The sequence below is a fragment of the Salvelinus namaycush genome, chromosome 31, assembly GCF_016432855.1.
Source record: "Salvelinus namaycush isolate Seneca chromosome 31, SaNama_1.0, whole genome shotgun sequence".
Classification (NCBI taxonomy): domain Eukaryota; kingdom Metazoa; phylum Chordata; class Actinopteri; order Salmoniformes; family Salmonidae; genus Salvelinus; species Salvelinus namaycush.
In genome coordinates this window covers 28,430,833-28,575,011 of record NC_052337.1, presented here as the reverse complement: position 1 = coordinate 28,575,011, position 144,179 = coordinate 28,430,833, and the positions used below count along the sequence as shown (strand labels likewise).

Below are 144,179 nucleotides of genomic sequence, written 5' to 3'. Positions count from 1 at the left end.
CGAAATGCTTGTGTTCCTAGCTTCAACAGTGCAGTAATATCTAACAATTCACAACAATACACACACATCTAAAGTAAAATAATGGAGTTAAGAAGTATTAGGACGAGCAATGTCGGAGTGGAATTGACTAAAATACAGTAGAATAGAATACAGTATATACATGTGTAATGAGTAAAGCGGGATGTAAACATTATTTAAGTGACTAGTGTTCCATTTTTAAAGTGACCAGTGATTTTATGTCTATGTATATAGGGCAGTTTTGACATTCATAGGCTTTGGCATTTGCCCACAATGCACTCATCGATGGTTTGTCAGTAATGTGTGAAGAAGGTGTTAATTACTTTCCCTGCTCTGAGGGGTAAATTGATGGATTGGTCTCTAAGGGAGTGATAGGAGTTGCAGATAGAAACTATTGTATCTTAGGGAGGGGATACTATTGAAATAGAGAAATGCACATAATATAAAAACCTATTGCATCATTAAAATCACATGAAAATAACCATAACTGTCTAATTTTACACTATGACACTTCACTTATTATTGTCCCTGTACAAATTAATATTGGACTAAATATTATGATTTGTGCAATGCACAGGATCTGTTCTACATCCTGCTTGAATATGTCAGAAATGCTCTGAATTTTTTTTTATCATGGCTGAGGAAAACAGCTACTGTCTCTCTCAGAGTTGCTCCAGGCAAGATAGGCTATTGCCTGGCTGCATGAACATGTATGATGATGAGTCAGAGGGAGGTTCAAGTCCTTTCACCTTTAGATGCAGGTAGTATGCCTACAGATATCAAGCTATAGTCGAGATCAATAAAGAAAGATTCTTTGGGTTGTTTTTTTCAACAATGTGACGTAACTACACATTTCTACCTGTAATCAAGTTTCGACTTATGGAATTTCTGTCCATAAACAGCCTTTTATGAATTAAATGAACAATTAAATTAAATCAATGAGTCGCAGATTTTTAACCATAAAAATACTGACACAATGATTGGGTTAATCAATACTGTCATTATTACTGTAGGTTTTTATCCGAAAACAAACTGACAGTAACACTGCTTTATGCTTCTGTGTGTGTGTGTGTGTGTGTGTGTGTGTGTGTGTGTGTGTGTGTGTGTGTGTGTGTGTGTGTGTGTGTGTGTGTGTGTGTGTGTGTGTGTGTGTGTGTGTGTGTGTGTGTATTTTGATGCAGTTAGTTTTGGGGTATAGGATCTGACAAAGTTGTATTGCATTCTATATTTGGCACTTAGTGACAAAGGGAAAATCTCAATTGCATACTCTCTCCGTTCTTCTCATCTCCTTCTCAAAACCCATTGGATGAGAAAGCCAGAGGTCCCGCCCCTCTGATCTCCTCCAATGGGTTTTGAGAAGGAGATAAGGAGAGAGGAGTGGGGACGCAAGAATTATGCGATTGAGATCTTCCTAAGGACTTGAGGACTCTGTCTGGAGGACTATGTAATGTCTTAATAAGATGTGAGCATAAACAGCCCACTGTGCCATTATGACAGCCCGATCATAGACTACTCCAGACTTCCAATAGTTGCTTTAAAATGAGACTTGGAAGCTGTCTTCTTAACAATATGGTTCAGGTGGCTATTGTATGGTTAGAGTTTAAATCTTTTGTATTGGTTCAGGAGGAAGAAATAGATTGCATTTATTTGGATAAAAAACATACCACAAGATGTACAATGTATTTCTAGAGGATAGTATTAATTATTAAGTATTTATTAAACACTTATTTAATCATAGAACAAGTAAAAATGTGTGACACTAGCACCCCTGTATATTGATCCATTTTGTGAGATTTCGATTAAAAATGTAGTATTTTTTTACATATCAGACCCTTTCAAGGTCAAGTTCAAGTTTCAACTTTATTTGTCTCAGAAGGCAATTGGTTTTGCAGCAGAGGAGCATATGAGACATAAGAAACATATAAAATCCACGTACACAATGATACTGAATAACAATGGACTAGTACATCGTTCATGGGCTGACAGCCATCGATGTAAATATGTACAATACTAATGTTTAACATTAGCAGCAGCACACAAGTATAGCAATAGTACAAAGTTACATAACAAGTAGAATGCACTGTGCACATCTTTGAATCATCACGTCAATATCATCAAAACTATGCTGACCAAAATCATCATCATCATCACAGTCATCAACCTCACGATCACATTACCATCATCATCATCATGTTATGACAACCAATGATAATGATGCCAGTTCCAGTTTGGACAGACTACAAATGGCAACAGAGTACCACAGTAGGAGTCATAATACCCATAAAACCTAGCGGTCAAACATGGAAATGGTTCCAATCATTTTTACACCATTAATTTTGCCCATAGGGGATTTAAGAAACACTTATAATAAGGGCTGTGTTACCCTCACGTGACGTTTTGATAACCGCGTAAATCTCTCTAGGATAAGGTGACTTTTATCAATATATTCGCCTGTATTTACCCCCCCCCCCCAAATAAAATGAAATGCTAATTAGCTGTTAATGTGGCTATCATAAAGAACTACAAATGCCATGATGATCTGGATGAGACTGACAAATCGAGGCAAAGGTAAGAATCTCTGGATTAACTGTCTAATGTTAGCTAAATGTAGTAATGAATAAATTGGCTTCATTTCTTTTAATGGACAATTCTGTGAACTGTCTTGTACTAGTTTTAAATTGACACAATACCTTTTCTCAAAAGCTAGAGATGATATGCAGGAGCTTGCAGGGATTTGTAGTTTTGCATGATGTCTACTTTGATGCTTATTACCATTTTTTCATCTGAGAGTAAATAGAGCCGAATATATTGATAAAAGTTACCTTGAGAGATTTACACGGTTATCAAAACGTCACACCAGAGTAAGCCTACACGAAACACTAAAATCCCCAATGTGAAAAATGAATGGTGGAAAAATGATTGGAACCATTTCCCTGTTTGACCACTAGGTTTTATGGGTATTATGACACCTCCACTGTGGAGCTCTATAGGATCTGGCAGGCAGCCAAGCAGTATTAAAAGTTCAATGTAGCCATTTTATCTCAGTATAAAATCCTTTCTGGGTAACAATTAAATACCTTACTGTGTTTGTAGCAAATTTTAGCAATTTCTCAAGCCACAATTTTGCTAGTGGTCTGAGTGGGGAGGGGAGGGGATAACTGAAAACTAGCTGTTATTGGCAGAGAGCATAGGAACTCTCTTTCACCAGGCATGCCAAAACTCCATCCCACCCAAACTGGCTGAAATTTCAGGCGGTCTTTTCAAACAGCTCTTACACTAAAAGGGAATTATCATCATCGTCACAATATCACAGTATTATTCAAACCTCATAGTTTGGAAATATATATAAAACATAGGAAATCACTTTTTTTGACTGCACTGGGCCTTTAATAGAGTGCTGAGTCAGAGCTGGCCCACAGACTGAGCAGAGGATTTTATTTCTTTATTTAACCTAGGCAAGTCAGTTAAGAACAAATTCTTATTTACAATGACGGCCTACCCCGGCCAAACCCGGACGACTATTGTGATCAGGGACGGAGAAAGGGAGGGAGTTATAGTTAACAGCTTCTAGAATCCTAGCATAAAACAAAGAAGGACATGACAATGACAACTTTATGAAGGATACGTGAAGCTACTCACTGGAGCCAAAGTTTCTAAGATTATCTGGTCCATGTTCTACCATTCTCCCCACCACCATATACACTGAGTGTACAAAACATTAGGAACATCTTCCTAATATTGAGTTGCACGCCCAACCTCTGCCCTCAGAAGAGCCTCAATTCGTCAGGGCAAGAACTCCACAAGCTGTCAAAGCGTTCCACAGGTATGCTGGCCCATGCTTCCCACAGTTGTGTCATACACAATCCATGTCTCAATTCTCTCAAGGCTTAAAAATCCTTCTTTAATTAACCTGTATGCTCCCCTTCATCTACACTGGTTGAAGTGGATTTAGCAAGTGACATCAATAAGGGAGCATAGCTTTAACCTGGATTCACCTGGTCAGTCTATGTCATGGAAAAAGCTTAATGTTTTGAATACTCACTGTATTTCCTAGATCACATATAGTGTAGAGATTGATATAATTGTCCAATTCCCCTTCATTTGATCCTGGTCTGTATCTGGGTGCATTACCCGTTGGCACTGGTTGGGCACAATGACAGAGGTTTTCAGTATGGAATCCACATCTTAGTTCCTGGCCCTCCTCCACCTCCCTCTATCTCTCTCTGTTAGAGTCTCTCTGTCTCCTCTCTCTCTCTCTCTCTCACTCTCTCTCTCTCTCTCTCTCTCTCTCTCTCTCTCTCTCTCTCTCTCTCTCTCTCTCTCTCTCTCTCTCTCTCTGTCTCTTTCTCTCTTGCTCTCTCTCTCTCAGATTCAGACTCAGATAAGCTATATTAGCATGAATGACAAGGCCACTGTTGCTAAAGCGAAGTGAGATACATTTATAATTCTCTCTCGCTCTCTCGCTCTCTCCGGCCGTCAGAATCATCCGCCTCTAGTCAGCAGCTACTGGCAGGCAGCGACAGAACCCCCTGAAGGACACTCATCTCTCTCTCACTCTCTCTCTCTCTCTCTCTCTCTCTCTGGCCATCAGAATCATCCGCCTCTAGTCAGAAGCTACTGTTAGAAAGCGACAGAATCCCCTGAATGATGCGCATCTCTCTCTCTCTCCCTCACTCTCTACCTACTGCCTATCACTCTTCTCAGCCTGCTGCGTTTCACTGGGCATGTTTCAAGTGAACATGTAGGAAATTATTTACATGTTATCAGTGGTGTAAGTGCGTTGGCTCATTGTTGAATGATGCATTATGAAAATGATGAGTAAGAGACTTGGAGGTGATGTATAATGGTGCTATATGGTCTAGGCTAGCAGATGTAGTAAGAACGGGCTGAAAGGACCTGTCAGTAAAGGATGGCCTTCCATAATGAACATGACACAAATACATGTGCTTATTATTCATAGAAACTCTATAACAGACAGGAAGAGAGAGAAGCAAGGTTACCATGCCGATAGAGAAGACAAAAGTGAAAGATGGGTAGAGAAGTAAATAGAATACGATATTGAATGAGGAAGTCTGAGAAAAAGAAACAATCTTTTTCAATTTATCTTTATTTTTCTCTTTTCCTGTTATTGATCTTTTTATATGAACATACGCCCACAGTGCTACAGAGTTGTCTGTCCCAAAATGTCTTGCTATATAAAGGGTGCCAAGGAGGTTATGACACATTTGGCAAAGCACCAAGTGTAAATACCTATTATTTCACCCTTTATGTGGTATGATTTTGCTTATAAATTAGTTGTAAAGGATCTATATAGCGCTTATGAAGACTCCGTTAATGCTTTATAAGTTGTTACTTTAAAGTAGGACAGAGTTGTGGGACAGAGTTGTCACCAGTCGTTTCAGAACACAAACACAGGCATGCGGCATCGCCACTACTTCCTGTGTCGGTCAGCTTTCTATTGTAAAAATAACCGATGACAAGAAGCTACAGTCTCAGTGATACCAAAAGCGAATCATCTCTCTGTGATAATGTTAGACAACTGTAACATAGGTATGTGAGAATGAGAAATGTGAGTGAAAAAAAGCCTAAAATAATGGACACCTCTTTGTTTCTATCCTCAAGATCAGACAGCATTGAGACATGATACGGTCTACAGCCATCTGCCTTGCAATTTAACCATGAATGAAAGCAGAAGAGTTAAATATATACTTAGTGAGCACAGTGGAGCTCATGGCTGAACTATCCAGGTCTTGTACTGCATCAGTTATGAGGGAGAACTGTACAGGGATGTTAGTTCACCTCAGCCATTATGACACAGATACAGAGATGTTATGTCTATACAAGTCTATGGTCATGAGCCATCACCTTATACAATATCATTGCACCCTAGTGTCAAAACAATCTATAGGCCTACAACACATAAATGGCGCCTAGCTTCCTACGCATAATGCTACTTTCTGTCCCTAACACCAAAAGTGAAAATGAAATAAATAAATATAAAAACAAAATATAAATGTTTTTATCAAACTGACACTAAATAAAACTAGAAAAAAAGAGAAAAAAACCTGAATAGAATTAAACACTCCTGATTTCTGTGTTGTGATGCACTAAATCAGACATTGTGTTTCTACAGTTTCCTGATTTCTGTGTTGTGTAGGGATGGGGAAAATAGATCAGACTACATGTAGCACTGAATGCTTACAAACATTCCATGTTCCACTATAGCAATTCTCATCTTCTCGCTCGTCATGAATGTTTTAGACACAGCACACTCTAGGCAAAATGTTCTCTTAAATGTGACTGAACAGAAGGATACACAAACACGAAACAAACACGCAACACTAGATTTCCTACCCGCATATAAGTCATGATTAATTAATGAGCTAATTTTAAAACTGTACTGTAGTAGGCCCTTAGAGTACCCCAGGAAGAGTAGCTGGTGCCTTAGCAACAGCTAATGGGGATCCATAAATACAAATACAGTTGAAGTCGGAAGTTTACATACACCTTAGCCAAATATATTTAAACTCAGTTTTTCACAATTCAATTTTTGTTTTATCAGACCAGAGAACATTTCTCCAAAAGGTATGATCTTTGTCCCCATGTGCAGTTGCAAACCATAATCTGGCTTTTTTTATGGCGGTTTTGGAGCAGTGGCTTCTTCCTTGCTGAGCGGCCTTTCAGGGTATGTCGATATAGGACTCGTTTTACTGTGGATATAGATACTTTTGTACCTGTTTCCTCCAGCATCTTCACAAGGTCCTTTGCTGTTGTTCTGGGATTGATTTGCACTTTTCGTGCCAAAGTACGTTCATCTCAAGGAAAGAGAACATGTCTCCTTCCTGAGCGGTATGACGGCTGCGTGGTCCCATGGTGTTTATACTTGAGTACTATTGTTTGTACAGATGAACGTGGTACCTTCAGGCGTTTATAAATTGCTCCCAAGGATGAACCAGACTTGTGGAGGTCTACAATTTTTTTTCTGAGGTCTTGGCTGATTTCTTTTGATTTTGCCATGATGCCAAGCAGAGGCACTGAGTTTGAAGGTAGGCCTTGAAACACATCCACAGGTACACCTCCAATTGACTCAAATGATGTCAATTAGCCTATCAGAAGCTTCTAAAGCCATGACATCATTTTCTGGAATTTTCCAAGCTGTTTAAAGGCACAGTCAACTTAGTGTATGTAAACTTCTCCCTGAACTACCCACTGAAATTGTGATACATTGAATTCTAAGTGAAATAATCTGTCTGTAAACAATTGTTGGAAAAATCACAAAGTAGATGTCCTAACCGACTTGCCAAAACTATAGTTCGTTAACAAGAAATTTGTGGAGTGGTTGAAAAATGAGTTTTAATGACTCCAACCTAAGTGTATGTAAACTTCTGACTTCAACTGTATCTGTTTTTCTTCTCCCAAGGCAAGGGAATAACAGTCTGCACATACCTTGTAGTGTATGAATGTCTGCTATCTCCCGATTTTCAAGTCTCTCAGGAGACTTTTTAGCTCTCCTCTCCTCCCCTTTCCTCTCCTCCCCGCCCCACAAAACTATAATAACCTTGTTGCACACATGTTGTTACACATCATTAAATATATTGATGCACAAATTACAGGCTACAATTAGCAACATAGAACTACATTTATTGAACATGAAATGTGTATCACATAATTGAAATATATAGGTCTATGTAAGCTTGATTATGAGTTGATTATTTGAATCAGCTGTGTAGTTGTGCTAGGGCAAAACACCAAAATGTCCACTCCTTGGGGTCCACAGGACCGTGTTTGGGAAACGATGCTATTGGTCCTTGGCCGAGTCAGCTGTTCAATCAAACAACTCAGGAAGAACCTGAAAGAAACGGTAGCTGGACAAGTGGGGAGTTGCAGTAGGGTCTAAAAGCAGTTGGTCAGTGGTAGAACAGGACAAGTGGGTTCATGGTTCTAGGTTGACTCAGAATGGACAGCTCTGTGGGAACAGTAGGAATATAATAAAAATATGGAGTTATATGTCAACTGGGCAGCACACACCATTTGTTACACAGAAAGCCAAGCCAATAGCACACGGTTGCTGTTCCTGATGACTCGCTAACTTCTTCCCTGTGTGTGAATAGATTGACAGGGTGTGTCAATGTGTGTGAATCAGTGAATGTATTGTTTGGGCACTTCAATATGCCATCATTATGTTGTTTTACATATTCATAAGCATGATCAAGTTGTCTCAGATTAACTTTTAATTAGTAATTTCATACTTCACATTTTCTTTTCATAACAATTATAAGATTATCTTGACCATCATCATAACAACTGTGCATTTTTACACAATTAAAAAATGGCAGACGTTTTACGTGCCCCCAGCTAAATCTGTTTTATTGTTCACTTATTTGCGTTGTTTGTAACTTATTTTTTAACTTATTTTTGTACATTACTTATTTTTGTACATAATGCCGCTACCGTCTCTTATGACCGAAAATAACTTATAGACATCAGGACTGCAATTACTCACCATGGACTAGCAGAATCCTCTTTTTCCTTTCACGACTGACAATCCCGAAGCGAAGGATACGCTGATTCCTCGGGAACAGGCCCCAATCCCCGTGATATGAGTGAAGAGGAGGCGGAGAAAGAAGGGCCGAAGGTCCGGCTGCCTTCTGAGAATTCGCAGGCGATCGAATAAACCCCCACTTTTCTCCATTCTGCTAGCAAACATGCAATCTTTGGATAATAAAATCGACGAGTTACACGGAAGATTAAACTACCAACGGGACATTAAAAACTGCCACATCTTATGCTTCACAGAGTCGACAACATCAACATACAGCTGGCTGGTTATACGATGTACCGGCAGGATAGAACTGCGGCGTCTGGTAAGACAAGGGCGGTGGTCTATGTATTTTTGTAAACAACAGCTGGTGCACGATATCTAAGGAAGTTTCGAGCTATTGCTCGCCTGAGGTAGAGTTTCTCATGATAAACTGTAGACCACACTACCTACCGGGAGAGTTTTCATTTGTATTCTTTGTAGCTGTTTACATACCACCACAGTCAGAGGCTAGCACTAAGACAGCATTTAATGAGCTGTATTGCGCCATAAGCAAACAAGAAAACGCTCACCCAGAGGCGGCGCTCCTAGTAGCTGGGGACTTAAATGCAGGGAAACTTTACCAAACCTCTATCAGCATGTTAAATGTGCAACCAGAGTAAAAAGAACTCTGGACCACCTATACTCCACACACAGAGACACATACAAAGCTCTCCCTTGCCCTCCATTTGACAGACCTGACCATAATTATATCTCTATATTCCTGCTTACAAGAAAAATTAAAGCTGGAAGCACCAGTGACTAGATCAATAAAAAAGTGGTCAGATGAAACAGATGTTAAGCTACAGGACTGTTTTGTTAGCACAGACTGGAATATGTTCCGGGTTTCCTCCGATGGCATTGAGGAGTACACCACATCAGTCATTGGCTTCATCAATAAGTCCATCGATGATGTCGACCCCACAGTGACCGTATGTACATACCCCAACCAGAAGCCATGGATTATAGGCAGCATCCGCACTGAGCTAAAGGCTAGAGCTGCCGCTTTCAAGGAGCGGGACTATAACCCGGGAAGCTTATAAGAAATCCCGCTATGCCCTCTGACGAACAATCAAACAGGCAAAGCGTACTACACCGGCTCTGACGCTCATCGGATGCGGCAGGGCGTGCAAACCATTACAGACTACAAGGGGAAGCACAGCCAAGAGCTGCCCAGTGACACGAGCCTACCAGACAAGCTAAACTACTTCTATGCTCGCTTCAAGGCAAATAACACTGAAACATGCATGAGAGCACCAGCTGTTCCGGAAGACTGTGTGATCACGCTCTCCGCAGCCGATGTAAGACCTTTAAACTAGTCAACATTCTCAAGGCCGCAGGGCCAGATGGATTACCAGGACGTGTACTGCGAGCATGCGCATATCAACTGGCAAGTGTCTCCACTGACATTGTCAACCTCTCCCTGTCCGAGTCTGTAATACCAACATGTTTTAAGCAGACCACCATAGTCCCTGTGCCCAAGAACACTAAGATAACCTGCCTAAACTACTACCGACCCATAGCACTCACGTCTGTAGCCATGAAGTGCCTTGAAAGGCTGGTCATGGCTCACATCAACACCATCATTCCAGAAACCAGAGACCCCCTCCAATTTGCATACCGCCCCAACAGATCCACAGATGATGCAATCTCCATTGCACTCCACACTGCCCTTTCCCACCTGGACAAAAGGAACACCTATGTGAGAATGCTATTCATTGACTACAGCTCAGCGTTCAACACCATAGTGCCCTCAAAGCTCATCAATAAGCTAAGAACCCTGGGACTAAACACCTCCCTCTGCAACTGGATCCTGGACTTCCTGACGGGCCGCCCTCAGGTGGTAAGGGTAGGTAACAACACATCCGCCACGCTGATCCTCAACACAGGGGCCCCTCAGGGGTGCGTGCTCAGGTCCCTCCTGTACTCCCTGTTCACTCATGACTGCACGGTCAGGCACGACTCCAACACCATCATTAAATTTGCTGATGACACAACAGTGGTAGGACTGATCACCAACAACGACGAAACAGCCTATAGGGAGGAGGTCAGAGACCTGGCCATGTAGTGCCAGGACAACAACCTCTCCCTCAACGTGATCAAGACAAAGGAGATGATTGTGTACTACAGGAAAAAGAGTGCGCCCCCATTCTCATCAACAGGGCTGCAGTGGAGCAGGTTGAGAGCTTCAAGTTCCTTGGTGTCCACATCACCAACAAACTAACATGGTCCAAGCACACCAAAACAGTTGTGAAGAGGGCACGACAAAACCTATTCCCCCTCAGGAGACTGAAAAGATTTGGCATGGGTCCTGAGTTCCTCAATAGGTTCTACAGCTGCACCATCGAGAGCATCCTGACTGGTTGCATCGCTGCCTGGTATGGCAACTGCTTGGCCTCCAACCACAAGGCACTACAGCGGGTAGTGCGAACGGCCCAGTACATCACTGGGGCCAAGCTTCCTGCCATCCAGGCCCTATACCAGGCGGTGTCAGAGGAAGGCCCTAAAAATTGTCAAAGACTCCAGACACCCTAGACATAGACTGTTCTTCTCTCTCCAGACCAAATTCACGTAGACTTGTTAGATATATAACACATTTCTAAGAAGTGGAAGATATGTTCTATGTGTACCGTTTCTATGCTTCCCTTTCTTAAGTTTTGGTTTTGTACACCAGCTTCAAACAGATGAAAATACAATATTTTTGGTTATTGAAAATATATTTAGATGGTACAATTCTCTACACTATACGTGCTTGTTTTGTCACATAAACTGAAATTAGGCAAACTATTTGAATTTTAGCAACCAGGAAATGGAGGAGCGATTTCAGCATAGTGCATCTTTAGCTGGTAACATAGCCCTTAAATCCAATGGTGCAACACAATACAGAGAGGTTGTTGAATTGATAGTAATCAGACACGGAATGCATGTATTGACTAGGAAAAAACATGTTAAGGATGTACCACAAATGACTTGGCTAGCTAGCAAGCAAGCCTTCATGGAGCAGAAAACAGCTATCTGAACCTATAATGTTTTTAAATCAGATATTTGCTAGGTTTCCATCCAATTTGCGACAGATTTTCATGCAAATATTCTAACATCTGCATAAAATAATATGCGCATTTTCCCACCAGAAATGTGTTTCCATCGAACTGACTTATAGCAAACAAAAGTCTGTGCATGATGATGTTGTGTACATAAAAACAACGGTGAAATTCCCATGTATCAAATAAAAAATGGGTTTCCATCGTATTTTCAACTCTACTGAGGGTTTAACGGAAGCCTCTCCTACATAATCCAGGTAGAATAAGGAATTCTCCAGGGCAGCTGTCTAAGCCCCTTGATTTTCTTCAGTTTTTACTAACGACATGCCACTGGCTTTTGAGTAAAGCCAGTGTGTTTATGTATGCAGATGACTCAACACTACACGTTAGCTAGTACAGAAGCTGAAATGACTACAACACTTAACAAAGAGCTGCAGTTAGTTTCAGAGTTGGTGGCAAGGAATAAGTTAGCCCTATATATTTATGAAACTAGAAGCATTGTATTTGGGACAAATCATTCACTACAGAAGGATCCCCGCTCTTTTACATGATGGTTTTTCATGGGGGCGGGAGAAATAACGAGGAGGCAACTTGATTTAACTCTGATCGCTTTTATTAAAATTTTTACAGTGCGAACAGTGAAACAATGAAATAAATCATGCTGCAAGAGGTACTGGTTCCGGGCAAATAGGTGCCGTAACAAAATAAGTTAAATCTGAGAGGTGCCGGATCCTGTTCCAGCAGGATCCGGCTCAAATTAAACACTGACTGAAAGCATAAGCTACAGCTACAGTAGCCAGTACTGCAGTGCATGAAATGTGGTGAGTTGTTGACTCAAAGATAGAGATATTTCGTAGTATGTTTTTTTTCACTTTCACTTACTTAGCTAGCATTGAATGCACCTGGCTCAAACGGAAAGGGATGCTAATGCTAACTAGCTGGCTATGGCTATCCAACACTGGAACGCTTCCAAGTCAAGGTAAGCTTTTGGTTTTATCAATGTATTGCCACTGGGGCCTGCCGGTGTAACTGCTAAACTGCTTTCTGCTGACTGTACACTATACTGCATGATTGTAGCGGTTTTACTAACGCGTTACATGCTGACCACTCCACTCGCGTCGTGTGCATGAGCTTTGCAAAATAAATGTACACATACATGTTATTCAACCATTGCACCCAGATTGCTCATGCGTGTCAACAAGCAAGTCCCGCCTCTCCCATTTCCTCATTGGTTTTTAGGAGCATACACCCATGTGAGTGATTGAAAGATTAACTAAGGTCCACACTCCAGTCCAGTTGGTGGTGGTAATGCACCTTAAAGTTGGTTTCCAACCGCCATTTTAAGTCCAAAGAAGAAGAAGAAGCCTGAAAGAGGAGAGATTAATTAAGGGCTCGAAATGAAGATAGTTGATTCAACCTGCTTGTCCTGATCGCGCCTGGTGTGGGTGGACAAAATCAACATGCGTGACTTGGCGTATGCAGACGCACGCACGCGAGCGGTCTGGTCAGCATGTTAGTTCAAGTAGCTATGTTGACTATGAAGTTAGCTAATATGGTGACAACAATATAGGCTGTGTGTAGCAGTTAACGGTCAGGATATGAAGGTTTGGTTTGTAAAGTTTTTTTTGCCTGGTCACAGACAGCTGATGTGTTGTGCACTGAAGTAGATAGATGCAAGAAGAAATTGTATATACAACAAGCTGTTTGTATGTGGCTGCTATGAAAGGGATCATGCTGTTTGTATGTGGCTGCTATGAAAGGGAAGTGTGCTTGCGTGTGATCAGGGGTGTATTCTTATTGTTCAGAAATGTGGTGGGTACTCTCTTCGTTCGCTGGACTTTATCCTGCTAACTGTTCCAAATGTCCGAACTGAATTTGGTAAAAGGGCTTTTATGTACTCTGCGCCATCGTCTTGGAACGCCTAACAAAATACTTTTAAATTGGAAGAACTTGTCCCGATTGGTATTTTTAAATCACTGATGAATGATCTTGAGACTGATTCCCTGACCTGTCAATGTTTTTAATTGGCTGTTTTTGGTTTTGTTATACTCTTGTGAATTCTATGGTTTTTACTAGATTACTTGTAGTTTTTCATGTTGTTTGTCTGTAATTTTTGTAATGACTTGGTGCTGCCTATCTTGGCCAGGACGCTCTTGAAAAAGAGATTTTAAATCTCAATGAGCCCTTCCTGGTTAAATAAAGGTTTAATAATAATAATAAAAATTAATTGCGCTGATTCTGTTGAAAAACATTTATTTTACAGAAGCAAACGGAACAAAACTCTTGTTTGCAACTACACACTAGATCAGCTAGATTCAGGCAAGAGTGTGCAAGGCGGTATTGAATGTGTCACTATCTGTCACATTGATTACTCAAAATTCTCTCGACCTGTTTACCTTCATTGTAAACTTTCATTCATAGGTTAGATTAACGCAACCTTATGATGGATAAAGGGACAATTTGAGTATTATGTAGTAGCCTAAACCTATTGATGTTACATTGAGCTGGGTGAATGGAATATGAATGACAGTCATCCAATATGATGTAATAGAACAAGGTGACCGCGACTGACACACAATGACTATTGCAGCTGGAAACGGCTGTTTTTAATGGAACCTGATTTTAGATGGAACTCAACTCGTCTAAAGAAGGCCAGTTTTATTGCTTCTTTAATCAGGACAACAGTTTTCACCTGTGCTAACATAATTGCAAAAGGGTTTTCTAATGATCAATTAACCTTTTAAAATGATAAACTTGGATTAGCTAACACAACGTGCCATTGGAACACAGGAGTGATGGTTGCTGATAATGGGTCTCTGTACGCCAATGTAGATATTTCATTAAAAACACCCGTTTCCAGCTACAATAGTCATTCACAACATTAACAATGTCTAAACTGTATTTCTGATTAATATAATGTTATTTTAATGAACGAAAAATGTGTTTTTCTTTCAAAAACAAGGACATTTCTAAGTGACCCCAAACTTTTGAACGGTAGTGTATGTTTAGATTTAATTTTGATTACTGTTACAAATGCAATTTGGGTTGTTAATTGGATTCGTTCTGACATTTCTTGATTACTTGTGTTGTTTTTTGTGATTATTTGTGTACTTGTTTGACATTTTACTGCATGCATTGTTAGGAGGTAGTAACATAAGCATTTCACTTCACCCACTATAACATCTTCTAAACTGTGTACGCGACCAGTAAACTTTGATTTGATACACCACAATCAAAACATACATGTCACACACGTATGCGTACACTCATACACGCACACGGAGAAAAACAACACGAAAATAAGTCATGGCAAGTGGTGTATTTATGAGCATGCATAAACAACCTAGGAAATACTGAACAAGACATTCCACTTTTTCAGAGTCCACATCTTACAAAGGCTATCAATCCATCTTCTTCATTTTGTAAATTAGACTGGATAAATTGACACACTGCATGAAAATATGACTTTTTTTATCATCCTTGTGCAAAACAAATCATGCTGACTTGCACAAATGCAATATTGTATCTATACATACAGGTCCAAACCAATTAAATATATTTTTTTGTGGCAGCAAAAAGGCTACGGCTTAAATAGTTTGGTTCCCAAGTCCACAACAAAAACAAACAACCAAAAGAGATTATCAGCAGAAGACCAATAAATGAAATATGTGAATGAAGGCATACAGTAGGTAAACTCTGCAAAAAAAGAAACATCCCTTTTTCAGGATCCTGTCTTTCAAAGATAATTCGTAAAAATCCAAATAACTTCACAGATCTTCATTGTAAAGGGTTTAAACACTGTTTCCCATGCTTGTTCAATGAACCATAAACAATTAATGAACATACACCTGTGGAACGGTCGTTAAGACACTAACAGCTTACAGACGGTAGCCAATTAAGGTCACAGTTATGAAAACTTAGGACACTAAAGAGGCCTTTCTACTGACTCTGAAAAACACCAAAAGAAAGATGCCCAGGGTCCCTCCTCATCTGCGTGAATGTGCCTTGGGCATGCTTCAAGAAGGCATGAGGACTGCAGATGTGGCCAGGGCAATAAATTGCAATGTCCGTACTGTGAGACGCCTAAGACAGCGCTACAGGGAGACAGGACGGACAGCTGATCGTCCTCACAGTGGCAAACCACGTGACAACACCTGCACAGGATCGGTACATCCAAACATCACACATGCGGGACAGGTACAGGATGGCAACAACAACTGCCCGAGTTACACCAGGAACGCACAATCCCTCCATCAGTGCTCAGACTGTCCGCAATAGGCTGAGAGAGGCTGGACTGAGAGCTTGTAGGCCTGTTGTAAGGCAGGTCCTCACAAGACATCACCGGCAACAAAGTCGCCTATGGGCACAAACCCACCGTCGCTGGACCAAACAGGACTGGCAAAAAGTGCTCTTCACTGACGAGTCATGGTTTTGTCTCACCAGGGGTGATGGTCGGATTTGCGTTTATCGTCGAAGGAATGAGCGTTACACTGAGGCCTGTACTCTGGAGCGGGATCGATTTGGAGGTGGAGGGTCCATCATGGTCTGGGGCGGTGTGTTATAGTATTATCGGACTGAGCTTGTTGTGATTGCAGGCAATTTCAACGCAGTGCGTTGCGGGGAAAACATCCTCCTCCCTCATGTGGTACCATTCCTGCAGGCTCATCCTGACATGACCCTCCAGCATGACAATGCCACCAGCCATACTGCTCGTTCTGTGCGTGATTTCCTGCAAGACAGGAATGTCAGTGTTCTGCCATGGCCAGCAAAGAGCCCGGATCTCAATCCCATTGAGCATGTCTGGGACCTGTCGGATTGGAGGGTGAGGGCTAGGGCCATTCCCCCCAGAAATGTCCGGAAACTTCCAGGTGCCTTGGTGGAAGAGTGGGGTAACATCTCATAGCAAGAACGGGCAAATCTGGTGCAGTCCATGAGGAGATGCACTGCAGTACTTAATGCATCTGGTGACCACACCAGATATTGACTGTTACTTTTGATTTTGACCCCCCCCCTTTGTTCAGGGACACATTATTCCATTTCTGTTAGTCACATGTCTATGGAACTTGTTCAGTTTATGTCTCAGTCGTTGAATCTCGTTATGTTCATACAAATATTTACACATGTTAAGTTTGCTGAAAATAAACGCAGTTGACAGTGAGAGGACGTTTCTTTTTTTGCTGAGTTTATAAAGATATCAGGTATAATACATATTTTGTACACTTCAGTGAACATTCATGACTTTACTCAGACTGCATAGGTTTACTCAGTGACTTTAACCCTCCAAAATACATTACATTTGGCTCACAAAGGCACAAACATAAGAGATATTGCATGCATGCATGCAATGCACACACACATGCACAAACACACACAGACACACAGAGACACACACACAATCACCCGCACATACCCACGTCACACACACACACACATACACACACAAACACAGTGTCAATGGTAAGCCCAGGCCTGATGGAGATGACTTCTCACAGATGTTGTTCAGTCAGTGAGGCATGAAATCAGCATCATTACCAAACCGACAGTGTCTGTTTGGTTAATGCTTATTGCTGCAGGGAAGGCAAACAATATGGAATACAAATACACATCTATGATGAAACTGCTAGCCTCAAACTAATCAAAACCTACTTTTGAAACTTATTTGGATAAGATAAATATTTAACCCAGTAGAAAAATCCCTGATCTAGACAACAATGATGCTATTTATTTTACATAATAGCCCAATTCAATGACAGCAAAAATATATTCATTTGGAGTCCAGTCCTTCTCAACAATTGGTAGTTTTAACAATTGATAGTTTCCAGCAGGAACATACAAACAACATAATTGAAAGGAAGTCAAAGAGCTTTCTAACATCTCTTTTCTTAATCTGCAAATGGACCAATCATGTGTGGACACATTTCAAAACCTTTAGAAAACCATTTCATCACTTCAAAGTACTGGGCAATATTTTGATCAAGTACAATTAAAAACATTTCAAAAGACAAAAGGGGTAAAGGTTGACAGACAGGAGGAAAGAGGAACGGGGGAAAAGAGGAAAGGATGCAGAAGAGAAAGAGGAAGGTGAGGAGTGGTGGAATAGGCAGAAAGAAAAGAAAGAAACTGACAGCAGTGAGAACCAATAACATTAGATATACGCCAGTGTGGGCTCTCAAGCATTATGATTAGTTCAGCGGAAGAGAAGAGGTGGTAGAGACATTATAGAAGTCTTTGTAAATATTAATAAATATCAACACTATCACATTTTCTTTCTTTGAGTCATCAATGATCAAAATGACTCCAAACGAGCACATTTACCTCCCTCAAATAACATTTACTGCAAATACTGTAAATGAGGTCAACCAGATAGGACCTAATTGTGTGTATAGAAGTTATTGTCATCACAGATAAAGCTTATATGTAGGTCTAACGCAGCCTTAGACAGTAGGCCCTGATCAGGAAAAACTCTTGTCAAGAAAAACTCCTGGCCTTACTTATATGGCTTCATAAAGCCAGGCTTTACAGCTTCAAACAGGCGTTGAGGGCCTTGATAGATAGCCCTCAATAGAAAGGGCTCCAGCTGAGGGTCCCTATAGAGATGAGGGTCTGACAGGCGCTGGACGACAGCCACACAGTCTCCACCAGGCTGAAGTGCAGCAGGCCAAGGGCGAACCCACACGCCATGTCGGTCAGGTGGTGCCTACCCAGCAACACCCGGGACATGCCCACCAGGAAGGCCCAGAGCACCAGCAGGATGCGGAGTGGAACAGCCAGGACCAGGTGGGAAAGCAGGAACTTGGACACCATGGCGGCGCGACTGGCGTGGGCCGCCGGGAAGGAGTACACGTCCATGGCACAGTAGTCCAGGAAGCCCGGAGTCATCTCCCAGGGTCCTTTGCGTTTGATCAGCTTCTGGACACCGGCCACAGTCATGATGTCAAGTAGGAGGGCTGAGGAGGGAGGATTTAAAAAAACAATGTTGCATGAAAAAGCCCAATCAGATCAATTAACCATAGGGCAGTAAACCACAACACACAATATCAGTAGTCAAAAACCCATGGAGATCAATTACATTCTCAATCATGTAATATCTGTTACAGGGCTAAGCATCAGTGGTTAAGCAACGAGGCAGGCCAGGCAGTACCTCAGCAATGCCGCAGTGCATTTAACGAAGAGCCGAGAGTTTGTGGAACAGTAGCGCATCGCCTCACCCCCCCCTCTCTTCCCTGTATGTGATCAGAATGTATGAGCCTCTATGCTACAGCATCCCAATGGCAACATTATCAGGCTAGCAGCCCAGTTACTCTATAAATAGGTCTGGAAGCTAGCACAGGACTGGGAGAGTTCTTAGCTTATAGTTAGTTCAGCTTTGGCTTAATTTATGTGCACTGTCTGTGTAGTAATTTGATCTGAGGCGACTGTCGCTGAGAGTATTTGCAAGTGAAATACTGAGATAGAAACATTTTCCTCCTCAAACCCTTGTAATAAGACTGTAGTAAACTGGTAATAGATGTATAATAGACTTACTTAACCATGCTTGGGTGTGATATAGATACCTATGAATTATTTAAATATGTCTGACTTAATGCAGGTCTAAAGTTGATATTTTCAGTCATGTCTTCTGCAGACCTCTTTTTAGAAGCATCCAACCCTCTTCGTGCAGCCCAAAATATCCCCACAATCACCACCTTTCATTTTTGATTACCCAGCTACCACCCCACCCTGTGGAATCTGTCAGGACTCAGGATTACAACATTGATTACGCTGTCTTCTTCCTGTACACCCACACACACATAACCCCCTAGTTCTGGAGTAAAGTAAACTTTTAGCAATTAAAGAATTTACTGTGGTCACCGACATTAACATTACATAACATGGAATGGAAAGAAAGAACTGGGTTAAGGATGAAAAAGGAATGTGGGGAAAATTGAAAGAAGGCAAAGAGAAGAAAATGGACAGCATGGAAGTGAGTAGGTGGTACATTGGGGTCATTCTGGGACAGTGGGGACACAGCGCTGAGTCACTTGGAAAGAAAGCAATTGGTACCAACTATAGGACCCAGCTCTGCTCCCTGACACAGCCCACCTCAGCACTACTGAAGGTAAGGAAGGAGAGCCATGGATTTCACCAGTCTAGAACGTTATGTACTGTATGATGCCCTTCAAAGCAAAAAGATGTGTATCTTTTCTAAAATCGAGCACACTGCCATGTAATCTCCATAGACAAATATTGGCAGTAGAATTGCCCGTACTGAAGAGCTCAGTGACTTTCAACGATGCCACCTTTCCAACAAGTCAATTCATAAAATTTCTGCCCTGCTAGAGCTGCCCTGGTCAACTATAAGTGCTGTTATTGTGAAGTGGAAATGTCTAGGATCAACAACGGCTCAGCCGTGAAGTGGTAGGCCTCACACACAAGCTCACAGAACAGAACCGCTGAGTGCTGAAGCGCATAATGTGTAAAAATCATCTGTCCATGGTTTCAACACTCACTACCGAGTTCCAAACTGACTCTGGAAGCAACGTCAGCACAATAACTGTTCGTTGGCAGCTTCATGAAATGGGTTTCCATGGCCAATCAGCCGCACACAAGCCTAAGAGCACCATGTGCAATGCCAAGCATCGGCTGGAGTGGTCTAAAGCTCGCCGCCATTGGACTCTGGAGCAGTGGAAACGAGTTCTCTGGAGTGATGGATCATGCTTCACCATCTGGCAGTCCGACGGACAAATCGGTTTGTCAAGGTTGGTGTGGAAGAACTTGACTGGTCTGCACAGAGCCCTGACCTCAACCCAATCGGACCTTTGGGATGAATAGGCCTAATCGGCCAATATCAGTGCCCTACCTCACTAATGCTCTTGTGGCTGAATGGAAGCAAGTCCCCACAGCAACGTTCCAACATTTAGTTTCATGCCTTGCCAGAAGAGTGGAGGCTGTCATTGCAGCAAACTGGGGTCCAACTCCATATTAATGCCCATGATTTTGGAATGAGATGTTCAACGAGCAGGTGTCCACATAGTGTATCTGTCTATTTGACTGTGCCTGTCTATTCCTGGCAAAATTAAGTCAAAGAGAAGTGTTATTGAGAATTATACTGCCTTCACAGCTCGCCTTAATCAGGATGTTTGTTTAAACACAGTGGTTCCCTATCCCATCCTGGTTCACTATTAATGACCTGAACAATGCCCCAAACACAATATTCCAAAATGTCCCAAATTAAACAGATTATAGACTGAACACAATACAGCTTCAGTCCACAGATTTGCAGTGTTTTTCTGAGTAATCCCGCCTAAACCAGGCATCCGGCACAGGAGTAAAAATAAAATCCCTCAGGGGGGACATGGTGAATTCACAGGTATGAACCAGCCAACATGGTGGGCCTACGATAGCAAAGGGGTGTGTAGTAGTACACATAGCTGAATGAGAATAATACACACACCTGTGGCAATCTGTTGGATGTGTGTGGGCCTATAGTACTTTTGAAGTATCACACGCACACACGCATACACGCATGTACACACACACACACACACACACACACATGCACACACATACACACAATCACAATTTGTCACAGTGGCCCCAATTTGTTCTGAGAAATGCATAATTCACTCAAATCAAACTTGGGGATAGTCTGCTGCTCTCCTTCACAGAAGTGTGTAAAAATAACCACCTAAAATGAGTTCACCATCTAGGAGGATTCCATTACCGCTAGTTAGAGAAATCAGGGTCCTACTTTAGGTTGGCTATGTCACATTCGTTTGACTAAAGCAACTGTAGGGAAATAACCTATTGATCCTAAATCAAGGAAGTAAGTATCATAAAGTATTTATTACTTTCATAAGGTACTTTGGAAAATGATTCTACTGTAGCTTCTGTAGCAGCTGCCATAGTGGGGATAAGAAGTGCAAAGCAGTGTGTAGGCCTGTATCTTCATATAGGCCTATGCTTGACACTAATGATACTGACTTCACTGAGTCTTTCGATGTAGGCCTCTGGCTTGTTAAAATGTCTACTTATAGTTCTTCAGTCCAAAGTCAAATCATGATGTGTGGAGCCTTAAGCCTTGCACCTGTTCCCCAGGCCTGGTTCTGTGCTGGGTGATGGAGAGAGTAGAGACCATGGAGGGCTAGGATTTCATAATGACCTGCTTCTGATACTCTACCATGGAATGCTCTAAAATCACATTCTGGTGAACAATGACATCATTTGGTGAGATGTTGTTAACAATGATGCTTTAAATATATTCTATATTGACATGGATTATATAAGCCTAATACAGGGCCTGGGTCCAGGGATAAGGAAGTAGAGGGAGATGTGATCATATCAGTAGGCTACACCAGGGCTTCCCAACTTTTTCCCCAGGCCCCCCTTTTTCACATTTGAAAAATGTCACACCCCCTTAGGAAAATGTGGTTGTTTTTAAGCTCAATTCCTGCAATTCTACATAGTTTAAAAAGACGCATTACATATTTTAGGTAGGCTATATAATTATAATTATAATCATAATAATATTAATAATTATCATTATTATAATTTTCCAAATGGTATTGCGCTACCAAATATAGTTTATTATGATCATTTATATGAAATTATACATATTGTCTTTTACAGAAAGTAATTCATTCAATTGATAGTGACAGAGTCACATATTGTATAAGATTACTTTCTAAGCAAATGAGGGGGGGCGAGCCCCTTAGGTTGGGGACCCCAGGGCTACACCTATTAAAAATGCACTGATAGACACACTATAATAACCAAGCCATTAAAGAAGAGCTGAGTCATACATATAGCTTACAATTCAATAACATAATTATTACACAATGTGTTTTGGGTACAGAGTGAGGAGTGCATTTACCAAGTAATAGATTGACCAAGACCTCTTGTCCGGCCAGCGTATTACTCCTTGTCAGACACACGATAGTGCCAAAGATCCACGTGATGCCGTGCCCTGTAAGCGCGAGCAGGGTGATCATGGAACGAACGCTGCCCCAAGACGACGACGTGTAGGCGCAGACCCCCAGGCGCTTGGACAGACAAATGTCAATGGCGAGGAGGGAGCTCATCGCTATCCCTTTGAAGGAAGGGTTCAGTTGGATACAGTCCTCATCGGGCAGTTTTGCGGGCTCTTTCCGATCCTTGTTGGCACTGTCGGTAGGTTCCTGCGGGTCGCACGGTTGGCTTGCTTGGTGTTTGGGTTGGGCCGGTCGCCTTGCGGTGCCACGGGTCTCAGAGTTAACGCACCGGAGAGGCTGATTCAGGGACATGAACTCGGGTCTGCTCAGGACGTTGTTCCGATCCCGCGTCCTGGACCTAGAACTCGGAATTGCAGGCATTTTGGATTGGGCTCACTTTACAACGTTTCAGAAGGACAATTTCTCGTTTTACGCACGAAGGCTAAATGTCCAAAGCTAAGCCCTGTCGCCCTGTCCTTCCCCTCCTGTGGCCTTATCAGATATATTTAGCCGGTTGGAATGCGCGCTGCCCATGCTGCTGTGTTTAGCCTGCAACGGGATCCATGCAGGCTTGAAGAAGCTTGACTGGCATCTGCCTGGGCCAATCGAACGAGACACAATCTACAGCGAAAACAGAATGTCATCATCAGCTTTTAACATGTCATGAACTAAAATATACAATAATGAGCAACTAACATGGAATGGCATGGAGGTTTTGTCTTGATCCTGAACGGCAGGTGTGGTGGTGCAGTAGGCCTATCACAAACAGAAACTGAAGACACTGGTTTTATGCATAAATAGATGCGCCATACTGTACGTCTGTTATGCTCAAGGAGAAAGACAAATGGTATCATCTTACCAGGCCGAAGTATAGGAATGAGCTATCGTTCAGATCCCTTTCGCGCGCTGCACAACACTGGCACTTGGATTGGAATTTAGAGAATGCGGAAAGAATTCTAGCTAGACAGTGTCGAGTTAATTAAAGGCAATCAACAAATCCATAGTCATCTCGGCGAGCCAGGTAAAATAAATTCAATATTTAGAAAACAATGAGAGCTCTTAGGGCCGTGTCAGTCGTGGACATGACGTAGCCTACGCAACCGTGCTCATCACGGACACCCTCTTCGGGATGGGAGTTCTCCAAGGTTCTTAAATTGACAGCAACAGAGACACTCAGCACGAACCCATGGCACGTCTTCGTCAATTTGGCAAGGACCAAAAATAGAAGAAAATAAACCGCAAATCAAGAAGCAATAACAAACATTAAATTATGAAAATTGACTTGATCAATTTCTTAAAAGGTTTCTTCTCAGGAGGACTGAGGAGCATACATAAGTGGGACTATTATCAGGCGAAAAGCATGGGAACCAATTTAATTCAAAGTAGGCCTAAATGTATATTATTTTATTTTATTAAATATTCACCACTGTATCTTTTATAATTAGACATGCAGCCAAATTGATGTGAGCTATAGCCTATAACATCGTCCAAAACAGTCAATTCAATTAGGGCTATTCGCTTAACTTTGACATATAGAATTGGCTTATTATAGCCTATAATTATGTTCTATTTAATAAACGTAGCAATAAGCCATCACTACATTTCCCAGAATGCTTGCAGTGGCGAGGGGAAGTGTCGTCTCAAAGGTACTTAAATAAAGGAGCTGAAGCTCAAGCCGCTAGAATAGACCAATGCGGGAGGGCGAACCTGCTGTGGCCGCGATGGGACCAGCGCACAGAAATGACAGTCTGTCTTGGAATTGGGACTAAATTATACTCAAAGGACAGGGATCGAGGAAGGAGCCTGGTTGGGTTATCGGAGACATTCCATGTATTAAAATAGTTTTTTTATTAGTTGATCTACAAGAAGATATGGATCCAAACGGAGAGGGGAAAGTTAACCTGGTTGCCTTTGAATATTTCCGGTGTTCATTGTAACCCACGATTAAATACATGTAAGTTGAAATGATACCACTACCGGACCTTGAAATTGAATGCAACGATAAAAGAGAAGGGAACCAACTGGGAAGATAACGGAATTACCACTCGAACCATGCGCTCACGCATCTAGGGCAGTCCTAAAAACTGTCTTGAGGGGACAATTCACAAAGACGGGCTTGCATTGGACAAAAGTGTGGTAAACATCTATTTATAAAAATAAAATATATTTGGTTTATGCTACAACAGGCTTTTTGCAACGAGACTACATTTATATTTACATTTGAGTTATTTAGCAGACGCTCTTATCCAGAGCGACATGCAATGAGTGCATTCATCTTAATATGGCTAGGTGGGACAACCACATAACACAGTCATAGTCAGTACATTTCTCCTCAATAAAGTAGCTATCAGCAAAGTCAGAGTTAGTAAGGGGGAGGGGAAAGCCCAGTGCGAGTGTTAGTTCAGGAAAGTCATATTTTCTAATTGTTTTATTTTAGGCTAAACGTCACTACCAATTTCATTTTGCATACCATGTCTACAATTTGCGGCGTTGTAAGGACCGCAATATTTATGATAGATTTATTCTTATCCCTCATATAGTCCCCGTGCATAGAGTTATTGTGGGATTGCACGCGGGCTGTGTATCTATTGTAGCGTGAACCTTAAGCAACATATTCTAGAGGGGTTATTTAATATTGTAAAGGAATACTTTTGATACATATGATTAAATTAATGTGCACGTGCACCTCATGTAGTCCATTTTTATGTGGCATTGTGGCAAAGGGGGCCTATTATAGCCTACTGTGGTATTAAATGTCAACAGTTTATTGTTACATAATTAAGACGTTGTTCAACACAAGCCATTGCTGGCTGCAGTCCTCCTATCCACACCAAAACTACTTTTTTGGAATGAAAACCTTTCACCAGTGACAGAACGCTTAATTGAGGCAAAAGTTGATTTTACGCATGTTCAGAATGAAAATTGACATGAATAGGCTAAAAAATGAGTGGCGCTGAGCTCAGCCAATATGACGTCGAAATGCTATGTTAGCAGTTTTTGTAAATTATGCTTAGGTCACAATTATCAATAAAGTCTGCTTAATTAGACCACAAGGCACATGTGAGCAGTGGCTGTTGCACATATCCAACGGTCGCAAATTGCCAGTAATCGTGGTCGATCTCGCGCTGCTTGTGGAGGTGAGAGAGAGCACACAGCACACATCTGGAGGCACTTCTATTGATGGAGGAAGCTTCAAGACACGGAAAAGAAAGTTGCATCGGCTCTGTTTTGGTGATGTGATCTGATGGCCAATGAAAAGCAGAAAGCATGCTGATGTGAATTTAATCACAACTCCTCCATTATTGAGTAAATTATTACATTTTCCATCATATTGTTGGAATACAGAACTGGTTGCAAAATGCATGGCTTTTATGAACATGTCAGCAAAGAGGTAGCCTAGTCATTCTCAACGGAGAACACTGGCCATTTGACAGTGCCACCCTTTTTCGTTTTTTTTTTGTCTTTTTTGACTATTGAAAATGTGGATGCAATTGTGAATTTCTTGCTGTTTCCATGCGTCTTTCTCCTCCAGACCTCGGGACGTTGTTGTGGATTGTATTGCTATTTAATGCAATGGGCTGTATCCAGAGTATCAGGTGTAAGCCCAAGAGTTTCCGTGAAAGTATCATCGTTCTCGAGGTGAACTCCTCCATTGACTCCACGCCAACCAGCATCGACGAGTCATCCAGTGTGGTTCTGCGCTATCGGACACCGCACTTCCGAGCCTCTGCTCGGGTACTAGTGCCGCCCGTGGCCGGTAAAGAGACGTGGACCGTTGGCTGGATTCAAGCATGCAACCACATGGAGTTCTACAACAAATATGGAACCAAAGGGATGTGAGTATCAACCTAAACCCAACCCACATTACAATTAAATTATTATCACATTTGATTAGACAAAGGCCGAATAAAAATAACTCAGAATTAAAATGGTAGACAATACCTGTCACCCGCAATCTACTTCATTATTCATGTTCACCTCTCAATGTCGCTGGGACATTCGGAAAGTATTCAGACCCCTTTACTTTCCCCACATGTTTTTACATTACAGCCTTATTCTAAAATGGATTGAATAAAATGTTCCCTCATCTATCTTCACACAATATAAAATAAAGACAGAAATACCTTATTTACATAAGTATTCAGACCATTTGTTATGATACTCGAAATTCAGCTTAGGTGCATCCTGTTTACATTGATCATCTTTCAGATGTTTCTACAACTTGATTGGAGTCCACCTGTGGTAAATTCAATTTATTGGAAATTATTTGGAAAGGCACACACCTGTCTATATAAGGTCCCACAGTTGACAGTGCATGTTACAGCAAAAACCAAGCCATGAGGTCGAAGGAATTGTCCGTAGAGCTCCTAGACAGGATTGTGTCAAGGCACAGATCTGGGCAAGGGTACCAAAAATGTCTGCAGCATTGAAGGTCCCCAGGAACACAGTGGCCTCCATCATTCTTAAATGGAAGAAGTTTGGAACCACCCAAGACTCTTCCTAGAGCTGGCCGCCCGGCCAAACTGAGCAATCAGAGGAGAAGGGCCTTGGTCAGGGAGGTGACCAAGAACCTGATGGTCACTCTGACAGAGCTACAGAGTTCCTCTGTGGCAATGGGAGAACCTTCCAGAAGGACAACCATCTCTGCAGCACTCCACCAATCAGGCCTTTATGGTAGAGTGGCCAGACGGTAGCCACTCCTCAGTAAAAGGCACATGACAGCCCGCTTGGAGTTCGCCAAAAGGCACTTAAAGACTCTCAGACCATGAGAAACAAGATTCTCTGGTCTGATGAAACCAAGATTGAACTCTTTGGCCTGAATACCAAGCGTCACATCTGGAGGAAACCTGGCACTATCCCGGGTGAAGCATGGTGGGGGCAGCATCATGCTGTGGGGATGTTTTTCAGCGCCAGGGACTGGGAGACTAGTCAGGATTGAGGGAAAGATGAACGGAGCAGAGTACAGAGAAATCCTTGATGAAAAACTTCTCCAGAGCACATAGGACCTCAGACTGGGCCCAAGGTTCACCTTCCAACGGGACAACGACCTGAAGCACAAAGCCAAGACAACACAGGAGTGGCTTCGGGACAAGTCTCTGAATGTCCTTGAGTGGCCCAGCCAGAGCCCGGACTTGAACCCCATTGAACATCTCTGGAGAGACCCTGAAAATAGCTGTGCAGCGACACTCCCCATCCAACCTGACAGAGTTTGAGAGGATCTGCAGGGAAGAATGGGAGAAACTCCCCAAATCCAGGTGTGCCAAGATTTTAGCGTCATACCTAAGAATACTTGAGGCTGTAAACACTGTCAAAGGTGCTTCAACAAAGTACTGAGTAAATGGTCTGAATACTTATGTAAATGTGATATTTATTTCATTTGCTTTGTCATTATGGGGTATTGTGTGTAGATTGATGAGGGAAAAAAACGATTTAATCCATTTTAGATTAAGGCTGTAATGTAACAACATGTGGAAAAAATAAAGGGGTCTGAATACTTTCCGAATGCACTGTATTTTCAGATAGATTGGAGGTGTTAATTCTAGAACGTCAACAGTCTACTTTAGGCTTCCTCGTAGCTGGATCACTGAACCATGCGTCATGATGAGTTAGTGATAATTAGAACGAAGATGTACATTTTTATTCATACTGCAAATCCATCCTCTATTGCAGAATCAAATCAATTATTATACTGAACAAAAATATAAATGCAACATGTAAAGTGTTGGTCCCATGTTTCATGAGCTGAAATAAAAGATCTCAGAAAAGTTCCACATGCACAAAAAGCTTATTTCTCAGAAGTTTTGTTTACAAATTTCTTTACATTCCTGTTAGTGAGCATTTCTCCTTTGCCAAGATAATCCATCCACCTGACAGGTGTGGCATATCAAGAAGCTGATTAAACAGCATGATAACAGAGGTGTACCTTGTGCTGGTGACAATAAAAGGCCACTCTAAAATCTGCAGTTTCCCCTTATGTTTCAGCATAGTAATGCACGGCCCCATGTCACAAAGATCTGTACACAATTCCTGGAAGCTGAACATGTCCCAGTTCTTCCAGGGCCTGCATACTCACCAGCATGTCACCCATTGAGCATGTTTGGGATGCTCTGGAGCAACGTGTACGACAGCGTGTTCCAGTTCCCGCCAATATCCATCTACTTCACACAGCCATCGAAGAGGAGTGGGACAACATTCCACAGGCCACAATCACCAGCCTGATCAATTATATGCAAAGGAGATGTGACGCACTGCATGAGGCAAATGGTGGTCACACCGGATACTGACTGGTTTTCTGATCCACGCCCCTACTTTTTTTAAAAGGTATCTGTGACCAACAGATGCATATCTGTAATCCCAGTCATGTAAAATCCTTAGATTAGGGCCTAATGAATTGATTTCAATTGACCGATTTCTTTATATGAACAGTAACTCAGTAAAACCTTTGAAATTGTTGCATGTTGGGTTTATATTTTTGTTCAGTATAATTTTGATTTACATTTGGTTGAGTTGTCAACTAATGTGAATTCAAAGTGAAATCAACAAAAAAGGTCACCATATCATTGGATTTAGGTTCAAAGTTGGTTAAAAAGAATACATAATTCTTATGTTGAATACTTTTTGCAAATGTGATCAGTTAACCACATTGATTCCAAGTTATTACATACATTTTTGGGGTTGAAATTACGTTGAAACACCGTTGACTCAACCAGTTTTTTCCCAGTGAGAAGGCTTTCACAAACACTGTTTGTAAAATGTATCAACTCAAGCCGAGTTTCATTGTGAGGTAGGCTACTGGAGTCAACAAAAACTGTATGGTATGAGAAATCAAATTATTCTCAAAATATTAGGAAATTAATTAAAGGCCAGACAATTCATTAAAATACCCCTTTCGTTCGGCTCGGTAACTGTTTACAGATGTCTGTGACTTATACAATGTTACACAAATTCAGTTTGTCCCACATCCTGTGGAGGCGACCACAAGTTGACGTATACCCAGAATGCTGAGGGTTTATCTTCACCCATTACAGCATGGGATGTTTGGGCCTGCATGTCACAGATTACACACACCGTCCCAATACTGCGATCTCCTCCCCTACATTGCCTTCTCCCCTTGCCCTAGTCTGGCTATGTGTGTTTGTCTGTGCATGTTTGTCTCTGTGTGTGTGTGTGTTAATCTCTCGCTCTGGGCCTAAAGAGACACTGAATGGGAAAAACAATATTAATGCTGTGTGAGATTAGAGAGACATGTCCCTCTGCTCTGCAAACAAAACCTAATTTGAAGAGAGACTAGAGAGAGGAAAAGAGAAAGAGAGAGCGAGAGAGAGATGAAACAGGCATTAACAACCTCTCTCTTTCTCAGAGCAGCTATGACCTCAAAGCGACATATTTCTGCTGATTTGAGGTATAAAGAATGCCCCGGTAGTCAGATTTGTAAATACAGTAGCATTTCCCCCTTATGCTTTTCTGTGTAGTATAGAGCCTATTCTCTGAACAAGAGAACCATGATTTCCCTGTAATACTTGTCGTTAGTCTTGACAAATGCCTTCATACATTTAAGCTCATTTCCATTATCATTCAGTGTGGCCCTTTTGACTGCAATCTCAGAGAAAGACAAAATGTACTTAGTAGCTTCTTAATAACCCAGAGTGTCATCCATGTTTGAGGAGATAGTTAAGATGCAGGACGTAAGCTCTCCCTCTATTGAGACTCCTGTTCTGAGTTCTGTCAATTACTGCGGTAAACTTCCAGGATGCTCTGGTCTAATTGGACAGAGTGACTCAGGATAATACTGTGGATGATTTCTCTGTCAGTTCAGGTGCGTGCCCTGGTTTCTGAATTTGCCAGACACCCAGTCTTACAGCTGCTGAATAGAGCAGCAGTAGTCTATTATTCACTTTTAGTGGTATAGGAGTGTTAGGTGTATAAACACAGTGATGTAATGCAACACGCACGCACGCACACAAACACACGCACGCACGCACACACACACACACACACACACACACAAGCATACAAGCACATACAGTGCCTTCAGAATGTATTCACACCACTTGACTTTTTCCACATTTTGTTGTGGTACAGCCTGAATTTAACTAGGCAAGTCAGTTAAGAACATTAAGAACAAATTCCTATTTTCAATGACAGCCTAGGAACAGTGGGTTAACTGCCTTGTTCAGGGCAGAATGACAGATTTTTACCTTGTCAGCTCGGGGATTCAATCTTGCAACCTTCCGGTTACTAGATTCAACACTCTAACCACTAGGCTACCTGCTGCCCCCGGAAGCCTGTACAGAATAAAACATATTCCAAAACATGCATCCTGTTTGCAATAAGGCACTGAAGTAAAAATTTAAAAAATGTGGCAATTTTTTTTACTTCATGTCCTGAATACAAAGTTTTAAGTTTGGGTCAAATCCAACACAACACATCACTGAGTACCACTCTTCATATTTTCAAGCATGGTGGTGGCTGCATCATGTTATGTGTATGCTTGTCATTAGCAAGGACTAAGGAGTTTTTTAGGATAAAAATAAATGGAATAGAGATAAGCACAGGCAAAATCCTAGAGGAAAACCTAGTTCAGTCTGCTTTCCAACAGACACTGGGAGACAAATTCACCTTTCAGCAGGACAATAACCTAAAACACAAGTCCAAATATACACTGGAGTTGCTCACCAAGACGACATTGAATGTTCCTGAGTGGCCTACTTACAGTTTTGACTTAAATCAGCTTGATAATCTATGGCAAGACTTGAAAATGGCTGTCTAGCAATGATGAACAACCAACTTGACAGAGTTTGAATAAAAATGTAATAATAATGTGCAAATATTGTACAATCCAGGTGCAAAGCTCTTAGAGACTTACCCAGAAAGACTCACAGCTGTAATCGCTGGCAAAGGTGATTCTAACATGTATTGATTGACTCAGGGATCTGAATACTTATGTAAATGAGATATTTCTGTATTTCATTTTCAATACATTTGCAAACATGTCTAAAAACATGTTTTTACTTTGTCATTATGGGGTATTGTGTGTAGATGGTTGAGAAAACAATTACGTTTAATCCATTTTTAATTGAGGCTGTAACACAACAAAATGTGGAGTAAGTTAAGGGTTATGAATACTTTCTGAAGGCACTGTAGGTGGGCACCAGAGGAGGCTTGATAATTGCTGGAATGAAATTAATGGAACAGAGTCAAACATGTTGTTTCCATATGTTTGATGTGTTTGATACCGTTCCATTTATTCTATTCCAATCATTACAATGAGCCCGTCCTCCTATAGCTCCTTCCACCAGCCTCCACTGGTGGGCACGCATGCTGTATACATGCACACACACAGACCCCACACACTCTGGTAAGACTCAAGGGGGCTGTCCCAAGCAGTTTTTCCAGACTGTGCACACTGCACACTCGCATCGGCACAGAGACACAGGCTCAGACACATCACATCCACACGCCCACAACATCCAACAGACATACTCACACACCCACATTGTTTGAAGCCAAGTCAAGAAGCCAAGACACTATCACACCCATTTATGTGTACACACACACGCAGACACGCATACAAAGGCTCAAAGATGCTATGATTGATTACCCTGAATTAGTCAGCTCGCCACCCATGTGTCTGAGTATCCCGTCTAAATAATCTCTCCCTTCCCTGTTTGGTAAAAGGAGATTGCAATAAAACCTCCTTTATACTAGCACAATTTAGATATACCGTTGAAGTCGGAAGTTTACATACACTTTAGCCAAATACATTTAAACTCAGTTTATCACAATTCCTGACATTTAATCCTAGTAAAAATTCTCTCAGGTCAGTTAGGATCACCACTTAATTTTAAGAATGTGAAATGTCAGAATAATAGTAGAGAGAATGATTTATTTCAACTTTTATTTCTTTCATCACATTCCCATTGGGTCAGAAGTTTACATACACTCAATTAGTATTTGGTAGCATTGCCTTTAAATTGTTTAACTTGGGTCAAACGTTTCGGGTAGCCTTCCACAAGCTTCCCACAATAAGTTGGGTGAATTTTGGCCCATTCCTCCTGACAGAGCTGGTGTAACTGAGTCAGGTTTGTAGGCCTCCTTGCTTGCACACGCCTTTTCAGTTCTGCCCACACATTTTCTATAGGATTGAGGTCAGGGCTTTGTGATGGCCACTCCAATACCTTGACTTTGTTGTCCTTAAGCCAGTTTGAAAGTATGCTTGGGGTCATTGTCCACTTGGAAGACACATTTGCGACCAAGCTTTAACTTCCTGACTGATGTCTTGAGATGCTGCTTCAATATATCCACATAATTTTCCTCCTCATGATGCCATCTATTTTGTGAAGTGCACCAGACCCTCCTGCAGCAAAGCACCCCCACAACATGATGCTGCCACCCATTTGGTATGGTTGGGATGGTGTTCTTCAGCTTGCAAGCGTCCCCATTTTTCCTCCAAACATAATGATGGTCATTATGGCCAAACAGTTTTATATTTGTTTCATCAGACCAGAGGACATTTCTCCAAAAAGTATGATCTTCGTCCCCATGTGCATTTGCAAACCGTAGTCTGGCTTTTTTATGGTGGTTTTGGAGCAGTGGCTTCTTCCTTGCTAAGCGGCCTTTCAGGTTATGTTGATATAGGACTCGTTTTACTGTGGATATAGATACTTTTGTACCTGTTTCCTCCAGCATCTTCACAAGGTCCTTTGCTGTTGTTCTGGGATTGATTTGTACTTTGCTCACCAAAGTACATTCATCTCTAGGAGACAGAACGTGTCTCCTTCTTGAGCAGTATGACGGCTGCGTGGTCCCATGGTGTTTATACTTGCGTACTATTGTTTGTACAGATGAACGTGGTACCTTCAGGCGTTTGGAAATTGCTCCCAAGGATGAACCAGACTTGTGGAGTTCTACAATTCTTTTTCTGAGGTCTTGGCTGATTTATTTTGATTTTCCCATGATGTCAAGCAAAGAGGCACTGAGTTTGAAGGTAGGCCTTGAAATACATCCACAGGTACACCTCCAATTGACTCAAATTATGTCAATTAGCCTATCAGAATCTTCTAAAGCCATGACATAATTTTCAGGAATTTTCAAGCTGTTTAAAGGCACAGTCGTCTTAGTGTATGTAAACTTCTGACCCACTGGAATTGTGATACAGTGAATTATAAGTGAAATAATCTGTCTGTAAACAATCGTTGGAAAAAGGACTTGTGTCATTCACAAAGTAGATGTTCTAACCGACTTGCCAAAGCTATAGTTTGTTAACAAGAAATTTGTGGAGTGGTTGAAAAACAAGTTTTAATGACTCCAACCTAAGTGTATGTAAACTTCTGTGTCACTTTATAAGAGGGTACAGAAAATTGTTGGTGTCTCTGCTTGTCATGTATCTAGTCCGTCACTCAACATCAAATGAAGCCACGCTCGCCACTACAGTTGATTGGCCGTTTAGTCCGTTGGGTCCTTTCTACAGATGTAAGATCTTAATTTTTCTTCTGTAGCCAGTTTGCTACAGCAGGAAAATAATCCTGCAGCAACAGGAAATATTAATTATGTGGATTATAATTAATGGACATTTTGTAGTGCAAAATAATTAATGGACCATTTTTTTCACAAGGGCAAATCAGGTCTGACATTTCTACGTGGAAATTACAAACTTTAAAAGCCTTTTTAAAAGTCAAATACACTACAAGTTTGCATTTCCTGGAAAATTCTCAGCAACAATAGAGTGATCAAATTAAGATCCTACATCTGAAGGATCTATTTCAATAGAGCACCTCCCATGGTTTTGAACTTGAGTACTATACTGAAAATAGTATAGTATTGTAATGAAAATGCTATCAATAAAGAGTAGGTAGATCCTGTAGTATCATTAGACCTCCAATAGGGGGAGAGAGAAAAAGAGCATGATGAACACAAGGCAAATGTTCTTGCTCTTGGGCATGTTCTGTTCTCAAGAAACCATGTGTTATCAAGATAAAAATACGAGGAGAGTGCTTTGTTGCCATTGTCCGCAGTCGTTGGCCCTTCACAGTGGAATTGATGTAACAGTTTGGCTCCTGTCTGAGATATACAGTATTTATAGATGGAAAGATTGTTCAACTTGTTTTGGAGACAGATTGATAGAGGATGTAGTGATTGATAGAGGATATAGTGATTTGTAGCGACAAGAATGGACATGGATGAAACATAATCCTTGTTCTGTACAGACACACACACACACAAAGAAAAACAATATTGGCCACTCACACCCACTCCCATAGACACACACACACACTAAAATGTATATTCTATTCTACTGAGCAATTAACTTTATGTTCGTATTCTTATCTTTTATTAGTTCTTATTGATGTTGCATTGTCGAGAAGGAACCTGCAAGTAAGCATTTAGTTCATCTGTCGGCCCCAACTCAGGCCGTGTGTGTAGTTAACCGACCATCTCTGCCCATTCATCGCCATTTTACCTGTTGTTGTTGTCTTAGTTGATTAGCTGCTGTTGTCTTACCCGTTGTTGCCTTAGCTAGCTCTCCCAATCAACACCTGTGATTTTTTTATGCCTCGCTTTATGCCTCTTTCAAATGTCAATATGCCTTGTACACTGTTGTTTAGGATAGTTATTATTGTCTTAGTTTACTGCGGAGCCCCTAGTCCCACTCAACATGCCTCAGATACCTCCTTTGTCCCACCTCCCACACATGTGGTGACCTCACCCAGCATAACTAGCCCGTCCAGAGATGCAACTTCTCTTATCATCACTCGGTGCCTGGGTTTACCTCCACTGTACCCGCACCCCACCACACCTCTGTCTGTACATTATTCCCTGAATCTATTCTACCACGCCCATAAATCTGCTCCTTTTATTCTCTGTCCCCAACGCACTAGACGACCAGTTTTGATAGCCTTTAGCCGTACCCTCATCCTACTCCTCCTCTGTTCCTCGGGTGATGTGGAGGTTAACCCAGGCCCTGCGTGTCCCCAGGCACTCTCATTTTTTGACTTCTGTAACCGAAAAAGCCTTGGTTTCATGCATGTTAACATCAGAAGCCTCCTCCCTAAGTTTGTTTTTCTCACTGTTTTAGCACACTCCGCCAACCCTGATGTCCTTGCCGTGTCCGAATCCTGGCTTAGGAAGGCCACCAAAAATTCAGAGATTTCCATACCCAACTACAACATTTTCCGTCAAGATAGAACTGCCAAAGGGGGATGAGTTGCAATCTACTCCAGAGATAGCCTGCAAAGTTCTGTCATACTTTCCAGGTCTATGCCCAAACAGTTTGAGTTTCTAATTTTAAAAATGAATCTCTCCAGAAATAAGTCTCTCACTGTTGCCGCCTGTTATTATAGACCCACTCAGCTCCCAGCTGTGCCCTGGACACCATATGTGAATTGATTGCCCCCATCTATCTTCAGAGTTCGTTCTGTTAGGTGACCTAAACTGGGATATGCTTAACACCCCGGCAGTCCTACAATCTAAGCTAGATGCCCTCAATGTCACACAAATTATCAAGGAACCCACCAGGTACAACCCTAAATCCGTTAACATGGGCAGCCTCATAGATATTATCCTGACCAACTTGCCATCTAAACACACCTCTGCTGTTTTCAATCAGGATTTCAGCGATCACTGCCTCATTGCCTGCATCCGCTATGGGTCCACGGTCAAACGACCACCCCTCATCAATGTCAAACGCTCCCTAAAACACTTCTGCGAGCAGGCCTTTCTAATCAACCTGGCCCAGGTATCCTGGAAGGATATTGACCTCATCCCGTCAGTCGAGGATGCCTGGTCGTTCTTTAAAAGTAATTTCCTCACCATCTTAAATACGCATGCCTCTTTCAAAAAATGTAGAACGAAGAACAGATATAGCCCTTGGTTCACTCCAGACCTGACTGCCCTCGACCAGCACAAAAACATCCTGTGGCGGACTGCACTAGCATCGAATAGTCCCCGCGATATGCAACTTTTCAGGGAAGTCAGGAACCAATACACGCAGTCAGTCAGGAAAGCAAAGGCTAGCTTTTTTAAACAGAAATGTGCATCCTGTAGCTCTAACTCCAAAAAGTTTTGGGACACTGTAAAGTCCATGGAGAATAAAAGCACCTCCTCCCAGCTGCCCACTGCACTGAGGCTAGGTAACACTGTCACCACCGATAAATCCACGATAATCGAGAATTTCAATAAGCATTTCTCTACGGCTGGCCATGCTTTCCTCCTGGCTACCCCAACCCCGGCCAACAGCTCCGCACCCCCCGCAGCTACTTGCCCAAGCCTCCCCAGCTTCTCCTTCACCCAAATCCAGATAACAGATGTTCTGAAAGAGCTGCAAAACCTGGACCCGTACAAATCAGCTGGGCTAGACAATCTGGACCCTCTCTTTCTAAAATTATCCGCCGCCATTGTTGCAACCCCTATTACCAGTCTGTTCAACCTCTCTTTCGTATTGTCCGAGATCCCTAAAGATTGGAAAGCTGCCTCGGTCATCCCCCTCTTCAAAGGGGGTGACACTCTAGACCCGAACTGTTATAGACCTATATCCGTCCTGCCCTGCCTTTCTAAAGTCTTCGAAAGCCAAGTTAATAAACAGATCACTGACCATTTCGAATCCCACCGTACCTTCTCCGCTGTGCAATCCGGTTTCCGAGCTGGTCACGGGTGCACCTCAGCCACACTCGAGGTACTAAACGATATCATAACCACCATCGATAAAAGACAGTACTGTGAAGCCGTATTCATTGACCTGGCCAAGGCTTTCGACTGTCAATCACCGTATTCTTATCGGCAGACTCAACAGCCTTGGTTTCTCAAATGACTGCCTCACCTGGTTCACCAACTACTTCTCAGACAGAGTTCAGTGTGTCAAATCGGAGGGCCTGTTGTCCAGACCTCTGGCAGTCTCTATGGGGGTACCACAGGGTTCAATTCTCGGGCCGACTCTTTTCTCTGTATATATCAACGATGTCGCTCTTGCTGCGGGTGATTCCCTGATCCACCTCTATGCAGACGACACCATTCTGTATACATCTGGCCCTCTTTGAACACTGTGTTAAATAACCTCCAAACGAGCTTCAATGCCATACAACTCTCCTTCCGTGGCCTCCAACTGCTCTTTAAACGCTAGTAAAACCAAATGCATGCTTTTCAACCGTTCGCTGCCCACACCCGCCCGCCCGACTATCACTACTCTGGACGATTCTGACTTAAAATATGTGGACAACTACAAATACCTAGGTGTCTAGCTAGACTGTAAACTCTCCTTCCAGACTCATATTAAACATCTCCAATCCAAAATGAAATCTAGAATCGGCTTCCTATTTCGCAACAAAGCCTCCTTCACTCACGCCGCCAAACATACCCTCGTAAAACTGACTATCCTACCGATCCTCGACTTCGGCGATGTCATTTACAAAATAGCTTCCAATACTCTACTCAGCAAACTGGATGCAGTCTATCACAGTGCCATCCGTTTTGCCACCAAAGCCCCTTATACCACCCACCACTGTGACCTGTATGCTCTAGTCAGCTGGCCCTCGCTACATATTCGTCGCCAGACGAATATGGCTCCAGGACATCTATAAGTCTATGCTAGGTAAAGCTCCGCCTTATCTCAGCTCACTGGTCACGATAACAACACCCACCCGTAGCACGCGCTCCAACAGGTATATCTCACTGGTCATCCCCAAAGCCAACACCTCCTTTGGCCGCCTTTCCTTCCAGTTCTCTGCTGCCAATGACTGGAATGAATTGCAAAAACGCTGAAGCTGGAGACTTATATTTCCCTCACTAACTTTAAACATCAGCTATCTGAGCAGCTAACCGATCGCTGCAGCTGTACATAGCCCATCTGTAAATAGCCCACCCAATCTACCTACCTCATCCCCATATTGTTTTTATTTACTTTTCTGCCCTTTTGCACACCAGTATTTCTACTTGCACATCATCATCTGCTCATCTATCACTCCAGTGTTAATTTGCCAAACTGTAATTACTTTGATTCTATGGCCTATTTATTGCCTTACCTCCTCACGCCATTTGCACACACTGTATATAGACTTTCTTTTTTTCCTATTGTGTTATTGACTGTATGCTTGTTTACTCCATGTGTAACTCTGTGTTGTTGTTTGTGTCGCACTGCTTTGCTTTATCTTGGCCAGGTCGCAGTTATAAATGAGAACATGTTCTCAACTAGCCTACCTGGTTAAATAAAGGGTAAATAAATAAAAAATAATTTAAAAAACAGTGTATACCATGTGTATACTGTACACAACTAATAAAACTTTCAACTGAAACACACACACTTTAACCTCCCCCTCCAACACACAGACTGGGGCTTACCTTTTACTATTATTATTATTCTAGAGATCATCATCTAACTCCTTTGTGAATAAATGGCCATGCAGGCCTGTCATGTGTCTGGTGATCACTGTTATCTGTAGCAGTTCTGCTGATTCCTTTACTTCTTCCTGCCGAGGGGGAATCGATAGGCGGACGGTCCGGAGTGTTTTTCTGTCACCCACATTGTCACCCACTACGTCTCAATACTCCAAAGTGGCCTCCTTTCATTATTTCCTTCGCTTAATTCACTCAGATCTGAAATAATAGTGGATGAGGTAAAGCAATCCTGATAGGCTTTGGACATATTGCTTTCACCTATCCTGTGTTGACAGATCAGTGGTCAGTGCAGAGGTGGTAAAGGAAATGAGAAAAGAAAGCCACGTAAGACTATTGAGATGCACCTATAGTGACTTACTACACAGGTTAGACAGACGGGAGGCTCTTAACAATGGGAACCTGTGGTGTGCTGTGATTGTGCTGCCCTGACCTGAATCGCAATAGCTACTGAGCTGATGTTTGTAGAGCAAACCCACACAGTGAGCCTGTTTGAGCATCTCATGGACATAGATAGTCTCCTCCACTCTTCTTATGCTCCAGCCTTTATTTAACAGTGGGTAGGAGCCTATTACGATTGATATCTCTCTCAAACGATTCTAGGCAGGAAAGCAGTAGCAACATGCAGAGAGATTCTCACTTGTAAAACAAGTCTCACCCTTTTGTTTCCACTTCCACGTTAAAGGATTTGTTCACCCAAAATCAACAATTTCTTCCTGTTTTCACACCATAAAAGTGGTCTAAAATTGTGTTGGGTTGACAGTTCACATCACCTGTTGTGTAGATTTAGCTATATATTAGGATACTTATTCCCATATGAATGGGAGTGATTGGCATCATCTTTGATTTTGGCGTGAACTATCCCTTTAAGCTTCACTCTGTTTTCCCTTCCGGGTTAAATCTCACTGCCTGCTTTTCCACGTCCAGGTCGAGCTGGGAACTCCCTGACCTACGGGATGGCAAGATCCAGGCCATCAGCGACTCGGACGGCGTCAACTACCCGTGGTATGGCAACACCACGGAGACGTGCACCATCGTGGGTCCCACCAAGAAGGCCACCAAGTTCACGGTCAGCATGAATGACAACTTCTACCCCAGCGTTACATGGGGTGTGCCTGTGAGCGATAGCAACCTGCCGCAGCTCAGCAGCATCCGCCGCGACCAGAGCTTCACCACCTGGCTGGTGGCCATCAATCAGTCCGAGACCCTGGTGCTGCAGACCATCCGCTGGAGGATGCAGCTCCACGTGGAGGTTGACCCGGACAAGCCTCTGGGCCAGAGGGCCACGCTGCGTGAGCCTGTGGCCCAGGAGCAGCCCCACGTCCTGGGCAAGAACGAGCCCATCCCCCCCAATGCCATGGTCAAGCCCAACGCCAATGACGCTCAAGTGCTCATGTGGCGGCCAAAGACCGGGGACCCCATCGTGGTCATCCCGCCCAAATATTGAATGAACTTGGGGGGTTAAACACTCTTCCTCTTCTCCCACTCCTCTACCTACTCTCACTTTTCATTTTCTCTCTCTTTACCTACTTTTCTTTTTTCTCCTTTTCTCCTTGCCTCAAGCTCCTTGCCTCTATTTGCCTCTCTGTTTCTCTCCTCTCCTCTTTTTTTTTGTAAGAACTGAGCAAAAGAGGGAGAGAGGGAGAGAGAGAGAGTGAAACAAGGACAAGAGCAGTTTGGAGAAAGAGGACGTCCCCTATAAGTGGGAGCTGGAGCTGACTTTAAAAACTGGAGTGAACAAACTGCAACCATTCTACCTTCAAACGGGGTCGGGTTTCACTGTGCTAGATAAAGTCATTGCAAAAAAAATCTAAAATAAGAAACTTTGCTTTTTGGGATTGGGGTTTGAGGTTGGGAGGGATGGGGAGTGTGTGTGGGTTGAAAAAAAGATAGTATTTATGTTCATATTTATGTACATGGTACATACATGTATACATGCACAAAGTTTGCGTTTACCAGTTGAGTTTTTATTTATGGGCTGGGAGAGAGCATTTTTTGTGAATAAGCGCTATTTTGTGCTCCACATGAGTGATATGTGAATACGAACCGTATCGGGGTGACATATGTAGTTTTAGTACTTTTTTAAACATGAGAGTCATTCAATCCATGCTGCCTTAAGTTTAAATCGCTTTCCACTGCAAATGTTTAGCCTTAAACCAAGTGCAATGCAGTATTCCTTCACCTGTCCTCTCTCTTCTTCCATCCAGACTGTTGGTGCTGGTGTGTGTGGGTTTAGGAATGGAACAGTGGGTTGTGGACAATGGGTTATCAGGAACCAAATTGGGTCCTAAAACTGCTGGAACCCTTTTTCTACCACAGAACGAAAGAGAAAAGACATTCAAACAAACCCTTTCAAATAGTCAGTTAGGTCGTCATCTTATCATGCATGGCTGTGGAAAAGGTTTTCTGACAACATTCAATTCCATTGAGACTGATATTCAGCTGACTTTTAGAGTTGTCAACAACATCCCTTTACAGAAAGAAAACAGTATTTCATCATGTTATCTTTCATTTGCTTTATTACCACTCCCTCCATCTCAGAGCCCTGTTGCTGTACTCCTCCCTCCCTCTGCCTTTCTTCTCTCCTCTCTACAGATGTCGGAGGGGACAACCCTGCTAGCACCTAATCAATACTGTTATTACAGCAAGCAGCAGCCAGGGGAAATGACTTTCATAACAGGGGCAATAAAAAATCGGTCCTCCATGCGATGCTATGGGAGATAAATCATCTCGGCTTTAGGGTGCCTGTGTGTGAATCCACATGGTGCAGAGGTGGTTGCAGCGCACCGCCCTCCATCTCTGCTCTCTCTTTCTGTAGTCCCCCCTTGCTCTCCTCGCACTCTCTCTCTCTTCTGATGTTCATCCCCATTCATCCTCTCTCACCCTGTCCCTACTTTCTCCTCTCTGATCCATCTTTCTCTCTCTGCTCCCCTTGATTGGTCTCTATTTCCTCCATCCATCCCTCCACCCACCCTCCACCCTTCACCCTGTCCTCTGTCCTCTTTGCAGCAGTAGGCATGCGAGGCTCAGCCTGGCATATAGATTACCCACTTCTGGGGTTGCCACTACCAGTTGTTGCCCGCTGCAGAAATGTGGTGCTTTTTTTTCTCCTCTCACAGAGCCCCGGCTAGCTAAATACCTCCATAAACGTGACGATGCCCAGTCACTCGTTAATCTATGGGCAGGGCAGCTTTACCCAGAGCTGAAATCTCTCATGGAGGAGAGAGGGAGGGGGTGGGGGTTTAGAGGGATAGCTGGGGGATAGAATTTGGCATCAGGCTTTTTATCTCCTTATAATATCAACGACAACAAGAACAACAGCATCAGCAGTATGAGCTAAAAAAAGGAACAGGGACTGATGTTTGAAGTGGTTAAGAAAACTGCATTTCTGCTTCTGTCACTGAAGGTATTGTTTTTTCATTAAGTTTATGCTAGTTATGATGTTGTGGTATTTTATTGATGCAAAGCTTCCTTGGTAGAGGAATAACATTTCCATCAAATGCCACCAACAACTGGGCAACATTGTTTGCTCGTTATTTCAACCTACCTTATCAACGTTATCACACTGCATCAACCTGGCTACCTGATTGATTTGCCAAAAGTCATTGACATACACAGATTCTGTCTTGATATAACCAAATAGTGTCGACAGGTTTTTGTGGTTTGGTTTATTTCAAATTAAACTCAAATCTATTGACATCTCAACCAAATATCAACCGTAATTTGAAGTTTATCTGACATCTTTACCTGGTGAGAAAAGACAGAGCAGCCGGTCAGTAGCAGCTGAATAGAATGAAGAAAAACCAGGGCTCAGAAACCAGAGACTGATAGCCTGCTCTGGACTCAATCATCTGGGCCAGGAAGGAGGAGGGGTCTGGTGGGGAGAAGTGCTGTCATTAATAGATTGTCTGTGAAATACTGAGCACCCTTCAGATGCATTGTGCTGTGCCAAGGCTGGCTATAGTAATATATGAGGGCCTCTTGGGGCTAGAGGACAAAGGTCAGTGTTAGAAGGGGTGGGGGGTCGGGATTGAGGTGGAAGGGGTAATGGTGGTAGTCAGGGGTATGGGTGATAGAGTGACAAGGAGGTGGGGTGATGTCACAATCTGCACACTGCTGAGTGGTTTATTGGAAAGCCCAGCAGGGATTGCTTGTCTACATGTATAAAACACCTTGACACATCAGTAGCTGGCTAGCTGTCCTTAGTCACGGCATGACCTAAATACTCTCATTGATCTGGCGCAGCTGTAGCTGTTGTTGAACTATGGCTCCGTCTGTTCACTCACACAGGGCACATCCTTGTCATAAGACAGCAGGGGCGGTCTCTCTTTGCATGCTATCTGATAATCACAGCATCACACTGGGACCGAGTGTTAACAGCATTTATCAGCAGAGCACGTGGCCCCCAGCAACACAAACACACACTAGAGAGAGGGAGGTAACGGGAAGGCGATTGCCTTTGTGTCTTCACTCTGACAGTGTTGTTATGTGCTACTAATGAGTCTATCATGTACAACTACTTCCTCAAAACACATTTCTAACCGAGTTCTGTTTTTAGAAATGGACAAATTGACATTTACGTAAACATTCATGAGATTACGATTCCATCATTGAACAAGTGAAATTCATGGACTTCATGTCTCCTTCTGGGGTTGTGCCACTGAGTAGCCTTCCATTCCTAAACCCACAGCTCTTAGTTCTGAGGGCGCCCACCTTTTCTATAGATCTTTATGTAAAAGAGTAATGTAAACTACAGGCCACCAACGCGTCATAGACCAGCAGAAAAGGTTTCTCTTTTAGTTACAAATAACAAGCCCAAGCTCACTCTCAGGATCACCCATCGTTGTTTCCTATCCTTTACTAGTTTACCCCATATAAACAAAAGAGTTGTCCGTCTATCTTGCCATTCGCTCCCTGCAACTCTGACTAGGTTTTCAGTAGAGTAGCCTTATGGCTAACTGTAGCAGACTATACACAACTGGCTACAATGTATTTCAAATGTTGGGTGTTTTTGATTTGTCTTCTGAAAAATCATCTAATATATTTTGCAGCACTGAAACAAAAATACAGTAATTTTTTTTTGTATTTGTCATTGACACTGATACTTGATACTTGAACATAGAACAGTACTGGCAAATATTTAAAACTGTGAAAATGCACAATGTTAAAAAAAAAAAAAATGGAAAAAGTATTTTTCATGAATAAATAAGAATGTGCGAATGTTATCTGTTCCCTGTCACTTTTCTCCTAACGTGTGGATAGACCTGGCTTTCACCTCAGCAGTGTGATGGGGAAATATGCATCCTGTAACATATGGGGATTCTTTCTACAGAAGCGCCTTGTCAAGATGCTTCACAAACACCACCAACACCTTAGCTTTTATCAACTGTGATACCATGTCTGAATAATCACACTTTTAACACTGAGACTTTCTCCCTTCTTTATGAGGAAAAAGAGTTGGTGACACTTTATTTGAAGGTCTGCTTATAAACTGCTTATTAACCATAATCAATAGTTAATAATAACCATTAGTAAACTTTGGAATACATAATCTATGAACAAAAGTAAATACAGTAAATAAACAATTTATTGCAATCATATACAAATCACGAACAACAATCAATATACATGTATTTATGTGGTTAACAAATCATATTTACAGGCAGTTTATAAGCAGTTTATCGTCAAATAAAGTCATACTGAAAAAAAGGATGTGGTGCATTTCCTATCACCTTTTTTACACTAAGGCTGACTTGTTTTGGAGCTTACGTGCATTAATTGAAATCCCTATTGAAGACCATAGGCGTTCATCCTTTCCCTCTGCTCTGGCCCTGCTAAGATGGACTTCCAAGGTGTTTGATCAGAAAGCCAGAGTCATAATGGGAAATTCTACCACTGTAAGTATTTGACTAATTCAACCTCAATCTAGTGTTACACTTGTTTAAGGAAGTTGTTCTCGTTTGTGCCCCGTGACTCAAGCCTAGGAAAAGTAGAGACTCAAACAAGTCCATGACGTCATTTGTTACTGTATACGTTAGCTTTACTCACAACACTGGAGTACAATGTTTCAAATGGTGCAGATAGAAATGCAATGTATAGAGCTGACACAATTCCCTATTCTACAAGGTGGAGAGTCATTTCTGTTCTACGCAATACATTTTTATCTGTGTAACGTTGCGCCACCCTGAATAAGTGGGTGAATCAGTCTATTCAAAGTCACAAGGACCATGTCACGTGTCTGCTGGTTTCTGCCTCCTCTTACTGCTGAACTGCTGATGCAGAGCAAAACCAGGTGAGTAGACACCTCCATGACTTCAGTCAATCCATGGCTTTCATTCATTTACCTATAGTGTCAAGGGAAAGAACCCTGCATGCACCCCCTAGGGACAGGAGTTGGACACCTTGCTGTGCACAGCACACACATTGCTGAACATTACTTATATTGATCGTATCAGTTTTGATTATGTAAGTCGTGTACAAACCAGAGAGGGGTGGAAAGAGAGTGAAAGTATAGGGGAGGATTAGAGAGAGAGATGGTCGAAGAGAAAGAGAGATGGTCAAAGAGAGAAAGAAAGAAAGAAAGAAAGAAAGAAAGAAAGAAAGAAAGAAAGAAAGAAAGAAAGAAAGAAAGAAAGAAAGAAAGAAAGAAAGAAAGAAAGAAAGAAAGAAAGAGATGGTCAAAGAGAGAAAGAAAGAAAGAGAGAGATGGTCAAAGAGAGAAAGAAAGAAATTGAAAGATGGTCAAAGAGAGAAAGAAAGAAAGAGAAAGATGGTCAAAGAGAGAAAGAAAGAGATGGAAAGAGATGGTCAAAGAGAGAGATGGTCAAAGAGAGAAAGAAAGAAAGAGAAAGATGGTCAAAGAGAGAAAGAAAGAGAGAGAAAGAGATGGTCAAAGAGAGAGATGGTCAAAGAGAGAGAGCAAAAGAGAGAGAAAAGGAGAAGAGGTTATTGGCCAACCTGGCCTCAGCATTCCGTATTATTCTGCACGTAAATCCGAGGCACTACATTTGCTATGATACTCTATGTTATGTTTCGTATGGTACGTATTAATTTGTGGATCTCCATAACCCATTTTGTATAATATGTTACGAATTACAATTCATATTATATTATTATATTAATTTGCTAAATGTACTATATGTAACAAATTTGCTAAATATATGACATGTTACGAATTCTAGCTAGGTGACTAGGTGGCTAATATTAGCTAGCTGTCTAACGTTAGCTAGACCAGGGGTTAGGGTTAGGGTTAAGTTTAGGAGCTACAGTACCAGTCAAAAGTTTGGACACACCTACTCATTCAAGGTATTTTCTATATTTTTTCAATGTTCCTACATTGTAGAATAATAGTGAAGATATCAACACTATGAAATAACACATATGGAATCATGTCAAAACCCAAAAAGTTACAAATCAAAATATATTTTATATTTGAGACTTCAAAGTAGCCACCCTTTGCCTTGATGACAGCTTTGCACACTCTGAGCATTCTCTCAACCTGCTTCATGAGGTAGTCACCTGGAATGCATTTCAATTAACAAGTGTGCCTTGTTAAAAGTTAATTTCTTTCCTTCTAAATGAGTTTGAGCCAATCAGTTGTGCTGTGACAGGGTAGTGGTGGTATACAGAAGGTTAAAGACCAAGTCCATATTGTGGCAAGAACAGCTCAAATAAGCAAAGAGAACTTTAAGACATAAAGGTCAGTCAATCCGGAATATTTCAAGAACTTTTAAAGTTTCTTCAAGTGCAGTCGCAAATACCATCAAGCGCTATGATGAAACTGGCTCTCATGAGGATCGCCACAGGAAAGGAAGACCCAGAGTTACCTCTGCTGCAGAGGATAAGTTCATTACAGTTACCAGCCTCAGATTGCAGCCCCAAAAATGATTCACAGAGTTCCAATCAAATCTCTTACTATTGGAATTCTCTGTATGAGTAGCTACAATTTTCCCATATACAGTTGAAGTCGGAAGTTTACATACACCTTAGCCAAATACGTTTAAACTCAGTTTTTCACAATTCCTAACATTTAATCCTAGTAAAAATTCCCTGTTTTAGGTTAGTTAGGATCACCACTTTATTTTAAGAATGTGAAATGTCAGAATAATAGTAGAGAGAATGATTTATTTCAGCTTTTATTTCTTTCATCACATTCCCAGTGGGTCAGAAGTTTACATACACTCAATTAGCATTTGGTAGCATTGCCTTTAAATTGTTTAACTTGGGTCAAACGTATCGGGTAGCCTTCCACAAGCTTCCCACAATAAGTTGGGTGAATTTTGGCCCATTCCTCCTGACAGAGCTGGTGTAACTGAGTCAGGTTTGTAGGCCTCCTTGCTTGCACACGCTTTTTCAGTTCTGCCCACACATTTTCTATAGGATTGAGGTCAGGGCTTTGTGATGGCCACTCCAATACCTTGACTTTGTTGTCCTTAAGCCATTTTGGCACAACTTTGGAAGTATGCTTGGGGTCATTGTCCATTTGGAAGATCCATTTGCAACCAAGCTTTAACTTCCTGACTGATGTCTTGAGATGCTGCTTCAATATATCCACATAATTTTCCTGCGTCATGATGCCATCTATTTTGTGAAGTGCACCAGTCCCTCCTGCAGCAAAGCACCCCCACAATATGATGCTGCCACCCCCGTGCTTCATGGTTGGGATGGTGTTCTTCAGCTTGCAAGCATCCCCCTTTTTCCTCCAAACATAATGATGGTCATTATGGCCAAACAGTTCTATTTTGTTTCATCAGACCAGAGGACATTTCTCCAAAAAGTATGATCTTTGTCCCTATGTGCAGTTTTGGAGGAATGGCTTCTTCCTTGCTGAGCGGCCTTTCAGGCTATGTCGATATAGGACTCGTTTTACTGTGGATATAGATACTTTTGTACCTGTTTCCTCCAGCATCTTCACAAGGTCCTTTGCTGTTGTTCTGGGATTGATTTGTACTTTTTGCACCAAAGTACATTCATCTCTAGGAGACAGAACGTGTCTCCTTCCTGAGCAGTATGACGGCTGCGTGGTCCCATGGTGTTTATACTTGCGTACTATTGTTTGTACAGATGAACGTGGTACCTTCAGGCGTTTGGAAATTACTCCCAAGGATGAACCAGACTTGTAGAGGTCTACAAATCTTTTCTGAGGTCTTGGCTGATTTCTTTTGATTTTCCCATGATGTCAAGCAAAGAGGCACTGAGTTTGAAGGTAGGCCTTGAAATACATCCACAGGTACACCGCCAATTGACTCGAATTATGTCAATTAGCCCATCAGAAGCTTCTAAAGCCATGACATAATATTCTGGAATTCTCCAAGCTGTTTTAAGGCACAGTCAACTTAGTGTTTTTTGTGATACAGTGAATTCTAAGTGAAATAATACTTTTTGGGGAAAAATTACTTGTGTCATTGCCAAAACTATAGTTTGTTAACAAGAAATGTGTGGAGTGTTTGAAAAACACGTTTTAATGACTCCAACCTAAGTGTATGTAAACTTCCGACTTCAACTGTAGGAAGGTAATTGACCTCTCCTACAACACATAAAAGAGAGTCTCTAAAGTGGTCAAAAGAGATAATAATTTGGTGGGTGCTAATATTTGTCCTGTTTTTGGATATATATAATTTTTTTTGCATATCCCAACTCCCCCTGAGAGTGGGGTCACAGCAAGGGTTCGCCATTATCAATTGCGACCCTGGAGCAATTTGAGTTAAGTGCCTTACTCAACTGACAATTTTGAACCTTGTCAGCTCTGGGATTCGAACTAATAACCTTTCAGTTACTGGTCCAACGGTCTAACCCCTAGGCTACATGCCACATGTAGGAGGTCGTGGGGCAGACTGTTTTAGACTGGGAAAAAATCAAGCTTCTCAATTGTAAATATTTGAAGGAATATCTCTATGGTAAGTCAAATTTGACTTTTGAAATGTAAGTTCTTCAAATGAGCCCCTTTTCATTGTATAATTCCATTACTCAAAATAATTGTCCTGGGTAATTTGGGAACTCAGTCTGAGGAAGAGAAATCTCAAAGACTTCACCCATATTTTTATTGACAGTGCTGATTTTGTGAAGAGACTTCAAGACCAATTCTTCAGTTAGAATTACCTAGAATGAGATCAGCAAGCAACATAAAACAGCTTACTTGATTGATTTCGACTTTCCTCGTGTGTGTATTCGTGTGTGTGTGCATGTGTGAGAGAGTATCTCTGGCAGGCCTCCTTCAAGGAGCAATCAGCAGTCCAGAATGATTGAAATATGACATCAAGCAGACCAGCCTTGGGGCTTATGGTATTAGAGGGAGAGGTGACATTTAGATTGGATCCCAGGGCTGTTCCTCTGCGACATCTCGACAAATTATATGAAAGGGCAGGCAAATAGAATCACAGCCACTGCACTGTCAGCAAGTTTTCCCAAAAGTATGACTTCTGAATATTCAATGTTATATCGTTTTGCTGAAGCCATGTGTTCATGAATTATGAATTACATTTGTATGGAATAGCTCCTTTCACCAGCTTCATAACTTACTTATATGTTGTACATGTTTTATTGACATGTGCATATTTTCTACCCTCCTTCAATATAACTATACAGCATGAGTGATATAAAGACATGTATGGTATAGTGTGTGAACATCAATGGGTTCAATCTGGGAGGGATGATCAGTCATTTCATCCAATGGCAGCTCTTTTCTCTCTTCATCAACTACCTTCTTTTAGCCATCAGTAGTAATTGATTGACAGCCCAGGTTGTGAGAATTCAATCCTTTCATCTCTGGGTGATGAAGTAAATAACTGAAGTAGTAATGATGGATGTTCTTTGACTGATGCCGAGTCTATGTGACTGACTGACTGGCTGGTGCTTTTGATGCAGGGTTGGGACCAGGGGTGGGACCAGGGGTGTGTGTGGTATTGTCCGCTGCTGTGAGCAGAATATCAACTCCTCCACTGGCCCCGTTGGTCTCTTTCCTAAGGGAATAGACAATCTTTGTCTAATAATGAACATAAAGCAACACAAAATAAATGTACAAACAACTTGTTCCCACCATTTAACAAAAAAAAAACAAGTATATAAATGGGTAGACAATATTGATTCTCAAAGGTTACAGTATCACAGTAAAGTGGAAGGCAGACAGACACAAGGCAAGATAAATAGCTGTTCCCCCCCACCTCTGTGTGTTGTCTGAAAGTCTAACTCCCCTTGGACTTGTAACACTGGGCCCTCAGCTTTCTGTCTGTCACAGTGCTGCCAGCGTGGTGTGGGGAATGAGAAGTGGCACGGAACATGGACTTCTATGTGTGTCAATCAAAGCCCACCGTGTGTCACCCATGGAGAGAGAGGAGCGTTGGTATGGAACGGTCCGCTCCGTGGGTCACCAATCAGACGGCTGATACTGGCTTAGGCCATTCCACTGGGAGTGGGGTGAGGATGCACGTCACATGACAGATGAGTAGAGACTGACAGAGAGGAATAGATAGCCAGACAGACAAACAGGGGAGATACAACAGGGAGATATGACAGGGACTCTTCAACCTCGGCCTGTCCTCGAGAGCGCACAGTGTTCTACAGGAGCACCATCGAGAGCATACTGTCGTGCTGCATCACAGCCTGGTACAGCAACTCCACTGCCGCGGACCGCAAGGCTCTACAGGGGGTGGTACATTGGGTGCACACTGCCTGTCTTACAGGACACCTACAACACCAGTTGTCGCAGGAAGGCTAAGAAGAGCATCAGGGACCTCAGCCACCCAAGCCACTGCCTGTTCTCCCTGCTTCCATCACTCAGGCGCAGTATAGCAGTATCATGGCTAAAACTAACAGACTGGCCAATAGCGTCTACCCCAGACCATCAGTCTGCTGAATAACCACCACTAGTCAGCTACCTGTCCTCCTCCTGCCCCTCCAGAAAAGTATGTGGACACCTTCTTGTCGAACATCTCATTCCAAAACCATGGGCATTAATATTGAGTTGGTCCCCCCCTTTGCTGCTACAAAAGCCTCCACTCTTCTGGGAAGGCTTTCCACTAGATGTTGGAACATTGCTGCGGGGACTTGCTTCCATTCAGCCACAAGAACATTAGTGAGGTCGGACACTGATGATGGGCGATTAGGCCTGACTCGCAGTTGGTGTTCCAATTCATCCCAAAGGTGTTCGATGGGGTGAGGTCAGGGCTCTGTGCAGGCCAGTCAAATTCTTCCATGCCGATCTCGGAAAAAAACCATTTGTGCAGACCTCGCTTTGTGCACAGGGGCATTGTCGTGCTGAAACAGGAAAGGGCCTTCCCCAAACTGTTACCATAAAATTGGAAGCACAGAATAGTCAAGAATGTCTTTGTATGCTGTAGTGTTAATATTTCCCTTCACTGGAACTAAGGGGCCTAGCCCGAACCATGAAAACAGCCCCAGACCATTATTCCTCCTCCAACAAACTTTACAGTTGGCACTATGCAGTCGGGCACGTAGCGTTCTCCTGGCATCCGTCAAACCCAGATTTGTCTGTCGGACTGCCAGATGGTGAAGCGTGATTCATCACTCCAGAAAATGCGTTTCCACTGCTCCAGAGTCCAATGGCGGTGAGCTTTACACCACTCCAGCCGACGCTTGGCATTGCGCATGGCGATCTTAGGCTTGTGTGCGGCTGCTTGGCCATGGAAACCCATTTCATGAAGCTCCCAACGAACAGTTATTGTGCTGACGTTGCTTCCAGAGTCAGTTTGGAACTCGGTAGTGAGGACAGATGATTTTTACGCGCTATACTCTTCAGCGGTCCCGTTCTGTGAGATTGTGTGGCCAACCACTTCGCGGCTGAGCCGTTGTTGCTCCTAGACGTTTCCCCTTCACAATAACATCACTTACAGTTGACCGGGGTAGCTGTAGCAGGGCAGGAATTTGACAAACTGTCTTGCTGGAAAGGTTTGTTTTTTTTACCTTTATTTAACTAGGCAAGTCAGTTAAGAACAAAATCTTATTGACAGTGACGGCCTACCCTGGCCAAGCCTAACCCGGACGACGCTGGGCCAATTGTGCGCCGCCCTATGGGACTCCCAATCACGGCCGGTTGTGACACAGCCTGGAATCTGTGACACAGCCTGGAAGGGTCTGTAATGACGCCTCTAGCACTGAGATGCAGTACCTTAGACCACTGCGTCACTTGAGAGCCCAATGACGGTGCCACATTCAAAGTCACTGAGCCCTTCTACTACCAATGTTTGTCTATGGAGATTGCAAGGCTGTGCGTTCGATTTTGGCCATTCTACAATAAAGGCCTGATTGGTGGAGTGCTGCAGAGATGGTTGTCCTTCTGGAAGGTTCTCTAATCTCCATAGAGAAACTCTGCAGCTCTGTCAGAGTGACCATCAAGTTCTTGGTCATCTCCCTGACCAAGGCCCCCCCCCCGATAGCTCAGTTTGGCCGGGCGGCCAGCTCTAGGAAGAGTCACCCAGCTATTTAAGAATGATGTAGGCCACTGTGTTCTTGGGGACCTTCAATGCCCCAGATCTGTACCTCGACACAATCCTGTCTCGGAGCTCTAAGGACAATTCCTTCGACCTCATGGCTTGGTTTTTGCTCTGACATGCACTGTCAACTGTGGGACCTTATATAGACAGGTATGTGCCTTTCCTAATCATGTCCATTCAATTTAATTTACCACAGGTGGACTCCAATCAAGTTGAAGAAACATCTCAAGAATGATCAATGGAAACAGGATGCACCTGAGCTCAATTTCGAGTCTCATAGCAAAGGGCCTGAATACTTATGTAAATAAGGTAATTATTTTTAATTTTAGTTTCTATTATGCGGTATTGTGTGGAGATTAATGTAGAAAAACATTTATTCAATCAACTTTAGAATAAGGCTGTAAAGTAACAAAATGTGGAAAAAGTCAAGGGGTCTGAATACTTTCCAAATGCACTATATATGTTAAGATTTAACAACATTTACATATAAATTCATCCCCTTAAGAATGTCATAGCATATTTTTTGTTTGAATTTGTAGTGCATCTTAGTACTGAATGTGTCTTTTCTTTGAGGGGATCTAGATTTGTCCCCAACTGCAGATTGCCCTGTCTGGATAGTTCAGTAAAATGCCCTCCTCAACCCCGTATCCCAGCGGTACTCAACTACTATTTGAGAAGGTCCAGTCCAGTCACACATATTTCCTAGATCGCAGAGGTCCGGATGATTATTATAATTTACCTGCGTAGTAACAAACCCCCAACTCGCGCCCCATGCAACCCCAAACTGTTGAAACTGTTCCCAACCCGCTTGTTGGCAGAGAGAAAATACTGCCATTTTAAAGCTCAATCCCTGCAATTCTAACCATTTTGCCATGGAGCGGAGAGAACAGTTTGATGTTTTAAAGCAAATTTCCTGCAATTCTATACATTTTTCCATGTCTTGTGTGTTTTATGATACCTGAGTAACTCAACAAAATCAAATGGGGGCCCCCTCGGGGTCGAGGGCTCTGGGCATGTAATCTGGCCTTGAAAACTACAAGCAATATTTAGAAAGCTGGTACGTCTAATTTACCAATTTAGCTAATATGGCCAGTAGTTGATCAACTGGCCATTTCTAAAAATAGCTCTCTAAGGTCTGTCAGTGAATGACATATCATGCGGAAAACTGCCGATGCACTACCAAATTTAGAAATTGAACCTTGTGCATTTTACTATTACGTCTCTCAAAAGCGGTAAGTTAAAAGTCTGTACTGACCTTGTTCTGGGGCCAGATCCGGACCGCGGTCTGCCAGTTGAGTATGGCTGCCGTATACTCTATCTGGCCCTGCCAGCATTCCTCGCTTTCACATTCACAGCTATATTTATAAGGGTCAGCGCTTTATATACTGTAAACTGTGTGTAGCATGTGTGTGTCCTTGATGTCACAGCCTCATACACACACGCACATACAAACACACACACTCACCATATACTCTCTATTACACCAGGCTGCACACCTGTCCTTCTCTGTAATACTAAGTAATCACATTGCGACTTCCCTGTACTGTAGCTTTGGCACCAGCCACAAACTATTAATACCAGCCTGTGCTAATATTACGCTAGCAATAGCAGTGTGCTAGTACCCTGATCCCTGGAACAATGCTGTGTGTAGCAAGACACTGAGCCATGGATCTCTATGGTTCAGCCTCTCTGGCCCTATGGGGCTTATAGCTCCATCTCACTGCATCTCTACTGACCCCCTAATGTTTTCACTGCTTCCCTGTTAGGACCTTCTCCCCTGATTTCTTAGTTTGGATGGGCGACAAGCCAGCTCAAGGAGTCTTGTTGGTTCCAAACTTCCATTTAAGAATGATGGAGGCCACTGTGTTCTTGGGGACTTTTAATGCTGCAGAAATGTTTTGGTACCCTTGCCCAGATCTGTGCCTCGACACAATCCTGTCTCAAAGCTCTACGGACAATTCCTTTGACCTCATGGCTTGGTTTTTGCTCTGACATGCAGTGTCAACTGTGGGTCCTTATATAGACATGTGTGTGTATTTCCAAATCATGTCTTGTCAATTGAATTTACCACAGGTGGACTCCAATCAAGTTGTAGAAACATCTCAAGGATGATCAACAGAAACAGAATGCACCTGAGCTCAATTTCAAGTCTCATAGCAAAGGGTGTGAATACTTATGTAAATAAGGTATTTCTGTTTTTTATACATTTGTAACAATGTCTAAATACCAGTTTTTTTTCTCGCTTTGACATTATGGGGTATTATGTGTAGACGTATTAAATAAATAATTTCTTTCATCAATTTAAGAATAAGGCTGTTATGTAACAAAATGTGGAAAAAGTCATACTTTCCGAATGCACTGTATATACAGTACCAGTCAAACGTTTGGACACACCTACTCGTTAAAGGGTTTTTATTTAGAATATTTTCTACATTGTAGAATAAAAGTGGACATGAAAATTATGAAATAACACACATGTAATCATGTAGTAAAAAGTGTTAAACAAATCAAAATATATTTGAGATTTGAGATTTTTCAAAGTAGCCACCCTTTGCATTGATGACAGCTTTGCACACTCTTGGCATTCTCTCAACCAGTTCATGACGTAGTCACCTGGAATGCATTTAAATGAACAGGTATGCTTTGTTAAAAGTTCATTTGTGGAATTTCTTTCCTTCTTAATGCGATTGAGCAAATCATTTGTGGTGTGAGGTAGGGGAGGTATACAGAAGATAGCCTTATTTGATAAAAGACCAAGTCCATAACATGGCAAGAACAGCTCAAATAAGCAAAGAGAAACGACAGTCCATCATTACTTTAAGACATGAAGGTCAGTCAATCCGGAAAATTTCAAGAACTTTTAAAATTTCCTAAAGTGCAGTCGCAAAAACCATCAAGGACTATGATGAAACTGGCTCTCATGAGGACAACCACAGAAATGGAAGACCCAGAGTTACCTCTGCTGCAGAGGATAAGTTCATTTGAGTTACCAGCCTCAGAAATTGGAGCCCAAATAAATGCTTCACAGTTCAACATCCTGTTCAGAGGAGACTGCGTAAATCTGGCCTTCATAGTAGAATTGCTGCAAAGAAACCACTACTAAAGGACACCAATAAGAATAAGAGATTTGCTTGGGACAAGAAACAGGAGCAATGGACATTAGACCGGTGGAAATGTGTCCATTGGTCTGGAGTTCAAATTGGAGATTTTTGGTTCCAACCGCCGTGTCTTTGTGAGACGCGGTGTGGATGAAGGAATGATCTCTGCATGTGTATTTCTTCAAGTGCAGTCGCAAAAACAATTAAGCATCTCAACATCGTGAATCAGGCCTTCATGTTCGAATTGCTGCAAAGAAACCACTACTAAAAGGACACCAATAAGAAAAGACTTGCTTGGGCCAAGAAACCAGAGCAATGGACATTAGACCGGTGGAATTCTGTCCTTTGTGAAATCTGTCTTTGTGAGACGCAGAGTAGGTGAACGGATGTGTGGTTCCCACCGTGAAGCATGGCGGAGGTGGTGTGATGGTGCTTTGCTGGTGACACTGTGATTTATTTAGAATTCAAGGCACACTTAACCAGCATGGCTACCACAGCATTCTGCAGCGATATGCCAACCCATCTGGTTTGCACTTAGTGGGACTATCATTTGTTTTTTATCAGGACAATGACCAAAAACACATCTCCAGGCTGTTTAAGGGCTATTTGACCAAGGAGAGTGATGGAGTGCTGCATCCTCTACAATCACCCAACCTCAACCAAATTGAGATGGTTTGGGATGAGTTGGACCGCTGAGTGACGGAAAAGCATATGTGGGAACTCTTTCAAGTCTGTTGGAAAAGCATTCCTCATGAAGCTGGTTGAGAGAATGCCAAGAGTGTACAAAGCTGTCATCAAGGCAAAGTGTGACTACTTTGAAGAATCTAAAACATATTTTGATTCGTTTTAACACTTTTTTGGTAACTACATGATTCCATTTGTGTTATTTCATAGTTTTGATATCTTCACTATTATTCTACAATGTAGAAAATAGCAATATAGAAAAACCCTTCAATAAGTAGGTGTGTCCAAACTTTTGACTGGTAATATAGGTAACTGCCAAAATAAAGGAAACAAACATAAAGTTTCTTAATAGGGAGTTGGGCTACCCCGAGCCGCCAGAACGGCTTCAATGCACTTTAGCATAGATTCTACAAGTGTCTGGAACTCTACTGGAAGGGTGTTTTGTTGATGGTGGTGGAAAACGCTGTCTCAGGCACCTCTCCAGAAGTGTTCAATTAAACCCCCTACGCTCCTTTGAGACCCCACTTTCAAAGTCACTGAGATCTCTTCTAGCTACGGTAGCCAAAATAATGGCCAACATTTGTATGTATGGACCTAAGCATGATGGGATGCTAATTGCTTAATTTACTCAGGAATCATACCTGAGTGGAAGCATCTGCTTTCAATATACTTTTTCAGTGCATTCAAAAAGTATTCAGACCACTTCACTTTTCCACATTGTTACGTTACAGCCTTATTCTAAAATTGATTAAACATTTTCCTCAATCTACACACAATACCCCATTATGACAAAGCGAAAACCGGTTTGTAGAAATAAAAAAACAGAAATAACTTAGTTACATAAGTGTTCAGACCCTTTGCTCTGAGACTCGAAATTGAGCTCAAGTGCATCCTGTTTCCATTGATCATCCTTGAGATGTTTCTACAATTTGATTGGAGTCCACCTGTGGTAAATTAAATTGATGGGACATGATTTGGAAAGGCACACACTAGTCTATATAAGGTCCCACAGTTGATAGTGTATGTTAGAGCATAAACCAAGGTTGAAGGAATTGTCCTCAGAGCTCCGAGACAGGATTGTGTCGAGGCACAGGTTTGGGGAAGGATACCAAAAAATGTCTGCAGCATTGAAGGTCCCATGAACACATTGGCCGCCATCATTCTTAAATGGAAAAAGTTTGGAACCACCAATACTCTTTCTAGAGCTAAGGGCCTTGATCAGGTAGGTGACCAAGAACCCGATGGTCCCGATGGTCGATGACCAAGAACAGAGCTCCAGAGTTCCTCTGTGGAGATTCCTCTGCAGCACTCCACCAATCAGGTCTTTATGGTAGAGTGGCCAGATAGAAGCCACTCCTTTGTAAAAGGCACGACAGCCCGCTTGGAGTTTGCCAAATGGCACCTAATTGACTCTCAGACCATAATAAACAAGATTCTCTGGTCTGATAAATCTAAGATTTAACTTTTCGGCCTGAATAAGCGTAACTTCTGGTGGAAACCTGGCACCATCCCTACGGTGAAGCACGGTGGTGGCAGCATCATGCTGTAGGGATGTTTTTCAGCGGCAGAATTGTCAGGATTGAGGGAAAGATGAACAGAGCAAAGTACAGAGAGATCCTTGACAAAAACCTGCTCAAGAGCGCTCAGGGCAAGATTGGCAAAAATAAATATCCAAATGTGGACCCCAAGTGTTTGAGATGCCACCAGAGTCCAGCGACTGAGGGACACATGTTTTGGTCATGCCAATCTTTGAGTGGCTTCTGGGACCCCATTTTTGAGGCACTCTCACATATGTGTAATACAACTGTTAGCCCCAACCCATTCACTGCCATTTTTGGGGTACTTCCCCTAGACCCGAATGCTACAATGCATCAGGCGAATGCGACAGCATTTTTCGCCGCCTTGTCCTCATTCACTGGAAGTCTGCAAAGCCACCCTCCTTCATGCAGTGGGTTAAGGCGGTGATGTCATCTCTGCCTCTGGAGAAGGTTAGGTACACTGTGCTTGGGTGCCGACAAAAGTTAAACTTAACCTGGTCCCCATTAATACAATACGTGGAGAGCCTGTCTTTTACTTAAGTGTAACTTGCATATTTTGGTAAGCAGTCATGTCTGTTATAGTGGCCATTTGTGCTGATACAAATTTTTATTTTTACTGTTTCTGTCCTCATATTTGAGTGTGAATGAAATATAATCACAACTCTGCTATTGATGGATAAACTCCTACTCTGGTGTCATGGAAAGGTCAATAATGTGCTACCTTATCTGGAATTGGCAAGGGTCCAATGTATTTCAGCATCATCCCTTGCAATATGATGAAGGTACAGTAAATCATGATGGCTACAAAGATCAAATTAGAGTTTTATTAAGCTCTTTTACTGTGATTAAACAAACAATACATTTTTAAAACAGACACTGTGGACAAAACTTTCATATCAAACATTTTTGTAGGCAAATAAAAAACAGCCCCCCCCCCTCCCAAAAAAATGACAAAAAGGGTATATTCTTTATTGTTGTCCAGGCCATCTTGGTCTGTGAAAGCACAGAAACATCAATGTTAGACATGGCATGGCCGCACTGGCATCCATTATCAACTGTAGCAGGTTTGTTCTCAACTTGAAAACACACCATTTTGTTTCCTCCTGGATTAGGGGACCCCACTTGATCATCTGAAAGAAACAACTTTTTAGGGTATTCATGTTTAAACACAATGTCCTACTTGATAGGTTAATGTCCAAACAATGAACATGGGGGACACCATTAACTGTAACACCAAACGAAAAGGGGGAGTTAAATCATTGGCTGAAATAAGAGGAAATTCACTCATCACTAAGCTAATACTTTATGATCACATGGGATTCAATCACAGGCTGAATTCACAGTAAGCCGTCTAAAACCAGGGCATATATAAACATACACACAGTACTGTATTATCAGAGGGGAGAAAGAAGATGTTTTCATAGTAGCGAGAGAGTTTCCACTCTGTGCATAAATAACTAGTCCCCGCTAACAGAGCTAAGGCTGAGAGCTTCTTAAACAAGATTACTGCAGCCTTCAGTGGACACTAATGTTGAATCATTTCATTTACGATGTCCGCCACACTCCTCTCTCGACTGAGGTAAAATCGATACATCCATAGAGAAACAAACAGTACAGACTGAGATATGGAAAATTATTTCTCTGTCCTCAGGGAGTGGATTATGTATCTGTCAGATAACTGGCTGGCTGCTGTGATGTTCGTGTCGGACAGCATTGGCTGATTTCACTGGCACACTCTCGCACAGACGCCGATCAAATATGAAATGTTCGCATGTAATTACTGTAAAAACCCTAGAGGGCACAGAGACTGATGCCTGCACTTACCGTCCAATCAGACAAGGCCATACAGACGAAGTAGGGACAACTATCTATCACACACACTAAACAATATACGCACACAGATGCATACACACACACACACACACACACACAGAGTAGTACTTCAAAACCTCTGACCACGTGAAGGGAACTTTGACCAGGAACATTGGCTACATGCACTTGACATGTTGGGATAGATAGCACTGGGCAGCTGGGAGATTGGAGGTTAACCAGGTCAAACAGCCTCCATGGTCAGAATTACTCTACTGTATGGTAAACACACCCATCATCTAACTACACCTCTAATGCCAATGTATATTAGGCAATAGGAAAACAATGACAGAAGTTTATAGTGCAAATTTGCAAACCTCTCAATGATCTTACATATGAAGCCTCTGATGTGCTCCTACAATAAATAAGCTGCCAACCACAGCGAGACTATGGTGATTACACTCTCCAAATCAGCCTCTAAAATGTCTGTTTACCTCTATCCCGGTCTAATCTGGGTGGTGGGTCGTTTTTATCCCTGTCACCCCACCACTCTACCTCCACCTGGCACCCATACCTCTGTCACCCCCCCAAAAATAGTTTTTTGTTTGTTTTGAAGACAATCAAATCCAATTCTCCAGGGATGAACGGGTTGTAAAGCAAGTAAGTCCTTTCAGGGCTTATAGCTCTAAATACTATATAGAAGGTCTTTGGGTAAATTAACATAGGTTGACCACCCACACATCACTTCAGCATCTAACACTCAGCAGGTTGACTGCATTACAGTCTCAGACGGCTTGTAGACGAGCCAGTGAGTTGAAAAGGCCGGACCAATAAAGCAGCGAGAACAATGCCAATCATCCCTCCGTAAAAAGAGAGGTAGAGAGAAACAGAATGGTTCTTTTTATCTGGATTCCTCAAACAGCTGCCATCCCCACGAGTGTCTGTGTGACTGGCCTGCTCCCTCTGTCAGAGCGATGCACTGACGGCGAGAAAAGAGAGAGAAGACAGTGCTGCACTCTGGGAGTTGTCATTGTTGAGTACAACATGACACGGGAGTATGAATCAGTGCTGCACAGCTACAACACCAAGTAGACGGTCCTTGACGTGTTCAAATAAGTCAATTGCGGGAAGGAGAGAGGGTACTGTGCTGAAAACCTCTTCAGCTTAACCTCTTCAGCTACAAATCACAACAGTGCAGAGTTTTAGCTCCATGACAGCCTGCGTCGCAAAATCTATAATGCATTGCCAAGTGAGTCATCAAAACGTATCAGATATTCCACATATGTATACCTATGATTTACATTTCACACACGCACTGTGCCTCCCTGGACCGGGAAAACATACATCAGTATGAAGGACAAGCGGTAGAAAAACATCCAGAAGCCCAATACAAATGTAACTCCCTCTCTCTAGTCTTGCCCACCTCTAATACCACTGTTATCCATCTCTAATATTAGCTGCCCTGAACACAGTGTGTGTGACCAATCATATCATAGCGGGCTGGCGAGGAGAATTCCACTGTTACAGTGGGAAGCTAGGACTCTTGGTCACATGTTGTGAACCCAACATTCCCCAACCACTTCAGTGTCTGATTGGCAGGGCCAGCGGGCCTGCAACATTTCCATCCATCGCCAGGCACACCAGAAGGGACAGGGCGACAGTGACATTCTCCATGGCGGTGACCATTGATGGCAATCTGATGACAGCCACATGCCAAAGACCAGATGCCACTACACAAGACCAGCACCCCTCTATTCAATATACCCTCATTCCTGCAAATACCCTCATTCCTGTCTATTAATTAATAAGGGCCAGTGAATTCCTTGATGAAGGAGAGGGCTACAAAACCATACGCAGGCTGCTCCACGTCAAGGATGGTATGCTAATTAGCAGCTAGCAAAGCCCCCATCACTGTCTAAACATAGCCCAGAGCTTCCTTACCGTTCTCCATGCTGCGTTAAAATGATTACATTTATTACATTAACCGGCCTGCTAATGCCATAGACAAAACCCTTCAGCACCTCTTTTCTCTGGACTAATGACTCAAATACTCTTAATCAAAGGTTGACTCATTAAATACATCAACATTTAGTCCAGAGGTCTAATTTTTGGGCCTTTTAAACAGTAGGCTAATGGTAAATGAAATCTGTTTAATAAGCACACAGCCAGACACAAAGGCAAGAGGAAAATAGCCAGAGGCTGTCATCATTAAAACACAGGCGATCAATTAGTGCTCATCATCAGTAGGATGCCAAAAAAAGAAAGAGACTACATTAGATACAGATTTTAGAATTGCCAAGTTTATTTCCCATTTTCCATGTATAAAATATACACATTTATAGGAATAGGGGGTTCCAGCAGTATGGATTATAAAAAGCAGCATACATGTTTTCCTAATATTTCAGTTCATTGTATGCAATCAAGAGAGGATACTTTTATCAACGACCTGTCCAAGTCTTGCCTAGAGTCAGTTACTGATTACAGTATTTTTTTTAAACTTTCTTTACCTAGAAAATACTTGAGTTTTGAGAAACAGAGGACATGATTCTTATCATAATTGCTAAAGGTTGGAAAATGTGATATCTTAACTTCAAATGAAAGCTTATAACTTTTCCCTGTTTCAAAGTAAGTGCAAACAACAAGGTTACATTGCTATTTTATAGAGCAAAACAAAGTTCAGATGGATGAACATAAATCTACACTAGAGTTACAGTCCACAGTGGATAACAGATATATACAAACAGTATTCTATGTCATATGAATACAGGTGTTATTCCAAGAAAGTTCATGACACGTTTATTATTGAATTATGACCATTATGAATTATGCCCTTAGAGATGTTGCCTAGTGGATGATAAAACTTAATAAATAATTACTGTCCTGATTTTAAAAAGTTGATACACAAAATGCCAATTAATTAATCCAACTACACATTACACATTTTAGTTGGCCACTGATGTACTTCACGTAAGCTTATTGCGATGGTCTGTAAGGTCAGTTCCATACTATACAACTAGTTTTGGACTGTCATCTCAACCACCCCGCTTCCACCCCACCCTCTCCCTCCACCCTTCTCCATTTAAGAGACATCTACTCAGAGAGCTTGATTGCAGAGAGCAGTGTTGACTGGCCACACACAGCATGTGTGCACTTGCCAATGGGGGGGGGGGGGGGGGGGGGTCTACAAAAACTAGCTTCTCCAACCCGAACTGGCTCCAAACATTTGAGAAGATCTGGAGGAGGAAAATGAAGACAAACCAAAAAAAAAACATATATATAAAAAGAGGTTGCTGAAAATGGGAGTCTGGTTTGGAAGCTAGCTACCTTTGTGATGGTTTGGACTTTCCCCTTAGCCCCTGCCTGATCAATATGAGGGGTACTAGTGCTTTCTGACAGTACTGTGAGGGATGTATGTAAGTATTCTATACCAAGGTTATTATAGTTTTGAGATTTTCTATTTAAGTGATAATGCCCTCAAAGCCGGTGTTTGGTGGATTTATTAGCACAAGTGTTGTTAGGCTCTAAACACCAGGTTCGAGGGCATTATCACTTTTATACAACGGTTACCAACATATTCAAATAATGATTGACATATTTTCATTAAAAACGTTAGTCCCGACACAAATTGTTCAGAGGAGCTAGCCAACAACACAGCTAACACAATCACTTCAAATATTGAAGCTGTAAAGACTGCAAAAATAAATGATGCCAGCTGATTCATGATTTCGAGTGACTGAGAAACGCTGCCTGCCTGTCTTGTCCCGACCTCCGACCCCTACACGTTCATTACTATGGGACAGCTGGAGATCGTATTTGAATATTGAAACAATGTTGCAAATGTCGGAGACACAAACAGCAAGGTTTACACAAATCTCCGCTGTTGAAACCGAAATGTTAGTCTAAAAGAAATGTGAGATGTCTAGATGCTTTTTATAGTGGAGATCAAGTTTATAACGTGCCTGGCTGGGCTGATGAGACAGTGGATTGCGCAGTCAGATGGAACAGAGTAAATAGGCATTTTAACGCCATAGATTTAGCCGGTGGTAAATTGTGGAATAGACACCGACTGGAATGCACTTTTAACCAACCAGCATTAGACCCACCCGATATATAATATTTTTTGTTCCTATTAGTTTTTAGATGTGTATTTGAAATTCAGTTAGTTTCAGGTAGATATCAGACTTGATTTACTCGTTTTTATTTAATTTGAGTTTTATACAATTATTTCTATTTCGTTTTTATATTATTTTAATTTTAGGAACAGAACCTAGCCTATGCGTGGCAGGCTAGGAGCCATTTATGTGTTGTAGGCCAATAGTCAGCTTTTTTGGGATGTCACTGTTTGCCACTGGGGTGGGGGGGGGGGGGGCAGTAATACATAAGGTGATGGTCTGGTCATAGGTTTGGTTAGGTTTAAATCAATCTTAATGTGACTTGGATTTAAAAGGATAATCGTCGGTGTCTGACTCATATTCGTCCACCGAAACACAACCCAGCCAAGCCGCACTGCTTCTTGACACAATGCCCGCTTAACCCGGAAGCCAGTGCACCAATGTGTCAGAGGAAACACTGTACACCTGGCGACCGTGTCAGCGTGCTTTGCGCCCGGCCCACCACAAGAGTCGCTAGTGCACGACCGGACAAGAACATCCCTACCGGTCAAACCCTCCCCTAACCCGGACGACGCTGGGCCAATTGTGCGCCACCCATAAACAAAGCAGTCAGTCCTTTCTTGCTCCATTCGTAAACACGCAGGGTTATTTTTCATGCCTCTTTCAGAATCTTCTTAACTTTCTGGGTTGCTGTATCCATTTGCAAAGCAATCAACCAGTTTACTCTAGCAGCGCCTTGAGTTTTACATTTGGGATCAAGTGTTTGGTTGAATTTTCTGAAAGGTGGCTCATCGCACAGTCTCGTGGACTTGCCAGACTGGATTAATAAATTAACCAGTGCTTCTTCTCTTTGTATTTTTAACTCATTTGAATGAGGTTGCCATGTTTCTGCTCTTTTCACGCAAACTGCTCAAGTTGGTTGAGTTGGTTGTCCTGACGTGCAGCTACTAACAGCTGTTGGCTTTCTAACCTAGTCTTTAGCCTGAAATTCTATGTTGGTGCTGTTCAGATGAACTTTGAGGTTCGTTGGGGTTTTCCCTTTGATCTCTGTTCCACACAGGCTGCCATCTTCTGACACAACAATACAGTTGCTTTTGTCCTTTCCAGCAATATACTCCAAACAATCCTATACAGGGCCTTTACCTTTTGCTGCCGCCAATGTACAAGCCTATGGTTTATGTTCACGCTCACGCTCCGCACTCACCCTCGGATTTCTTCCGTTAGCTACCGATACACAAGCTAGGCCTATTTGAAACATTGCCATCTACTGGCAGCATTTAACTGCCAGATTGAACAACAACAAAAAACATTGGATTACAATTTTAAAAAACGTTGCAGTCAAAGATAAGTCTCAGGATAGTTCATCACTAAATTGTTTTTACAATTTTTGCTTTTATTTTTGTTTCAGTTTTAATTTATTATAATAACCTTGCTGTATACACACAAAATATAAGGAGGGAGTCCTGGACGGAACACATGTCCACACATACTACAGTAGAGGGAAGATGTAGGCGTAAATATATGGATGGAACAGAAAAGAATAGAGGGGGTTTAGAGAGGGGTGTAGAACTGAGAATAGAGGGAGTTTAGAACTGAGGGAAGTGGAGAGAAGAAAAATATGGTATGGGACTAGGAGAAGAGAGAAAGAGAGGGAAGAGAGGAAAGAAGAAAGCAGGAATGATGAGATGGACTTCAGACATGAGATCTGTCCAGATAAAGTCAACACTGTTAAGCAGATACATGAAGAGTGGTATCAGTTTCTATGGGACCGAGGAGAGAATGAAATGTACTTAATTTAAGAAGTACATATAGCTGTAGTTGTTATGTACTATATGTTCTGTCTACATGAAAATGCTTTGCCGCTCATAAAAATCTATTCAGAATGATATTTAAGAACTTACTAAATAATATGCACCAAAGTCAAGTGACTCGAAAGGTCATGTTTACTTGTGTTGAAGTGTATTAATATAAACCTTGTTTCTTTAAACATACATTCTATTTTGAACAAATTAAACTATACTGAACGAAATAAACGCAACATATAAAGTGTTGGTCCCATGAGCTGAACTAAAAGATCCCAGACATTTTCCATATGCACAAAAAGCTTATTTTGTGCACAAATTTGTTTACATCCCTTATAGTGAGCATTTCTCTTTTTCCAAGATAACCCATCCACCTGACAGGTGTGGCATATCAAGAAGCTGATTAAACATCATGATCATTACACAGGTGTACCTTGTGCTGGGGACAATAAAAGGCCACTCAAATGTGCAGTTGTCACCATAGATGTCTCAAGGGAGCGTGCAATTAGCATGGAGACTACAGGAATGTCCACCAGAGCTGTTGCCAGATAATTAAATGTTAATTTCTCTACCATAAGCCGCCTCCAACATCATTTTAGAGAATTAGGCAGTACGTCCAACTGGTCTCACAACCGCAAACCACGTATAACCACACCAGCCCAGAACCTCCACATCCGGCTTCTTCAACTGCGGGATCATCTGAGACCAGCCACCCGGACAGCTGATGAAACTAAGGAGTATTTCTGTCTGTAATAAAGCTCTTTTGTGAGGGTAAAACTCATTCTGATTGGCTGCGCCCCTGTCCAGTCATGTGAAATCCATAGATTAGGGCCTAATTAATTTATTTTAATTGACTGATTTCCTTATATGTACTGAAATCATTGAAATTGTTGCATGTTGCGTTTATTTTTTTGTTCAGTATAAAACATACACAGATATCCCTTCTCAGAGCATGTTGGCACAGCATTTTGCTTTCATCAATAATAATAAATGGGTATGATGAGAGGAAGAGGATGAAAGGGACAAAGAGGAGAGTGAGTGAGGAGAGTGGAGAAGGAAGAAGAGGAAGATGGGGGGAGATGGAGGGAGCAAAATGGTGAGGAATAAGGAGGGGAGAGAAAGGAATAGAAGAAGACGAGAACAGGAAGAAGAGCAGGAGGGGGAGAGGGTGAAGCAGAACAGAGGGAGAAAGAGGGGCTTATCTAACAAAGCCCGGGCTGCGTCGCCACACTCTCCTGAGCACTTCAGATCGCATTCCACTAAAATGCACCTTGGGGGATACACAGCGGCTATGTGACACAGCAGCACAGGGAGAGGAGGAAGGGGAGGAAGAGGATGAAAAGGAGAAAAATAAAGGAGGGTAGCGGGAGAGAGGGAGGAGGTAGAGTGTAGAGAGAGTGGTAGATGAGGTAGGGGGAAAATGAGAGCAATTAGGGGGTAGTGGGGGTGAGTGTCTGGGGTAAGGGTACAGAGATCAGTGGTTTGAGAGAGGAGAAGGGCGAAGGTTGAATAAGGTACAGGAGGGAGAAGAGAAAGAAGTGAGGAAGACTAGAGGGGGAGAAAAGAGTGGAGGGGGGATGGTGGGGAAGGAGGGATGATATAGTAGGAAAGCCAGCTGTGACTTCATGCTGCCCTTCAGATTCTCAGAAGTGTTCTGTGGTCACACACTTTTCCTCCACACACTACTGCCAGAGACACACATGCGAGTGTGTGTGTAGGGAGGGTTCAAACACTTAGACAAATGTATACACTCAAGCAAAGATAGACACAGACACACTCTTATGTGAACACAACAAATGAGCGCACACTACCGAAACACGTACCCCCAACGATGAGTGATACTTACTGATTGGACCCAAAGCCACCAGCAGACCCAAAGCCTGCAAGAAAACCAACAAACACAATTAACCATGTACATGAAGATGTATCAGTGGAAACAATTTAAAACACCTCTGTAAAATGTAGACAGAGAGAAAACTACTACTATTACCACTGTATTACCTCTGGTACAGAGCCAGTCAACCACATAAGACACAACACAAACCACAATAATATGACTTGTTCATGACCTAACGATCGAGTAAGATGGTAAAAGTGGTCTTCCCACCCTCCTCTTCCCGTATTCTGACAGAAAGTAGCTTGCGTGGCAGCATGCGGCCATAGCAGGTATTTGGGTTAATAGGAAGCCACTGGTGGGATTCCACAATCCCCACGGCTATCCTAGCATTAGCCTAGCACTGCATCTTGTGGCCCTGTTGTACTGCACAGCAGTACATAGCTGTGCAGATAGCATTAGCCACTAGGCTAACTGACTGCTATTTATCCAGCCACTAATGAGTTGAGCTAACCAGTGGCTCTGCTTCAGGGGAATATGGGAAGAGACTCATTGGCAGGACTTCAAACGAAGACTTGAGCTCTTGTTTATTTGTTCCTTGTTAGCGTGGCTGGGAGAGTGGGGAGGAGACTGCAGGGGCAGATAAGACTAAGCCGGGTGTTGGAGTAATTTCATATGCTTTGTACAGTTTTAGTCACTAGAAGAGGGAGGGAAGTGAACATGTCAATGAAGACTTGGGGTGCATCCTCTAGAGTGGCATCCTCTGCACTGATCTGAAAGAACTGAATGGGTGAGATAGTAGTACACACCTCCTCCTCCCTGCTGTCCGAACGCAGAGAAGCCGCTGGGCTGAGGAGCTCCGAACCCTGACCCCTGCTGCTGCTGGGCCAGGTTACCAAAGGATGGCGCACTCTGGTTGGCCAGTGCACCAAACGACGGTGTGCTTTGTTGAGTGGAGGCAAAGCTGTGAGGGGAGAGAGAAACAAACGACTAAAAATAGATTCAGATTTAATACATCAAACAATAACCTAATAAAATTTCAGGAAGATGTGTTGCTTAGAATAACCATTGGTACAATTGATTTATTACATTATTGACAGACAAACTGGGAAATATGCTGGTCAGTTTACATCCACCCTATATACTACATCAGTCCTGAACCCCCTGACGCCATACAGAGGGAGGTCGAATTACTATGACCTGCGCTCCTCTCCTCCAGGTTACACACTGTCTAGTATAGTCACTGTAGCACACTGCCCCAGTCCCTCTACTCTGCTCACATTACCATTCTAACCCAGAGGACAGGTTTCTAAAATATGCAGAGAAACAGCCTTGCCTGGAAAAATATCAGAGCCCATTACATCAAAGCATATTGCAATAATACTTTATTTGAATTACAATGGAATAAGTCGCTGCCGTTCCCACGGCGCTTCCCTTACTGATCTGGGATCTGTATGTGGAGGCTGGGACACTGTCAGGGAGCGGAGTGTGTTTTAATATTTTATTCAGTTTAAATGTGTAGTAGAACAGTCTAAATGAAAGCTAGATGTCTTCTGTGGCTCAGTTGGTAGAGCATGGCTCTTGCAACGGCAGGATAGCTGGTTTGATTCCCGGGACCACCCATATGCAGAATGTATGCACGCATGACTAAGTCGCTTTGGATAAAAGCGTCTGATAAATGGCATATCTTATATTATTATATATTTCGTTCTGACATGGAGGCTTCAGTTGCCCTGAGTGAGATACAAGAGCAGCACCAGTTACACAGCTGTACCTTCAGGATTAGTTTTCGAGAGTCATCAAACATCAGCAGAGACGAGGGACGGAGGAAGGGGAATGGACGTAGAATATAGCATGTGTGTGTGGCCGTTCAGAGAGGAGAGAGAAAGAAAGAGGGGAAGATAACAGAAACAAGGGCAAAAAGATCGTGACATTAAAGAAGAGAGTGAGACAGAGTAATGACGAGAGAGGGGTAGAGAATAGTCCAGGCCACCACCAGCTCAGCTGCTCTGCTGGTTCTAATCTGGGAAGCAGACCCCTGGACCGAAATATAGGCTGACCTCTGACCTTAATACAGGAGCCAATCACTTGCCGGCCGGCCTGTCGGCCTTCTTTACCCGCTCTTGGGTCAATCCAGGACCAGACCCATCTTTAAGTACTAGGCTTGGGAGATATACTGTTTATACCGTATACAGGGTTATTTACAAACACCCCCGGTATGATTTCCAATACCTTGCGGGGGCTTCGTGCAACGCCACTGCTTATTACTATAGATTGATTATAAATCTAAGAGGTGTCAGTCAAATAAATGATATCCAGCTCAGGGTTCCAGCTAAGCATTAGGTTTGCTAACTTGCCTACTGCCTAGATGTCAAAATCAAGCTTCTTGGTTACAGCAGGGACTTTTAATACCCTCCTGGATCAAGATCCCTTTCGCCTAAATTGTTTTGTGCGTGCCCACAAAATATATTTTTGTAAATAGCACCCCTTGTGTGTACTTCCGGTAATACCTTACACCCCGGTAGGGTACAGAAACTGTATGAAAATCTGGATATCGCCCAAGCCCAATCTGTACGGCCCCACTGCTAAATTGAGGAACCACTTCTAAAGATAGGGAGGGTGACATTTACTGGCTGTAGGGAGTCCTGAGGCGTTTTATCTTTGAACTATCTTTTAATAAATCTCTGCAGAGGTTTGGAAAACAACTAAACTAGGACCAGCATTCGTAAACAACTTCAATATTTATCTTTGTGAACAGGACGACGGGTGATGACAGGCGAAATAAAGAGCGGTAAAAATATTACCTCACGAGTTCTGACATTATGAAAAGAACAAGACTGAAAAAAACTGACTGAACTGAGGAAAGGAATGACTGAAAACACTAAGCCTGCTGCCATTTGACAGTCCATTTGACAGTCCCATGGGATTGAGCTTCATGAGAGGAGCTTCATGCTCCTCTCCAATAGGCAGACTCAGGGTCTTATTCTGGTGACATGATGATCGATGCTTGAATGCAATTAAATTATCCATAATAATGTCACCATGTAGACTACCCGCACTGCATCTGCGAGCTGTTGGGTAAAGCGCACATACCAAGACCAGAGGAGGCACATTTGCTATTTAACGCAACAGCTGTGACAAAACTATCGGTTGAAAATGAAATGGAAACACATTGAACTTTAGATTCTTACTCAGTACAGTGCCTTCAGAAAGTATTCATACCCTTTGACTTTTTCCAAATGCTATTGTGTTACAGCCTGAATTAAAAAAATGGCTAAATTGAGATTTTGTGTCAATGGCCTACAAACAATACCCCATGTCAAAATGTAATTATTTTGAGACATTTTTACAAATTAATTATAAATAAAAATCTGAAATGTCTTGAGTCAATAAGTATTCAACCCCATTTTTATGGTAAGACTTTGCTTAACAAGTCACATAATATATTGCATGGACTCACTTTGTGTGCAAGACAATGTTTATAAAACTGGTTGTTTGGATCTTGGATGCTGATTGGATGAGCAGCATTCCAAGCTGTGCTGCTGCCTGCTAACAGTACCATCTAAAACATTATCATGCGCCGCCATAAGAATATCATGTTAATGTTGCCGTCTAAATCATCTCAACTCGCACATAATTTCCCCTCGCTTCAAGCCTAGCATTTAGTTTGGTACAGCAGGGGTTAATATAAGCCTAGCTGTCTGTCTGTCCGACCTGGAAACAATGTTTCACTTTCTAATTTTGATCTCTGTAGTACCATACATACACTGAGTGTATAAAACATTCGGAACACCTGCTCTTTCCATGGCATAGACTGACCAAGTGAATCCAGGTGAAAGCTATGATCCCTTATTGATGTCACCTGTTAAATTCACTTCAATCAGTGTAGATGAAGGGGAGGAGACAGGTTAAAGAAGGATTTTTAAGCCATGACACAATTGGGATATGGATTGTGTAAATGTGCCTTTCAGAGGGTGAATGGGCAAGACAAAAGATTTGTGCCTTTGAATGGAGTACGGTAATAGGTGCCAGGAGTACACGTATGAGTGTCAAGAACTACAACACTGCTGGGAACTTCACGCTCAACAGTTTCCCGAAGGTGTTCCTAATGTTTTGTACACCCCGTGTAGCGTGAACAGTGCCCAGATGAGAACTTTTTCTGAGCCAGTCGAAATCACGCATCAACGTCATTATCATGGACATATCCAAGTAAATGTCAATGTAAAAAAAGCTAAATGAAACCAAAATGCAGCTAGTGTACTGTCATTCCAAGTTTAATGTTTGATGTGACTGAGTTAGCTGAAGTTGGCTAGCTAGCTAGCTAGCAAGCAAGCAAGTGAAAAGAACGTTATCCAGACTGCATAGCAATCATTTTGCTTAGAACTGATGACAAGGCCTTTTTGCATAGCAACTATGCAAAAATAATTAACTGGGTGTCACGCCCTGACCGTAGAGCCTTTTTATTCTCTATTTTGGTTAGGTCGGGGTGTGACTAGGGTGGGTAATCTAGGTTGTTTATTTCTATGTTGGCCTGGTATGGTTCCCAATCAGAGGCAGCTGTTTATCGTTGTCTCTGATTGGGGATCATATTTAGGCCATTTCCCCACTGTGTTTTGTGGGATCTTGTTTATGTGTAGTTGCCTGTGAGCACTTCAGTTTCTTCACGTTTTGGTCGTTCTTTATTGTTTTTGTGCGTTTCATTCATTAAACACGTGGAACCCATATTACGCTGCGCTTTGGTCCGTATGTTATTACGACGATCGTGACACTGGGTCGTGTCCGTATCAACATGACCAAAATAACTAACAACCAGATTTCGTCCAAAACTACTATACAGCTTCTGGTCAAAGAATGAAATTGTATGAATTGACTTATCAAAATAATATTTTAATACGTTGGTAACAGTTTTATAAAAGCAATAAGTAAATGGGTTTCTTATCGCGTCGAACAACGCCATATACCTGTGACTATATTCATGCTACATCACTGCCTTTTGTGCCTTATTTCTTAATTAACATGACTTTAGAATGACAACCTCATCTCTGTACCTCACACATTGCAATTATCTGTAAGGTCCCTCAGTCAAGCAGTGAATTCCCAAGACAGAATCAACCACAAAGACCAGGGAGGTTTTCCAATGCCTCGCAAAGGGCACCTATTGGTAGATGGGTAAAAAAAAAAGAAGCAAACATGGAATACCCCTTTGAGCATAGTGAAGTTATTACACTTTGGATGGTGTATCAATGGATCAACATTGTAGAAACTCCACAATACTAACATAAATGACAGTGAAAAGGAAGCCTGTACAGAGTAAAAAATATTAGAAAACATGCATCCTGTTTGCAATAAGTCACTAAAGTAAAACTGAAAAAAACAAAAAAAATGTTTACTTCATATTCTGAATACAATGCGTTATATGTTTGGGTAAATCCAACACATCATGGAGTACCACTTCATATTTTCAATCATGGTGGTGGCTGCATCATGTTATGGGTATGCTTGTCATCGGCAAGGATTAGGACGTTTTTTTGGGATAAAAAGAAATGAAATAGAGCTAAGCACAAGCAAAACCCTATAGGAAAACCAACAGACACTGGGAGATTAATTAATCTTTCAGCAGGACAATAACCTAAAACACAAGGCCAAATATAGACTGGAGTTGCTTACCAAGACGACATTGAATGTTAATGAGTGGCCTAGTTACAGTTTTGACTTAAATCTGCTTGAATATCTATGGCAAGACTTGAAAATGGCTATCTAGCAATGATCAAGAACTCATTTAACAGAGATTAAAGAATTTTTTAAAGAATAATGTGCAAATATTGTACAATCCAGTTGTGCAAAGATCTTAGAGACATACCCAGAAAGACTCACAGCTGTATTCGCTGCCAAAGGTGATTCTAACATGTATTTTCGACTCTGGGGGTTGAATACTTACATACTCAAGACAGTGTTTTATTTTTCACACAACCCCCCCCCCCCACTTTGAGATTAGTATTTTGTGTAGATTGTTGACAAAAAAGACAATTCAAACCATTTTAATACCACCTTGTAAAACAATTTTGAAAAAGTCAAGTGGGGTATATACTTTCTGAAGGCACTGTACATAACTTAAGCAAAAAAGTACCTTGTGTGCACTACATCATCACGCACTGACTTTTATCCACAATAAGTCAGTTTGGTGGAAACACCACTGGTAGGAAAATACACATATATTCTTTATGCTAATGTTTTAATATTCACATGAAAATCTGTCACCAACTGGATGGAAACCTGGCTAGTGTAGCTGAGCAGGGCTTAGGGTGTTATGCCCAAGTTGAGAAATGAGGTCGGGGGTTAGCATGTTATTGCTTATTTACCATGGAATGTTGGTGACAAGCTCCATGTGTGAATATGAAAACACTGTCTGGGATGTGTCATCGTGCTGTCAGCTGGAACGTGAGGTGTTGCATAACTAGCCCCTCAGGTGGCTGAAACCCTTGCCCATAATGCTTTTCTTTTATTAGTCAACCTTTTTAATATACATGACAACCAACCCAGACAATATCACATACACAGCAATAAATGCATAAATACATTTAAAGACATTTTGAAGCCTCTATGGTCAGTATTATCAAGAATATTCAGCTCTTCTACACTGTAATTTCAGAACAATTCAAAAAAGTCTTCACTCTTCATATCCAATACATGTCTAACAGGGGTGTCTCTCTTACCCGAATCCTCCCACGTTGGCGGCTGCCGTTCCCTCTCCAAACACCTTGCTGGCTGAGGAGCCCATGGGACTGCTAAAAGAGGGTGCCGAGCCAAACGCTGCTGCCCCCCCAAAAGCCGGGGAGCCCCCAAAAGCAGGGGGGCTACCGAACACAGGGGCACTCCCAAAACCACCTGTAGGGGTACAGAGAGAGGGGTGTGTGAGGAAGGGTCAGGTGGTTGACTTTGCATTTGAAAAAATACATGTGAGAGGGATGGTTACATGAATACACTTGACATGTGTATGAGCAATATTGTTGTATTGGTTGAGACGGGGGACGGAAGAATGTCTCAGGGGACACTAACCATACATAATAGCAAAGGCTTCAAAAATAGAGGCACCGTTTATTACGGTACCTTATTCCTACATTTTGAGCCATGTGTAAGTCACATCTGGTGATGCCTTAAAACTAAAATCACCCCAACATGATTAATAATGTTGTGTTGTATTATCATCTGCTCTACAACACTCCATATCTGTTCAGGGACAATTGCTCTCACACACACATAGCATAAGGGCTAGGAGGGCTTGACGGGAATTGATTGCCAACCACACTCTCTCTGGGGCTGAGAGAGGAGGAGGAGTTAAAGAGAGGGGAGCACTGAAATTACAGCCTGGCTACGAGACGAGCATGGCCCAGTGAATAATTGATTGAGCTAATGTAATAGGATTACATTCCTTGGAGCGGCACCGAAAACCCCCAGGTCCGTATTCACAAAGCCTCTCAGAGTAGGAGTGCTGATCTAGGATCAGTTATGAATTAGAGGGGGGACCTGATCCTAGAACAGCACTCCTACTCTGAGAGGCTTTGTGAATATGGGCCCAAGAGTTTAGGGGTAGATGCCTATGATAAAGCTAGGAGAGGTGATGTCCTTTGGCAGTGCCAGATAGCTAGCTGAGTAAAATGCCAAGACAAAACTGCAGTCGTAATAACTTTTGGGGAACGCTATGACTTTCTATTTGCTAAGACATGCTATAATTTTAGCTAGCTTGAGGAAATATTAGAACTGTGTTGACAAAATGTATGCTATGACTGCTCTGGCCAAATAGACACCAAGACTGTTCACTAGCTATGAAAGACGCAGCATTGCGGAATGTAGCCTGACCGTGTTCCACTAGTGCTGTACTGGCAGAAAGAGATAAGGTGACTCTCACTGTAGCTCAGATGATAAAGGAGGACAGAGTGAGTCTCTCCTTGGGGAGCTAGAGCTGGGGGCAGCTGAGGTTGCAGGGAGTGGAGCCACCCCCACCGCATTGCTGGGGAGGAAGTGATGCGTGTGTGGAGTGTTCATCCATCAGCACCTGCCCCACTCTCTGACCCTCACACGACACTGAGCCACCCACCGCACCAACAGACAGAGGAAGACAGGACGACATCAGAGAAGGAGCCAAGAATGTAAAGGGCCGTTACTATCACAGTCAAAAAGACCAGAGGGGCTAGTGATGTGTTCAAAGAGGGTAGGTATTGCAGAATAAAGTACAACTACCCTATTGTACCACCTTGTATTGTGTACGTTAGGCCGGCAGGTGTGATATTACCCTGTAATAACACCTTGAAATAATTTCACAATTGAAAGATGCTTGCTTGAAAAAGTTAATCGACATACAAAATATATCACTTTGAAGAGTAAGACAGGCTATTGAGACCCAAAGTTTAATAACAGATGGGTTATTTGTGACATCGTTGTACAACACTTTTGAAAATAACCATGGACACAAAAGTCTGTAGTTGACAGAGCTGTGTGACTATTGTTACTTATTTTGGGTTGAGGGTGTAGCCTACCTGTCTGTTTGGCAGGGGTGGAGAAGGAGCCGAACCCCTGAGCGGCCACGCTCCCGCCTCCCGTGCTAAAGGTCCCACTGGCCGTCTGCTCCCCCCCTCCGAATGTTGATGCTGGAGAGCCAAAGCCAAAGGTTTTGGCCCCGCTGTTCCCAAACAGGGTGGGTCCTCCTGTAGGACAGACAGAGGTTAAAAGTGGAGTTACAGCAGTGGATTTATAGCAGTATAGGATGTAGACTGAAATTGGTGCCGTGCAAATGTTTTGTGCCGGTCCTGTTCATATTTACAGTGCATTCGGAAAGTATTCAGACCCCTTTGTCTACATTTTGTTACGTTACAGCCTTATTCGAAAATGTATTAAATATTTGTTTTCCTCAGTAATCCAGACACAAAACCCCATAATGACAAAGCGAAAACAGTTTAAAAAATGTAGAAAATATATTACAAATAAAATACAGAAATACCTTATGTAAGTATTCAGACCCTTTGCTATGAGACTCGAAATTGAGCTCAGGTGCATCATGTTTCCATTGATCATCCTTGAGATGTTTCTACAACTTCATTGGAGTCCACCTGTGGTAAATTCAATTGATTGGACATGATTTGGAAATATCTCACAGTTGACCGTGCATGTCAGAGCAAAAACCAAGCCATGAGGTCAAAGGAATTGTCCGTAGAGCTCCAAGACAGGATTGTGTCGAGGCACAGATCTGGGAAAGGGTACCAAAACATTTCTGCAGAACACAGTGGCCCGACCAAACTGAGCAATCGGGGGAGAAGGGCCTTGGTCAGGGAAGGGACCAAGAGCCCGATGGTCACTCTGACAGAGCTCCAGAGTTCCTCTGTGGAGATGGGAGAAACTTCCAGAAGGACAACCATCTCTGCATTACTCCACCAATCAGGCCTTTATGGTAGAGTGGCCAGACAGAAGCCATTCCTCAGTAAAAAGGTACATGACAGCCCTCTTGGAGTTTGCCAAAAGGGACCTAAAGGACTCAAACCATGAGAAACAATATTATCTGTTCTGATGAAACCAAGTTTGAACTCTGGCCTGAATGCAAAGCATCACGTCAAAAAAACCTGGCACCATCCCTACAGTGAAGCATGGTGGTGGCAGCATCATGCTGTGAGGATTTTATTCAGTGGCAGGGACTGGGAGACTAGTGAAGAAGGGAAAAAAGATGGAGGGAAAGATGAACGGAGCAAAGTACAGAGATACACTTGAGTAAGACATACTCCAGAACACTCAGTACCTCAGACTGGGGCGAAAGTTCACCTTCCAACAGGATAACAACCCTAAGTACACAGCCAAGACAACACATGAATGGCTTCGGAACAAGTCTTTGAATGTCCTTGAGGGGTCCAGCCAGAGCCCGGACTTGAACCTCTGAAAATAGCTGTGCTCATCCAACCTGACAGAGCTTGAGAGGATCTGCAGAGAAGAATGGGAGAAACTCCACAAATACAAGTGTGCCAAGCTTGTAGTGTCATACCCAAGAAGACTCTAGGCTGTAACCGCTGCCAAAAGTGCTACAGCAAAGTACTGAGTAAAGGGTTTGAATATTTATGTAAATGTGATATTTCATTAATAAAAAATGTACTTGCAGAAATGTTTAAAAAACCGTTTTTGCTTCGTCATGGGGTAGTGTGTGTAGATTGATGAGGGAAAAAATCAATTGAATCAATTTTAGAATAAGGCTGAAACATTTAAAAAAAATGTGTGAAAAGTCTGAATACTTCCCAAATGATCTTCAGGTATAGGAACTCTGCAATTGTTGATCTAATATTCTATAACAAATGCAGGAACTCAGAGAGGTCTGGAACTCTTTGTTAATGGTCTAACTAATTTACCGCATGGCGATGTTACCATGGAAAGTCGAAACTACCGCACACGCAAACCTGCTGATTAGAAGGTCCTGTGTAGATTGTATTTTCAAATTATCAAATGTTTTCACACTAACAGTTCGCTTCATCCTCTGTTGTACAATATGATATAAAACAAAGAACAAACTGAATTTTGACGCAACTGGGCCTTTAAAATCGTCATAAAAGGATCCCAAAAGATTTCCAGACAGGGCGCCACTGAGCTAAGCTTCTCACCTAAGTAATGGTATGGGAAACCCGAAACAAGTTCTCGAATTGGCTATTGGTCCCCTCCAAGAGGATGAGAGCGAGGACAAGAGAGATGTAGCAAACCTGAACAATCCTCTATTGCATGGGTAGGGCACCTAAATACAGCAATTTTTATCGGAACGAATGGTCGGGGGCCCCTAATTTTATTGTATGCTGCTGTCATGACTGTCCTGATCAGGTCAGGTTACAGGAGACCACAACCCTACAGATTATCTCTCAACCCCAACAGATGAGGAGAGATCTAGGGGTCTGAAGATGTGGGGGTTTTATGACCCCTCATAAATTCTGAGGCCACAGAAAACATTTCCTCTCACTATGGAGAACCAGCCTCAGAACTTTAAACATGCAATAAAGGGACTTTGGAACAATGGTTTCCGCCAACTACAATGGTGGTCATGACGATAGATGGAATATGAAAATGTATGTCATTTTTGTTTTGTTATTAAAGGTTAATAGATGACGTTATTATGAAAACATTGTAACGTTAAGAGTTTTCCTCATATATGCTTGATGTTTATACATTGTCCGTTGTGTGGAAAATGTCCAAATCAAAGAGAATGTTTCGGTAGAGATGAAATGTGAAGTTAGTTGTCTAAAATTGGATTTGAGTAAAATCTATACCTTGCCCCTTAAACCTGGTACGCCCAGAGAATTGCCCTGAAGGCGGTTACGCCCACTTCTGACCCGAGGGTATAAAACCTGTGAGTGCAGAATTAACAGATATGACTAAGTGACCCGAGCTGCAACCAAAGGTCTAAAAGGTCAACGAATCCAAAACGCAACAAGTTGAAGACAAAGAAATCTTTTTCTACCCAAGCTACGGATGAGTAGCGTGTCTAAGCGGGTGTATTCAAGCCGAACCACCTAGCCTCCACTCCCCATCGAATCGTGGTATCTACACTCTTTCATCTTTACGCTGTGAGCTCTGAGCTACAGAGCTATCTGTCCTCCGAAGACCCCTTCCAGAGCGAGGACAAAGGAACAGGCCAGTAAAGCCAAAGGACACGGACATCGTGTCGTGAGGACACCTAGAGAGGTGCGCAGGAGAAGTGCGTCATTGAGCAGCTTGAACGGTCCACGCGGGAAAATCCACGGAGAACCTCCACAAGTAATTACATCATTATATTCTGACTCATAACAGCGGCAGTTTGGGGCAAGGCTAGGGTTAGAATGAGCATAGCTGACAATTTCACCCAAATGTATATTCCTCGTGTACTTTCTCTCTTTCTCTCTCTTTTAAATCCCCATTTTGGGTAACACGCGCCCTAGTGTGTTGGCCCGTTATACTAAGTTCTAATCAATAGCCTAGAATGTGTTTTTGTGTATGTGTATCTTTTATCATCATTTTAGCTTTTTAGTAAATAAACATTCAACTAAGACTGGTGTGGTGCGAATTCATTAGTGAGACCCGGGTCCGTGCAGAATCCCGCGCTATACGACGTTCAGAACGAGACTGTTAGAGGCAACTGGTTAATTAGCGGCTGTGGTAAAATCGATATTCTGATATTCTTTGAGTTAATTTGGGAAATAGAAACTCAATAAAAACTAGTTTTCCCATGGTGCCCCAGATTAATGAGTTAATAATTGCTTGATTCAGTTAATCACGTAATTAGAAACTTGTAATCATTCGATGAGCAACAGTCGCCACATTAACTAATACAACGTCACGACACTGCAAATTGACCACAACTAATCAAATCAAATTATTTGTCGCAATACACCAAATACAACAGGTAGACATTACAGTGAAATGCTTACTTTACAAGCCCTTAAAAAATAATATTAAACTGCATTGTTGGTTAAATAAGAAAGTAACAAATAATTAAAACCCAGCAGTAAAATAACAACAGCAAGGCTATATACAGGGGGCACCGGTAGAGAATCAATGTGCGGGGGCACAGGTTAGTCGAGGTAATATGTACATGTAGGTAGAGTTATTAAAGTGACTATGCATAGATAATAACAGAGAGTAGCAGCAGCGTAAAGGGGGGGGGGGGGGGGGGGGGGGTAATGCAAATAGTCTGGGAATCCATTTGATTAGATGTTCAGGAGTCTTATGGCTTGGGGGTAGAAGCCTCTTGGATCTAGATTTGTTGCTCCGGTACCGCTTGCCATGCGGTATTAGAGAGTACAGTCTATGACTAGTGTGGCTGGAGCCTGACAATTTTTCTTCCTCTGACACCGCCTAGTATAAAGGACATGGATGGCAGGAAGCTTGGCCCCAGTGATGTACTAGGCCGTAGGCACTACCCTCCGTAGCGCCTTGCGGTCAGATGCCGAGCAGTTGCCATACTAGGCAATGATGCAACCAGTCAGGACACTCTCGATGGTGCAGCTGTAGAACCTTTTGAGGACCTGAGGACCCATGCCAAAGCTTTTCAGTCTCCTGAGGGAGAATAGGTTTTGTCGTGCCCTCTTCACGACTGTCTTGGCCAGGTCACTGGGCCTATAGGCTGTCTTGTTGTTGTCGGTGATCAGGCCTACCACTGTCATGTCATCGGCAAACTTAATGGTGGTGTTGGAGTCATGCAGTCAGGGGACTGAGCACACACCTCTGAGGGGCCCTCGTGTTGATGATCAGCGTATCAGATGTGTTGTTACCTACCCTTACTACCTGGGGGCAGCCCGGCAGGAAGTCCAGGATCCTGTTGCAGAGGGAGGTGTTATGTCCCAGGGTCCTTAGCTTAGTGATGAGCTTTGAAGGCTCTATGGTGTTGAACGCTGAGCTGTAGTCAATGAATAGCATTCTCACAGAGGTGTTCCTTTTGTCCAGGTGGGAAAGGGTAGTGTGGAGTGCAATAGTCAGGGATGCAAACTGCCGAGGGCCCAAAAAGGTGACACTTGTTTTGGGGGGCACTGCAACGTGCAAAAAATCCCTGCTAGGGGGAAATGCAGGTTTTAACTAATTCAAATCAAAGTTTGTCACGTGCTCTGAATACAACAGGTGTAGACCTTACAGTGAAATGCTTACTTACAGGTCCTAACCAACAGCGCAATTTGTGAGTAAAAAAATAGGTATTAGGTGAACAATAGATAATAGATAAAAAACAGTAAAAAGACAGTGACAAATAACAGTAGCGAGGCTATATACAGTAACGAGGCTATATACAGGCACCGGTTAGTCGGGCTAATTGAGGTAGTATGTACATGTAGGTATGGTAAATGTGACTATGCATATATGATAGAGAGAGAGTAGCAGTAGCGTAAAAGAGGGGTTGGCGGGTGGTGCGACACAATGCAGATAGTCCGGGTAGCCAATGTGTGAATTAAACAACAAAGAATATGATCTACATGATCAGTCTCTGTGTGTAAAATAAAAAGTGCTTCATGTGAACCAAACTCACAGCTAAAAAATTTAAAGACAGCAATCTAATGTTATTTGTTGCCTAGACTTTACTGCAAATGATACTCAAGTCTTGAGAAAAAAAACAATACACTAATATTGCAGTTAGACATGACAGCCTTTATAATAGAATGCTTGTGACCACACACATAAATATTGCAATTGGGAAAAAAACATCTTAAAGTAGAAATAGAATGAAACAAATCAGGCATTCTGTTTTTCCTATATTATAGTGGCCACTCTAGTAGACATCGATCATGTGCACAAGGCTACATGTGTGCAAAAATAACATTCACAGAGTAAAAATAAGTATAATCCCCCCTCACACACACACCTTACTGTCAAATTCAACACAACAAAAACAATATATTTGGGCTACACAGCACATTATTACATAGTACACTTTCTGCCTGTGGACATCTGTTCTACAATGTGCCAGCAAAAGTTAGAAAGAGGGAAAGTGTGTGATGTTCCTTTCACCTCTATAGTGGCATCCAGCTTAAGTCAGGCCCAGCTCCAGCTACACTTGATCCCTGAACCCACTTTGTTAACAAGCAACGCCTTATTTTCACCTAATTCTCTCATTCTAAAAATTAACCACATACTGTAGAGGGAAACATTAGTTAACAGATAGTGGTTAGTTCGTTAGCTAGTTAACATTTCACACAGATTGCCAGGGTCCAGTAAGCAACTAACGCGTTATAACTTGAGGAACAGCAAGGATTCGTATACCAGTTAATACTACAGCGAATTGGTTAGGTTACTAATGTTAGCTCATCTGATGTTGTAACGTTAGCTAGCGTTTGCTGTCTGACTTTATTAGCAAGCTAATTTTCACACCATAAACTCAATTATTTGATCAGATAAGTCTGCTAATGATGCTCAACATTTCTCTGGCTAGCTTACGGAGAATTCGATCCAGCTAGCAAGATACTGAACAATGCTAATACTTGTTCCACCACACTTTCTCCCTCACCTCAAACTTTCCAAATGCCAGTAGTTTTATGGTTACAGCTCATGAAGTACACTTCATCCCCTTCTCACCCCCGTCTCCGTGGTCAGGCTTCTCACCTAACGTTACCTCTTCATTATGGTTCAGGGAACGCGCTACTGTAAATGGCAAGTTGACTTTCTAGAGCGCGCACTGATGCTGTAACTAGTAAATTGGTTGTCTCTTCTTTCTTCAGTCGCGTGCTGCGCTGCATTATATTGATATGTAAACGACTGGCTGAGCCTTGGATACAGCCAGTATTGCTCCAAACGCGCATCAGTCGTTCGCTTAGAGCCAGTAGTGTGATCCAAACCGGATCATCGGATCTACACGAATCACGTAGGTCACCTATTTTGGATTCAAAACTGCAAATTTCGCTAAAGGTGACAAGTTTGCAACCCTGAATAACAGCTTATCATGAGATACTCTACTTCAGGCGAGCAAAACCTTGAGACTTCCTTAGTTATCGTGCACCAGCTGTTGTTTACAAATATACATAGACCCGCACCCCTTGTCTTAGCAGAGACTGCTGTTCTATCCTGCCGATACAATGTAAAAACCGCCAGCTGTATGTTATTCATGTCGTCGTTCAGCTACGACTCGGTGAAACAAACATAAGATAGTTTTTAATGTCCCGTTGGTAGTTTAATCTTGCTCGTAGGTCATCGATTTTATTTTCCAATGATTTCACGTTGGCCAATAGAACGGATGGCAGGGAGGGTTTACTCGCTTGACCTCCACCCCATTTTTCTCAGTCTTCTCTTCACACAAATGACGGAGATTTGGGCCTGTTCCCTCACGTCGGACTCGTAAAAGGAAAAAGCTTCTACCAGTTCTTGGTGAGTAATTGCTGTTCTGATGTCCAGAAGTGATTTTTGGTAGCAGCAACATTATGTACAAAATAAGTAAACAAATAAGTTATAAAGTGGCTCAGTGACTCGTGTTTGCATCTCAATGTGAAAAAAACTGTTTGCATGTTCTTCACAAAGAGGGCAACAGATGCTACTGAATCAGATGTCTATGTGTCAGGGGAGAAGCTCCAGGTGGTATCTGATTTGAAGTACCTTGGCATCATACTTGATTCCAACCTCTCTTTTAAAAAGCATGTGAAAAAGGTAATTCAAATAACCAAATTCAACCTAGCTAATTTCTGATTTATACGAAATTGTTTGACTACAGAGGTAGCAAAACTGTACTTCAAATCTATAATACTCCCCCACTTAACATACTAGTTGGGCCCAAGCTTGCTGTACAACATTAAAACCTATTCAGTCTGTCTACAAACAGGCTCTCAAAGTGCTTGATAGGAAGCCCAATAGCCATCATCACTGTTACATCCTCAGAAAGCATGAGCTCCTGAGTTGGGAAAATCTTGTGCAATACACCGACGCATGTCTTGTATTCAAGATCCTAAATGGTCTGGCTCCCCCTCCACTCAGTATTTTTGTTAAACAGAAAACCCAAACATATGGCAGCAGATCCACAAGGTCTGCCATGAGAGGTGACTGTATAGTTCCCTTAAGGTAAAGCACCTTTAGTAAATCCGCTTTCTCTGTGAGAGCTTCCCATGTCTGGAATACACTGCCATCAGGCACACATAACTGCACCACATATCACACATTCACAAAATGCATGAAGACATGGCTAAAGGTCAATCAGATTTGTGAACATAATCCCTAGCTGTGTATTGCCGCTTTCCATGTTGTCTGTTGTCTGTAGCTTGTGAGGTGTGGAAACACTTTGTTGCTTTTATGAATTTTGTCTTGCAGCTTTTTGTTCTATGTTGCTCTGTCTGTATGCTATGTCTTGCTTGTCCTATGTTGCTCTGGGTGTGCTCACTGCTCAATGATTGTCTATATTGTAATTGTTTTTAATAACCTGCCCAGGGACTGCGGTTGAAAATTAGCCGGCTGGCTAAAACCGGCACTTTTACTGAAACGTTGATTAATGTGCACTGTCCCTGTAATAAATAAATAAATAAATAAAGCAAAAAACAAAACAAAATAACAGCTGGTTAGGAGCACGTAAAATGTCAGCCACCCTCTCTGGCGCCATTCTACTAAGCCCCAAAATAGATTGTATTTGAAAATAATCATTTCATACCTTGATTACATTCAGACATGATCAAGTGTCTTTTTGTGTGTGAATACTTGGGAACAGACTTCCTAAATGAAACACATTTTAGCTGAATTTTACTTTAAAAAACAAAAACAAAATCTAAAATAACAATCAAATAAAAAAAACTGTGGGGCCCAAAAAAATGAACATTCGTGAGCCGGTTTAGGCCCACAGGCCTCCTATTGCAAATCCCTGCTCTATAGTCTACTGAGCTTGAAGAGGACGGCATTTTACAGAATTTCCAGCCACGAGTCCTCACTCACTGATCACAATTTCAAAATTCAATCATGCAAGGAAAATCTAAACTTCTCTCCCTCCACGTTCATTAGATATCTCATCTCCAGAACGATGTGGTGGAATATCGTTTCGGGGGTGTCATGACAGCAAAACACTTTACAGTTAACCCAGGTCTCCCTCAGTCTTTTTATCTTTACAGCGTGTTTCACTTTTAATTGGCTGGGAACATCAGTCTCTTCATCTGACCTGGCTTTTATACATCTCTCCAGTGGTATAAAAAAAGAGAGGAAAGATTAAATGGGTCTTGAAACATTAATTTCCTGCAATTCTAAAGACTTTGCCATTGGGCAGAGAATAATTAGCAGGTTTATAACAAACTTCATGCAATTCTACAAATTTTTCCATAGGGTGGAAAGAAATGTTTGCAGTTCTTAATTTGATATCTGAGTGAGAGTAACTAACAAAATCAATGGGTCGGTAATTCGACCGATTTTACCTTGACAGCTTTGCACACTCTTGGCATTCTCACAACAAGCTTCATGAGGTAGTCACCTGGAATGGATTTCAATTAACAGGTGTGCCTTGTTAAAAGTTCATTTGTGGAATTTCTTTCCTTCTTAATGCATTTGAGCCAATCAGTTGTGTTCTGACAAGGTAGGGGTAGTATACAGAAGATATCCCTATTTGGTAAAAGACCAAGTCCATATTATGGCAAGAACAGCTCAAATAAGCAAAGAGAAACGACATTCCAGTCTCTCTTTTTTATACCACTGGAGACGTATAAGGATTCTATCGTTAAATCCTCTCTGGGCTTTTAGCAAGGTGCTAGTGAGAGTCCGCTGGTGACAGACTGTAAATGGCCGTTCGCGTTCATAGAGGAGGCTATTTTCTAAGGGCCATTTTCATACTTTTCCAAGGCTGAGTGTTTTTGCACAATGCATTGACCATATGGTAATACTGCTCATGGCAAGTACTTCACTACATTTAAGGTGTAAATGACACAGAACACTGCAATCTCATTGGAGATTCTGCACAGGTGGAACATTTCCAAACATCTCATCCACTTTCAGCAATTTAGCACTTTCACGCTCCAACAATTTACAAGATAGTAACTTGAAGGCAACCAATGTGAGAGAAAATAAAATAAACACCTTTCATATCAAAATGGATTCTCAAAGAGTTGGGTGATTACATGGACAAGTTACATGACTGACTGACTATGATGCCAATCAATAACTGGGTGCAGGAGAAGACATCTTTGTGCATTAAGGAGCTTGATCAGCAATATCGGATAAAGGGTTTCACTTTTCATCACTAACAGGCAGAAGGAAGAAATGGATATGTGACTGCCACAGTAGCTGAATGGTACTAGGTGTGTGTGGAAGACATTGGGACGGACACTTGATGTATTACGCAGCATGGCACAATGCCTACTGTACGTTAAGAGCTACTCAAGGAAAATACTAATTTGCAGTGCTCTTCCCAAAGGTGAGTGTCGAAGAACTAATGGAATTTAGGAATTTGACTAAAAGCTAAAATGGTCTAAATGCATGCCATGCAGCGCACTGAGAAAATAAACATGGGTGAAGACATGGTTGAAACAATGTGGGTTGGGATATATGTTCAGGGAAAATGTCCAAGAAGGCAACACATGAGAAATGTCATTCTCTGGCTTTCACAAGAATCAAAGCTTTGGGCATGCAAGGGATATACTATCCTATCAAATAGTCCCCTTGAAATGGGTCATACATATTCAGATTGCCATAATCAGAATTCTGCCCCATTTCAATTTGGAACAAAAGAGGGCATAGTAGAATAGTATGGGGGCGGCTCAAATGCATATCAAGGTGGATATTTCTACTCATCTAGCCAACATGTATAGTACCACTGTGATATATAGCTTGAAGGAAAAATACTCATGTTTTCATTGACACTGTTGAACGGAAATTAATCACGTACCACCACAAGGTCGGGAAAATATGAACATATTTGCATGAATCTACAGAACAAACATGGATGATTAGATGCTGTTTGTGTACATTAGAATAAGAAAACATGCAGATAGTTTTACATAGCAAATAGGCTTCTATGCCAGTCAGTCTGTTGAGCAGTAACATGACCAGGAGCTATAGAGGATGGTGCAGACTCGTGTTGTGTCACAGATAGGACAACACATACGCTGTCAGTGCCTCCGGCATCAACAGGTTAAATCACTGCTCTATGCGAGACTGTGTTCATAAACAAAATTGATTATATTGGCTACTTCCCTACATTTCACATGAAAATATTTAGCTTGATAATATTTGTGCTCTTGTCAAAACTCTGGTGATTCTCATTGTATTGCTTGCTGGTATGAAACGAAGCGGCAATAAAAGTGAGTATATCAGTCGACTTTATCATCCTGTCAATCAAAGGGTCTCTTGCTAATGATAACTGTCCTAAAATTGCACAGGAAGTTTAATTATAAGATGAGTCATCCTTTCTGCTACAACTTCTCCACTCCTATGGGTCTTCTCACCTGTCTGGTTGGGCTGACTGAAGCCCCCGGTGGCGGCGGTCGTGCCGAAGGGGTTCTTGTTGGCGGCGTCCTCACTGGGTTTTCCCCCCAGGCCACTGAAGAAGCCTCCCCCTGCCTGCTGGGAGCCTGCTACCGTGGCAGAGCTAGACCCAAACAGACCCCCACCACTGGATGGTTGCTGCAGGGGAGAAGGGAGGGCGGCACAGTCACAACAAGGTCATAATGATCATAATTGGTTATGCAGTAGTTAGTGCATGGGCCTCTCGGCTGAGTTCTTACCCAAATGCAATAATACATATACCGTGTATGTGAGTGGTGTGGTCGCATTTGAAGAGGGATATTTGGGGGTCTTCTAATGAAGTGTTACATATCGAATGGTAGGAAGGTTTTATATTTTGCACACATAGCAAAATGTGAATGTTACCTGTCCAAAGACACTCCCACCACTGGGCTGTTGACCAAACACTGAGGTAGTGGAGGAGCTTCCGAAAGCTGGGAGCGAAGACAGAAAATAATAATTAGATATACACTGAGTGAACAAAACATTAGGAACACCTTCCTAATATTGTGTTTCATCCTCTTTTGCCCTCAGAACAGCCTCAATTAGTCGGGGAATGGAATCTCCAAGGTGTTGAAATAGTTCCACAGAGATACTGGCCCATGTTGACGCAAATGCTTCCCACAGTTGTGTCAAGTTTGCTGGATGTCCTTTGGGTGTTGGACTATTCTTGATAAACACGGGAAACTGATTGTGAAAAACCCAGAAGCTTTGCAGTTCTTGACACACTCAAACTGGTGTGCCTGGCACCCAGTGCCATACGCCGGTCAAAGTCTTGCCCATTCACCCTCAATGGCACACATACACAATCCATGTCTCAAGGTTTAAAAATCCTTCTTTAACCGGTCTCCTTCTCTTCATCTACACTGATTTGAAGTGGATTTAACATGTGACATCAATGAGGGATCATAGCTTTCGCCTGATCAGTCCGTCATGGAAAGTGTTCCTAATGTCTTGTACTCTGTGTATTTTGCAGGCTATGCACTTCTCCAATAAATCCATGCACAACATCACAAATTACGCTTGGGATGTGCAGTCTTAAGGTTAGCGATGATGACAGTGGTAGGAAGTAAGAAATGTGGGTGTGTGTACACTGCTAGTGCAGTCATTTTATGGCTGGTCTCGTTCCAATAGCATTAGACTAAGACGACAGAGAACCCTTTTCCTCACAGGTTATTGATGACTGAGGGGGGTAGACAATGGAGCAGAAAGAGACAAATTCCCACCCTCTCCACTAGGGTTGCACATTTTGGGGAATATTCAGAGGTGGAAACTTTCCGTAGGAATTAACGGAAATATATGCAAATTAATATTAATACCATTTAAATTTACCATTTGCATTGGATATATCTACCATGTCATATGGAGACAGAAATATAAACCTTTTACCTTATCATAAGCAGACAATTGCAAATGATTAAATCCTTCCAATAGAAATAAAAACAACTATTTAGTTACGAATTGAACTTTAATTAAATGAGTCGACTCTCCACATTGGATGATTTCACTGAACAACAAAAGGGAATATTGAATGATCCCCAATGATCCATCACATCTCACAAAAACATTTTCAACATACATCTGTAAAATTATAGTCTAGAAACTAAAGCTTTGGTTGTCTTCCTCTCAGGCTTTCATGTCTTCTCCCTGGACCTCATCAATGTCCACCTTTTGAACATCAGACTCTGAAGCCTCATCTTCACTGTCACTTTCCAACCTTGTTGAGGATGGCTCGTTGTTAGGCTCAAAACACCTCAAATTTGCCCGGATGGCCAGGTCAGCCTATTGCGTGCTTTGTTGTGTGTGTTCCCAAACAAGGATCAGTTGCGCTCTGAGGCAGCTGATGTTGGTGGGATTTGGAGGATGGAGGCAACAGGGGAAAGAGCCTCCGATGCAAAGTCCCTTCCACCAGGTGGCTGATGAGATATGTTGGCACAACTGCCATATTGCATCTCCATCCCAAAGCCCTTGCTTGGAAATGTACTTCGCCAGACTGCCAAGAACCTTGCCCTCATCCAGGCCACGGAGGCGAGACATGGTAGTGATGACACTATAGGCCTTGTTGATCTCTGCACCAGACAGGATGCTCTTGCCAGCATACTTGGGGTCCAACATGCACGTTGGGCCTCAAGCAGAAGTCTTCAAGACTTTTGATGTATTTCAGAACTGCAGTTTCCTCTTCTTGGAGCAACAGTGAAGTGGGCAGGGCAGTACGGATTTATTCTCTTACATCTGCAAGCAGAATCTGAACATCAGACAGGATGGCAGTGTCTCCCTCAATCCGTGCAATGGCTACTGCTATAGGTTTCAGGCTGCTATAGGTTTCAGGCTGCTTACCACTCTCTCCCAAAATACATCATCCAGGAGGATCCTCTTGATGGGGCTGTCATGTTCGCAGCATTGTCTTAACAGTGCAAATACCTTCTGTGGTCCAAGGTCATTGATGACTGCCTTCACCTCATCTGCAATATAGAGACCGGTGTGTCTGTTGTCCTTTGTGCCTGTGCTCTTGTAGAATATTGGTTGAGGGGTGGCGATTATGTTGTTAATTATTCCTTGCCCACGAACATTCAACCACCCATCACAGATGATTGCAATACAGTCTGCTTTCTCTATGGTTTTCTTGACCTTCACTTTAACTCTGTTGAGCTCTGCATCCAGCAAATGAGTAGATAAAGCATGTCTGGTTGGAGGGGTGTATGCTGGGTGAAGAACATTCAGAAATCTCTTCCAATACACATTGCCTGTGAGCATCAGAGGTGAACCAGTTGCATACACAGCTCGAGCAAGACATTCATCAGCATTTCTCTGACTACGTTCATCCATTGAGTCAAAAAAACTTCTGATTCCAGGAGGACCATGATCTGTTGCTATCGATAAGTTGTCTGATTAATCATTTTCACCTTGAATAGAAGTAGAAGGACTTTTGTCAGAGGTTGCTTGTTGTGAGCGCTGAGGGAACTTTATGCACTTGGCCAGATGATTCTGCATATTTGTTGCATTCTTCACATATGATTTGGCACAGTATTTGCAAATGTACACAGCATTTCCTTCTATATTAGCTGCAGTGAAATGTCTCCACACATCAGATAGTGCTTGTGGCATTTTCCTGTAAAGACTAGAAAAAAATAGTTTAAAAAATCAAATACAATTTCATGTACAGATAAATAGTTAAGCAGTTAAATTAAACAACTCCTTAGTAAGATAAATATTTTAAAATGAAACATGTATGGAAACAGGTGTATTAACACTCCTCAGTTAAAAGGCTCAAGCAAGCTAAAACCCACATGGTAGCAAAAACTAACTAGCAGAAATTGTTAACAAGTTAGAAATTATTTAAACACACTTTGTTGCAGGCGACTATTTACTAGTTAACAAAAAATCATGTATGCCATTAAAATATATTCACCCCACCCGGTATTGTAATCAAACCTTACCAGAAAGCATGTAGTCCTTGGCTCAGACAGTATAGTCGTGTGGGCTCAAAAGCATCTCATTAGTGTGCAAGATCTTGAGAATCTGTATATGTGATGGAAGAGTGCACTGCACATGTGATGGAAGAATGCACTGTGCATGCAGAGGGTTGCAATTCCATTGAATTCGGGATAGTTTAACCAAAATATGCCACAAGACCTAGAATTGCCTTATGTGTATCCCACAAAAAAGGTTCACTGTTATAAGCTAACTTTGATGAATTTAAGTAAAAATTCCAGAAACTTACCGGAAAGTTTCCAACCCTTTGCAACCCTACTCTCTACTTATATTTCTGACAATGCCCCTGGGTACACTGGAAATGTATGAAGTGTGATCAGCCTTCTGACAAACTCTAGATGGATGGAACTTTTGTGTGTGCGGCAAAGCGTGTGCTGTGTGTGAGAAAGCCAGCCACACTACCCAGCGGATCCCAGGATATCTCCCAACTCCCCATATCCCTGGGCCTCTATTCATTCCCTGTTTAAAATTGGCATCTTTTAGAAAGCTGGCTGTACGACTGTCCATAAAATCCCTCACGCCCAGAGTCAATTCCCCCATAATAATCCATCGGAAAATGTTGTCTTTTCAGCGTATGGGGACAGCCCTACAAATGAATGCTGTGACTGCCTTTAGCCTGGGCCCGGGAACTTGGCAATGGAACTCACCCATCTCTGAAATTACAAAACTAATTCAAGACACCCACCCACAACATTGCGTGTGGCTCGAATTAGTCCATCTGTGGTGTTTTTTTTTTAAACAGGCAGAGGCGTAAAATAAATGCGACTCTGTATACACATTTTCTAAAAAGTAACACTCATTGTCAATGGGGCATTAATAGTTTATAAATGAGCGTTCATAGGCACAGTTTGAAAACGTGCTCCAAAATAAAAACGTAACAGTCCGTTGGCAAGTTCACATACTGTATCTACACTGACAATATGCTGACTGAAATAACTCACCAGCCATGAAGGGGACAGACATAATACATGGGAATGAAGAACGCACATCCAGACTCAATAGGAATTCTAGGGCCATTTACAGTGTGACATGTTGCTTTACTGGCGTGGCTAGTTGGCTATTGTAGATCGAACACAGCCTGCTGTCACCTCAGGCCCACACAAAGACATTTAGAAACAGACAGACTATGACCCTGGCTATTAACACTCCCTTAGATATCACTCAGCGTCTCTCTACATAATGAATTCATAAAAATCACCCCTTGGGAAACACTGCAAAGTATCTCTGATTTCCTCAAAATGGAGCATTCTTATTGGACAAGTTCAGGTGGGTAAGCCTACTCCTCTGTAGTAGATTCCACAGTCTGGTCTTTGGCTATGTCTTACTCAATCAAGCTCTGTTAAGTGTGACAAGGACCAGGCCTGCTCTGATGCAGGGTAATGTAATTCATGTTGAACATTCAATAGGCTCTGCAGTGCAGACAAATGACCGTCTGACCCAGGGCTGCTGCTCTCCTCACTGCATCGATTGCCTTGCTTAAACAGTAAAAACTGACAAAGGCACTGACAGTGGTGCACACACATGTGAACCAGTGAGCACACACACCTTAGTTCAATTAACCCCCAACACAACCTCCTCCTTTACAGATAAATAGGAACATATTTTCTCTTCACCTCATGACTTTCAGACCGTGTGACCCTGATTCCTCCAAACAATATCAACACAATGCATGCGTTAGGCACAACTTCCTCTAGGTAGATCTGATTATGTCCAGTTAGCCGGAACAATTATGGGGGATTAAATGTTAAGAGCTTTGTATAGATAAAAGGAAAAAGTAATCACATTATGGAATGTAAGCCTCTCTCTACTATTTGCGATGTAGGCCTATGGCCAGACAGATACAATGAGGTAAAACAGAATTAACCTATCTGGTTGGGAACACTTAGCCCTAGGACAGACACAGTGAACTTGGTCCTGTAACTGCGGAGTTGTACCACATAGAGATCAGCTGTCTCTCCCTGCAGCCAACCCAGCCTGTTGGCACGGGGGAGAATTCAGAGAATCCCTGGGAATGGGGAAACTCTCTCAGCCCAACACCCCAATTTTCTCACCCACTGCCACTCCTTAGCCTACACCGCCGACAACATTCACAGTTCACACCCTCTCCTTTTACCCACCCAACAGTCTCCAACCCAAAGCCACCCCACATATTCCATCACTCCCACACCCCCCCCATCTGACTGACTCCAGTAACCCAGAGAGGCCAGCCAGCTGCTGGTCTGTCTGGGACACACTAACCTCTGACCTGGGTTACTTTCCCTAGCAGTCAAACCCACACTTTGACAGCCCACTTCTGCTTAATTAAAAAGGTTCAGTATATAATCTCTTCAAAACACATTACAAGGGCTTGGTTCATTTCATCATCATTATGGCACTTGGTTGGTGATAGTGTAATTTTTTTTTTTAATTTTAAGGGGTGGATCAGCTTAATAATGCGGAAAGACTGTTGCTTCCATCAATGTAATTGTCTGCATCATTTCCAATCAACGATATATATTTTTTTGGTAAATATATATATATATATATATATATATATATATATATATATATATATATATATATATATATATATATATATATATATATATATATCCATGTACATACACATATGCATACACCTATATAGATATACATACTTTTTTTAGAATATACCTTTATTATTCCCCGCAAACCCTACCACCCTTCACCCAATTGGAGTAAACTAATAAACACTAACACTTAGGCTTCTACCTTCAGTTTATACATCTTATTACACATTTTACAGACACAATCTATTTTACAATAGATATATTTTGTTTTTAGTCCTTCCTCTATTTCTGATGTCCATCCAGTTTGATTTCTATTTGTAACTGTGCTATTTCACAACATTTCTGAACCTATATACATTTTACAGACCCCGTATGTTTTACATTGGTTATCTTGTTATTACCGTAGTCCCACCCTTCAGCTCCAGTCAACCCCTCCCATCCATTTTGGATTTCTATTTGCCATATATTTTTCAACTGTGCTGTGATGCTTCACAAAAGTACTGAACTTTCTATTCTCATGGCTTCTACAGATTGTAAATTAAAAATATATTTTTTTGCTAAAATAATGATTTTATTATTGATTGACTATGGCTTTTCAAATCACCCAGTATTGCCATCTGCAGCGTTAGTTCTAGGCAAATGTTGCAATTCTTCAGCCATTCCTGGACCTGTGACCAAAAACGAGCTACGTATGGACAGTACCAAAATAAATGATCTAATGACTCTGCCTCCTCACAGCAAAATCTGCAGAGCTGGGAAGATTGTATCCCCCATATATATAACATTATATTGGTTGCAAGAATATTGTATAGTAATATAAATTGAAAAATTCGAAGTTATGAATCTGGCGTTGTTTTGCGCATCAATTCATAAACCATGTGCCATGGAATGTGTACATCGAAAATCACTGGTGGTAGTGTAATTTGCATGTAGCCTAATCAACCTTATCATACTGGGGGTTACAGTGTCAAGGTAGAACAAACTTGCCCCTATATGTACAGATTGGGAATCAGCTAACCACCATCCCAACCCTAACCACATCTGTACCAGGTGAAACACAAAACTGAACCTAGACCTGTGTTTAGTGCCAACTTCCTCCAACATAGTAGTTTACAGAGTCCCTATTTTTATTTATATTGGATCCCCTCTTCCTGGGGTCCAGCAAAATTGAGGCAGTTATATACAATAAAACACCATTACATTTCTCAACACATTAAGTGTGTGCCACTACTCTACTACCACATATCCACAACACAAAATCCATGTGTACGTGTGTGTACAGTGCATATGTTATCATGTGTGTGTCTGTACCTATGACCCATGGACATATGGAGCAGGATGGCCTGCCAGTACAAGCAGATCCTAACAGGCCCAGATGGATGGACTGGATGAGGCTGTATCAGAGAGTAGAGGGCTCCTCTCCTAGCTGCATTATCCTAATGGCCGTGATAAACGCCTTTCCTAATGATGCTGTTCAGTCCCAGAAGGAAAACATTCATTTAAACACTTTGGCAGCAGCTCTGACTGTCAAGGATGCCCCATTGTTTATTTCCCTACCTATGCTATGCTTGTATAGGTGAACATACCATTGCTAAAATTATAGTAGTCTAGTAGTCCTAAATATGGAATTGAGAGTATTTGTCAAATTCAACTAGAATCTGGTAATCCAATCCTGAAGCATTCAAGGTATTGTCTGATCTCTAAACAAATTGTAAATCCAGTCTAGAAGAGATAGAATGGCAGCTTGAGATGCCATCTGTGTAAATACCAGACTGGCTTAAAACAACCTCATACAGTGTCATGGTGATGTCCAAGGGACAGGCCATGTTCCAATAAGACTCTGTCTGCCACTTAGAAAATCCACTACATTGGTGATGAATTCTAGAATGGAACCAGTATAAGTGCCTTTTCCCACACACGTGTTACACACACACTAACACACTCACCTGCAGTCTGTCCAAAGCTGAAACCAGTGGAAGATGTAGTGGTGGTGTTGCTTCCAAACACAGAGCCTTGTCCAAACCCGGCACTCTGCTGCCCGAAGGCTGGGGTGGCGCTCGGCTGCCCAAACAGGCCTGTGCCCGTACTGCTGGCCGTACTGGCGCTGGGGGTGCCAAAGGAAAAGCCGCTTGCATTGCTGACACTGAGGGCTCCAAACAAACCACCTCCACTAGCAGCGGTACTGGCAACTGCAGCAGGGGAGGCCGCTGCAGGCTGTCCAAATCCGGGGTTGGCCCCAAATGCAGACTGGCCAAAACCGAAGCCACCGGCTACATTAGCAGCAGGCTGGCCAAACCCGCCTACTGTCTGTCCGAATACGGGTTTCCCGAAGCCAGCTGCTGCGCCTGTAGCAGGGGGAGCCCCGAAGCCGGTGGAACCAAAGCCGCCGGCAGCCGCTGAGGTTGGAGCGGGCTGCCCAAATACAGAGTTGGAGTTGGTAGGGGTAGTAGAGGCGGGGGCTGCAGTGTTGATGACCGGGATGAGACTGGTGACCGCTATAGTTGTGCTAACTGCGGTGATGGCCGGTGGCTGGGTGAAGATGGAGCCAGGTTTGTCCGAGCTGGGGGCCGGGTAGGCTAGTGGTGGGGCCTCCGGGGTGGGTGTGATTGCGGGTGGTGAGGCCTCAGGGGCAGGCGTGGACTCATGGACAGGATCTGGGGTGGTGCTTGGGGCTGGTGGGGTGATGTAGGCAGGGGGGAAAGAGGTGGTGGGGGGAGCTGGGGGCGTTGGGGCTTTTTCAGGGATGGTAGGGGTGACTGAGGACTCTGGGGAGGTAGTAACCTCAGGCTCAGCGATAGGGGGGCTGACGGAGGGGCTGGGCTGTGAGGAAGCAGGCTCTAGGGGCGGAGTGGGGTCTGCCGGGGGGGTGGGGGTTTTGGGGTGCTCCTTCTCCAGGGTGGTTGAGGGGGAAGAGAGGGGTGCTGCTAGGAGGCTGCTGAAGGAGGTGGCTGCTGACGTGGAGAACACAGGCTTAGTGACAGATAGGGCGGCTGGTTCGGGAGGCTTAAATGCAGCCTTGGATAAGTCTGTCAGGGTAGAATCCGCTTCACCAAATGCAGCCTCGGCTAGCTTCCCTTGCTGGAGGGCCGACCCAAAACTAAACTGGGCTGCCCCCGCACCTAACCCTAGCGCCCCTCCGTTGTCCGGCTGCCCAAAGCTAAACGCGGCCGCTGAGGGCTTCTCTTCGTCCCCCTGGCCCACACGTAGACCTGAGAAACTCCCCAGGGTCTCTCCTCCTACCACCTTGGGGGCCTGGGGCTCCACTCTGAGGGTGGGGGTGATGGAGGTGGGCCTCACAGGCTCGCCTGACATGCTGGGAAGAGGGGTGGGGGAGCCGTTGGCCACCAGGGTGGGGGAGGTGGATTTGGGGGTGAAGGAGAAGGGTTCCTCCCCGGCAGAAGAGCCAAACATCATCTTGCCTGTGCCGCCGCCAGCGCTGCTGAAGGAGAATTTACTCACGTCCTTTACTGGGAAGAGAGAAATGAACAGCAGATTTACAAACTACGCCAGACAACTCTTTCGACTAATGGATTTAATAGATTACTTCATTGATATGGCATTCAACAAACTATAACACTGACTTTACTGTCTACTAAAACTGATGTGTGGCATATATGGCTGTGCATGAGCGAGAGAGGTACCTGGTGGAGCTCCTTGGGACGCAGAGGAGAAACTGAAGCCCCCGGCAGACCTGTACAAAAGCATCATATAGTATGAGAAAACACAGTCAGCCATTGGTCTATTTCTTTTATTCAACTTCCCTGTTTTCTAATCAAGGTCTGATATGAAGTGTCCCTCTTTGACCCCTGACCCCAGACTCACGCTGCGATGAAGGAGAAGGCTTTGCTGCTCTGCTCCCCCAGTGACGGGGCTGAGCTGGAGGGGGGCAGGGAGACTAGGGCGTCAGCTTTAGGGGGTCCGCCTGGGAGAGAAGGAGAGGAGATGGCATTAAATTAAGCATGATAATTAGGTTCAGTACACCTTTTTATACTAAGAGCTAATCAAATATGTAACGTACGGAATGTAATCAAATGGATGTAATGTATGAATGGTTCACTCAGATATTTTGTAGATTTCTAGTATATAAAAACCCTGGGAAAAATACATCAACTCTAGGTGGAAGGTGTTTCCCAGCATGTTTTGATGTGATGAGCATCTAAAACATCTCATCTTTACAGTGTGTACTTACCAAACACAAAACCCTGGGGGGAAGCTGAGCAGACACTCTCAGCGGACACCTTCAGTATGCCTTGAGTAGAATTCTGACAAGAAAAACAACAGAAGGACAGTTTAAACGTCTCTCTTTGCCAAGGCTTCAAAAATAACTACTAACAAAGAGGGTGAAAATAAGGTAAAAAATAGCCCCCAAAAATGAAAAATCCATGTTATTTTAGAGAACCCCAAAATCTACTTTCATGTTTAACATAAATAAAAGCAAAATGTAATTTAGTTAATCTCACTACTCAGACTTTGGATACTGTTTATCACAAAACAGTGTTTTAGTGTTAACATATTCTGTGTTTTTTCTGTGAGTGTATCGGTGTGTAGGCAATGCGTCATGAGTGCTTGGGTCATCCCATAAACTTGAACCTTGTTCGGAATGGGGTGTGATGTGTGTGAGAGTTCCCCTGTATGATTCAGTTCCCACCCAGTTGCCACTTGTATCAATCCACCGTTGGGACATGGGAGGAACCTGGGGCATTTCACAGCCCTGTGCACTCTAACCCATAACAACGCAGCCCAGCCAACTACACTGGAACTCCAGTAACTACACAGAGTTGCTGAGTTCTTAGAAATGGGGTGTAGGAGAGATATTCTGCCACTGATAGCACACAGATGAAACTCCTTGGTATTTATGAATAAACAATAACTTTCTATTGAACTTCCATTTGCCTCCGGTTGTAGCTGAATATCTCTTGCACATGTATTCAGTTGGTTCCGACTGCAAGTTGGTGACGTTTTACCTTGACTTGACTTTCTTAGAGCAGGGAGAAATGAGGCCTCTGGCTAGTAATACCCAGACAGCTGGCTTAAAGGTATGGAGTGTGATGTAGTTCACAGGATTTGACAGCTGGGAGGATGCCATGCGGGCTGCTGATACTCACTCGTTTGGCCTGGTTGGTGTTGGCCACCGTCGCCAAAACCTGCTGAACAACCTGACCGACCGGGGCTGGGACTGAGGAGCTGAGGGAGGGAGAAAGAGGAAATAAAAAGAACTGTGCGCAACGACTTGGATTCAAAGCATACATCACATTTTAAATACAGCCTAATTTCTCATCTCCTCCACTTCATCAGGAATTGCTTTCCGAAAGTTAACGAAAGCAAGTCAGTGATGAGGAGACATGCACATACTTACAACTGAGGTGTGATTGCCATTCACGCTACAAGTGATTAATTGGGGTGTGTGAGTGTGTGCGTCAGCGCTTTACATCAGCCTATAATTTACTGCCCCATCTGCAAACACGCTGCATAACCCAAGGATAGTCTCATCCCAGACAAAAGCCAAGGCCATGTACGATATCTACAGTAGTGAATAGAATACAGAAGACATCGAACAATAGGCCTGCACTGCTTTACTAATTATTCTTCAACATCAACCACTGCCACGGACAGAATATAGACAACTGAACCAAAACCATACTGGCGTGGATGGACACAATACAGGCCCAGTGTTGTGTCCGAGGGACTGACTGGCTGGGGAACGCATCTCTAAAATAAGCCACCTATCAGACTGTCTGGCTGTGGTGGACTCGTTATTGTGAGCAAGGCTAATTTGGAAAATGGCCCCAGGGAGAATCCTGCCAAAATATTCAACCGCATCACAATAGAGGAGCGAGGCCTTGCAGAGAGTGAGAGAGGAGAGAGAGGACCATCAATTTCATCCTCTCAGAGACACAGGGGGAGATGGGGGGGGGGGGGGGGGGGGAGCAGAGGGTTAGAGAACAAGCGAGGGTGAGATAGGGAGGCAAAGACATTGGAAGAGGGCAGAGAAGGAAAGAGAGCATGGCAGACAGTGACCGATTGGGAGAGAGGCATGGGAGAACTAAAGATGAAGAGGGAGGGAGATAGAGGACAGAGAGGGAGCTGTTTGTGAGAGAGGTGATAAAAGAGAGGGAGATTGGGGCAGTGAGTGCCATGGGGGATGGCGAGAGAGATGCACTCAGATTGCTAGCCTCTGCCGGCAGTGAATCAGATGCGATGGAGGCAGTGACCTGATAAAGCCGTCTAGCTGGAGTCTGTTTCTCTCGGCTCAGGCCCACATACACAAACCAGGGCTGATTGCTCTCGTCTCATGTGATGGACTCACCTCCAATAAGCTATGACTCCACATCAGAGAACTGCTGTACTAGGGACATCAACCTGACTAGGGACATAGTGGATCTTCTCTCTGGTAAAGTGACTGTGTGTTTGGTAAAGTGACTGTGTGTTTCCTATGAGGTAGGTAGTGGTGATGAGTATGTAGGTGTATAGATGCATAATATTTGGGTTAAGTGTGTGTTTAGTGGTTCTTTCAATGTGGGTGTCTGTCTGGTGGTTCTTGTTGTGTGTGTGTGTGTGGCTAGTTCTGGATGAGGGGGCACAGAGCAGGTGGCAGAGCTGGGGATGATTACTCCGCTCATCAGCAACTCTACTCACGGCCGTCTCAGTGCTGCATCAGTATGAGCACTGCATCACCACAGGGCCTTGGGCAGCCCGCATTGATCAATACGCACAGACACAGACACACACACACACACACACACACACACACACACACACACACACACAAAAGGAATGTGTGTGTTGAAGAAATGGCCTAAGCACTAAACAAAAGAAGAAACAGGCACACTGAACAGACCTGACAGATAAGAGGTGATCAAAAAGCTAATGGGAAGCGCTACAGATCCTAGATCTTCCACTACAGATGTAAGCCGCTAAGGCCAGTGAGTTAGCAGACAGAGGAGGATGTGTAGTGTAAAGTAACGGCTGAACCTGTGACAGGTTTAATCAAAAGTTGATGAGTTTGAACTGTGAGGTACCAATGCTGTCATCTTGAGCCCCTACTTACTCAAGCATGCCCAAGTCAGGCCAAGAATGGCCACTGAAATCACATTGACAACAGGGCCCCCCCCAGGGAGAAAGAGGTAGTGCAGGCTCTCCCCATCAGCCAGTACTGTGCAGGAACCGGAGTAGCCTACATAACAGTAGTAGTAGTCAACAAACAGTGAAGCAAGCTATACATTTTAGAACTACTCAAACACAACAGAGCTCCACACACTGCAGGAATTGGAAAGGTGTAAGCAAAATGGTTTTCAAGTGGTTTTATTGGAACCCCCCATTTTGCTTATACCCATCTTTTTCTTTCAGATCTGCAAAGGCGGGGCTAGGAGTTGTTTAGGAACAGGGCCAAGTTCTCTTTGCTACAACATTTCCATAGTTACAAACATGTCCGTTTGGTGAGCGGCGTCTGTGTGTTGACCACTCCCCCTGTGCAGTGTGGACCTATCGCCTTGGGTCAGCAACACACACTGTCAATTATTCAGTGTCTCTCCATCAAAGTTGCAGGCCTTACCCATGCATTAACTCAGAGAGATGGGAGAGAGCTCTGCTGTTGTCTGCTGTTTCCTAGGTACTAGAGGTCAAGCACAAACACACGTACGTACACTCGCACACACACACACACGCACACGCACTGTAACCTGGCACCAACAGACATTTAGAAGCACTGCCATGTATCAGCCTAGGTTTACAACTTGGCCGGCTTTATCACTGCCAGGCAGGCTAGGCCAGGCACCAGTGACCACCCACTCCAGTGCAATGTTCCTGCTGCTAACACACTATAACTATCACACAGCCACTGAAGCCTAGAGATGTAAAGACCACCCACGGATAAAATGAAATGAATTAATTGAAGTAAATCTTAATAGGAAGGATGCTACAGCTGGCTATATGCTTTGAGGTGTTCTGCTCTGTTTAAGTCATGTTGTGTGTGTGTGTGTGTGTGTGTGTGTGTGTGTGTGTGTGTGTGTGTGTGTGTGTGTAAAAGGGCATTAGATGACAGATGTGACACGAAAGAGAGAGACAGGGAAAGAATGGGAGAGCGGAGGACAGAAAAGACAGAGGAGTGAGAGAGAGAAGTTGTGTGAGAGAAAACCCTATACTGCTGCGGCTGTGTTTTCCCCCATACACCAAATCCCATTCTCCGCCCGGATGTTGGCAGTTGGCATCTGGCTGGCAGCAGCGTCTCTGATAATCTATACTGTCCCCCCAGTTCCACACCATGGCTGGGGCAGGACAACACTACTGCAGTGAAGACAGGACAGGCTGGGGATATGGGATTAGTAAATGGCTGTTCCTGCATATAACTCGTCTGAGAAGTAATCAGACCGGTTGCTATGGGTGACTATTAGCTATGGGTGATTTAATGTGATGCCATGGGGAAAAATAAGGTACCAGGGTGAGACTAAGAGAGAAAGAGGATCTCCCTAGATAAGGATGATGGGTAAAGTGCATTTCACACTCAAATGTAAGAATAACAACTATTCAAAACTCTATTAAGCAAGGAAGGTCCTCTGAATAAACTGACATTTGATGCAGTCAAACAATTTAATTCCCAAATACCAGATATTATCTACAAAGAGCAGAACGTGTGCATTTATCTCTTATCTGCACTTAAGCATAAAATGAACTTTCCTTTCCCCCCCAAGAACATTTATTATAAAAACAGAAACTGCTGACGGTACCAATTAAAGGGCCCCTCTCCCTCCAGTCTGACTGTGACATTGGGGACGATGACATTCTCCCCCTGTCACTTCATGGGAACAGGAATACAGGGCTGTACCTGCTGCCAACATCTGTCCATCCTGGCGCCCCTTAGTCACTCTGGAATTGACATGACATGCACAGCTGTCATCAACAGCCCTTTTATCACCAATGGCAGTGACTATTTAGTGCTACATAGTTAAATAGTTAACTAAATAGCTACCTGGACTATCTGCATCGACTGTTTTTCCACTAACTCTTGACTCATCACATACGCTGCTGTTTCTGTTTATTATCTATCCTGTTGCCTAGTCACTTTATTCCTACCTACAGTAGGTACATATCTACTTCAATTACCTCGTACCCCTGCACATCCACTCAGTACTGGTACCTCGTGTATATAACCAAGTTATCGTTACTCATTGTGTATTTTTCCCCTTGTGTTATATCATTTGTAAAATAATTCTCTCTGCATCGTTGGGAACCACTCACACTGTACACTGACGTACAGTATGCAGCCCCACACACACAACCACACAAATAGCATAGGCTAGTGCTGAAGTGGGCCCTCGTCCCTCAGGACGTAAACTCACCCACACACACACTTTATAACATAGTCCATTGCCCATGTGTGTGCCCATCCCCCACACACATGGACCCTTCATGCCGCACCAGTCTAGTCCTGTCACTGTCTGTACAGCACACCCGCTCACACTGTTCTTTCTATTGCGCTTATTTGTGTGTGTAGCTGTCTCTTTCTGCATCAGCGAGTCATTGTAAATGTGCCTCGCCAAGCTAAAATAGCGATAACCCCTCTCTCCCTCCATCCACCATAGAGTAATGTGGCACTCAGCGGAACCTCATTTTAAAGCTTTCCCTATCAGAAGACCCTGCATGGTTCAAACTCAAATACAGTATATACTGTACACCTTACGCTTATTAGACTACAGAGACTTTGTATTTCCGTGACTTTTTTTATTTTAATTTTTAAAAAGAGACAGTCATTGTGGCAGACCCTGAGGGGCTCAATGAGGGTCACAGCACTGTCAGCAGACCCTAACACTGCAGCACACACAAGTTTTTAAATTAGACAAACAAAAACAAACAAGAAAGCTGCTGTGTACAGTAGTTATGTGGACGGTAGGTTATTTTTACAGTAATGGTTAGATTGGAATCAGCCAACTATTGTAACGATATTAGATAGGACCCACTCAGCTCGTTCCTAATGAAATGTATTCACTGTCTACACATTTCTTATCTACATAATAGTTTGTTTAATTTAATGTCCTTTCTACTTTTTGGGAATTGTAATCAGAAAAGGTGCCAAGCATTCTTGAGCGTAGGCCCAAGGTGACGCCCTGATGAAGAGGGATAGTAATATTGATGATGATGAAGGATTACCTGATCACAGTGGAGACAGGCAGTGGCGATCCTCTGTCATTGAGCTCCTGTACGTTGACCACCTGGGGAACAGTCTTCAGGGTGGACTCTGTCAGAGAGCCACTTACTGCTGGTTGACCACAAAGAAACGTCAATGACAATTTGTCATTACAACTGACATTTGGACAACCAGACGCACATATTTTGTCACCTTTTCATTCAATCAATTCGAATCATACCGGTCATGTTATTTTGGGCTACCAACAGACTGATGTACACTATATTCAGACGAGTAGTCTCAATTGATGAAAACTTTAAAAGTACTGTTTAATCCATAAATTATGACATTAATTTATTTAAACTATTGTCAACCATTATTCTGCATAGTAAAGTCAAGAGGCTGTCAGTTCACCTCTGATCCTGAGGTCTTTGTCTCCCCCTGGTGTCTGAGTATGAACATAGCATTGAGTTTTACTGTTCAAAGTGAACCGACAGTGAGCAGAATAGAAGCTCTACCGGTCTCTTAATCGGAGTGTCTTCAAACTGTTTTAAATGTAGTGAGATTAACAATAAAAGTTTCTTCCTAGCTTGTTCTTTTTTTAAACTAGAAAGTTATACTGTTAAGGTAACATAGCCTAACATGGTCACACAACACAGAAACAGAGCAGAAAGAAAAAAAAAGTCAATAGATTTCATACTATGTCTCAAGGCAACGTTGTATGTTGTTACAGTGACGGAAAAACGGTCACAAATGCAATGTACTTCCCATTAACTGCAACCCGCCTACCTGGTTTCTGATTGGCCATTTGTCTGAGGAAAGCGGCTTTAGCAGCAGCCTGTTGGGCAGGAAGGGGGACGGGCGTGGCCTTCTCAGTAGGCGGGGCTCCGTGCTTCACCGTCTTAGTGGCTAGTGCCGTGCTGTCGGCACCTCCCATGTTGATCTTATTGGTTGGAACTAGAGAATAAGTTGATGACTTACTGTACTACAGAATAGCTCTCTTAAAACCACATAGTACAGCACTTTGACATAAGGTTGTCTGTCCTCTCTGTGTCCTAAAGGTTGATACTAGAGGGTAAAACATACAATATAAATGACATACTACTACACAACAGCAAAGTTGTATTACCTGTTGTTCTCCGACCAACCTGGTTAAATAAAAGTCAAATAAGCTCAATAGTTTCCTACCTGGGCTCATGATGGGGCTGAGGCCCAGGCCTTGGCGCACCTTGCTGAAGGGAGTGGACTGGATGGCCCCAAACCCCGGGGCTATGGAGGGGGTGCGTACCACCGTGGGGTGGCGGGGCATAGAGAGGGGGAGCATGGGGAGGGGGGCAGGCTCAGGCTCTGGTTCTTCCTCCGCAAAATAATGGGAGTAGTCTGGGTCCAGGGCCTGAGACAGGGAGGAGGTGGAGCTCACATCGTCCAGGTCCGCGTAGTATTTGGGAGAGAGGAAGGCCGAGCGGGACAGGTTGGCTGGGGGAAAGATAGAGGACAATCAGGAGGGGTAAACAACACACGTTACTTATACTTCACTGCTCAGCACTGGTCACTGTGTTCTGTGTGTTGGTGTTGGGAATACCTGGAGCGGTGGAGCGGACTGGTGGTGTCTGCCTCTTGGAGAGAAAGTTACGCAGCTGAGACTGCTTCATCGGAGACATTTTGGCTGCAGAAGTTGAAGGAGTCAAATTACATTTACATCACTCAAGCACAATAGTTAACACAGTGAGACACGTGTTGGAAAATGTAAGTATTTTGCCTGGCGATTTCGAGGTGGTCTTGGGAATGGTCTCCAGACTGGCTTTCAGGAGTGCATCCCTCAAACTCTCCAGCTCGTTGTCCAAACTAGTAAACACAGAGGTAATTCATAAGTGACCATTGATTTTTAAACCACTATGCATTAAAAAAAAAACACTACTTTGCAACACACATAGCCCAGTGAAAAATTTGACATAAAAAATAAATAAAAATACTTACTGCCTCTGAACAGATCCTCATGCTACAATAAATCTTCCCACTGTATTTCAGGTATACACCCTTGTACATACCCCTGTTCAGTGGGGGTGGTAGCAGCAGGCTGCCAGGGCTGGCTGGGGGCAGGAGTGCTCCAGGCTGCAGTCTTGTTGTAGAGCCGCAGGGCGTGGAGGTCTTTGACCAGTGTGTCCAGCCTCTGCTTCTGCTGGTTGATGATGTCCAGGTTGTTGGCCAAGGCTGTGAATAGAGCCTCCCTCTCTGGGACAATCATGTGTCTGGGAGAGACAGAGGAGTACCACAGAGGAAACTGGTTAGAAAGGAAACATACAATGACAATTGACATAGGAAGTGAAAGAGAATTCTCACTCACTTCTGTTTCTTCTTCTTCTCCAGATGTTTCTCCCACTCCAGGTCCAACACGTCGTTAACATCCTCCACAGCAAACTTTACATACTGGTACAGCCTGCGAATCTCCTGGTCGTGGGGAGAAAACCCCAAAATAAATGACCGTCCTACAAAAAGTCTTCTACACGGTGAATTATTTTCAATAGTGTTCTGCTTTTGCCATTTCTACCACATCCACCCTGAGGAATGATAGATGTTCGATATACACATCTAACCATCCATTCCTTATCTATCCAGAGGCTTACCTTGAGTTGGTCTTCACTGCGTGGGTCCAGTGGTTTCTTGTACAGCAGCTGCAGGTAGCCCCGGTGTCTGTTGAGCTCACTCTGGGCCTTTGCGTCCTCCGCCCCGGCAAAGCCCTCCAGCATGGTGGTCTTCAGAGTGCTGATGTCCCCGTGGAGAGACTGGGGAGAACAAGCACACATACACATGGTAAGAGCCTATGAGGTCTAGGTGGTTGTACTTAAGTTGAAATGGCTAATTTTGTTGTCATAGACCTGGCAACACCAGGGGGTGTGAGTTCATGGGCCACGTGAATGCAACTGATTACTTTGTTACAACTGGGTACAATGGCAACTACACATAGCTTCATATTCTGACTCATGCAGGCCTTATCTCTGAAATAATCACATCTAATCAAATGAAATTAAATCCGTACTGTACCTCAGTGGTGTCTTTGATCTCCAGGGTGAAGACGTGGAGGTCCTCAGACTCCTTCCTCAGCTCCTTCATCTCCTCTGTGGTGCCCACTCTGAAGTCTGCCTTGTGGCTGCGTGCCTTCAGGTCATCCAACTCCTTCTGGAAGTGGGCGATCTGAGAGGAACACAACCAGCATGAAGCTACCATGGTTCATCCATATGGGTCTTTCTATAAACTCGTGTACATGTGAGGATTTCCTACACTGGACAACTTCTTACAGCTGTTGATAATCTGCCATTTTATTTTTTATGTCATTACATTAAGATATAAGGGGGGAGCCAGCTACATTCAATGAAAGGTACGTGTTGATTTAAAACCTGTTTAACCCTTTCTCATGGTTGGTGTCTTGACGGATGTGTCTAAAATCATGTGACATAAAACATTACTCTTCAGTCCTTGCAATTATGGCAGTGTAAGTTGTCGTTTATCATTATATTAAGCATTACTCAGTTAAATTAGACATCGAATGAGTGTCTTCTAAACGAGTCACCTTACCTTCATACTTAAAACCTAAATCAATACTGTCATGAACGTGGTTCTTCAATAGTTATGCACAATATTTGCTGGACGCGCATTTGATGTTGAGCTATTTTCACACACATCTTATCCAGGAAGATATTTTCTTATTGATAGTCAAGTGACAAATAGCTGTTGTGATAGCGCATGCAATGCAACAGCCCAAGTGCTGGAAAAAAGGTGTTAATGAGGAATGTCCAGAATATTTTGCAGTCTCATTCTTTACACTGGTGAGGACAGTTGTGCCTGGATCCAAGTTGGATCTAATATCCCTAGTGAACTGATCTTGAACATCTGTTGTTGTCTGCTTTATTTACAGTCGGGTCTCAGACTTAACATCAAGGTAACGAGTTCATGTTTTCATGCGTTCTTGTGCCTTGGATTGGACGCCGAGTCTACTGTGCGCAATTGTGTAGAATAGACTATTGCACAACACAACGCTTAATTATTCTGGATATAATTACATTGCCTAGTGGGCTTCTTAACAAAATGATGGTAATGAAATAACATGATAAATACATTTTGGTTTCCATGTTACACCTGTCATTTTAGAAACAATACAAGGGGCTTGAAGTAGCCTACCTGAACTTGGAGCTCAGAAATTCAAGTACTGGAAACGGCCAAACTTGAAAATCAGAGATTTCCTCAGATAGGTGTTTGAAAAGTCCTTGTAATTACTGTAACCAATTTATAAGTTCTCCTGCTCCCTTATAATTATCCTTGCTTTCATTTTTGATCCGTTTTTGTGAGAGATGTGACCACTTTCATTTGTTTCCCGCCGCTTCATATGAAGGGTGTTGTGCTACTCTGTTGCAGTAAAACCACAAGTGGTTATCATGAGAACCACAACATCTAATGTTGGATTCAACTTGGCTTTCCATACAAATCCTTCCATGAAAAAAGGAACCTGGTTTTTGGTCACTTTCTCATTATAAAGATTTATGCTACAGCAAGTCATGGCTTTATTATGTGTGCCTGCGTTGGCCACATAGGCTACAGAAAAATCGTCATGCATCCAATTTACACTGATCAACAATATAAAACTCAACAAGTATAGTGTTGCTCCCATGTTTCATTAGATTAAATAAAATATCCCAGAAATCTTCCATACGCACAAAAGGTCTCTCTCAAATTTTGAATACAATATTGTTTACATTCCTGTTAGTGAGCATTTCTCCATTGCCAAGATAATCCATCCACCTGACAGGTGTGGCATATCAAGAAGCTGATTAAACAGCATGATCCTTACACAGGTACACTTTGTGCTGGGGACAATAAAAAGGCCACTCTGAAAATGTGCAGTTTTGTCACAACACAACGTCTTAAGTTGAGGGAGCGTGCAATTGGCATGCTGACTGCAGGAATGTCCACCAGTGCTGTCGCCAGATAATTTAATTTTCACTTCTCTATCATAAATCGCCTCCAACGTCATTTTAGGCAATTTGGCAGTACGTTCAACTGGCCTCACAACCTCAGACCACGTGTAACAACGCCAGACTAGGACCTCCACATTCGGCTTCTTCACCTGCGGGATTGTCTGAGACCAGCCACCCAGACAACTGATGATACTGTGGGTTTGCATAACCAATAATTTTTGCACAAACTGTCAGAAACAGTGTAAGGGAAGCTCATCTCCGTCCTCACCAAGGTCTTGACCTGACTGCAGTTCAGCGTCGTAACCGACTTCAATGGGCAAATACTCACCTTTGATGACCACTGGCACACCGAAGAAGTGAGCTCTTCACGGATGAATCCCGGTTTCATGTGTACTGGGCAGATGGCGTCGTGTGGGCGAGCGGTTTGCTGATGTCAACATTGTGAATAGAGTGCCTCATGGTGGTGGTGGGGTTATGGTATGGGCAGGCATAAGCCACGGACAACGAACACAACTGCATTTTATCCATGGCAATTTGAATGCACAAAGATACTGTGACGAGATCCTGAGGCCCATCGTCGTGCCATTCATCTGCCACCATCACCTCATGTTTCAGCATGATAATGCACAGCCCCATGTCACAAAGATCTGTACACAATTCCTGGATGCTGAAAATGTCCCAGTTCTTTCATGACCTGCATACTCACCAGACATGTCACCCATTGAGCTCGTTTGGGATGCTCTGGATCGCTGTGTATGACATTGTGTTCTAGTTCCTGCCAATATCAAGCAACTTAGTACAGCCATTGAAGAGGAGTTGGACAACATTACACAGGGCACAATCAACTGCCTAATAAAGTATATTTGAAGAAGAGGTGTCGTGCTGCATGAGGCAAATGGTGGTCACACCTGGTATTGACTGGTTTTCTGATCCATACCCATAGGTTACGGTTTCTGTGGCCAACAGATGGATATCTACAGTGCATTTCCTTAAGAGTATTCAGACCCCTTCCCCTTTTCCACATTTTGTTGCATTACAGCCTTATTCTAAAATGGATTAAATAAAACATGTCCTCAATCTACATACAATAGCCCATAATGAGAAAGCTAAAACAGGTTTTTAGAAATGTTTGCACATTTATGAAAAATAATAGAAACACCTTATATAAGTATTCAGACCCTTTGCTATGAGATGTGAAATTGATCTCAGGTGCATCCTGTTTCCATTGATCATCCTTGAGATGTTTCCACAACTTTATTGGAGTCCACTTCTGGTAAATTCAACTGACTGGACATGATTTGTAAAGACACACACGTCTATATAAGGACCCACAGTTGACAGTGCACGTCAGAGCAAAAACCAAGCCATGAGGTCAAAGGACTTGTACGTAGAGCTCCAAGACAGAATTGTACCGAGGTAAAAATCTGGGCAAGGGTACCAAAACCTTTCTGCAGCATTGAAGATCCAAGAACAGTGGCCTCCATCATTCTTATATGGAAGGAGTTTGGAACCACCAAGACTCTCCCTAGAGCTGGCCGCCCAGCCAAACTGAGCAATCAGGGGAGAAGGGTCTTGGTCAGGGAGGTGACCAAGAACCTCTGACAGAGCTCCAGAGTTCCTCTGTGGAGATGGGAGATCTGTCCAGAAGGACAACCATCTCTGAGCACTCCACCATTCAAGCCTTTATGGTAGAGTGGCCAAACGGAAGCCACTCCTCAGTAAAAGGCAAATGACAGCCTGCTTGGAGCTTGCCAAAAGGCACCTAAAGGACTCTCAGACCATAAGAAACAAGATTCTCTGGTCTGATGAAACCAAAATTGAACTCTTTGGCCTGAATGCCAAGCATCACGTCTGGCGGAAACCTGGCACCATCCATACTGTGAAGTATGTTGGTGACAGCATCATGCTCTGTGAAAGTTTTTCAGTGGCAGGGGCTAGGAGACTAGTCAGGATCGAGGGAAAGACAAATGGAGCATAGTACAGAGAGATCCTTGATGAAAACCTGCTCCAGAGTGCTCAGGACCTCAGACAAGAGGTCAGGACAACGACCCTAAACAGCCAAGACAACGCAGTAGTGGCTTCGGGACAAGTCTCTGAATGTCCTTGAGTGGCCCAGCTAGAGCCTGGACTTGAACACGATTGAACATCTCTGGAGAGACCTGAAAATAGCTGTGCAGCGACGCTCCCCATCCAACCTGACAGAGCTTGAGGGGATCTGCAGAAAACAATAAGAGAAACTCCCCAAATACAGGTGTGCTGTAATTGCTGCCAATGGTGCTTCAACAAAGTACTGAGTAAAAGGGTCTGAATACTTATGTAAATGTCATATAAATGTGCTAATATTTCAAAAAAACGTTTTTCTTTATGGGGTATTGTGTGTAGATTGATGAAAGAAAAAAACCTATTAAATACATTTTATAATAAGGCTGTAATGTAACAAATGTGGAAAAAGTCAATGGTCTGAATACTTTCCAAATGCACTGTATATTCCCAGTCCATAGATTGAAATAAATAAATTAGGCCTATTGACTGATTTCCTTATATGAACTGTAACTCAGTAAAATCTTAGAAATTGTTGCATGTTGCGTTTACATATTTTCTTTCAGTGTATTTAGTGAAGTCGACATTATTTTCACAGATCTCGTAATGTAATAATAATTTGAATATCAACGCATTGGTAAGGCCTACCCTTTGCATACCTTTTGGGGGGGGGGGGGGGGGGGGGCGTTCTATATTAGGCCATACGTACAATTATATAAATTATACAATTGTATAACATTGAGGTCCTTGAAAATATTAATTAAGAGCTTGAAAAAAAAAAAACTAATCGCTAAAAGTCTGTATGAACCCTGCTTAAAGGATGTATAGTCCTAGGCCCATGTTGTAAAAGTGGAATTATGGGCCAATTTGCAAACATATTCCCCCAAGTACACAAGTGGAACTGCCTAAAAAAAAAAGTTTTGTTGTCGTTTCAAAGCATTTTGAAATGTTTATACCAACGTCACACATTAGACCCATTATTTATAGCAAGACCCATATAGTGTAAATTGGTTGGAGCATGGTGCTGGGTTCGATTCCTTTGTGGGTTAACTCCACTGAATGTGTGTGGTTATGATAATAAATAGGATTCATAGTTATTAAGTAGCAGTAGTTTGAGAGAAATACTACTGGATGAATCTGTTACCTCCTCCAGTATTCCAGCCATGACTGGGTCTGAGTCCTTCCTCTGCTGCAGCTGCCTTTCAAGGGCATTCACACTCAGCGCTGCCTAGAGGACGGCAAACAGACAGATGACTCTAGACACTGCATTTGTCTCTACTATTATGACCTGAACTACAAGAAATTGATTGTTGGTCTAATATCTTATTTATTTGAAAAGGCAGATTATGTTTTAGTACCTGTGGAGTGGGTGCACTTGTCTGGGTGGCTGGGGAAGATTTCTGTACAACCGTGGGGGGTGTACTGGTTTTGACTGGGCGGACTGTGCCTGAAACAGAAAGACAGAATGGATATCAACAATATCACAAACCAAAACAATAAAGATGCTAATGTTGAAAAAATAAGTACAGTGCCTTCAGAAATGATTCATACCCCTTGACTTTTCACCACATGCTGTTATGTTACAGCCTGAATTCAAAATAGATTAAAATAGATTTATTTAATCTCACCCACCACACACACACAATACCCCATAATGTCAAAGTGAAAACATGTCACATTTTTGGGGTGCAAATGTACAGTTGAAGTCGGAAGTTTACATACACCTTAGCCAAATACATTTAAACTCAGGTTTTCACAATTCCTGACATTTAATGTATGTAAATATTCCCTGTCTTAGGTCAGTTAGGATCACCACTTTATTTTAAGATTGTGAAATATCAGAATAATAGTAGAGAGAATGATTTATTTCAGCTTTTATTTCTTTCATCACATTCCCAGTGGGTCAGAAGTTTACATACACTCAATAGGTATTTTGTAGCATTGCCTTCAAATTGTTTAACTTGGGTCAAACGTTTCGGGTAGCCTTCCACAAGCTTCCCACAATAAGTTGGGTGAATGTTGGTCCATTCCTCCTGACAGAGCTGGTGAAACTGAGTCAGGTTTGTAGGCCTTGCTCGCACACGCTTTTTCAGTTCTGCCCACAAATTTGATGGGATTGAGGTCAGGGCTTTATGATGGCCACTCCAATACCTTGACTTTAGTAGCCTTAAGCCATTTTGCCACAACTTTGGAAGTATGCTTGGGGTCATTGTCCATTTGGAAGACCCATTTGCGACCAACCTTTAACTTCCTGACTGATGTCTTGACATTTTGCTTCAATATATCCACATAATTTCTCTTCCTCATGATGCCATCTATTTTGTGAAGTGCACCAGTCCCTCCTGCAGCAAAGCACCCCCACAGCATGATGCTGTCACCCCCCGTGCTTCATGGCTGAGAGGGTGTTCTTCGGCTTGCAAGCATCCCCCTTTTTCCTCCAAACATAACGATGGTCATTATGGCCAAACAGTTCTATTTTTGTTTCATCAGAACAGAGGACATTTCTCCAAAAAGTACGATCTTTGTCCCCATGTGCAGTTGCAAACTGTAGAGTCAGGCTTTTTTATGGCGATTTTGGAGCAGTGGCTTCTTCCTTGCTGAGCGGCCTTTCGTTATGTCGATATAGGACTCGTTTTACTGTGGATATACAGTGGGGAGAACAAGTATTTGAAACACTGCAGATTTTGAAGATTTTCCTACTTACAAAGCATGTAGAGGTCTGTAATTTTTATCATAGGTACACTTCAACTGTGAGAGACAGAATCTAAAACAAAAATCCAGAAAATCACATTGTATGATTTTTAAGTAATTAATTTGCATTTTATTGCATGACATAAGTATTTGATCACCTACCAACCAGTAATACTCATACAAACTATTGACTCAGGGGTGTGAATACATATGTAAATTACATTTTCAATAAATTTGCTAACATTTCTAAAAACATGTTTTCACTTTGTCATTATGGGGTATTGTGTGTATATGGGTGAAAACATGTTTATATTTAATCAATTTTAAATTCAGGCTGTAACAAAATATGGAATAAGTCAAGGGGTATGAATACTTTCTGAAGGCACTGTACAGCTGTATGAATTATGCTGTATAAACAAAGCTTATTATTCTCCTTACCTGGCATGGCTGCAGACTTGGTGACTATGGGCAGAGGAGCGGAATGGCTGCTGGGCTCAGAGAAGGCAGCTTTGGGTGTGGAGTTGAAGGAGAAGGGCTGGGAGGCTGGAGCTGCAGCAGGGGTCTCTACTGCCAGGAATCTGAGAGACAGAAACATAAGCATATCTAGCTAAGCCAGCCAACAAATATCTAAGTCAGGGATGGGCAACTTTGATGGGGTAGGGGCCATAAAACACAGAACTCATCATGAGGGGCCGGTAGTGGCTCGTGGGTCTGCGTACCCACATCCAGACGCTGCACTTGATGAATTTATGAAATTGCTTCTTCCAATTATTGATAAACATGCACCTGTTAAGAAACTGACTGTTAGAACGGTTAAAGCTCCATGGGTTGATCAGGAATTTAAAAACTATGGTTGAAAGAGATGGGGCAAAAGGAGCGGATAATAAGTCTGGCTGCACATCTGACTGGGTGACTTACTGCAAATTGAGAAAAGATGTGACTAAACTCAACAAAAAGAAGAAGAAACTGTATTATGAAGCCAAGATCAATGATATAAAGAATAATAAAAAAACTTCAGTACTTTAAATGAAATGGGCAGAAAGACAAATTTAACTCCATCTTTCATCAAATCAGGCCCATATAAAAAACCATTTGATGTTGCCAATTAATTTAATGATTATTTCATTGGCAAAGTGGGCAAATGAACAGTGAGCCATCGTATTCACGCATAAAAAAACAAGCATTACAAGTTTGAATTTTGTAAAGTTAGTGTGGGAGGTGGAAAAATTATTGTTATCGATCAATAATGACAAACCTCCTGGCGTTGACAACTTAGATGGAAAGCTACTGAGGATGGTAGCTGACTCTATATCCACTCCTATCTGTCAAATCTTTAATCTGAGCCTAGAGGAAAGTCTTCGGCCTCAGGCCTGGAGGGAAGCCAAAGTAATTCCGCTACACAAGAGTGGTAAAGGGGCCTTTACTGGTTCTAACAGCAGACCTATAAGTTTGCTGCCAGCTCTTAGCAAACTCTTGGAAAAAATGGTGTTTGACCAAATACAATGCTATTTCTCTGTAAACAAATGAAGAAGAGATGTTCAGTATGCTTATAAAGAAGGGCACTCAACATGTGCTGCACTGACACAAATGGCAGATGTTTTGTTGAAAGAAATTGATAATAAGATTGTGGGAGCTGTACTGTTAGATTTCAGTGCAGCCTTTGATATTGTTGACCATAACCTGTTGTTGAAAAAAACTTGTGTTTTATGGCTTTTCAACCTCTGCCATATCCTGGATTCAGAGCTATCTACAAAATATAACTCAAAAGGGTTTACTTTAATGGAAACTTCTCTAATGTAAACATGTAAAGTGTGGTGTACTGCAGGGCAGCTCTCCAGGCCCTACTATTTTCTATTTTTACCAATGACCTGCCACTGGCATTAAAACAACATGTGTGTGTCCATGTACGCTGATGTTCAACCATATACACATCAGAAATCACAGCTAATGAAGTAATTGAAACCCTGCAGTCTGTTTTGGAATGGGTGGCCAGTAATGAACTGGTCTTGAACATCTCTAAAACTAAGAGCATTGTATTTGGTACAAATCATTCCCTAAGTTCTAGACCTCAGCTGAATCTGGTAATGAACGGATTGGCTGTTGAACAAGTTGAGACTAAATTACTTGCCATTACCTTAGATTGTAAACTGTCATGGTCAAAACATATAGATTCAATGGTTGTAAAAATGGGGAGAGGTATGTCCGTAATAAAAAGAGATGCTCTGCTTTTTTGACACCATACTCCAAAAAGCAAGTTCTGCAGACTCTAGTTTTGTTTTTTCTTGATTATTGTCCAGTCATGTGGTCAAATGCTGCAAGGAAAGGCGTAGTTAAGCTCCAGCTGGCCCAGAACAGAGCGGCACATGTTGCTCTTCATTGTAATCAGAGGGCTGATATAAATACTATACATGCCAGTCTCTCTTGGCTAAGAGTTGAGGAGAGACTGACTGCATCACTTCTTTTAATAAGAAACATTAAATGTGATGCAAATCCCAAATTGTTTGCATAGTCTACTTACAAACAGCTCTGACACACACACACTTACCCCACCAGACATGCCACCAGGGGTCTTTTCACAGTCCCCAAATCCAGAACAAATTCAAGAAAGCGTACATATTATAGAGAGCAATTATTGCATGGAACTCCATTCCATCTTATACTGCCCAAATAAACAGCAAACCTTGTTTCAAAAACAGATAAAGCAACACCTCACAACGCCTCTCCCCTATTTGACCTAGATAGTTTGTGTGTATGTATTGATATGTAGGCTGTGTAAAGTGCCTTTACACTTTTTTTAATGTAGTTCTGTCCTTGAGCTGTTCTTGTGTATTAATGTTTTGTATTATGTCATGCTTCATGTTTTTAGTGGACCACAGGAAGAGTAGCTGCTCCTTTTGCAACAGCTAATGTGGATCCTAATAAAATACCAAATATAGCCCACCCACCACCTAACGAGCAAAACATTTCTGACACTCATGACATCAAAGAGGGAAAAAAGTATATTTGAAAGATTTTTGCGATGGGGCGGAGAGAAGATTTAGCAATTTGATAACTAATTTCATGCAATTCTACACATTTTGCCATAGGGTGGAGGCAAATGTTTGCAGTTTTTAATATGATAACTGATGATCAATGGGCCCCACCCCAGTCGGTAATTAATCCAGGCTTACTACAAGTTTAGATAGCGGGCCGCTAGACTAACTTAACAATAAAATAAAAAATAAAAAAATGTTTTTTTTTGCTGACATGGGCTAATTAAGTTACTGCTGATGCACAAACAAATTTCAAAACTGCACCTTGTGTATTCTATTACTCGAACTCTCAACAGTAAGTTGAGACCCTAAAGGAGTCGTTTTTAATTGAGTTGAAATTGGTCTGCAGGCCTACAAAAGGGGGGCCGTCAGTTGCCCATACCTGATCTAAGTGAAATGTAAACAGTCAAAGTTATTCAGGTACTTATATCAACCTCTCACCTTTCATTGAGGTTCATCTTCACAGCGGGAGGGGTTGGCTCGGGGGTGCCTCGGAGCACCATGATGGGGGAGGCGGTGGCCAGGCGCTGGGGGGTGGGCTTTGGAGTGGGGGCCGGAACTGGAGCCATTTCCACCACTGGAAGTTTGGGGGCACTGACGGAGAAGGCCGAAGCTGCGGCTGGGGTCTCTGTCAGGGGCTTGGAGGAGAAGGAGAAGCTACCAGAGGTGCCCAAGGCTGGGCTCGCGCTGAAGGCCGTAGAGCCCCCCAGAAAGAAGGCGGGGGGAGCAGTGGAAGAGGGGGGCATGGAGAACGAGAAGCCGGATGAGGAGGCTGGAGCTGGGGCTGCGGTGAACAGTGAAACAGAGGCAGGGGAGGAGGTAGGGGGAGGAGGGTTTGGTGTGGTGGCCAAGGGGAGGCGGAGCGGAGGGAACGCCGCCGGGGCTGATGGGAGAGAGGAGGTTGGGTAAGGGGGCGGGGGAGCTGCAGATCCTGCAATGCAGAGAGGAGAGCTGCTTTTAGTGGATCCTATCACAACACTATTATAAATACTTTACAGTATGATAGTAGTATAGGTATTGGAAGTTTCATAAGACAAATGTATTCAGTAAGATAGAAAAAAAAATACACGATTTGTAAATATGAAAAAGCTGAAGAGGTCCTCCAGACCTGCAGGGGGCAGTCTCTCTCCGTCCAGGGCCAGGCTGGTGGGGGCAGCGACCAGCTGCTTGACCCCAGGGTTGAAGTTGAGCAGTGAAAAGGGGCACAGCACTCCGTCTGTAGACAGCAGCAACAAAGTGGGCGCCGGGGGCAAAGTCTTCTCATCGGCTGTAGTGATATAGCGGGGAAAAGAGATATCAAGTACAGTATAACTAACTAAGTATAACTATTGGTAGCCAGAGAGAAACACACAGGCATACACACACTTTAACTGAAACAAAAAGGCAAACACCCAGCCAGACAGACACACACTAAAGCTCATGGAAGATGCACGCCCACACACAAGTACACAGGACATTAACAAAAGCCGAGACAAGTACAAGGACAGAGCATATGAATTGCTATATTGCTGTGAGACGTGAGAGACCTTGATTTCTTAGTAAGAAACAAAGCCCCGAGCACTTGGAGAAAAACCAGCACTAAAGCCAGTGTGATGAGACAAATAATGAGTCTGCTTGCCTGAGACTGCTCTCTAGAGAGAGAACAACAGTTTGGAAAGCTCAAGGTAAACCTCATCAGCATTCTCAGACATGCTTGTCTGGTTCTGTTGTTTGTTGATGTTCTCTCATTCGTCCGAGTCATTGTAATGAACGTGGGCCTCCCCCTCTCTCTTTCTATCCAATACAGCCTAGGTCTCTCGAGACATCGAGGGAATACAATCATTTAAAAATGCTACTCAAATTGAGTTTGGTTTGCTGGAGTCTTAAGCGGGGAGCCCAGACAGCAACATCAGTGGTGCTACATGACTGTTTGACTGACTGTAGATACCAGTAGATACCGAGACAGTAGCTTATCACTATTCATCTGACAGCTGCCAAAAAGAACGTGTCAACCAGAGTCGCATACCAAATGCTACTGACTGACACTGAGGAGCGGAACATTGCAGTGTATTAAAAAAAAAAATCTTCACAGACGAGAGTAGTGTTTTCTTTCGACCAATCGATTGGTAGAAATTTTAAAATGTGTATTTTTCCATATATACACAAACCCTATGTGCTTTAATAAAATCAACTATACAATGCATTCGGAAAGCATTCAGAAAGCACTTTTTCCACATTTTGTTACATTTACAGCCTTATTCTAAAATTGGTTAAAAAAACGAATTCTCATCAATCTACACACAATACCCCATAATGACAAAGCGTAAACAGGTTTAGAAATGTTTACAAATTTATAAAAAATAAAAACAGAAATACATTATTTACATAAGTATTCAGACCCTTTGCTATGAGACTCAAAATTGAGAACAGGTGTTTCCATTGATCATCCTTGAGATGTTTCTACAAATTGATTGGAGTCCACCTGTGGTAAATTCAATTGACTGGACATGATTTGGAAAGGCACACACCTGTCTATATAAGGTCCCCCAGTTGACAGTGCACGTCAGAGCAAAAACCAAGCCATGAGGTCGAGGGAATTGTCCGTAGAGCGCCGAGACAGGTTTGTGTCGAGGTACAGATCTGGGGAAGGGTACCAAAAAATGTCTCCAATATTGAAGGTCCCCAAGAACACAGTGGGCTCCATCATTCTTAAAATGAAAGACTCTTCCTAGAGCTGGCCACCTGGCCAAACTGAACAATCGGGGGAGAAGGGCCTTGGTCAGGGAAGTGACCAAGAACCTGATGGTCACTGACAAAGCTCCAAAGTTCCTCTGTGGGGATGGGAGAACTGTCCAGAAGGACAACCATCCCTGCAGCATTGCACCAATCAGGCCTTTATGGTAGAGTGGCCAGACGGAAGCCACTCCTCAGTAAAAGGCACATGACAGCCTGCTTGGAGTTTGCCAAAAGGCACCTAAAGGACTCTGACCACGAGAAACAAGATTCTCTTGAACTCTGACCTGAATGCCAAGCATCACATCTGGAAGAAACCTGGCACCATCCCTACAGTGAAGCATGGTGGTGACAGCATTATGCTGTGGGGATGTTTTTCAATGGCAGGGACTTGGAGACTAGTCAGGATCGAGGGAAAGATCAATGGAGCAAAGTACAGAGAGATCCTCGATGAAAACCTTCTCCAGACCGCTCAGGACCTTAGACTGGGACGAAGGTTCCCTTCCAACAGGACAACGACCCTAATCACACAGACAAGACAACGCAGGAGTAACTTCGGGACAAGTCTCTGAATGCCAGAGCCCAGACTTGAACCTGATCAAACATCTCTGGAGACCTGAAAATAGCTGTGCAGCGACACTCCCCATTCAAACTGACAGAGCTTGAGAGGATCTGCAGAGAAGAATGGGAGAAACTCATCAAATACAGGTGTGCCAAGCTTGTAGCGTCATACCCAAGAAGACTTGAGGCTGCAATCACTTCCAAAGGTGCTTCAACAAAGTACTGAGTAAAGGGTCTGAATACTTATGTAAATGTGATATCTGTTTTTCACTTTTAATACATTTGCAAACATTTCTAAAAACCTGCATTTGCTTCGTCATTTCGGGGTATTATGTGTAGATTGATGAGGGAAATACAACAATTGAATCCATTTTAGAAGAAGGCTGTACACATTTCACATTTTCACACAAATTTGAAAAAAAGTCAGGTGGTCTGACTATTTTCTGAATGCACTGTACATTATGAGCTCTATAAACGTGTCCACTACTACAATCAGAACGGTAAACTACTGTAGTAGTATTAGTAATAATAATAATACACTGAGTATACCAAACATCAGGAATTCATTCCTAATATTGAGTTGCAGCCCCCCTTTTGCCCTCAGAACAGCCTCAATTCATCGAGGTATGGAATATACAAGGTGTCGAAAGCGTTCCACAGGGATGCTGGCCCATATTGACTCCAATGCTTCACACAGTTGTGTCAAGTTGGCTGGATGTCCCTTGGGTGGTGGAGCATTGTGGATACACACGGGTAACTGTGTTGCGTGAAAAACCCAGCTGTGGTACAGTTCTTGACACAAACCGGTACGCCTGGCACCTACTATCATACCCCGTTCAAAAGGCACTTAAATATTTTGTCTTCCCCACTCACCATCTGAATGGCACATATACACAATCCATGTCTCAATTGTCTTAAGGCTTAAAAATCCTTCCTTAGCCTGTCTATTCCCCTTCATCTACACTGATTGAAGAGGATTGAACAGGTTACATCAATAAGGGATCATAGCTTTCACCACGATTCACCTGGTCAGTTTGTCATGGAAAGAGCAGGTGTCCTTAATGTTATGTATACTCCGTATATATTGAATGCATGAAGAGAAATTACCATAACCAAACAAACATTGGAGATTAGAAATGATGGGAATTAACGGTAAATGTAGGCTACTACTGGTGATATATGTAATGGGGAATTGATAGACACTAACCATCACAAGAGTACTCCACTATAACTTGTCCTGCCATGGTTGTAGGGCTGTCCCAGACTAAAATAAAGCTCTTGGTCTGCCGAGAAGGCCAGCATCCTGGAGTCGCCTCTTCACTGTTGACGTTGAGACTGGTGTTTTGCGGGTACTAGTTAATGAAGCTGCCAGTTGAGGACTCGTGAGGCGTCTGTTTCTCAAACTAGACACTCTAATTTTTTGCTTTTCTTTCAAAAACAAGGACATTTCTAAGTGATCCCAAACTTTTGAACGGTAGTGTATATGGATGCTGATATATGAACGGTAGTGTATATGGATGCTGATATATGAACGGTAGTGTATATGGATGATGATATATGAACGGTAGTGTATATGGATGATGATATATAAACGGTAGTGTATATGGATGCTGATATATGAACGGTAGTGTATATGGATGCTGATATATGAACGGTAGTGTATATGGATGCTGATATATGAACGGTAGTGTATATGGATGATATATGAACGGTAGTGTATATGGATGACGATGATATGAACGGTAGTGTATATGGATGACGATGATATGAACAGTAGTGTATATGGATGATATATGAACGGTAGTGTATATGGATGCTGATATATGAACGGTAGTGTATATGGATGATATATGAACGGTAGTGTATATGGATGCTGATATATGAACGGTAGTGAATATGGATGACGATGATATATGAACGGTAGTGAATATGGATGACGATGATATATGAACGGTAGTGTATATGGATGCTGATATATGAACGGTAGTGAATATGGATGCTGATATGAACGGTAGTGAATATGGATGATGATATATGAACGGTAGTGAATATGGATGATGATATATGAACGGTAGTGTATATGGATGATGATATATGAACGGTAGTGTATATGGATGATGATATATGAACGGTAGTGTATATGGATGACGCTGATATATGAACGGTAGTGTATATGGATGACGCTGATATATGAACGGTAGTGTATATGGATGACGCTGATATATGAACGGTAGTGTATAAGGATGACGCTGATATATGAACGGTAGTGTATATGGATGACGCTGATATATGAACGGTAGTGTATATGGATGACGCTGATATATGAACGGTAGTGTATATGGATGACGATGATATATGAACGGTAGTGTATATGGATGACGATGATATATGAACGGTAGTGTATATGGATGACGATGATATATGAACGGTAGTGTATATGGATGACGATGATATATGAACGGTAGTGTATATGGATGACGATGATATATGAACGGTAGTGTATATGGATGACGATGATATATGAACGGTAGTGTATATGGATGACGATGATATATGAACGGTAGTGTATATGGATGACGATGATATATGAACGGTAGTGTATATGGATGACGATGATATATGAACGGTAGTGTATATGGATGACGATGATATATGAACGGTAGTGTATATGGATGACGATGATATATGAACGGTAGTATATATGGATGACGATGATATATGAACGGTAGTGTATATGGATGACGATGATATATGAACGGTAGTGTATATGGATGACGATGATATATGAACGGTAGTGTATATGGATGACGATGATATATGAACGGTAGTATATATGGATGACGATGATATATGAACGGTAGTATATATGGATGATGCTGATATATGAACGGTAGTGTATATGGATGCTGATATATGAACGGTAGTGTATATGGATGATGATATATGAACGGTAGTGTATATGGATGATGATATATGAACGGTAGTGTATATGGATGCTGATATATGAACGGTAGTGTATATGGATGCTGATATATGAACGGTAGTGTATATGGATGCTGATATATGAACGGTAGTGTATATGGATGCTGATATATGAACGGTAGTGTATATGGATGCTGATATATGAACGGTAGTGTATATGGATGCTGATATATGAACGGTAGTGTATATGGATGCTGATATATGAACGGTAGTGTATATGGATGCTGATATATGAACGGTAGTGTATATGGATGCTGATATATGAACGGTAGTGTATATGGATGATGATATATGAACGGTAGTGAATATGGATGATGATATATGAACGGTAGTGAATATGGATGATGATATATGAACGGTAGTGTATATGGATGATGATATATGAACGGTAGTGTATATGGATGATGATATATGAACGGTAGTGTATATGGATGATGATATATGAACAGTAGTGTATATGGATGATATATGAACGGTGGTGTATATGGATGATGATGATATAAATCCAGGCACATTTAACGGTTAGGAGATTGATTATAGACCTAATTAATTTGCCGTTTCCTCTCTCCTCACTTTTCTTAAACAATTAAGACAAGGGCTGTTTTCTCATCTCCTAACTCTGTTGCCTCCGCCGCATTGTTCTCAACACCAATATGCTGGTTAAATGTGCTATTATGCACATTGCAACATGGTCTAGTAAAAGGTGCCAATTCAAGAGCACCGATGTGTTTCAGCACCGCAGACAGCGACCACTATCCAACGCGGGAGAAAGCACATCTGTTTTAAAATAATATTATTTGTATTTGTGTTGCACCATTGTTCTTACATATTATAACAATATACAATTTCAGTAGCACATGTCTTAGACTGATGGACTGGGCCATCCCCACGGCTTCCACAATGGATCAGTCCACTCAGACAGGTGTCTTGCATTTTTTGTGTGCTACTGCTCGAGTAAAGAAATCTTGGTCGACCATCAGCCTATCGACCAAACAATCGACCAGTCGACGAAATGGGGTCAGCCCTTCATTGTTGACAAACATATCAGCTGATTCCAAATGGTTCACCAGCTTCCTTTGCTTGACCCTTCCTGCCTACTCCACACTCTTAGATCTGAATGAAATGGTAACAATATGGCACAGTCCTTTCATTCAGCAAGGGGAGAATTACAAATCCATCAAGGAGAACGTGACCCAGTTTGGAATGGGGTCAGAAGAATGTGGAAAGCTGGAAGGGGAGAGAGCAGCAACCACTCACTGATGTGGATCTCCTGCTGGCTGGTGTAGTCAATGGCCAGCCCCAGGGGCAGCGTGTCGTCGTTATTCTGAGAGACAGGCAGCTCTCCCCTGCTGGCGTCCTCCAGCAGCCACAGCTCCCAGTTGGTCTGAACAACACAAAAGCACATTGCACAGAGAGGTTACATGACAAAATAGACACTCAGGGGCTCAATTGATCAATATCAGTTGGGCTTTGATTAGGGCTTTACTACTCCATAATAATTTATCAGAAGATGCTGAGGTGATGTCTTGTCCAATGGATGAGACTAAGTTCTGCACAAAGATATCTGAAATCTACATCGACCTTGAACTGCTTTAGTTTCTAAGGCCCAGAGTGAGAATCAAGCCAATGCTGATTGACAAATATTACCTTATCTTCTTGCTTGGCGATGACACTGACTTCAATGGAGGCTGCTGATGCGGCAAGAACAACATCCCTGAAAGAAGAAAAAATAACAATGAGCATAAGTGATTCACCAACCTCACAGCTGTTCCTCGAACATTGAAGTTGAGAGCCAGAGGGAAATGGAACAGAGCTTATACCAACTGAGTTTGCATACAAAAGCCACTTTCTACAAACAAGAAAAAAAAAAATATATATCTGCAGACTGGCAGGGCAGAATACAGAGTGAGGAGTGTCTCACCAGTCCTCTATGTGGCTGAGGAAGTAGTGGTGCTGTCTCTCTGTGCAGGTGCCGTACACCGGGTCGTTGAAGTTCAGGTACCTCTCCTCCCTCTTCTCTGTCTTTGTCTGTCATATCAACATGTTAATTGTCAAAATGGTTTCAGTAATAATGAAAAAGGCAAACCCATAAACTATCATTTAGGAAAGAAAACATTTCAGTCACTGAGTGAAATGACCCTATTAGTATTAGAACAATGAACAATTAACACTGCAAAATGATCTCATCATCATCATTCAGATGCATGACAGACCATTGGTACTACTCACAGGGAGGGAGATCACCACCAGTTCAGGAGGTGTTTCCGGACAGCCATCGGCTGCTGCATATGCCACAGCAAACACAAACGTACTCAGCCACTGCACATCCAGCACTGACAGAGAAAGGACAACACAAAGAAAACATATAATTGAGATTAAGGTTATCAGGCAGGAAAATAAAGGCACTGAAATGTTCAATTTCAGGATTATTGCTTCAGGCCAGCCTGATCTGTGTCTAGTTTACCTTTGACAGGGTTGTCAGAGCTGTAGAAGCTTGGGCAGGGGATCACTTTCTTCTCCTGAAGCCCCTGTTCAGGAGAGCAGAGTTAGACCAGGGCATAATCATTATAAATCACCGGAACGGCGCAAATGGAATGGCATCAAACACCTGGAAACCATGCGTTTGATGTATTTAATACCATTCCACTAATTCAGCTCCAGTTATTGCCCTGAGCCTGTCCTCCCCAATTAAGGTGCCACCAACCTCCTGTGGGCAAAATACATCAAATACACCAGACTTCACAGGAATAATAAGTGTGTCTAACGTTGTTGATTTTATTTGGATCTCTTTTAGTCCCCATTTGGACTAATCTTCCAAGAGTCCTTAAACATGAAAATACAATTTATAATACGAACACATTTCCACATATAACACACTATTACAAACATACATAATATACTAACATAATGACCCAATAATGACTCAATCTAAAAAAATATTGATTCTTCATCTACTATAGTCCCACAACATTTCTATGTATTATATATAAATCGTTTTAAAATAATGTTTACATTTATATATTGAAAGGTTTCTGGTTTGCTCAGTTAATTTATTCCATTTCTTTATTGCTCTAAATCGAAATGTTCTTTTGCCTATTTCTCTTTTCTGTCTGGACAACGCATAGATGGTGGACAATCTATTCCTAGTATTTACGGAACGTCTGTCTCTTACCAACTGAATACCGTTGTGAATAGAACTTGGCCGTTTTAAATGATGTATATTATGAAATAAAATAAGCATGTTCCTTTCAATTATCTTATCGATTGATGACCAACCAAGAACATTGCGCATGACTGCAACAGAAGAACCACATCTCCACCTTAAAACAATCCTTGCTGCTTCGTTCTGTGCATTCTGCAGCCTCCTAACTTCACTTGAAATACATTTCCCCAGACCACAGAACAATAGTTCACCTGACTCTCAATTAATGCTTGTGTTATTTGCTGAAGAATTTTTCCTGGTAAATATTTAGCTATCCTTCTGATTATGCATGCTGTTTTAATGCTTTTCTTTTTTTACATAGATTAGTTATTTGAGACGACCATGATAAGCAGTTGTCTAGCTGCACTCCCAATAGTTTGGTTTCTGCCACTTCTTCAATTTGTACTCCTCCCATACTTAATTGTATCCCATGCTGTTTTGGCCTTTTCATAGTGGAACAGACCAACATAACTTTGGTTGTCTTGGTGTTTAAAACAAGTTTGTTTTGGCAAACCCACTCCCTAAAATTCTCAAATCTCCTTGTAAAGCTTGCTGTACCTGTTGAACCGATTGTCTTGCTGCATAAATTGTAGTATCATCTGCAAATATAGTAGCTTGAGTTTCAGCTAAGGCATAGGGAAGGTCATTGGTATATATTAAATAGAGAAGTGGCCCAAGGCAGCTGCCCTGCGGTATTCCACAGTTTAACACGAGGGGAAGAAAATGAACCATTGATATAGGTGGACTGTTTCCTGTCAGTTAGATATGACTGTACCCAATTCAATGCTACCTCCTTAAAACCATAATGCATTAATTTTGTCAAAATTATTTCATGATCCACTAAATCAAATGCTGCACTGAAATCTAAAAATAGTACACCCACAAACTTGCCATTATCCATAGCATTGAGCCACTGGTCAGTCATGTCAACCAATGCAGTGGTAGTGGAATGGTTTTTGCGAAAAGCATGCTGATTGGCTGTAATCAGATCATTCTTTTCCATGTACTCCCATATTTGTCTACTCACAATACCCTCCAATATCTTACTGAGCGTAGGGAGTAGACTATTTGGTCGACTATTGGCAGGAGTAATGGGTTCTTTGCAGTCTTTCGGAATAGGACACAGTTTCGCATGCTTCCATACATTTGCAAACATCCCCTTTTCCAGTGAACAATTAAATATGTATCTCAGTGGAACTGCAATCTGGGGAGCAGCACAGCGAAACAAAAAATTGTCCATAAGACCATAACCTGTAGATTTAACATCAGATAATGACTTCAATAGGTTTAACACCTCCTCCACTGACACGGTTTGCAGACTAAAAGAATAGATCTTGTTGCTCATAATATGATCATCAATCCATTGGACAATAGCTTGTTTGGAAGAATGTATGTTTACATTGTTGCTCAGTAAATTAATTTTCTTTGTAAAAAAAAAAAAAAAAATCTGCAAAATGATTGGCAATTGTCGTAGCTGAATCAGAATTAGTTAGGTACCATAGAAGAATAAGATGTTTTATTTACTTTCATAATATGCTTATGTGACTTGTCATTAGAAATGTCTCTTTTTGGACTATACTGTCGGCAGTTGCATTTTCCTTTCTTCTCTAGGGAAAAGTCACTTGGGGCCCAGAGAGGGGAGATGTCAGGCTTGTCTTTTACATATCTGGTAATATGCAGAATATCAGAAAGGGAGAAGTCAGGTTTGAACATTGTCTTCATATTTGAATGTGTCTGTAACTATTCCTAAACCATGTGAAGGGCTCCACCATGTCTGTACTCCAGTCACTCCTTCCTTTTCCCATTGGGGGGGAGGAGTATGGCAGTGTCTGGAACCATTGTATTACCCCTCTGATGTTGAACTTATCTTTCATAGTATTTGACCTAGAGGCTCACTCCCCTCAGGGTGCTTGTCCAGGGGTGGGTTGTATTTGAGATGGGAGTATCTAGAATTGACAATTGATATATGCCATTGGATGAGGTAATGTTTTGGTACTATGAAGTACCAAGAACGAGAAGTAGAACCTCGTCTAAGAGACCAAACTGAACGATAATTTATAGCTAATGCTATCTGGCTATGGGATACTCCTCTCTCAAGTAAAAGGCCCTTTGAGAAGTCCCTGAGATCTGTGGTTCGTCATGTGAGTTGAGAGGGGTGTATCTTGGCTATAAAAGATACTAAGTATTATTTTGTAAGGACTCTCAGAGAATTCATTTATAGACACTGAATTGATCTGAGAGTCAAAGGGCTATGGTGAAGCTCATATAATTAAAGATGGACTTTAAAATATAACTCTGACTTGTGTGTGGTTTGTAAACTCTCCTCATTTATTAATAGAGGAAATTATCACGACACAATATCAACTGGTTTTGTTATTATTCTCCCGTCAACCTCCACACTAGATGGGCACGATGAGATGTACCAAGTAAGCCCTTAACTGTGTTCCATACCTTTTTAGAATCATTTTTACAATCAATAAAAGCATTGTTGTAAAATATTTTCTCTCACTTTTGATTCAATATAACTGCATAATTATGTAATGTTCTAAAATTCTGTTCATCAATTTCTAATTTTGACTTGGCTGCTAAGACTTTTGGCATATTTCTTTGAGAAAAAGCCTCACCCAGTTCATCATCAATCCATGGAGATGGACGAGCACCAACTGTACTCTTTCTTATAGGGGCATGATGGTCCATTACCTCAGTGAGCAAATAAATAAAACATTCTGTAGCGTGATTTAAATCATCCTCGGGATAAATCAGCTCCCAGGGTACAGCAGCCAAATCATTTAGAAATAGCTCATGATTAAATGTTTTAAAATTTCTCTTAACCACAATCCTAGGGGGTTTCTTTGGAACCTTGGTGTTCATGGTTATGGTCACAATATTATGGTCTGTCCAGCCCACTGGCATTGATCTGTCTTTTAAGCATTGCAATGGTATATTACAGAAAATCAGATCAATGTATGTGTCTGAACGATGACCCAACTTAATTGACGATCTAGTAGTATCATTAACCATTTGTTTCAAACCACAGTTCTTGGCATATCTCATCAATTTTGTTCTATTCAAATTATTGTGATCCTTCCAATTTATATTAAAATCACCCAAGATAAATACATCTCTGTTGCTATCTGTGGCCTGGTCAAACCCAGTACATAAGTTATCCAGATAGGACACCTTAGAGCTAGGAGGTCTTGTTAATGTATTATACTGAGAGTTGTTGGTACAGACTTACTGGAGTATACTGACTGACTGTTGAATTCATTTTTCCTGCTGCTACTTGCTTTCCTTTGGGACTCCAGCATACTGTATTAAGGGAGAAGATGACAGAAAGCGAAAACAAATTGTATAAAATTCCAATTACATGAAAAATGTATTCCTCAAAGTGATTACACACTATGTCACACTTACCACAGGTGATGCCCGTTGTGGCGGGTAGCTGGGCCTGCACTGTGACGCTGTCTGTGACGTCCAGCACCATCATGCTGCCGTCAGACAGACAGGTGGCCAGCATGGACACCTGCACCGGGTTCCATTTGAGGTCCTGCACAATAATGCCCAGGCCGGCTCTCGGTTGCAGAGTCGCAAATGGCAACTTCTGCGGTCGGGCCTGGAGAGAGGGGGCAGCCATGGAAGTGAGGGGATTAGGTGTGTGGGAAAAATATGGAACTAAAGAAGTTGGGGTGACTCGTCTTGGTGTGCTTTCAATTGATATCAAAGCATGGACTCTGAACTCTGTTTCACCATGACAAAACCGTACCACTCCATTAGCAGTGGGGGGGTTGTTATGAGAGTTAATCACCTTGTTGATGAAGGTGCGGACGTCGTAGAAGGCCAGTGACAGGCCTGATGCTTCTGACATGCCACTGACTGACAGGGTGAGCTCATCACTGCTGAGTCCCAGGTTGTGCACAGGCAACTCCACATGAACATCAGCTAAGGCTGCTATCCCCTCAACTGAGAAAGAGGAGTAAAATTGAGAGAAAAAGGTAAAGTCAAGTTACATTGGCCAAGGCACGCCATAACTGTCATTGCTTAGGAAAACTATGAGACAGAATGACCAATGTACAGAAAATCTTACCTATTTCATTGGAGTTTCCATCAACTTTGTCTGAAGCTAGGATGTCCCCCGTGAGGTACACCTTGATCTTTCTGTCTAGTCCGACAAATGTCAGTCCAAATTTGTTGGAGATGGCGAGCAGACTTGATCTATCCTTCGGCAGGTCATCAGGTGAATCAAAGACACGGGTTTTCTTCATTTGCCGGAACTGAAAATCCTGCATAAAATAGAATACTTCATGACTGTGATGGCACTGAATTTAGTCTCATGTAGGCTACTCGTTTAACCCTTGTGTAATCTTAACATTCTGTATACTCCCCTTGTCCTAAGGGTAAAAAAATTTACCCGCCTTCACTAAAACCCTCAAATAAAGCATTTTAACTGAATGTTAAACCCCAAATCTATTTTGCATGAAGAAACAATTCACAAACTTTGTGAATATCTGGGTTTTCCCACTTCACAATGCAGAAAGACTGCATTTAAATCAGTGGACACCACTCGATTTTATTACAATACACCTGTCATAATTGTTTTCTTTACTAAAGTAGAGGATTATTATTATTGCTAAAGGTACTGCATAGGTGTAAACCTACATTTTTAAGCAAGAGATAGCACTAGTATGGCCTAAGAAAGTAGCAGAAATGTGCAGAAAGTAGTTTTGAATGCATTTTATTGAAGGGAAACAATAACAGTCTTGAACTTTTTTGGCAAAATAGTAATATATTCTTATGTACTGTACAATGACGAATTCAACTACAAAATACCAGTCTTCTCCCATTTTTTAACCATTGCCCCCAGCCACAAAGTGCATAAACAACAACAATAAATAAGATAGATACAAAACAGAAATGTGAATAAATCAATAAACTAATTAGCACATGTAGGACAGTATGCAAGTGTGTGTGCATGGACTTTGCAGATGTATTTCTCACATGTGCAGCACATAGTATTTGTTTTACAGTCCTTCTTTGGGGGGCAGAATTGGCATCTCCTCCTCTTGCCTGCCCCAGCCTCAGGTGGATCAGGACAAGATTCAGCCCCCTGAAGAGCTTTCACAAGCGCTGCAGAGGCTGCTGTGCGGAGGAGGTGCTCCCTTCTTTGAATGTGTGGGGTTACAAGCGCCTTTCCCATCTGCTCCAGGAACACCCTCCTTTTGTTACGCTTATCAGGCATTCAGGTAGGGTTGATCTTGCTCCATATCACGAAGGCATTGTATGAGGACACATCAATGATGTTATGGAAGATGACCAGGGGCCAGCGGGCAGTTATCCTGCTGCAGCTGTAAGTTCAATCACCTTGTCCATGCCTCCTTTGTTGTGGTTGTAGTCCAGGATGATGGCTGGCTTCCTGTCCTCACGATCACTGATCTCAGCCATTTTGTGCAGTGTGCTCAGAAGGACCACATTCTTGTTCCTCTTTGGGAGGTAAGAAATTAGAGTGGCGGTGGGGTGAAGGCAAACTTAGATGAGATGGCCTCTCTCCCCCTTGTTGCGAGGAGTGTAGGGGGGAGCTCAGGCTGATCTTTCTAACTGTGCCAACCATGGTGATCTTCCTCTTCAGGAGCTGCTGGCTGAGTTCATAAGAGTTGAAGAAATTGTCACACGTGACATTGTGCCCCCTCAGTACATCGGTCACATCAAGCACAACCCGCATCCCCTGGTTCTTCTCCAGGCCTCCACTGGTCGGCTTCTCTGTGTAGACTTGCATCTTCCAAGCGTAGATGGATTGTGCGTCACAGGCCACCCATATCTTGATGCGATACTTTGCTTGCTTGCTGGGCATATACTGCCGGAAAGGACAGTGACCTTTTGACAAGAGATTACTATCAGTAATTAGTATCAGTGTCACAGAAAACAATCACATAAATCAATGATATTACAGCTATACATAATAAAATTAAATGTGAAAATCACTTACATTACAGATATGAAAATAAAAATGTAGCTCTGAATGGAACCAGTTGCTCATCCACTGTTACTTCAGGCCCAAGGTTGTAGAGGTATGGCAGACGCTCCACCTACTTCTCCCAGACCTCTCTTTTGGCCGCCATTTTGTCTCTCACACGTCTTTCAGGTCTTGACTCACGGTTATCAAATCGCAGCACTCTTGAGAAAGTGTTAAAGACTTTCAGTGGCACAAAAGAAAAATTTGCCCTTCCACTCTCTGCATTCCAGAGACTACATGTAGCCTTGCCTCGGGACATATACACACCCGCTAAGACTAGCAGCCTTATGTAGGCATGCAGGTCAATCTCATCCATCCTTTTCCAGTTGTCTCCATATTTACGGAAACCCTCCAAATTTGTAATCTCCAGGATAATTTTTTTCGATGGCTTGTGTGATGAACATGTAGAGGCGACAATGGTGACAATGGTGCCATCTGGTTTGCTTAATAAGGAATTTGAAATTATTTAAACTTTTACTTTTGATACTTAAGTACATTTAAAACCAAATACTTTTAAACTTTTACTCAAGTACTATTTTTTTGGGTGACTTTCACTTGAGTAATTTTCTTTCTTTGCTTTTACTCAAGTATGACAATTGGGTACTTTTTCCACCACTGCAATATAGTGCAGGAAATGAAGAAATGAAGAAGTGCTGAAATTTGTTTTGGTTGAAGTTGAATTGAACAGTATAAAACAATCAGAATGGAGCAAGACTCATTGAAATCACTTAGAATGTATATGTTGCCACCCTAGGATCACTCACTACTCATAAAGCAAATGTAGAACTTGTATTATTCAAAAACTTAAAATACCGTCATACCATCCATTTTATTTATTTTTTTATAAATACGGTGATATAATATTTTGGCCATATCGCCCAGCCCTACCCTGGTGGTGTAGAGCTTTCATGGAAATATGAACAAAGGCGATGTTTCACTTTTTCTAATGTTGGGGTCACTCTAGGAAAAGTTGAAAAAATATAATTTAGTTTTTTTTCTTCTTTCTGTTAAACATAGGTCATTTTTTACCCTTAAGACAACACAAGGGTTAAGATCTGTAAAGCCCATTTTGACTATGTTAACAAGATATTGTTGACAGGACGAGGTGGATTTGGAAATAAATTACGTTGGGAAAGCTAGCAGCTGAATGAATGCCTCCTAGAATAAATGTTACAATAGCAAAAACAAGATTAATTTAGGTAGAGCACAATAGCATTCATAAATGGATGTATCTAGCTAGCTAGCTTGTAGGTAGCTAATTAGCTGACATAGCTAGTTACTGTTGAAGAAAGTCAGTGTTAGACACTCAAATGTATACAGCTAGCTAGCTATACACTGTTGTTAATCCATACATCGTTTAGTTGGTTGATGTTCATGACTTTGTTGTTAGCTAGTTGAGTTTGGCTTAGCTAGCCATCTGACTAAAATATAGGATAGCTACTAGCTAGTAACATTATGGGAATTGGGCAGTAAGAAACAGACAATAACGTACTTCAGTTGGAAGGTTATCCCCAGATCGCTATCTCGCGAACTAACTAACTAGCATAAACACTAGCTGGTTGACAGACAAACTACCTGCTGCGCAAATAAGATTGCCAGCAAGCTAATGCTACAAGCTAGTAAACTTGCTAGCTACGTAGCTACAATAGTTTGCCTACCTTCATTTCCCTTTCGGGAGGAGAGTCAGGGTCTTCACTCATTTTGAAATTAACAGCAGATATAATTATTTTAGCTACAACAGAACTTTACGAAATATACACGGGCTGGTTCTAGCCTTTCCTTTCCACATGAAACGAAATCATACCGCGCTCGAATTTTGCGAAATACAATAAGGAAGTGACGCACAAAATTCATCTGCAAGGCAGAATAATCCATCCCAGAGCGATTGGCTTGCTTGTTCAATTCAGACGAGAGAAATCGACCTAAGACTCACGTGACGTGACGTCAATGATTTCAAATTTGGAAGTGGAAATCAATGATCCAACATGAAATTATCTCAAAAGGCCTTGGCAGTCAGTTTACTGGGGAAAGGTGACTAGAAGTGCTACATACACCACGAGCGGGACAGCATAACATTACTGTCAATCATAAACCCTAGAGCCGATGGAAAGATGGCGGAATCGGATGATGAAGTGGATAAGTGGATTCTGAATACAATGGCTGTAGAATCAAGGAGAATTGGAGTATTATCCAAAAGAATAGAAAACGAAGCAAAGTAGTGTACAGTGATGAGAATGATCCTTCGTATCGAGTACGGTTTCATAATGAGGAGCAGCTGAGCAGAGTACCAATCTTAAAGAAACCATTTGAGTTATTCAAACTGGTGGAGAGAGTGCTGGGTAAAGTGAAGGCTGTGAGGATCACGAGAGGTGGGCTTGTTTTGATTTTTTGTGCTTCTGCGGATCAGAAGGAACGTGCATTTGACAAGTTTGACGTGTCGCGTGTGTCAGGCTACCCCTCAAGGGGGTTATATCTGACGTCTCGTGGGAAGTTAATTTTGAAGAGATGAAAAATGTTCCTGGAGTGATTGAAGCATGTCGGATGAATTGTGTGGTGAATGGTGAAAAAGTGAGGTATCTATCTGTTCTTTTGTTTTTTGATATGGAGTCTCTCCCGAGTGGCGCAGCGGTCTAAGGCATTGCATCTCAGCGCTAGAGGCGTCACTACAGACCCTGGTTTGAGTCCAGGCTGTAATACAACCGGCCGTGATTGGGAGTCCCATAGGGCGCCGCACAATTGGCCCAGCGTCGTCTGGGTTAGGGTTTGGCTGGGTTAGACTGTCATTGTAAATAAGAATTTGTTTTTAACTGACTTGCCTAGTTAAATATAGGTTATAAAAAATACTCAAGTACAGTTAGGGTATATTAACTACAGAGTCAGAGCATTTATCCCAAGACCAATGCAGTGTGATCATTGTAAAGCTTTTGGTCATGTATCAAGTGTTTGCAGAAGGGAGAAGCCAAGATGTCCAAGTTGTGGAAAATATCATATTATGTGTTATAAAAGTGATGAATATGTGACATGTTGCAATTGTGGTGGGAACCATGAAGCCACTTCTTTCAAATGCCCCACAAGGGTGAAAGAGAATGAGGTGGCCAAAGTCAGGGTTGTACAGAGCATTTCATATGCAGCAGCTGGGTTGGATTGGGAGTTTGAATGGTGCACCATAAGAGTCCATGGTGGTGGATAGGCCTATACTGCAGGCTGCAGGCAGGGATTGCCTTTCACCAGCAGGATCCTGACATTTGAAAGGTTAAGACGGTGGACTTTGTGGCCTGTATAGCTATGGTAATTAATGGCGCTGCCAAGGGGGAGAGAAGGTCCAGGAAGATAGAAATCATAGTGGATGCGGCAGAGCGGTTCCTGGGGCTGAAAGATTTCTCAGCATAGGAGTTACATGGAATATTGGAATAAGCCATACCACCCTCTCAGGTCCTAGAGCCTGAGAAGGGAGATATGGAGAATTAAAAGAAGGAAGAAGTGGGAGTTTTGGTAATGTTGGTGGCGGCAATACACCTTTTTGGGTTGTAGTCCGCCATAAAACTCATAGAAGAAGAAGAAGAAGAAGAAATGATCTCAAGCGAAGATGGCATCGCTGTGAGAGGGACTGTTTTCTCGCTTGTCCAACCAACTTTGGGGGTTAGGTTATTAACAGTCTAATATTGGCTATCAATGTAGCAAGAAACTAACTATAACTTGTTTTAGCTACAAAAGAAAATCTAACGGCACTCAAAATTAATGATGTATTATGCAAGGATCCCATTACAATATCAACATTGGTCAATTCCTTTTATGAAGGTTTTACAACTCACAATTTCAGGAAGATGGTTGTGAAAGCTACATTTGCCATATTCAGATTTATGTCCTTGAAATTGAGGATGATTTACACTCAGGTCGCAATTCACCTGTGTCAATCGAAGAAACCCAAGAATATATTTAATAATTGGCTACAAAGGGATATTTCTATACTTGGGAGAGTGCTTCTGTCCAAGGCAGAGGGACTGTCTCACTTTGTATACCCCTCATGATCTTTATTTGTAAATAATCTGGAAAAATAAGTCTCAAACTAAAAACGTCAGTCCTCTCAAATAAAAGATCTGAAGGAGGTCTGGAAGTGTTGGATTTTGTTCACATAAATAACACTTTCAAGATCAATTGGTTGAAAATATGTTTGAATCAATTTGTTAGTTCATTCCAAACAATGTTTAATAAATTGGGAGGTCTTCAATTTTTACTGAAAAGTAATTACATTCCTGAAAGATTACCCGCTAAATTGGCTAGGTTTCACCAACAAGCTTTAATGTCCTGGAAAATGTGTTTCCGGCATATTGACTTTGTTCTTGATGTTTTTCAACAACAGGGGTAATATTCTTGCATATAAACAATTTATAACATTGAATGGGTTTCCAATACCTTTCAGAGAGTTTATTTCTGTGATCAAAGCCATTTCCAGTGGTCTAACTACACGAATGAAAACTCATCTTAGCTTTGGTGATGATCACAGAGCTTATCCAGAACTCAGTTTGGAAGGCGTGGGCGTACTTGAGAAATCTTGTAGCAAATACATAAGACACATTTTCCATTCACAGAATCAATTTACGCCTAGAGGAAAACATTTCTGGAACATGCTTATTCCTGACATTTTCTGGAAAAAAGCTTTCTTGATGCAACAAATTTAAGGAAGTGCACTTTAAGATTCTACATAAGATATAACCTTGTAATTCTTTGTCCAAATTTGTTGATATTGATGATATCTGCGTTTTCTGTGAAAATCTGACTCACGTGTTCTATGAATGTAAATCTGTGATAGATTTTTGGAAGAACCTTGCAGAATACTTATTTAACTTTCTGAACACTACCCATGTTTTTTATTGTTGTTGCCAAATACTTTATACATAAACAATGATTCCAGAATTCTATACCAAATATTTTTTATTGAATTTAACAATTTTGTAAAGACTTACCCAGAGTGAATAACAAAAATAATAACATATTCCTGAATAATTATAATGAGATTTTTTCTGAGTGAATACAATTGCACTGGAATTATCATATTTGAAAAATGTAATATATATTTATATATATGTATGTATTTAGTATATTGTTTGATGCAGGGATGTAAGTTGTTGATAATTTTGTATAATGAATAAAAAATAATCTGTGGTCCAAACCAGACAGGAGCTTCTGATGGCGCAAACCAACCTTGAGTCTGTAAGAGCAAGAAAAACAATCCACAAATAGTGGTAGAATGATGGAAGTTACAGATAAAATACTGTTAGTGTCACACCCTGATCTGTTTCACCTGTCCTTGTGATTGTCTCCATTCCCTCCAGGTTTCCCCTTGTTTTCTGTCTCTCTGTGCCAGTTCATCTTGTATGTCCAAGTCAACCAGCATGTTTTTCCCTTGCTCCTTCCTTTTCTATTCTCTTTTTTAGTCCTCCCGGTTTTGACCCTTGCCTGTTTCTGGACTGAAAGGTGAAAGGTGAATTCATCTCCCAGTGTCTGATGGAAAGCAGACTGAATCAAGTTTTCCTCTAGTGTTCTACCTGTGCTTAGCTCTATTCCGTTACTTTTTTATCCTTAAACTCCCCTAGTCCTTAACGATTACAAGCATACTCATAACATGATGCAGCCACCACTATGCTTGAAAATATGGAGATATGTTTGTGGAAAATCCAATAAAACATAACACTTTGTATTCAGAACAAAAAATGAATTGCTTTGCCAAGTCTTTTGTAATATTACTTTAGTGCCTTGTTACAAACACTATGCATGTTTTGGAATATTTGTATTCTGTACAAGCTTCCTTATTTTCACTCTATCAATTAGGTTAGTATTATGGAGTAATTACAATGTTGTTGATTTACCCTCCGTTTTCTCCTATCACAGCCATTAAACTCTAACTGTTAACATCACCATTGGCCTCATGGTATAATCACTGAGCGGTTTCCTTCCTCCGGCAACCCTCCCCTAACCCGGACGATGCTGGGCCAATGTGCGCCGCCTTATGGGACTCCCGATCACGGCCGGTTGTGACACAGCCTGGGAATCAACCAGTGTCTGTAGTGATGCCTCTAGCACTGGCAATGCAGTGCCTTAAACCGCTGCGCCACTCGGGAGGCCAGGATTTCTGTATCTTTGTATTGACTGACTCTATTGATACACCATCAAAAGTGTCATTAAAAACGTCACTATGCTCAATGGGTTATTCGATGTCTGCTTTTATTTTTTTTATCCATCTACCAATAGTTGCATTTCTTTGTGAGGCATTGGAAAACCTCCTTGTTCTTTGTAATTGAACCTGTGTTTGAAATTCACTGCTCGACTAAGGGACCTTACAGATAATTGTATGTGTGTGGTACAGAGATGAGGTAGTCATCTCGTGCTTTTACTCCTGAACTTATTTAGGCTTTCCATAATAAAGTGGTTAAATACTTATTGACTCAAGACATTCCAGATTTTAATTTTTAATTAATTTGTAAAAAATAAAAAAAACTATTCCACTTTGATATTGTGGGGTATTGTGTGTGGGCCGGTGACCAACAAATTTCAATTGAATCCATTTTAAATTCAGGCTGTAACGCAACAAAATGTGGAGAAAGTCAAGGGTTGTGAATACTTTCTGAAGGCACTGTATAGCCATGTTATTTTTACTTGTTATTTTTATTTGCTATTCACTTTGTATTTATTCCTATATGTATCTTTAACTCTGCATTGTTTACACCTAAGTAAACATTTCACTGTTAGTCTACACCTGTTGTCTACAAAGCATGTGTAACAGTATAACTTTAAACCGTCCCCTCGCCCCGACACGGGCGCGAACCAGGGACCCTCTGCACACATCAACAACTGACACCCACGAAGCGTCGTTACCCATCGCTCCACAAAAGCCGCGGCCCTTGCAGAGCAAGGGGCAACACTACTTCTAGGTTTCAGAGCAAGTGACGTAACTGATTGAAACGCTATTAGCGCGTACCCGCTAACTAGCTAGCCATTTCACATCCGTTACACATGTGACAATAAAAAACATGTTTTTTGATTTATTCCACGTTGTTTCAACATTGAATCAACAAGTGTATGCCCAGTGGGGAATTTTGCTGTTTTAGAGCAAATTTCTTGTAATTTTACCAATATTACCATGGGGCAATCTTATCTTATTTTTTGGTTTGGGTGATCGAACCTATCATGTCCCCCATTGGCCTTGGCTTTGTCCCAATAGCTTTTTATTTTCCATACTGTTGTGTGACTAAAAGTGATACATCTGAGCAGGGGTATTCCAATCTTACCCTATGATCGAGGTGGGGAGTACTGCTGGTTCTGTTCTACCTGATAATGAATTGCACCTTCCTGGTGTCCCAGGTCTAAATCAGACCTTGATTAGAGGGAAGGAATACGAATAATAAAAGAAGCAGTGAAACCGCTTCGAGGTCTAGATTATAATTTGAGGGACCTAGAGTAACTACTAATCATTTTGAGAAACCTTTTCTATTTGTTTCCAGAGTTTTCTTAACACTGTATTGGACTACCATGCCAATTGCTCTATTCATGTTGATATCAGTTCAACAAGGACTGGTACATGTTGAAGTGGCCAGTTTAAAGAATAATAATAATGACAAACAGGGAATATAAAACAAGAAGACTGGAATATATGTTGAAGTAAGGAGTTTTATTAGAAGGCAGACTTCAAAGTATTGCATTTGAAAGAAATCAATTTACTCGTGAACTACACAATGTCAACCTCAACTAAAACTGGCGGTGGAAGGAAAAAACATATTTGGAATGGAGATTTGTTTATTCTTTATGCAACATCAAAAGTAGCATATTGTGTTTCTCTTGTATATATTATTGATGCTTGAGTCAGAAGGCGCATATACATTTTAACCATTATCTTTTCAAATATAAAGCAGTCACAGAGTTCCACCCCCATTAAAACCACTCCCATTCTCCTGTCCCATTTTGACAGGTTCCAGCTTAATGGAACTCAATCTCTCAGACATCGACAAATGTCAAAAGTCACTTCCCACTGGGGACAAGCATCAATTTAATGTCTATTCCACAATGGTTCAACCTAATTTCATTGAAATGATGTGGAAACAACGTTGATTCAAGCAGTGTATGCCCTGTGGGTTGTCATAAAGGCCTAGATTTGTCAAGTAAGCGAAGTTACCCCAAAGTGCTGCTCTAGGATAAACTTAAACCATCCTCATCCTGACCATGACATTTAGGAGTAAAAAACACAGCAGGTCCTGGATCAATCAGGTTCTCAGTCAAATCTACAGTAGCTGAGAGAGGTGCACCGAGAACATGCAGTTGCCTAGGCAACCCCGAGGGCCAGAGTTGCCACAGGTCTCCGTTCTGGAGTAGGTAGCTCACATGGACCAATAGCAAAGCTGGAAGCAACAAGGCAGGAATTAGCAGGAGCCCAGCTATTGATGACACATCTCCCATAGTGCAGGTGGGTCTTCCCTGTTCTGATTGTCAGCGCTCTAAGAACATGGCTTTAAAGGTTGCTCCCAGAGACTTAAGACTGTCCTCCAACCTTCACTCTTACATTTTGAAAGATTTTTTTATTTTATTATTTCTAAAGTGCTGGCATTATGTTCAAAGACAAACAAACAAACTTAGTGCAGTTATTTTCCGAGTCTGTCTATAGGTTCACATGCACATCCATTACAGTAGTCAGTCTTACGATACCTCAAGCCTTACTGTAGTTATTACAATTTCTGTAAGCTGGGTGGGTTTATGCAAATGGTCAATAGGAGGTTTTGTATCGGTAGACAAAATGCACTCAAATATGGTCTTCTTCTTTGTCCTCGGCTCAGAGCTGACCATAGCAAAGAGCCTGATATACCTTTGAAATGAATTGCATGGTGTGTCTGGATCATAGACTTCAGTTACGTAGGACTAATTTAATGGGCGTCTCAATGTTTCAGCATGCATTATATTACAGTCATTGAACAAAGACCTGTTGTTATTTCGTCACTGATCCTAAGAAGAAACACACAGGGATTTCCTGATGGATTTCGTCATATCGGCAATCCATACGAAAGGACCTGTAGTTAGTGTAGAACCTCTCCTTCCATGACCACCACACTAGAGGAATGAGCACTGTATAAGTGGGTTCTGTAGGAATTGGGTAACCAAATGGCACACAAAGCAGTTGGTACGGGGAACACTTAACAGCTCAGTGTAGGCTATTGTGTGCAGACCTTCCACAGCGCATTGTCAAATTGGTGGACCTCAGCACCCACTCGCTACAATCCCACAATCGTTCCTGCTCATTGTGTTCATACAGTTTTGTTGGACAAGTTGGACTAAAATGCAGTTTCAGATTAGGCCTCTATTTGAAGAAATAGCAAAGTGCTACACTAAGTAAACATTGTAAACTAGAACATTATATTATGCTACATACATATGGGACAGCATTCTTTTCAGCCACCACAAACAGAGCTCACTCTCTTTAGGTTAGCCACAACATTCTCTGAGTTTCACTCAGTTTTCTAGCGCAGCATCATTTCATTTCTAACATCGACACCACAAAAAGTGGGGTTAAGTTGTTTTTTTGTTGTGTGGCTTGGAAAGATTTAGGTACAACAGATGCAGTAAGGCAGGCAGGAAGTGAATCAGATATAAACAGGTTGAAGCATTAAACAAAGACAATGTATAAAAACAAGGGTTCCTATGGGTAAAGTTTGTACTACTGTAGCCTACTCCATGGCTCATTTGAAGCCTTTCCAGTCTGGTCATTCATGGTGATAACTGTTGAGTGTGTGATATATATTTCAGATTGATCAAGTCTACATGTTATTCAGGTGGTTTTGAAATAACAAAGTGACACCAATAACTAAATATTCTGCTACTCAGGCAGTATAAATCACTACTGACAAGAAGTGGAGTAAACTTAGTCGTTATTTGATCAAGTAGCATGAAACTAACAAAGGTTTCGAATCTACTGTGTATGTGATAATATGCCACTATTCTAGCCTGTCAGAATCGCTAGACCTATAGAAGCATGCCCATGCAAAACGTCACAGTATAGTGTTTCTCGTGTTGACACATATTGTGCTGCAATTCAAGAAGGCAAATGGATTGGAGCTAAAGTCCAGAATATGGAGCGATTTCAGTGTCAACAGAAATTTTGTGTGAATTCCATACTTTTGTATTTGTATTAGGATATTTACATTTAATATTTTTGAATTTGTAATGCACAAATTGAATCATTGAATTCATAAATTGAACTTGTATTTCAAGATTTGAAACTGAATTGAATGAATATTGCGTTCCGTTTTAAATTCTATTTCAATTGAATTGAATATTAAAATTCAATATTTATACATTCAGTTTCAATATGGTAGATATTGCATTAATTGTATGTGAATCAATTTGACAAAGTAGCATTTCAAGTTTCATACATTCAAATGAGCCGGTTCCTGAAAGCTAAGACAGTTTGGAACATGGACGTGCCTTCTGTTCACCTCTATAATGATCACAGGCTGCGCAGGACACGTAAGAAGGGAGTGTCACAAAAAACACAATTTGGCCCCCATAAGAATATAGTAGAATAGCCCCGGTCATAGCCCTTCTAAGGATAGCCTTCCACTCTCTATTTAATATTGCTCTTGTGAGTGAAAGGGTTCGAACCAGATCTCCTGCATGTCACAAGACTGTGTTAGCCCATTTAACTAAAGCCTAGAAATTTGAATACATTTTGATTTGATTATAGGTATAAATTCAAGAAGTTCATGTAAAGGACGACTCGCTGCTTGCTTAAAGGAAAACTCCACCCAAAATATTTAGTTTATTTTTTTTGTCCACTGTTGATACAATCCCAAAATGTTTTGCATGTCAGCAGTCAGGTTTACAAGATATAGGATTTTCAAAAAGCAAAGTGTCACTTGCCATATGTCTTTTGCGTCATATGATGCATTTTGCGTCATATGATGCATTTTGCGTCATATGATGCATTTTGCATCATCATGATGATGTGGCAAGTGACACTTTACTTCTTGAAAGTCCAATATCTTGAAAACTTAACAGCTGACATGCAAAACAATTTGGGACTGTATTAATGAAAAAAAAAATACAAAAATAACGTTCTTAGGTGGATTTTTCCTTTAACGTTACTGCTTCCCAATGATTCAGCACATACTGAGACTCGAACTCAGGTTACTCATGAAATGAGCCTGTTTGGTGGTTCATGCTCATTTGATGAGCCACCTTGCCTGAGACCTAAAGATGTGTTAGTTTGACATGTCTGAGTTTGTGTTAGACGTGTGAGTTTCAAGTCTCTGGCAAGGATAGTCATTACAAGAGTAACATGTGATTTACTGGGTTGACTGTGTTAGCCTGCTGAGCTAAAGCCTAGACATTGGTTCTGTGACTTGGAAGGGTCTCTTCAAGGAGGTCAAAGGGGGGGGAAGTGTAAGACAGGTGGTTCGATGACCACGCTCGCATGATGAGTAACTTGTCTGAGACCTGAAAAGTTGCATTGTCTGGCGCATAGGAGCCCTGGGTTAGAACCCCATCAGTCAAACTAACACGTCTTCAGGTCTCAGGCAAGGTTGCTCATCACATGCATGGATCACCAAACCAACTCTGCTGCACTCGCATTAAATGGGGTGGACAGATCCTTCTGCTTCTGTTTGCCACAGAATGTGTTGTGCAGTAGGCCTGATTTCGAACCCAGTTAGCTATATTGGTGCCGTGATCTCTGAGTATGAGGTCAAAGGGGGGTGAAATGTAACTGAGGTGGTTCGATGAACCACACTCTTTTGATGAGTAACCTTGCTGAACACATTAAGACTTGTGTTAGCTTCCTGAACTCATCCCTTTGAGCTTTAGCTTAGAGTGCTAACACAGTCTTGTGACATGCACGAGAGCTGGTTCTAACCCAGTCAGTCACAAGAACAATAATAAATAGGGAGTGGAAAGGCTATCCTTAGAAGGGCTATGACAGGGCTATTCTACTATATTCTTATGGGGACCAAATAGCATTTTTTTGTGACACTCCCTTCTAATGTGTCCTGTGCACCTGTGATCATCATAGACGGGAACAGAAGACATGTCCATGTTCCAGAGAGTCTTAGCTTCCTGGAATGAGGTTATAATAGCTTATAGCCAAAACGGCTGAGACAAATTCATAGGAAGAAAATTGGCTTTAGAAACCGCCAGAAGCTTTGGTTTACCACAGAGAGCATCTGTTCTCCTATACCTCTCCTGGCTGGCAAAGTACAAGGATGTTGTCTGTAGTTTTGAATCTACATTTAGAGAACTTAATTTGAAAACTAAATCGGAATTCATCTGAGAAATTGAATATTTGAAACTTTGATGAACTTGAAATTATAGTTTGTAAACTTTATAAACAGACAATAAATGCAATATCTACCATATTGAAACTGAATGAATTGAAAAATTATTTTAAAACTGAATGCAATATTCATTCAATTCAGTTTCAAATCATGAAATACAAGTTCAATTTATGCATTTGTGCATTACAAATTCAAAAATATTAAATTCAAATGTAATATCCTAATACGGATAAAAAATGCTGGAATTCAAATACAATTTCTGTTGACACTGAAATCGCTCCATACCAGAGTCTTAATATTTGTATTATTTG

At 42.1% G+C, this 144,179-nt stretch overlaps 3 protein-coding genes across 4 annotated transcripts; 1 reads left to right on the top strand and 2 right to left on the bottom strand.

Annotated features, from left to right (window-relative positions):
- Positions 1-18,195: 18,195 nt before the first annotated feature.
- On the bottom strand, positions 18,196-22,967 carry LOC120025801 (inactive phospholipid phosphatase 7-like). The gene is made up of 2 exons (XM_038970463.1): positions 22,490-22,967; positions 18,196-18,584 (listed from the first exon to the last, which is right to left on the bottom strand). The coding sequence occupies exons 1-2, from the start codon at positions 22,965-22,967 to the stop codon at positions 18,196-18,198; spliced, it is 867 nt and encodes a 288-aa protein (XP_038826391.1).
- Positions 22,968-24,285: 1,318 nt separating this feature from the next.
- fam78ab (family with sequence similarity 78 member Ab) lies at positions 24,286-40,538 on the top strand. Of its 2 annotated transcripts, none has more exons than XM_038970739.1 (3): positions 24,286-24,540; positions 26,119-26,422; positions 39,897-40,538. In XM_038970739.1, the coding sequence occupies exons 2-3, from the start codon at positions 26,160-26,162 to the stop codon at positions 40,414-40,416; spliced, it is 783 nt and encodes a 260-aa protein (XP_038826667.1). In that variant the 5' UTR covers positions 24,286-24,540; positions 26,119-26,159; the 3' UTR covers positions 40,417-40,538. The 2 variants fall into 2 exon arrangements, with proteins under 2 accessions (XP_038826667.1, XP_038826668.1); XM_038970740.1 differs by having other exon boundaries at positions 24,286-24,722.
- A 20,531-nt stretch (positions 40,539-61,069) lies between these two features.
- On the bottom strand, positions 61,070-133,373 carry nup214 (nucleoporin 214). The gene is made up of 36 exons (XM_038970306.1): positions 133,219-133,373; positions 129,638-129,833; positions 129,359-129,513; positions 128,968-129,166; positions 128,792-128,862; positions 124,816-124,879; positions 124,581-124,684; positions 124,273-124,379; positions 123,999-124,065; positions 123,609-123,735; positions 117,205-117,363; positions 116,538-117,027; positions 113,503-113,642; positions 111,732-111,820; positions 111,518-111,601; positions 106,406-106,555; positions 105,988-106,146; positions 105,708-105,811; positions 105,412-105,612; positions 105,123-105,208; positions 104,946-105,029; positions 104,552-104,839; positions 104,153-104,320; positions 103,387-103,495; positions 98,349-98,427; positions 97,433-97,505; positions 97,066-97,165; positions 96,885-96,934; positions 95,190-96,710; positions 87,590-87,657; positions 87,166-87,343; positions 75,829-75,996; positions 74,008-74,179; positions 68,104-68,258; positions 67,307-67,340; positions 61,070-62,779 (listed from the first exon to the last, which is right to left on the bottom strand). Exons 1-36 carry the CDS (start codon positions 133,258-133,260, stop codon positions 62,737-62,739), a joined length of 6,084 nt encoding a protein of 2,027 aa, XP_038826234.1. The 5' UTR covers positions 133,261-133,373; the 3' UTR covers positions 61,070-62,736.
- Between the last annotated feature and the right edge of the window lie 10,806 nt (positions 133,374-144,179).

Excerpts from the sequence above, each read along its gene's own strand:
- fam78ab (XM_038970739.1), top strand. The coding sequence starts at position 26,160 with ATGGGCTGTATCCAGAGTATCAGGTGTAAGCCCAAGAGTTTCCGTGAA. Across the intron at positions 26,423-39,896 it reads AAATATGGAACCAAAGGGAT|GTCGAGCTGGGAACTCCCTG; the intron begins GTGAGTATCAAC and ends TTCCACGTCCAG.
- nup214 (XM_038970306.1), bottom strand. The coding sequence starts at position 133,260 with ATGAGTGAAGACCCTGACTCTCCTCCCGAAAGGGAAATGAAG. Across the intron at positions 111,602-111,731 it reads CAAGTGCACCCACTCCACAG|GCAGCGCTGAGTGTGAATGC; the intron begins GTACTAAAACAT and ends GCCGTCCTCTAG. Across the intron at positions 105,209-105,411 it reads ACCACCCCCACTGAACAGGG|TTTGGACAACGAGCTGGAGA; the intron begins GTATGTACAAGG and ends TGTGTTTACTAG.
- LOC120025801 (XM_038970463.1), bottom strand. The coding sequence starts at position 22,967 with ATGCCTGCAATTCCGAGTTCTAGGTCCAGGACGCGGGATCGGAACAAC. Across the intron at positions 18,585-22,489 it reads CTTGGTCAATCTATTACTTG|CCCTCCTACTTGACATCATG; the intron begins GTAAATGCACTC and ends CTCCCTCCTCAG.